General features: G+C 42.4%; 1 pseudogene across 1 annotated transcript; it reads right to left on the reverse strand.

The window, feature by feature from the left end:
• Positions 1-46,827: 46,827 nt before the first annotated feature.
• Positions 46,828-47,349, reverse strand: LOC100600617 (annotated as a pseudogene). The gene has a single exon (XR_004028308.1). The product of XR_004028308.1 is annotated as a 60S ribosomal protein L21 pseudogene (transcript).
• Positions 47,350-144,179: the final 96,830 nt, after the last annotated feature.

Genomic DNA, 144,179 nt, shown 5'->3' on the forward strand with positions numbered 1-144,179 from the left:
AATTCACTCTCAATCTTGAATTAAATATTCAATAAAATTACCTTTTAGGGACAAAGAAAAAATAAAAATGTATTCAGATAATTAAGGAGTGAGAGTATTTACTGCCAACAAAACTTCACCAAAGTAGCTTCAAAAGTACATAGATAGGACAAAGGAAGCTAACACCAGAAGAAAGGTCAGAGCAAAAAAGCCATTGAGCAAAACAATTATAAAACGTGAGATAAAAGAACATCCAGGAAAGACGTTTCATTCTGTTTCTTGTTTTCTTGAATGTTTATTTATTTATTTATTTATTTTTTAAATTTTATTTTTTTTGAGATGGAGTCTCGCTCTGTTGCCCAGGCTGGAGTGCAGTGGCGTGATCTCGGCTCACTGCAAGCTCTGCCTCCCAGGTTCACGCCATTCTTCTGCCTCAGCCTCCTGAGTAGCTGGAACTACAGGCGGCCACCACCATGTCTGGCTAACTTTTTTTTTTTTTTGTATTTTTAGTAGAGACGGGGTTTCACCGTGTTAGCCAGGATGGTCTCGATCTCCTGACCTCGTGATCTGCCCACCTTGGCCTTGAACGTTTATTTCAAATCAGTATTACATTGTTATTAACAATGTTTCTGTATTTATTTAAATAATCTCTCTCCCTTCTCTCCTTTCTCTTACCATTGATATTTTGAATAAATAAATAATGGTCTGAATAAATAATGGTAATGCTTAAATTATGCAAAAACAATAGAACTCAAATAAGGGGCAATAGCAGCATGCAAATTAGGAAGGGAAATTGGTTTTAAAGTCTTTGTATTGTTCAGCATGGTGGTTGCAAAAGTTTAAGATATTAATAAATTTTAAAATTTGTTAAGTATGCATGGCAAAAGTTCAAGGTTAACCACTAACAGAAAAATAAAATAGTTTATAACTTCCAAATAAGAGAGAAAAGACAGAATGAGGAAACACCAAACTCAATATATTCAAACAAAGGCAAGAAAAGAGAAGAAAATAAGTAAAGATACAGATAATTTAAACAACACTATTAAAAGCTTTATTTAAAAGGATATCACCACTGATCCCACAGAAATACAATCTACCATCAGAGAATACTACAAACACCTCTACGCAAATAAACTAGAAAATCTAGAAGAAATGGATAAATTCCTCGACAAATACACCCTCCCAAGACTAAACCAGGAAGAAGTTGAATCTCTGAATAGACCAATAACAGGCTCTGAAATTGTGGCAATAATCAATAGCTTACCAACCAAAAACAGTCCAGGACCTGATGGATTCACAGCCGAATTCTACCAGAGATACGAGGAGGAACTGGTACCATTCCTTCTGAAACTATTTCAATCGATAGAAAAAGAGGGAACCCTCTCTAACACATTTTATGAGGCCAGCATCGTCCTGATACCAAAGCCTGGCAGAGACATAACCAAAAAAGAGAATTTCAGACCAATATCCTTGATGAACATTGATGCAAAAATCCTCAGTAAAATACTGGCAAACCAAATCCAGCAGCACATCAAAAAGCTTATACACCATGATCAAGTGGCCTTCATCCCTGGGATGCAAGGCTGGTTCAACATACGCAAATCAATAAATGTAATCCAGCATATAAACAGAACCAAAGACAAAAACCACATGATTATCTCAATAGATGCAGAAAAGGCCTTTGACAAAATTCAAAAACTCTTCATGCTAAAAACTCTCAATAAATTAGGTATTGATGGGACATATCTCAAAATAATAAGAGCTATCTATGACAAACCCACAGCCAATATCATACTGAATGGGCAAAAACTGGAAGCATTCCCTTTGAAAACTGGCACAAGACAGGGATGCCCTCTCTCACCACTCCTATTCAACATAGTGCTGGAAGTTCTGGCCAGGGCAATCAGGCAGGAGAAGGAAATAAAGGGTATTCAATTAGGAAAAGAGGAAGTCAAATTGTCCCTGTTTGCAGATGACATGATTGTGTATCTAGAAAACCCCATTGTCTCAGCCCAAAATTTCCTTAAGCTGATTAGCAACTTCAGCAAAGTCTCAGGATACAAAATCAATGTACAAAAATCACAAGCATTCTTGTACACCAATCACAGACAAACAGAGAGCCAAATCATGAGTGAACTCCCATTCACAATTGCTTCAAAGAGAATAAAATACCTAGGAATCCAACTTACAAGGATGTGAAGGACCTCTTCAAGGAGAACTACAAACCACTGCTCAATGAAATAAAAGAGGATACAAACAAATGGAAGAACATTCCATGCTCATGGGTTGGAAGAATCAATATCGTGAAAATGGCCATACTGCCCAAGGTAATTTATAGATTCAATGCCATCCCCATCAAGCTACCAATGACTTTCTTCACAGAATTGGAAAAAACTACTTTAAAGTTCATATGGAACCAAAAAAGGGCCCGCATCGCCAAGTCAATCCTAAGCCAAAAGAACAAAGCTGGAGGCATCACGCTACCTGGCTTCAAACTATACTATAAGGCTACAGTAACCAAAACAGCATGGTACTGGTACCACAACAGAGACATAGATCAATGGAACAGAACAGAGCCCTCAGAAATAATGCTGCATATCTACAACTATCTGATCTTTGACAAACCTGACAAAAACAAGCAATGGGGAAAGGATTCCCTATTTAATAAATGGTGCTGGGAAAACTGGCTAGCCATATGTAGAAAGCTGAAACTGGATCCCTTCCTTACACCTTATACAAAAATTAATTCAAGATGGATTAAAGACTTACATGTTAGACCTAAAATCATAAAAACCCTAGAAGAAAACCTAGGAAATACCATTCAGGACATAGGCATGGGCAAGGACTTCATGTCTAAAACATCAAAAGCAACAGCAACAAAAGCCAAAATTGACAAATGGGATCTAATTAAACTAAAGAGCTTCTGCACAGCAAAAGAAACTACCATCAGAGTGAACAGGCAACCTACAGAATGGGAGAAAATTTTTGCAACCTACTTATCCGACAAAGGGCTAATATCCAGAATCTACCATGAACTCAAACAAATTTACAAGAAAAAAACAAACGACCCCATCAAAAAGTGGGCGAAGGACATGAACAGACACTTCTCAAAAGAAGACATTTATGCAGCCAAAAAACACATGAAAAAATGCTCATCATCACTGGCCAGCAGAGAAATGCAAATTAAAACCACAATGAGATACCATCTCACACCAGTTAGAATGGCCATCATTAAAAAGTCAGGAAACAACAGGTGCTGGAGAGGATGTGGAGAAATAGGAACACTTTTACACTGTTGGTGGGACTGTAAACTAGTTCAACCATTGTGGAAGTCAGTGTGGCGATTCCTCAGGGATCTAGAACTAGAAATACCATTTGACCCAGCCATCCCATTACTGGGTATATACCCAAAGGACTATAAATCATGCTACTATAAAGACACATGCACACGTATGCTTATTGCGGCACTATTCACAACAGCAAAGACTTGGAACCAATCCAAATGTCCAACAACGATAGACTGGATTAAGAAAATGTGGCACATATACACCATGGAATACTATGCAGCCATAAAAAATGATGAGTTCATGTCCTTTGTAGGGACATGGATGAAACTGGAAAACATCATTCTCAGTAAACTATCGCAAGGACAAAAAACCAAACACTGCATGTTCTCACTCATAGGTGGGAATTGAACAATGAGAACTCATGGACACAGGAAGGGGAACATCACACTCTGGGGACTGTTGTGGGGTGGGGGGAGGGGGGAGGGACAGCATTAGGAGATATACCTAATGCTAAATGATGAGTTAATGGGTGCAGCAAACCAACATGGCACATGGATACATATGTAACAAACTTGCACATTGTGCACATGTACCCTAAAACCTAAAGTATAATAATAAAATAAAATAAAATAAATAAAAAATAAAAATAAAAATAAATAAATAAATAAATAAATAAATAAATAAATAAAAGGCATATGTAGGACCCTATTATCAAAAATTAAAGAATAAGAAAAGAAGTGATTGAAGTGATGGATATCTCACTTCCCCTGATTTGATAATTATACATGTATCATTTCAAAATGTCGTATGTAACCCAAAAATATATACAACTATATCAGTCCTTTAAAAAAGATTTTTTGTAACAATTGAAGAATGAATATGCATCCTTCTTAAGCACACACAATATTTTTTTAAATTCCACATATTAATCTACAATGCAATCATCAGGAAAATCCAAAGAATTGGTAAAAATACAGACCATATTTTCTTACCATGTTGGAATTAAGTTAGAAGTCAATAATTTAAAAATAAGTATTTCAAATCTCCAAACATTTGGAAATTTTGAAATATCTTCTAAAGAAATCATAGTTCAAAAAAATTATAATAAAAATTTTTCATATTTGTAACTAATAAAAACACTTTATATTGAGACTTGAGAGATACAGCAAAATTAGTGTTCTCAAGAAAAACTATAGCTATAATGTGTATATTTGAAAATAAGGAAAATCAAAAATTAATAAACTAAGCATCCAACTAAAGGAGTTAGTAAAGAATAATAGAACAAACCCAAAGAAAGTAAGAGGAAGGATACACCAAAAACAATGGCAAAATAAGGAAGCCAATAGAAAACAAAGACACAATAGAGAAAGTCAACAAAACCAGACATTTTTTTTAAAGCATAATAAAATACACAAACGTCATAGGTGATGAATATATCAATTAGCTTGATTTAATCATTTCAGATTGTACTCAGATATTATAACATTACATTGTACCCCATAAATATATACAATGACACTTTTTCAATAAATTTCTGAAAAGGAAAGAATGCACAAATAAGCAACTTAGGAATAAAAATGGAAATAGAGTTTTAGATTCAAGACAGAGTTAGAAGATAAGAAGATACTTTTAAAAACTACTCCATGCCAATACATTTGAAAACGTAGGCAAAATTGACAAATTCCTAGAGAAACAAAACTTTTCAAAGCTGACTTGAGAGTAAGTGGAAGATCCGTAGTCCTATACCCATTACAAAAATGGAATATTTAGTTAAAAAAAAAATCTAACCCCAACAAGATAACAGATCCAGAGAACTTATATCCGTATCAAGTCATATATTCTTATATCAAGTCAAAGAATAAATCATTCCTGTTTTTGCTATTTCAGAGAAAGGAAACAGTAGTAATATTTCTCAATGCATTCTATGAACACAGGACGTCTTGATAGCAAAAGCAAATTAAGATAGGGCAAGAAAGAGAAAGGCCAGTGTTGCTCATTGTGTAGATACAAAAATCCTGAACAAAAAATAAGCAAATGAAATCCAATCATGTATAAGTAAGATTAAGACATCATGGGTTTTTCTCAGGAAATGAAGATGTGACTCAACACTAAAAACTCTGCAATTGACCACATTAAAATATCAACGGTAAGAGAAAGGAGAGAAGGGAGACAGAGATCATCTAAATAAATGCAGAAACATTGTTGATAACAATGTAACACTGATTTAAAATAAACATTCAAGAAAACAAGAAATAGAATGGAACTTCTTTCCTGGATGTCTACTCCAAATCTATTATAGGAAACATAATTCTGAACAATGAAACATTCGAAGCATTCCCTTTAAACTCAGATACAAGACAAAATGGCCACTATCATCACTTTAATGAATAAATATTGGAGATCCTAGCCAGTAAGAGAAGGAAAAGTGATGCCAGGTGTGTAAGCATTGGGAGTTATTTACTTCCACTGCACACCATATACTGTAGACTCTTGCCTAGCCATAGTCATGGGTCTAGTCATTCATACATTAGACTCTTGCCCAGTCTTCAAATATACCACATATTATCATAGCTCCACACTTTAATTTATTCTGCTTCCCCTGGCTGGGATGCCTTTCTTCTGTTCCTTCAAGATGTAGCCTAAATGTCAGCTCCTCTGTGAATCCTACTCCATCAAGGCAGAATAAACCAATCCCTTGTTAAAAATCTTCACAAAGATGATGGTGTAGGAGAGGCCTGGGATTCTCCCCAGTAGATTGGTGGGTTTGGGGTTCATCTCATTGTCACCATCATCACTTCCACCTTCACTATTTGTTCTGGCCAAAATTGGCTCATCTCTGAAACTTTAAGTCTCTGCTACAAAAATGAGCTATGTAGCGTTCTAATATGTTATATGCCCTTCAACCCAGTGTCAGCTGGACATCTGGGGCAGAGGACGCATGGAGGTGCCCAGGCAATGTGACATGGGGTGCAAGGCCCAAGATTTGAATCAGTGTGGTCCCTGCTGAGAGTTGAGCAGGTGTTCCTCCCCTAGACTGCTTCACCAGCCGCAGGGCTAGGGTTAGGAGACAAGATTGCACCAAATGTTGGCATTAAAAGTTTCTCTTCATCTCCCCTTTTTCTGAAGCTTATCATGACACACATGTTGAAGCCTATAAGAAAGAGAAGCTTTGATGCATTGAGATGGAGACAAACAGATCTCCCCAGAGGGGATTTATGACATAGGCAACTCGAACATGTCTCATAGTGGGGAGGATTTTCATTCCCACATCTCTCTTCTGTTCCCACAGTGCTTTAGAAGTCACTCTTTCATAGGACTTTTGACATTGCAGTCCAGGTATGTGCATCATTTCCATCTTTGGGTTGCCCTCTCTGTTTTGTCCGTACTTAGCATAGACCTTTGAAGATGGTAAAGCTCCAAAACATGCTGGTGACCAAAAGAAAAGAAGAAAAAAAGGCAAGATGACTTCTCATTCTTTGAGCTGGCACACTTCCAGATCTTGTCTCGCCTCTTTGAAAGACTTGCACATTCATTCCATGAGCACAAGAAGTACTAGAAATTCCAGGAGCCTCCATACTGTTACTGGCATGGAAAGCTAGTAGTTCTGACAGCCACCTGTGAAACAAGGGCCTGGACAAGACCAGAGGTTGGTTTCCTCTGAGAAAGTTTACCTCTGAAAATTGGTCAGCTGGGTGGATGGGGAAAAAGGGAGTAGGTTCAATCATCAGGTTGCATTCCATTTTCCTGCGACACAGCCCTGAGAAATGCTGGTGGATCTTCACAGAGAAAAGCTGACACCTTCAGGGAAAGTGTTCACCTGTAGCCTTAATGGCCTCTTGCTCACAAATCCAGCAGTCAGCTTCCTACATTGTCTTGGGGTCTCCATGTTCCAATTCTGGGAGAGGGAAAGCACTGAGAAGATGTCATTTATCCAAAATAATTTGTAGGGGACTTTTTTTTTCCATCTAGCCATCAATGAAAATCATTGACAACCTACTTGTAACTGGCATTGTCCTGGACATCATGAAAAGTTCAAAGAAGGGCATGGTCCTTCCCTTAGCAGGCTCAAAGACTATCTGGGAGGGTTGGCTGGTGTATCAATCAAGGTTCAATCAGGATAACACCATGTTTTAGGGATAAGGGATTTCACTAGAATTAAACCTCACATAAATGTGGAAGAAGCTAAAGAAGTGAAGACTTGGAAGGCAAAGTTGGAGGATCTAAGAAGAGTCACCAACTAGACCTCCTCATGCACTGGCACGGTAGAAAATCCGAGCTTGCAGGGAAATCTGAGAAGCCAAGGGCGGGCAGCCTCCCCTTGAGACCACAAATGGGGGCTTGTGGAGAGGGGTCAGAGAAGCTGTGCCTCAGTCACATCCACCTCTGTGGGTCCCCACTCTGGTGCTGGGCTTCGAACTGCTATTGGTCAGCGGGCCAGCAGTTGGGAAGAAAGGAACAAAAGCTAGCATACCTGGGAGGCCTGGGCAGCTCTGCCTCTGTCACCAGACATGGTCACAATGGACTTCTGAGGGTAATGGTCACCACTTTAGCCCTGCCTTCCAAATTTCACATAGATCTCTGTTAGCCAAGTCTAACCCGGGGAAGGGGATTCAAGGAATGGCATAGTTCCCCATTTTGACCAAGTTGAGCCAGAACAATCTCCCACTTTGACCCAGAAAAATCTTAAACAGCTGGCAATGGAGAACAGTTATTGAGTGAAGAGCAAGGCTTGAAGAACCCAGGAGAGAAGGCAGACAGGGTTCATGGAAGCTTCGTGAAGGAGATGCAGCTTTAACTGGGCCTCAGAGAAAGAATATGATTTAGGTCAATTGGGAGAGGAGAGAATGTGCAAATATCTCCTGCTTAAACACGCTTCTTCCTGTACTTTGGTTTTGAAGTGTATAAATCTTTCACAGGACACTAACAGGAACCAGGAGACCCTGAATCTGGGACCGAGACAAATGAAGAGGCTTCATCTCCTAGGTTCTGACTCTGTCCTTGGGAAAGGCTGACCCCATCTCCTGCTGCTCAGACGCATGGACTCACCCCAAGTGGAGCAACAGGTTTGTCCAACGGCCAAAGCTTTGCACGCCCATTTGTTTCTGTGTATCCTCGGAGACTGTTTGGCATGCCTGCTCAAGAACAAAAGTCCACTTTAAGAAGAATGAAACCCGTCTGGTTGCTTCTTACGGACAAATTTTAAAATAAAGACAGCTTTTAAAAACAAGTAGAGCTTTGTTCTTCACTGACCTCAACAGGATGTCTGTCAACACCTTTGCGTGGTTGCCTGGCTTAGCAGGTCTGATTAACAGTGGCACTTCACACAGAGAGACAAGTGTGGGGAAGGGATGTGGAACTGGTGAGCTTTTGTTGCGAGAGGAGGAAAAGGGGCCACCACCCAAGGCATTCCAGCCAGGATCAGGGGCTGGGGTGGTGGCCACGTACCTGCCAGGAGGAGGGGCTGCATAAAGGAGGTTGGTGCTCAGAGGGAGTGGAGGTCAGAAAGGGAGGAAGCGGCAGCCAGTGAAGAAATGCGCTCTCCAAAGGTGAACTACAACCCTTGAGAAATGAAGTCAGCACTGTTGGGAAGTATCCCAATGCCTTGGGAGCCTTCAGGTTAGAAAGCTCTTCCAGGCATCTGTGTGGCTTAGGAGTATGGAAGGGCGTCCTCTTGTTCCTGTCTTCTAAATTGCATCTCCTCATTCGTGGGAAAGTGAGGAGTTTCCCACAGGCCCAAAGAGACATCGCAAGATTTCCTCTAAGCTATCATTTTATTACTTTTAGGTCCTCTCCTGTAGATGATCAATGTTTCAATAGCCTGCTTCAGCTGTGGAACACGAAGCTAAGAGGAGTGGTTTCCCTTTGCTGACCCCACAGATCTTTACCTTGCAAATGGCATTATATTTTAAGCTTGGTGCTATGTTGCTAACTAAAATGAGAAAATCAATGTTATCATGCTTTTTGAATGGTGCCATGGAATATTGAGGTGTTTTGTGTCCCATTAGGCCACTAACATCTGATTCATTTCCAGCTTCAGAAAGAGCCTCACCCCAGTTGCATCCTTGGAAAATCAGTCTTTCCTCCTGATGTCAATGATTTTGGACCAGCTTTCTCATTTTCTTCTTTTTTTAAGGAAAATTGGGTTGTCATCAAATGGTTCTCCTGTTTTTTCATAAACAAGCAGTCTAAGTTGACTGTCAGACTAGCTGGCACATGGCTCTTTGGAGACACACATGGGTCCCCCTACCCCGGGAGAAACGCAACCCCACAGAGTTCTGTATCTTGCCATTGGCAATTTGGACAAGGGGCCAGTGTGAGAACCCCACAGATTCCAGCCTCTGAGATAGGGGCTTGTTTTAGTGCCAGGGTACATGCCCACACTGCCCCTGAGGGCCCAGCCCATGTCATGTCTACCCAGGGACCTGTCCTATGCCTGTGACCCCTGCTGCATCCAGGACCTACCTCACTCACAGGCAGAGTCCCTGCCTCAAATGTAATTTGAATTTTTAGAGGCATGAGAATGTGTCAATTTACACCTACTCGTTGAGTTGGCTCCTTCACCCACTACTGAAGTAAAGAAAAACACTCCTTGGAAAAGTAATTTGCTGAGGTCCCCTTCCAGAATGACTGACTGACGGGCAGCCTGGGAGCATGGTGAGCACACAGGAGGGCACCGTGTCTGCTTCTTTCTGTTCTCAACATCCACTTGGTTCCTCACCAGTCCCAGGCCATTCTCCATAAAGCAGCCAGAATTGTCTTTTGAAAATTCAAGTAGAGGCCAGGAACGGTGGCTCATGCCGGTAATCCCAGCAGTTTGGGAGGCTGAGGAGGGAGGATAAATTGAGGCCAAGAGTTAGAGGCTGCTGTGAGCTGGCATCGTGCCACCGCACTCCAGCCTGGGAAACAGAGTGAGACCTGGATTCAACAAAAAGAAAACTATAAGCAGGATTATGTTATTCTTCTGCTAAAACCATCCTGTGGTTTCCCTGTCCTTGGCATAAAAGGAGCTTGTTCCCAGGGTCCGCACATGGCTATACGCCCCGGCCCCCAAGCCCACTCCCAACCTCATCCCACTCCAGTCTACCCCCATCACCTGCCACTGGAGCCTCCTTAACTTCCTTGAGTTCCTCCACCCCATCAAGGCATTTCTCCAGTCGGGCCTCACACATTCTGTCCCCTGCTGGGCCCACACCTTCCCTTCTGTCATTCTGGTTAATGCCACAGCCTTAGAGAGGCACTGCCTGACCCCTGAGCTTTCACCCCGGCCATCGCCAGCGGGGATGACCCCTGATCCCTTCCTATTCTCGTCCGTGGTGTTTCGTGCCTCTTTTTCATGGAATTTATGGCAACGCTCCATGACATTGGTCTGTGTTTGCCTAGGTATCCAGACTCTGGCTCTCTCAGTAGAATGGAAGCTTCAACTGACCAGACATTGTGACTATTTTGTCCACCAGGGTTGACCTAGTGCCCAGTACAGCACCTGCCACCTAGGAAGCGCTCGGTAATTCTTTGTGGAGTGAATGAATAAAGGAAAGGACAAGGGGAACAGCCTGGATTCCAGCATCCTGCTCCGCCCATGCCATGAGGTGCCCTTGAAGGCCACACTCTTGGCCTCTCCTTCCCAGACTCAGGCCTGGGGTGTGTGGTGATGTCAGCTTCTGTCTACCAGGCCAGAAACCTGCCCTCACCTCCACCCACAAGGAGAAAGTGCGAGAAATCTGAACGTTTTGGAACAAGAAACTCCAACTTTATAAGAGAGCCGAGGCATTCTGGTGAGAACCACCGACATTGGGCCTGGAGGCCCCAGCAGCGTCTCCTCACCCACATCCCTACTGAGCGACCCAAGGATCCTCGGAAGCAAAAAGACCCTCACTGTCACATGAAGGTCACTGGCAGTCCATTCTAGACTCCCAGGCTCCAGACCCCTGGAACTGTACACTCTGGGCGAGCTTCTCTGTCCCTCTCAGTCTGTCCCTCCCATCCTGTTATTTGGGTCAGTGCTTCTGATCCCAGGAGAGATATTATTTTTATTTTCCAAGCCATTATTCACAGTAAGCCCTGACTTCAGAATGACTTTTGAGACACAACAATTTAAGATTTAGAGCAATATTGATAGAGTCTATACAATGATTTTTCCAGGTCCCATTGTGGAAACAATGTTTCCACCATTTCCACCCTAAATATTTCATTTTTGGAACACCACTCCAAAAAGAAAACATTAGGCTCGTTGTGTGAATAGGTGGGCCTGAACACACTTGGACGATCTGAGTATCTCTCCTCAGGGACTCCACGGGTCAACAGGGTGCGATTTGGGAGAGCAAGTCTCAAAGACTACTGAAAATGAATCAATGATTTGGCAGCTACAAAAGAAATGAGTAGAATTTTCTAGCAACAAGAGGTAAAATAAGGCAAATGAATTAATTTGTAAAATATGCACGGAAAAGGTGATTAGGACGCATTTTTAATAATAATACTGTTCAGAAACAAAATGTATCTCACACAAGCAGACTAAAATGTTTTCATATGCAATAGCAAAAATGGAGATTATTGGGCCCTGGAGCCTTGGGGATTATTTCAGAGCAGCCTATGAAGAAACCTTTGGAACTGAGTCCAGCTAACAGAAAACATCTGTTTGGGCATCTCTCAATTATAATATGTCACAGGGGGAAAACCTGGGATTTAGAAATACCAATTGACATGAAAACTGGCCATTTCTGATTTAAACATTTTGTAGACTTCTTTGGCAAAAACAGCTATGACGATCCTTTAAATTTATCTCTTTGCCTAAAAATATTTGTCTCTTCATCTCCTTATGTGGTAAATAAAGTGACTAGACACATAAAGAAAGAATAATAGTGAGGCCAGGTTCAAAAACATGTCCCTATTAATATGGAATGAAAGGAGGAAATTGAGTGACCTGAATTGACATTGCTGGAAAATCTTAGTCATATAATGAGAGTCACTGACTAATTTTTCAGGTGGAAGAAGCAAGGAGGGAGCCAGGAAGCTGCATCTTCTCTCCTTTAGAACAACCTGAAATCCCACGTTGCCTTCCACTTGCCACACTCTGCCCTTCCTCCCAACACAGCTCAGCCCCCGTCCCAAGCACCTTAGCCCCCAGAGCTCCCTTTACTCACAGTCCATTGAAACTGGGCTATTTCTGATGTCACCAATGATGACCTGATTGACAAATACAGTGCACATAACACCTCCCGCTATGACCTTCATACCGTTTGGAATTCCCTCCTTCTTAACAGGTGTTCGTTCCCTCTTCTTCCCCCAACCCCCACTGCAGTTAGTCATTCGACATTCGCCCCATAAATAGTGGTGCTTTCCAGAGCTCAGCCATCTGTCCTCAGCTCCCCACCCACTCCATTCCTGATGTCATTGCCTTGGTTCAGGCCCTGATCCTTCTCCCCTGGATGGCTGCAACTGTCTCCCCACTGCCCTTCCCTACCCCACCTCATCTCCTAATTCTTCCCCAGATTGAATCCAGGGCAATCATCCTAAAGGATAATTCTGTTGTGCCACCCCCTCTCCCCTGCCTTACCACCTCCAGTGGTCCCCTTGGCTCTCAATGTAAAGCTCAAATTCCTCAGCCTACCCTCCCTGAACTGGACCCTGCTGGCCACCCCAGCCTCCCATCCTGCCGTCCCCTACAGAGGCGATGCCCTTTACTACAGCAATTCTGGCAGTGAACAGACCCTGCTGTCAGCGCTGTCCCAGGTAAGTGCTGCTCTCCGCCTGGGATGGCCCCTTCCCTTCATCACCCCCTAGCTCGCTCTTATTTAAACCACGTTGGATCTGTCCCGTTTGTTCATTCTCAAGATTGGCTATTTGTGCCTTCTTTCCGTTTTTATTCATCAGTTTTACCAATTATTTCTCTATTTTAGTTAGCTTCCCAAAAAACAACATTTGGCTTTGTTGGTGTTCTGTATTCTATGTGTGTTTTATTTCATTATTTTCTGATCTTGTTTTTATTATTTCCTTCCTTCTTATTTATTTGCATTCATTTTGATGTTCTCTTTCTAGTTACTAAAAGATGAATACTTCTTTCGTTCAGTGTTTTTTTTAACCCCAGATACTTTGAAAATATACATATATTTTCAAATATACATAACATGTATATAATATAAAATTATATTTTAGAAATATATATTTATAGAGATTTATATAGAGAGAATGTATATATTAGAAAGTATATATATTTATACAGTTTTTTCTTTTTCTTTTTTTTTTTTTAGTTTTTAAACCTAGGGGGATTTTCCAGTTATATTTTTGTTATTGAACGGCGGTCACATCACATATCCTATTTTTAATCTTTTAAAATTGTTGAGACTTGCTTTGTAGCCCACTATATGGTAAATTTTTATGGCTTTTCACTGTATACTTGAAAAGTAAGTGTATTCTCTTATTGTTTCTTGCTGTGTTTTATTTATAGGCATATATATTAATATTTATATTTATATATATGCCTATATATAGGCATATAAATAAGAATATAGCCAGTCCTCTATATTCTTGGGTTCCACATCTGCAGATTCAACCAAATGCAAGTTGAAAATACTCAGAGATAAAAATTCCAAAGACCTTTTCTGATTAAAAAAAAAATTCACAAAGTTCCAAAAAGCAAAATTTGAATCCATGCAGATGGAGTAATGTGTGGGCATTATATTTGTTATTCTAAATAATCTAGAGATGATTTAAAGTATACACGAGGATGTGCATAGGTTCTATGGAAATACTATGCCATTTTATATAAGAGACTTGAGCATTATCAGATTTGGATGTAAGCAGGGGTTCTGGAATCAATCTTTCACAGATACCCAGGGAAAACTGTACATCCATTAGATCAGGAGGTTTTAAGCCATGTTTTTAAAATATTTTATAGGGTTACAGAAATTTTTTGTTGTCTGCTCGTTTTATTACTGGGAGAAGGCCATTGCAAAATTCTAGCACAATTGTGAATTCATCCATATGTCCTTCCTATTCCATCATTTTTTCTTTAAATATTTTGTGGTCATAATATTAGCTGCATACAAACTTTAAATTATTGTAGCACCTTGATGGGCTGAATTCATAATCAGGAAGAAGTGATTCTATCTCTGGTAATTTATTTTGCCTTAAGGTCAATTTTCTCTGATGTTAATATAGCTTTACCAGTTTTCTTTTGGCTACTGGTTGTATAATTTTTCATAACCTTTTATTTTCAAACATTTTTAGTCTTACATTTTAATTTGTGTCTTGAAAACAGAATATCATTTGGTTTTATTTTTAATCAAGTCCAAACATTTTTGTTTTTTAATTAGAGCATTTAGTCTATTTATACTGACACAACTGCTGATATATTTGGCCATAAATGTACTATTTTATAATATGCTTTCTCTTTATTCCACCTGCTTGGTGTTCTTTTTCTCTCTTTTCTTGCCTTCTTTTGAACTGCTTACTTTTTTATCATTCCATTTTTCCTCTATCTTTATGTGAAAATGTTATATCTTTATTATGCTTTTAGTGGTTGCTTTGGAAATTATGACATAATTCCTTCACTTATCAAAGTCTACTAATAATTGGCACTTTTACCCTCTTCTTTGACAATACAAAGACCTTAGAACACTTAAAATCCTTTTGGCCTCCTCCCAACTTAAAGGATTTTGTTGTCATATGTCAAAAGATAAATAGATAATAGCATGCAGACACACATCCCACAAGACATTAATTTTTGTTGTTTTATAAACTTGATGTTCAATGTGGCCAACAAGCATAAGAAAACATGCTCAATATCACTAATTATTAGATAAATGAAAATCGAAACCACAGTGAGATACCATCTATCACCAGTCAGAATAGCTATTATTAAAAAGTCAAAAAGTAACAGATGCTGGCAAGGTTGCTAAGGAAAGGGAGTGCTTATACACTGCTGGTGGGAATGTAAATTAGTTCAGCCATGTGAAAAGCAGTCTGGATATTTCTCAAAGGACTTAAAGTAGAACTACCATTCAATCCAGCAACCCCATTACTGGGTACATATCCAAAGGAATAAAAATCATTCTATGATAAAGACACATGCACATGTATGTTCATCTCAGCACTATTCACAATAGCAAAGACATGGAATCAATCTAGATGCCCATCAACAGCAGACTTGAAAAAGAAAATGTGGTACATATACACTGTGGAATACTACACAGCCATAAAAAAGAACAAAATCATGTCTTTTGCAACAACATGGCTGGAGCTAGAGGCCATTATCCGCAGAGAATTAATGCAGGAACAGAAAACCAAATACTGCATGCCCTCACTTACAAGTGGAAGCTAAACACTGAGTACACGTGGACACAAAGAAGGGAACAATGGACACCAGAGCCTACTTGAGGGTGGAGAGTGAGAGGAGGGTGAGGACTGAAAAACTACCTATTGGGTACTATGCTGATTAAATGGGTGACAACATTATTTATATACCAAACCCCCACAACACACAACTTACCCATGTAACAAACCTGCACATGTATCCCCTAAACCTAAAATAAAAGTTGGAAAGGGAAAAACGTCAATAAATAAATAAACTCAATGTTCATTTAGATTTACTCATATATTTATCCTCTTTTTGCTTTTCATTTCTTCTGCATCCCTAACCTTCCATCTTGAATTATTTTCTATCTGCTTGAAGAACTCACTTTAATCTTTCCTTTACAGCAGATCTGCTTGTAACAAACTTTCTCTGTTTTTGTTTGTCTGAAAATGTTTTTATTTCATCTTCATACTTGAAGGATATTTTTACTGGGAATGATGGCCTATGTTAGTTATTTTCTTTCAGTATATTGAAGAGATTCTACTATCTTCTGATTTTTATTATTACTCTTTATAACTCAGCTATCAGTGTAATTATTGTGCCTTTTAAAAGTAATCTTTCTTTCTCTCTGGTGTCTTTAAGGGTTTAATTGTCTACAATTTCACTATAATATATACTTTGTATTTATCCTGACTAGAATTCCTTGGGCTTTTTAAATCTAGAAATTAATGTTTTTTAGAAAAGTTCTCAGCTATTATTTTTATCACATATTGCTTATGCAACTCTTAGACTCAGCTCCTTCACAGCATTCAGCTGGACATATATTTAAAGCTTTTAATTACATCTTCTATGTGTCTTAGGTTTTCTTATTACCTTTTGCTTTCATATGTGTCATTTTTATATTTTCCTCCAAATGGTCTTCCAGTTTACTAATATTCTCTTCAACTATATCTAATCTACCATTAGTCTATACATTGAGTTATTAATTGAGTTGTTATATTTTTAAATTCTAGAGTGCTCCTTGGTTCTTACTTAAATCTACTATGTCACTTTTTATAGTTTCCAATATTCTGCCAAAAATTTCAAGTTTACTTTTTTTCTGCTTTAAAATAGTAAGTGCAATTGCTTTACCATCTCTTTCTGATAATTCCTATATTTGGTATGCTTCTGACTGTGTTTCTGTTATTTTTCTCCCTTGGGTCTTTCTCAGGTACACCTTCATGTGTCTAATTTTATTTTGTTTTATTCTATTGTGTGCTTGACATTCTATATTTTAAATTATTTGTTGAAGTAATTTACTTGTGGAAGCCTCAGATGATGTTATTTTCTCCAGATTTAATTTTCATTTGCTTCTACCAGGTCCTGAAGGCACTATCAATTCATTATTGTTTATTCCAGTTTCATTACTTGAGATATTCTTCATCACCCAGATGATACATAGCTGGGCCACACACAATTCGTGGAAGACCTATTTTATTTCCATTTCACCCTTATCTATAGAGTGCAGCTTTGCTTAATCTCAGACGAAAACATGGGAAGGTTATCTTGGTGAGTCCTGTGTTCCAACTTCATGTCTTTCCTATTTCAGAGGGCTAAAGAAAGTGCTGCTTACCCTCTTAACCATGTCTTTCAGATTTTCACTTGCCTTGTGGTTAAAAGCAATCCCAAATGCCAAGGCCATCTCAGGACTTTTTGTTTGTTTGTCTGTTTGTTTGTTTGTTTTGAGACAGGGTCTCACTCTGTCCACCCAGGCTGGAGTGCAGTGATGAGTGGCATGATCATGGCTCACTGCAGCCTCAACATCCCAGGCTCAAGCAATCCTCCCACCTCAGCTTCTCAAGTGGCTGGGACTACAGGCATGTGCTATCACACCTGGCTCATTTTTTGTACTTTATATAGAGACAAGTTTTCATTATGTTTCCCCTGCTGATCTTGAACTCCTGGGCTCAAGCAATCTGCCCACCTCAGCCTTCCAAAATGCTGGGATTATAGATGTGAGCCACTGCTCCTGGCCAGTATTTTCATGTTCTGAATTTTAACCCAGTAATTCCTCATTATCTTATTAGCTGTGCTACTTTTGAGGAATTTTTTAAGAGTCATTCAAATTTGGGATGATTGTTTTCAATGGAATGAATGGTCTGAATTACCCAACCACCATTACCAAAAGAAAAATCTCTTTGACATTTTCAAGCAATATTCTTCATTTTTATATCATTGCTATTGCTATAAAGTAATAAGTACTGTGCTGGTCTGATGTATTGAAAGACTGGGGCAACCTGGTGAGCTAAATGCAATAATTTGTTCAATATTGGATAAAAGTCTAGCAAAGGAAAAACATTCAGCTTCTGCCAATCAATTTGTGTCCTTCTCTCCTGGGTCTCATTTCCTTTTCTGTATCACTTGGCCCCTCATCAATGATGGTTGAGCCACCCCTCACATTCCCTTTGCTCCCTTTTCTCTCTCCCCAGGGCTCCTCTAGTTATCCATGCCCTTAGAAAACCAATTCATCTTATAAATTGTTTTCAAAGCCATTCTCATTTTTTCATGTTTTCCATCTTAAAAAGTCAAAAGTGGCTCTTTTCCTGTATGAATTCATATGACTCTTAATTTCTTTTCTCTCTCAAAAAATTAGCCCCTTTGCATTAAATCAGGAGAGACTTTGTAAAACAACATAAAATGAGTGATTCATCATGCTGATATTAACTGGGAGGGCCTCTAAAGCACACAAGAGTAAATACCACTTAGAAAGATAATTTTTTATGTTTAAAATCATAATAATCACATACCCAAGTACTATTTGTTGAGGCTTAAAGTGCCAGGCTGAAAGTATTAAGCTTTACACTCTTTATAACATGGGAATTTGTTCAGAACACTGCCATTTTTTGACTTGGCCTTTGCTTTTGTGATTCTACAACCAGAACTGATTCCATCATGTGAGAGGTGACGCTGCCTTGCAAGCACCTCCATCCCTCACCTCCTCACAGGCTCAGCCTCCCTCCTAGAGGAGCACCTATAAGCATCATCCTCAGAAAAGATTCCCGTTTTAGAAAAACCCAAAGGGCTAAAGCCTGCAACATTGAGCTTACTACACTAAAGCTCAAAACAATCTCTACATTCCTCTTTTTAGGTATCTCCAAAAGCACCAACAGCCTTAAAGCCACAGACTACCACAGTATTTCCTTTCCAATGAGAGCAACCATGCTTTAACTGATAAATTTTAGAGTCCATAGCAAGCAAGATGTCAGATTACTTCTTTGCAGAATGATAAAATACTTGTAAATAATGAGACAAAGCAATAAATTTCAAGAGACATTAATGCTCCTCCCCAGAAATTCCATCAGCATATCCCCCACCACCCACCACCACACTTCACACTGCTTCTCCCAGCCAATAAACAACTTAAGTAAAACTAGATGTTTGTTATGGAAATATAGCACACACACATACACACACACACACACACACACACACGGGGACAGAGAAAGAAAGAAAACAAACGTGGCAAAATGTTAACATTTAGGGGATCTAAGTAAAGGATATATGGAAATTCTTTGTACTATTCTAGCAACTTTTCTGTAAATCTGAAAATCATTTCAAAATAAAAAAGTAAAAACAAAACCAAAGCAACAATGAAAAATCTTGAGGCTTCCATCTCTACTTCATATGCTATTAAATAAACACAAATGTCCATACTCTTTTACTCTTTTGAAATAAATCACCACTAACAACATCATTTTCTGATAGGCAAGTTACAAAACCATCACCTGTGTTATCATCTTCTTTTAGGTCAACATTCTCAACCTGTCTTCCTGAAGCCATGTCTTGTTACAACGAGCAAACTTTTATGTTTTCCAAGTCTCTGTTGGTGATACATTAACAAATCACTTCTTTAGATAGGAATCTTCTGCAGATGTCTAAGTTCATTCATTATGTTGACTTTTCTTAGTGACTTTTAGAGAATGACCTTCTGACTTTGTCTAAAATTTGAGAATCATCTCAGAGTAGGACCACATTATATGCTGACAATGCAGGCCTGAAAGTTTGAATGTCTTCTCTAAATTGAACAAAAACCCACAAATTACCAGATCCCAAAATACCACCTACATCAAGCTTTTACTTACAGGTGGTACAACCAAAGGAATGATTATTGATATCTCCTGCATGACACACACAACTTGTTGAAAGAATTTCTGGGAAGAAAGGATGATGCCTTAGAGATAAAAAAATATATACATATGCTCTAGAAGATCAGCTCACAGAGCAACCAAATGCATCTATGGTCCCTGCTTCCCACTTCTCTGCAGACCCATCAAGAACACAGCAATTTCTTAATTCTTCCAACAGAAGCAATAGTTCATATTTATGTAGATTTTAGAAGACAAAACTCTTTCAAACACATTATTAGCTCTGTGATTGTCTGAACAGCTCTGTGTCTTGCTTTCTCCATCTGAAAAGTGGGTTCACATCTGCTCTTCATACAGTCCCAAAATACTAGGAAGATGAACACAACAATTAGGGGTGGGGCAAATTGAAAAATTGGGTTGGAGGAGACAGAGCAATCTTTGCATATTGTCTCAGAGTGCTTAAGACTTCAAGAAGCCCATAAACACCCCACAAAAAGTATGAAAGATTTGTCAGTGTCAATCCCCAAATCCCAACCAAAAAGAAGAAAAAGTTGAGACCTAAGGACTGGAGGAAGTTATTTTGCAAGCGAGAAACCAAATCTAGTGATAGCCATTAGAAGACAAAGTATGTGTTAGCCTCTAATTAATGTGTAGTGGACACAGGCCAAGGGATTTGAAAAACAAATGAAACACAGTTGCATACCAAAAATTACACAAAGCATACAGATACATCCATAGTATGGTTTGGACACTGCCACCTCTGGCCTGGTCTTGCTCGAGTTCAGGCTCTTCTACCAAACTCCACATCCTGATTCTGTCTGTCCTCGACCAGATCCACACTGGCCTGCTCACTTCCAGGCATCAAACCTCCTATCCCAGCTTCAGATAGAGCTCAATTTCTTTATCTACAAGTTCTCACCTTTCAGTTTTGAAACACACAAAAATCTCTTGGCCTCAAGTACACAGTCTTCACCAACTTCCTTTTGCTCAAGTACTTTCTACTGTAAAAATTTATCAACTGCAAGAATTGCTGGAGATGGAACCCTCTCCAAGTCAAACACACTCAGCAGAATGCCAGGTGCTCACTAAGGCCTCTAGAGCTACGGACAGAGGGTTTAGCTCTTCCTGGGTTTGGATAGGAAAAGCCGAGTCCTTCATGCTGAGGCTGGATGAAGTCCCTAATCCTCACCCTTCTTTTCCCCAGGTTGCCTCCTTTCTTTCCTATGTCTGGGATTAAAACTCATCTACTTACGCCGGGCGCAGTGGTTCGTGCCTGTAATCCCAGCACTTTGAAAGGCCGAGGCTGGCAGATCACCCGAGGTCAAGAGTTTTAGACCAGCCTGGCCAACATGGCAAAACCTTGTCTCTGCTAAAAATACAAAAAAAAATTAGCCAGGCACATGCCTGGGCCCTCAGTGAGCTTGCCTTGTTGGACTCCAGGCCTAGGCAGACATGGCCTCCTGAGGGAAACAGCCCAGGCTGAAAGCCCCCACGTGGAACCCACACACAATGGTTTATGCCGGTGCCCTTGGCTGGAAGCTGCAGGGTCCAGCTTTGAGCAATGGGAACAGAACACCAGGGCACCACATCTGAGAGTGTCAGGGCAAAGACCCCTCAGCCAGATGGAAGTCATGTTCCTGCCACAGAATCCGTAGCCCGGATTATTCACTGGAAGACAGTGTCGCAGCCAAAACCGAACACCAAGCTTGTTTCCCACTGTGTCAGGGCCTGGGTGTGCTCTCCGCCAGCTCAGAGCTCTGCGAATGACAAGTGAGGTGAGCAAATGAGTGGAGACTTCGAAGCTTTCATCCTGTAACAAAGGGCAGCCGCCTCCGGTGCCGTGACGCGGGTGGCAGGAGCCCCGGGATGGGTGAAGGTGCAGGATGACGGCGGGATAGGGTCTGCTTCAGGAAGTGCCGCCGAGGCAGCCCCTGAGCCCTGCCTGGGTTGATGAGGCAGGCTGAGCTGCCTAGAGTCCCCTCTTAGGGGACCTCCTTGGCCCTAGGCTGGAGCAGAGGGTGCACAGCCAGTTCCCAGTCAGAACAGGGCCTGTTAGAGACGTTCAGGAGGGCGCCAGGCTCATTAGCATGATTCTTTTTCCTTTAGAAAAACAGACTCTCCTGGAACAACTGGGCCAACTCCAGCTCCTGCCCCACCCACCCAAGTCTGGCCAGGCGGCCGGAGCCCAGCGCCAGAGCGCTCCTTACCATGACCTCATCCCCAAACCCTTCAGGCTGGGTCCCTGCCCTCCACCGCATGAGGCAGGGACAGAAAGGAGAAGGGAAGGTCCCAGTTCAAGTATCAGGGTGCCTGTCCTCTCCCCAAGACAACCTCCCTGTGCCACCCCTAGGGAGGGTCTCCCATGTCATGGACAGCCGCACAGCTCTGCTGAGCCGCCCCACACAGCAGTGGGCCCAGCCCTGGGCCTGGGGGACATTTTCATACTACTGACGCCCCGCCATCCTGCCCCCACCTCTGGAATCCCCACCTCCAATTGGAGGGGAGGTGAAGCAGAAGGCACGGATCTTTTTAGAAGCTCCTTAGGTGGCTTTTAAAAGCTCCTGCAGCTTTGTCGTCAGGGGCCTCTGCACTCTGCTGTATAAATTATGGGGACAGGGAAGACACGCCCCTGCCCTCACCGAACTCCCAGCCACTCTGGTAGCTCCTGTTCACACAGCCTCACGTATATGAGGCCTCCTCAGAAGGCTCTAGGGCAATGAGGAAGATGGGGCTGGGGGTCAGCCCTGGTGAAGGGGTACAGGGTGACCCAGGCTGGGTGTGGTCTGCAACTGATGGCCAAGAAGGTGTAACCCTTGAGGTCAGGTTTGCTGTGGGGGACTGTGCACCTCCCTGAGGCTTCTTTCAGGTTGGAACAGGGACCTAGAGGCCTCTGAGGAGTCAGCCTTCTGCTCCCCAGAGAAAGGCAACAGCTCTCCAGGATGTCAGGGCCCTAACCAACCATCCACAGGTAGGTGAGGGCTCATTTTCAGTGAGGGCAGCAGGGAGCCTTGGAGAATGGGGACAATGTGCCAGGAGCCGGGAAAGGCTGCAGTGTGGCATGTTCGCCCTGGCCTGCAGCCAGGCCTCAGAGTGGAGGATCACCCACTCCACCTGGCCCAGCCCTGCCTCTCGCTCCCTGCTACTGCCCCCTGCCTCCACCATCCAGGACTGGGCACCGTGGGCACTGCCAATCATAGCCATGCCTCCTTTCCACCTCAGCAGTTAGAAGTCTGTGGAGCTTAAAATGGAAGAAGGGACTGCTGGCTGCTGCCTTTCCTTGGAACCATCTTCCTGCCCCTTCATGTCACAACTTTTAATAAAAAGGCGAATCCAGGGCCAGGTGCGGTGGCTCAAGCCTGTAATCCCAGCACTTTGGGAGGCCGAGGCGGGCGGATCACGAGGTCAGGAGATCGAGACCATCCTGGCTAACACGGTGAAACCCTGTCTCTACTAAAAAATACAAAAAATTAGCTGGGCATTGTGATGGGCGCCTGTAATCCCAGCTACTTTTTTAGCCTCCACATATAAGTGAGAAGATGTGGTATTTATCTTCCTATGCCTGATTCATTTCACTTAAAATAATGTCACCAGGTTCATCCATTTTGCTGTGAATGACAGCATCTCATTCTTTTTGTGGCTGAATATTATTCCACTATGTATGCACACTGCATTTTCTTTATCTCTTCACCTGCAAACGGGCACTAGAGGCTGGGAAGGGTAACAGGGAGGCAGGACTAGGGAGAGATTGGTTAAATGACACAAAATTGCAGCTGGCTAGGAAGATAAGTTCTAGTATTCCATAGCTGACTATAGTTAACAATAATTTGTTAACTATATATATATATATATATATATATATATATATTTGAGACAGAGTCTTGCTCTGTTGCCCAGCCTGGGGTGCAGTGGCGCGATCTCGGCTCACTGCAACCTCTGCTTCCCAGGTTCAAGTGATTCTCCCACCTCAGCCTCCTGAGTAGCTGGGATTACAGGTGTGCGCCACCACAGTTGGCTAATGTTTTTTGTATTTTTAGTAGAGATGGGGTTTCACCATGTTGGCCAGGTTGATCTTAAACTCCTGGCCTCTAGTGATCTATCCACCTCGGCCTCCCAAAGTGCTGGGATTACAGGCGTGAGCCACCACGCCCAACCTGTTATATATCTTCAAATAGCTAGAAAAGAGGACTTTGACTATTCCCAACACAAAGAAATGATAAATGTTTGAGGTGATGGATATGCTAATTATTCTACTTCATCACTATACATTACATGTTTCAAAACATTACTATGTACTCCATAAATACAATTATTGTATCAATTTTAGAAATCAAAGAATTTTTAAAATTTCACCTCATAATATTGTTTTGAAAATTAAATAAATAGGGGAGAGAAATGAACAAGTGGAGGGGCAAGGAGTTTTAGGCCAGGAAAAGTATTCTGCATGATATTGTATTAATGCCATTGTCAAAACCCCTAGAACCATACAACACAGGGAATAAACCCTCACATAAACTTGGACTTTTGTTAAAAGTAATTTTCAAGCTTGGTTCATCACTTGCAATAAATATAGCACACTCATGCAGGGTGTTAATCTCAAGGAAAAATGGGGGCAGGGGGTTTGGTATATGGGAGCTGTGTACTTTCTGATCAATTTTCCTGTAAATCTAAAACTGCTTTAAAAAATAAAGTCTATTTTTTTAACGACATGAGATAATATGCTTAACGCATGTGCGTACTGCCAGACATGTTTGCTGCTGTAGTTACCACTCTTTGCCTTAAGCCCGGGATTTGAGTTCATTTTCTGTCATAGAACCTGGTGAAGCTGGGCAGCCCCATTCAGACTTTACAGGCAACAAGGGTGTTTCCTTTGGTCCACTGTCCCCGGAGCAGCCCTCCCTTTAGATATTGCTGAAGGTATGTGTCTGCCACAGCCCCTGTGTCAGTCTGGGTTCTCCGGAGAAACAGAACCAATAAGACATTTATGTTAAGAGATTTATTTTAGGAAATTGGCTCCCGTGATTGCTGCAGCTGGCAAGCCTGAAATCTTAGGGCCAGCCAGCGGCTGGAAACTCAGGTAAGAGCTGATGTCACAAACTTGAGTCTGAAGTTTCTGGGGCAGTCTGGCAGGCTGGAAACACAGGCAGAATCCCTATGTTTCAGTCTTGAGCCAAAATTCCTTCTTCCCTGGAAATCTCAGTTTTTGCTCTTATGCCCTTCAACTGATCAAATGAGGCCCACCCACATGGTGGAGGGTCATCTCCTTTGCTTAAAGTCAACTTGTTATACATGTTAATCACATCTACAAAAATGCTTTTACTGCAACGCCTAGACTAAGGACTAGGATTTGACCCAACAACTGGGCACCACAGTCTAGCCAAGTTGATACGTACAATTTAACTATCACAACTACTTTCCTAAACAAACAAGAAGATGGAAAAGGATATTTTTGGAAAATGTTTGCGTTTCAAATGTTCTTAAAGAGATGCACATCAGCGCATTCCCATCTGACTGCCAGGCTAGTCGGGGAGTGGGGTGCTCTCTTGTACCCCTCCTAGATGCCCCTGAAAAAAAGAACTTCTGCCCCTTAGGTGGCCCGCAACATCATACCACACATGCTTGGGGATCTGGGAGCAGAGGACACAGCTCCTTGGTTTAAGAAGCTGCTCATTTGATGCAGAAATCCACTTGCCTGTATTCATTATTTTGGACACTCCTTGCAGCAACCAATCCAAGCTCCGTCCTCTTCCGTCAGTTGACTTAATACCAGAACTTCTTCCCAAACAGACTGAGAAGCTAAGTGTCCTTGCTTTTGAGCTGGGGAGAGCTAGAGGCCAGTCCTCGTATCATAGGGCCAGGAGTCACAATGCAAGGATATCATCATTTCCAATGAGCACTTGGTCCTGGAATTCTCAGCACTAATCAGGTGGAACAAAGAAGGCCCCTTCCCTTTCAGTGACTCCATGAGTGGAGACTTGTCTCTACAAAATCCAAAGTATGGAGAAATATGGGTAGGTCATTCTATTATAACGTTCTTTGCACTGGGCCCTTTCAGAAGGATGAGTGATTAGGAGTTGTTAGAACTTGGCCTGAGAGGTAGGTGGGATTAAGGGAGCCATCACTGTCCAAAAGTTTTGAGGACACTCAGCCAAGAAGGGGCATTTAATCCTTAGGGCCACCCCCAGGTAGAGATGAAGAAATAAGGGAGTTTAGAAAGAGATTTTTCCCAGGGGTTCAGAACTCATCGGGGTTCTGCTACTAACTGAGGCCGCCCACTCAACCCCAGGCAGCCAAAGTCCCTTTCCACAACATGGCAGCTGACCCTGCAAAGGAAGGCTCGTCCGGGTGGCCCCCGAGGCCCCTCCATCAGAGGGCGGCTCTTTGAAGATTAATCGGTCTCCCTGGGTGGGTCCACCACTTAGGGCTCCTGACTTACTGGGGGGTGGGGAGTCCCCTGTGGTGAGTGCTCAGCCCACTGTGAATGCAAATCCCCACCCCTACACTGACATCTCAGAAAAGGCAAGAAACCCGGGACAGAAAAGCCCACATTGCTTGTGCTTCGAAGATTTGAAAAAGGGGGCTTGTGGGCCAGGTTGGCCAGGAAGGTTGACCTTCCTGAGCCCATTTCCTCACCTCCCTGTCGACCTCACCATGATGTCCGGAGGGTCAGATGATGAAAACTGCACAGGAAGCCATGTTGGGGAGACTAAATAGCGTGCAGGGGAGAAACGTGAAACTCTAAATGCAGGCAATGCAGCAAGCAGGGTATTACTCTCTTAACTAGACAAGGTAGGTTCTAGGGCAGCTGGATAATTTGTTCCCTAAAAATTAATTAACTAATTAATTAAATACAGACAATCATCTGAGAACACAAAAGTGATCTGCTCTGATGGTTCCCGTGTATCTCACATATTCTAAGTGTCATTGACAGGGGTCTCAGACATGGGTCTGACTGGCTCCTCCCAGCTCCTCCTCTGTGAGCACTATTTTGTAAGTTTCTTTCCTCTGTTAAACCAGATATCTCTCTGCCAGCTGCTTTTTCTGAAGATGTGTCTGAATACTGCTATCTCCACTCTGGCAGTCTTTGTACTTGAAAGTTCATAGATGTTTCCTATCATTTCAGAGGAGTTTCAGATGGAAAGGAGGATGAGTTCATGGAGCTCACCTGTCAGATTTAATTAAATATCACATTGGCATTTATAAGAGATTTCTGATTCCATGGCGTAGGTTTAATTATTCTTTGAATTTTGGGGGGATTTCTGCTGGGGACACGGGAGTGTTCTCAGGAAATATCAAGGAACCAAGACAGGAACAATCTGCATTCTTCACCCAGGAGAAGACACCTCCAGAAAGCTCCTGTTTCAAACAACACAGTGGAAAGAACCCTACCTCTAAGGCAAGTGAGCAGGGCTGCTGGGGAGCTGGAGGTGTTACAGGAAAGTGGTCTGGATCCAGACCCCAAGAGAGGGTTCTTGGATCTCGCACAAGAAGGAATTCAGGGCAAGTCCATACAGCAAAGTGAGAGCAAGTTTATTAGGAAAGTAAAGGAATAAAAGAATGGCTATGCCATAGGCAGAACAGTCCCAAGGGCTGCTGGTTGACCATTTTATGGTTATTTCTTGAGGATATGCTAAACAAGGGTGGATTATTCATGCCTCCCCTTTTTAGATCATATAGGGCAACTTCCTGATGTTGCCACGGCATTTGTAAACTGTCATGGTGCTGATGGGAGTGCAGCAGTGAGGACGACCAGAGGTCACTTTCATCACCATCTTGGTTTCGGTAGGTGTTAGCTGGCTTCTTTACAACTGTTTTATCAGCAAGGTCTTTATGACCTGTGTCTTGTGCTGACCTCCTATCTCATCGTGCGACTTAGAATGCCTTAACCATCTGGGAACGCAGCCCAGCACATCTAAGCCTTATTTTATCCAGCTCCTATTCAAGATGGAGTCGCTCTGGTTTGAATGCCTCTGACAGAGGGGCCCGGCACCTTCCATCCCCACCAATTCTCACCATACACACACAATATATCCTCCCAGCACACACCAGTGCCTGGTCATTGGCCATCACCACTGACTCAGACAAGTATTTTCCCCTGGAATCTCTTTTCCTCATTCACTGACTGTTCTATTTCTTCAAGTAACTTGTACCAAACACTTCCTACATGCCATGAATTGGACCATGGACCATAGACACAAAAATGAAGAAGTTGAGACATTTACCATCTTGGAACAAATATTCTAGCTGGAGAGACCACCATGTTAGCACAGAATGTTGTCATTGTGCAAGTATAATGCTTGGAAAGGTTATTTCTACCTGGAGTGGCTGAGGAAGCCTACAAAGAGAAACATCCTTGAAGAATGCGACAGACTTACTCAGACCCAGAAGGCACAGGAATCATGCAAAGAGGCAGAAGTAGAAAAAAAGCAAGGACCCCTGAAAGAAGTGACCCACATTAAGTCACTATTAGCTTTGTGTGAAATACAGTAAGTAGTTTGATAGGTCGGATCTGGTAAACAACAGAGTACTAAAGACTTAAGTAGAATACCTGCATGTCAAAAAATATGATATGTAGAAACAGAAAGTAGTAAGTGCTCTATTCTTTTCTTTTATTTCTTTTTTTTTGAGACAGGGTTTCCTTCCATCTCTCAGGCTGGTGTGCGGTAGTGTAATCACAGCTCACTGCAAAGTGCTATATTCTTATATTCAGCTTTGATTAAGAGTATAATTGATGGCAGAGGCCACAGTTTCAACACACTTTGAGAGAATGAGGAAATCTTAACACAAGTACCTTGAGAATACAAAGCACAGAGTTGGTGGTTTATATATCTTATTACAAGGTTACAAAAGAAGGTGGAGAACATTAAGAAGTCAAACATCTCAGGGACACTTAAGGATATAAACACTAACCATTTTGACAAATTCTTATTCTGTATCTTGTCAAATTAATAGGAGGCTAATTTGTTTGCAAGAAGTTCTCCTGGGAGATTGATTTTTAAATTCTAAAAGACTTATTACTCTGTTCAGGAATGCGACCCTTAATCTTTAGGTTACATTTGCTTTGTATTCTTGTTATGGAAACTTGCATTTCCTCACTATTTTGTTTGTTTTAGGAAACTGTATTTGTCATAATATGTTTATTGCAGGACATTAGTTTACTCATCTAAATTATAATGTACACACCAGCACTGTGGTAATTAACTCACTATCATGAACTCACTAATCTTATTTTGGAAAGTTCATCTGTATATAAGTGACTTGACTTTACTTATGAGTCAGAAAGTATCAAGGATTTATCTTGGCTCTTGCCTTACAGGCTGGTTTGAGAAATAAGACTGGACTGTGATCAGATTCGTTACTTTAAAAACAATGCAAAAAAGTGTTTTCCACAACAAAATACGTAAGTTTAGATGAGTAATGCTAATACGAAATTTCATAAGCAACTCTGAATTACATGGCTTTCTTCCTGGGAGCTCCTTTTTGGACATTGTACAGCTTTGCTCACCTCCTGAGAGGTGCCTGGGCCATATCTGCATCAGGATTAGCAGTGGGGTATTGTTTCTGGGCATCTGTCCTCACTCATCAGCAACTGCTAGACTAGAACAGAGAAAAGGGGCAGTTTTTAGCCTTGCTGGGCTGCACGCTCTATGGGGCTGGACCATATCCACTGTGACCAGTGGATTCCCAACCTCTGTGGCAGCACCTGGTGCACCGAAGGCATGCAATGAATATCTGCTGAATGAATGAATCTGAATGAACTCATTCCAACCTTCACATCCTATGGCTTGTGTTGAGCTGTGGAATATATCTTGGTTTCTTTTTATTTTTTTTTCAATGACATAAATAACCCCAGCCTACTATGTGGAAGAAAGCATTGTATAATGGGATTAACCACCTCAGTGGGGGATGTGGAAACTTATACAATCATGAAATGTCAAAGTTGTAACTAGTTATCATCCTCGTTTTACCAATAATGACACAGAACCCCAGAGGGAACACACAGTTGCCTCTGACTCTCTTTTTCCTCACTCATTCATTGGACCCTGCTGTGAACCAGACAGTGGGCCAAACGCTGGGGCTGCCCAGAGGGACAGACCAAAGCTCCTCAATCTGCCCAGAGGGACAGATCAAAGCCTCAGGAAGCTCACTGTGCAGGGAGTGCCAAGGTTCCCAGAACTGCTGCTCAGACCAGCCAGGCTGGGGCTGCCAGAATCCCCTGAAAACGTTAACGAAAGTGGAGATTTTCCTTCAAGGAATGCCAAAGCCAGTGGGTGCATGTCATCAGGATTCCAGGAGACTTATATCATCTCAACATCTTTCTTCAAGATACTTATTAATTACAAAGCAACTCATAAAATAGCTTTATGGTGGAGAAGTCTCGCAGGGACCACCTTAACCAAACGATAAGAGATACCATTTCCAGTGATACAATGGATCAACAGCAGGAGCCTCCTGATTTGAGGCCCAGAGAAGGATGCACGTTCACTTCTGTTGTACAACTGCTCATAGTGCACGGCTTGAATCCAATCACAAGGAATCATCACGCAAACCCAAATTGAAGGACATTTTGCAAAATCAGTGACCTGTACTCTTCAAAAGTGCCAATGTCATGAAATTTAAGCAAAGTCTCAGGAACCGTTCCAGATTAACAGAGGCTAACAAGACAGGGCAATGGAGTACACGATTTTGAATTTACTTTTCTGATTAAGGCATTGTTGGACCACTGGCAAAATCTAATAAGGTTTTAAAATTAAATAATAATATTGCACTGATGTTAATTTCCTGATTTTGATAATCACACTGTGCATTATAAGATAATCCCTTAGTTTTATGAAACAAGGGTATTTAAGAGTAAAGAGGCATCATATCTGTAACTTTCTCCAAAATGGCTCAGAAAAAAAGCTTATACCTAAATATAAATATATACATATAATATGCATAGATATTATATATGTGCACATATAATAAATACATGAAGAGAGAAATAGTGCACACACACAAATGTAGTAAAATGTTAACATTTCAGTCATCTAGGTAAGGTTATTTATGAATTTTTTTGTGTGATTATTGCATCTTTTCTGTAACTTTTAAATTACGTACAAACTTTAAAAATTTAAAAATTTAAATAGAGACACTTGGTTCTTCCCTGAGAAACCCAGATTCAGTAGACCTGGGATAGGTCCAAGCATTTTTATTTTTATTTTTTTAACTTTTAGGTTTAGGGGGACATATGCAGGTTTGTTTTTTTTTTGTTTATTTTTTTTTTATTATACTTTAGGGTTTTAGGGTACATGTCCACAATGTGCAGGTTTGTTACATATGTATCCATGTGCCATGTTGATTTCCTGCACCCATTAACTCGTCATTTAGCATTAGGTGGATCTCCTAATGCTGTCCCTCCCCCCTCCCCCCACCCCACAACAGTCCCCGGAGTGTGATGTTCCCCTTCCTGTGTCCATGAGTTCTCATTGTTCAATTCCCACCTATGAGTGAGAACATGCGGTGTTTGGTTTTTTGTCCTTGCGATAGTTTACTGAGAATGATGTTTTCCAGTTTCATCCATGTCCCTACAAAGGACACGAACTCATCATTTTTTATGGCTGCATAGTATTCCATGGTGTATATGTGCCACATTTTCTTAATCCAGTCTATCGTTGTTGGACATTTGGGTTGGTTCCAACTCTTTGCTATTGTGAATAGTGCCGCAATAAACATACGTGTGCATGTGTCTTTATAGCAGCATGATTTATAGTCCTTTGGGTATATACCCAGTAATGGGATGGCTGGGTCAAATGGTATTTCTAGTTCGAGATCCCTGAGGAATCGCCACACTGACTTCCACAATGGTTGAACTAGTTTACAGTCCCACCAACAGTGTAAAAGTGTTCCTATTTCTCCACATCCTCTCCAGCACCTGTTGTTTCCTGATTTTTTAATGATGGCCATTCTAACTGGTGTGAGATGGTATCTCACTGTGGTTTTGATTTGCATTTCTCTGATGGCCAGTGATGATGAGCATTTCTTCATGTGTTTTCTGGCTGCATAAATGTCTTCTTTTGAGAAGTGTCTGTTCATGTCCTCTGCCCACTTTTTGATGGGGTTGTTTGTTTTTTTCTTGTAAATTTGTTTGAGTTCATGGTAGATTCTGGATATTAGCCCTTTGTCAGATGAGTAGGTTGCAAAAATTTTCTCCCATTCTGTAGGTTGCCTGTTCATTCTGATGATAGTTTCTTTTGCTGTGCAGAAGCTCTTTAGTTTAATGAGATCCCATTTGTCGATTTTGGCTTTTGTTGCCATTGCTTTTGGTGTTTTAGACATGAAGTCCTTGCCCACGCCTATGTCCTGAACGGTATTGCCTAGGTTTTCTTGTAGGATTTTAATGGTTTTAGGTCTAACATATAAGTCTTTAATCCATCTTGAATTAATTTTTGTATAAGGTGTAAGGAAGGGATCCAGTTGCAGCTTTCTACATATGGCTAGCCAGTTTTCCCAGCACCATTTATTAAACAGGGAATCCTTTCCCCATTTCTTGTTTTTGTCAGGTTTGTCAAAGATCAGATAGTTGTAGCTATGCGGCATCATTTCTGAGGGCTCTGTTCTGTTCCATTGATCTATGTCTCTGTTGTGGTACCAGTACCATGCTGTTTTGGTTACTGTAGCCTTGTAGTATAGTTTAAAGTCAGGTAGCGTGATGCCTCCAGCTTTGTTCTTTTGGCTTAGGATTGACTTGGCGATGCGGGCCCTTTTTTGGTTCCATATGAACTTTAAAGTAGTTTTTTCCAATTCTGTGAAGAAAGTCATTGGTAGCTTGATGGGGATGGCATTGAATCTATAAATTACCTTGGGCAGTATGGCCATTTTCACGATATTGATTCTTCCAACCCATGAGCATGGAATGTTCTTCCATTTGTTTGTATCCTCTTTTATTTCATTGAGCAGTGGTTTGTAGTTCTCCTTGAAGAGGTCCTTCACATCCCTTGTAAGTTGGATTCCTAGGTATTTTATTCTCTTTGAAGCAATTGTGAATGGGAGTTCACTCATGATTTGGCTCTCTGTTTGTCTGTGATTGGTGTACAAGAATGCTTGTGATTTTTGTACATTAATTTTGTATCCTGAGACTTCGCTGAAGTTGCTAATCAGCTTAAGGAGATTTTGGGCTGAGACAATGGGGTTTTCTAGATATACAATCATGTCATCTGCAAACAGGGACAATTTGACTTCCTCTTTTCCTAATTGAATACCTATTATTTCCTTCTCCTGCCTGATTGCTCTGGCCAGAACTTCCAGCACTATGTTGAACAGGAGCGGTGAGAGAGGGCATCCCTGTCTTGTGCCAGTTTTCAGAGGGAATGCTTCCAGTTTTTGCCCATTCAGTATGATATTGGCTGTGGGTTTGTCGTAGATAGCTCTTATTATTTTGAGATACGTCCCATCAATACCTAATTTATTGAGAGTTTTTAGCATGAAGGGTTGTTGAATTTTGTCAAAGGCCTTTTCTGCATCTATTGAGATAATCATGTGGTTTTTGTCTTTGGTTCTGTTTATATGCTGGATTACATTTATTGATTTGTGTATGTTGAACCAGCCTTGCATCCCAGGGATGAAGCCCACTTGATCATGGTGGATAAGCTTTTTGATGTGCTGCTGGATTCGGTTTGCCAGTATTTTATTGAGGATTTTTGCATCAATGTTCATCAAGGATATTGGTCTGAAATTCTCTTTTTTGGTTATGTCTCTGCCAGGTTTTGGTATCAGGACGATGCTGGCTTCATAAAATGTGTTAGGGAGGATTCCCTCTTTTTCTATCGATTGGAATAGTTTCAGAAGGAATGGTACCAGTTCCTCCTTGTACCTCTGGTAGAATTCGGCTGTGAATCCATCAGGTCCTGGACTCTTTTTGGTTGGTAAGCTATTGATTATTGCCACAATTTCAGAACCTGTTATTGGTCTATTCAGAGATTCAACTTCTTCCTGGTTTAGTCTTGGGAGGGTGTATTTGTCGAGGAATTTATCCATTTCTTCTAGATTTTCTAGTTTATTTGCATAGAGGTGTTTGTAGTATTCTCTGATGGTAGATTGTATTTCTGTGGGATCGGTGGTGATATCCCCTTTTTCGTTTTTTATTGCATCTATTTGATTCTTCTCTCTTTTCTTCTTTATTAGTCTTGCTAGCGGTCCATCAATTTTGTTGATCTTTTCAAAAAACCAGCTCCTGGATTCATTAATTTTTTGAAGGGTTTTTTGTGTCTCTATTTCCTTCAGTTCTGCTCTGATTTTAGTTATTTCTAGCCTTCTGCTAGCTTTTGAATGTGTTTGCTCTTGCTTTTCTAGTTCTTTTAATTGTGATGTTAGGGAGTCAATTTTGGATCTTTCCTGCTTTCTCTTGTGGGCATTTAGTGCTATAAATTTCCCTCTACACACTGCTTTAAATGTGTCCCAGAGATTCTGGTATGTTGTGTCTTTGTTCTCGTTGGTTTCAAAGAACATCTTTATTTCTGCCTTCATTTCATTATGTACCCAATAGTCATTCAGGAGCAGGTTGTTCAGTTTCCATGTAGTAGAGCGGTTTTGAGTGAGTTTCTTAATCCTGAGTTCTAGTTTGATTGCACTGTGGTCTGAGAGACAGTTTGTTATAATTTCTGTTCTTTTACATTTGCTGAGGAGAGCTTTACTTCCAACTATGTGGTCAATTTTGGAATAGGTGTGGTGTGGTGCTGAAAAAAATGTATATTCTGTTGACTTGGGGTGGAGAGTTCTGTAGATGTCTATTAGGTCCACTTTATGTAGAGCTGAGTTCAATTCCTGGATATCCTTGTTAACTTTCTGTCTCGTTGATCTGTCTAATGCTGACAGTGGGGTGTTAAAATCTCCCATTATTATTGTGTGGGAGTTTAAGTCCCTTAGTAGGTCACTCAGGACTTGCTTTATGAATCTGGGTGCTCCTGTGTTGGGTGCATATATATTTAGGATAGTTAGCTCTTCTTGATGAATTGATCCCTTTACCATTATGTAGTGGCCTTCTTTGTCTCTTTTGATCTTTGTTGGTTTAAAGTCTATTTTATCAGAGACTAGGATTGCAACCCCTGCCTTTTTTTGTTTTCCAGTTGCTTGATAGATCTTCCTCCATCCCTTTATTTTGAGTCTATGTGTGTCTCTGCACGTGAGATGGGTTTCCTGAATACAGCACACTGATGGGTCCTGACTCCTTATCCAGTTTGCCAGTCTGTGTCTTTTGATTGGAGCATTTAGCCCATTTACATTTAACGTTAATATTGTTATGTGTGAATCTGATCCTGTCATTATGATGTTAGTTGGTTATTTTGCTCGTTAGTTGCTATAGTTTCTTCCTAGTCTCGATGGTCTTTACAATTTGGCATGTTTTTGCAGTGGCTGGTACCGGTTGTTCCTTTCCATGTTTAGTGCTTCCTTCAGGAGCTCTTTTAGGGCAGGCCTGGTGGTGACAAAATCACTCAGCGTTTGCTTGTCTGTAAAGTGTTTTATTTCTCCTTCACTTATGAAGCTTAGTTTGGCGGGATAGGAGATTCTGGGTTGAAAATTCTTTTCTTTAAGAATGTTGAATATCGGCCCCCACTCTCTTCTGGCTTGTAGAGTTTCTGCTGAGAGATCAGCTGTTAGTCTGATGGGCTTCCCTTTGTGGGTAACCCGACCTTTCTCTCTGGCTGCCCTTAACATTTTTTCTTTCATTTCAACTTTGGTGAATCTGACAATAATGTGTCTTGGAGTTGCCCGTCGCGAGGAGTATCTTTGTGGCGTTCTCTGTATTTCCTGAATCTGAATGCTGGCCTGCCTTGCTAGATTGGGGAAGTTCTCCTGGATAATATCTTGCAGAGTGTTTTCCAACTTGGTTCCATTCTCCCCATCATTTTCAGGTACACCAATCAGACGTAGGTTTGGTCTTTTCACATAGTCCCAAATTTCTTGGAGGCTTTGTTCATTTCTTTTTATCCTTTTTTCTCTAAACTTCCCTTCTCTTTTCATTTCATTCATTTCATCTTCCATCAGCGATACCCTTTCTTCCAGTTGATCGCATCTGCTACTGAGGCTTCTGCAATCTTCGCGTAGTTCTCGAAACTTGGCTTTCAGCTCCATCGGCTCCTTGAAGCCCTTCTCTCCATTGGTTATTCTAGTTATCCATTCTTCTAATTTTTTTTCAAAGTTTTTAACTTCTTTGCTGTTGTTTTGAATTTCCTCTCGTAGCTCAGAGTAGTTTGATCGTCTGAAGCCTTCTTCTCTCAACTCATCAAAGTCATCCTCCATCCAGCTTTGTTCCGTTGCTGGTGAGGAACTGCGTTCCTTTGGAGGAGGAGAGGTGCTCTGTTTTTTAGAGTTTCCAGTTTTTTTGGTCTGTTTTTTCCCCATCTTTGTGGTTTTATCTACTTTTTGTCTTTGATGATGGTGATGTACAGATGGGTTTTTGGTGTGGATGTCCTTTCTGTTTGTTAGTTTTCCTTCTACCAGACAGGACCCTCAGCTGCAGGTCTGTTGGAGTTTACTAGAGGTGCACTCCAGACCCTGTTTGGCTGGGTGTCAGCAGCGGTGGCTGTAGAACAGCGGATTTTCGTGAGACCACAAATTCAGCTGTCTGATAGTTCCTCTGAAAGTTTTGTCTCAGAGAAGTACCGGGTTGAATGAGGTGTCAGTCTGTCCCTACTGGGGGGGTGCCTCCCAGTTAGGCTGCTCAGGGGTGAGGGACCCACTTTAGGAGGCAGTCTGACCGTTCTCAGATCTCCAGCTGCGTGCTGGGAGAACCACTACTCTCTTCAAAGCTGTCAGTCAGACAGGGACATTTAAGTCTGTGGAAGTTCTTGCAGAGTTTTTGTTTGTCTGTGCCCTGCCCCCAGCGGTGGAGCCTACAGAGGCAGGCAGGCCTCCTTGAGCTGTGGTGGGCTCCACCCAGTTCGAGCTTCCTGGCTGCTTTGTTTACCTAAGCAAGCCTGGGCAATGGCGGGCGCCCCTCCCCCAGCCTCGCTGCCGCCTCGCAGCTTGATCTCAGACTGCTGTACTAGCAATTAGCGAGACTCCGTGGGCATAGGACCCTCCGAGCCAGGTGCGGGACACAATCTCCTAGTGTGCCGTTTTCCAGGCCCGTTGGAAAAGCGCAGTTAGGGTGGGACTGACCCGATATTCCAGGTGCTGTCTGCTTCCCCTTTTTTTGACTAGGAAAGGGAACTCCCTGACCCCTTGCGCTTCCCGAGTGAGTCAATGCCTCGCCCTGCTTCGGCTCGCGCACAGTGCGCTTCACCGACTGTCCTGCACCCACTGTTAGGCACTCCCTAGTGAGATGAAACCGGTACCTCAAGCAGAAATGCAGAAATCACCCGTCTTCTGTGTCGCTGGGGCTGGGAGCTGGAGACCGGAGCTGTTCCTATTCGGCCATCTTGGCTCCTCCCCTGGTTTGTTTTATAGGTAAACTCGTGCCATGAGGGTCTGTTGTACAGATTATTTTTGTCACCCAGATACTAAGCCTAGTACCCAATAGTTATTTTTCCTGATCTTCTCCTTCCTCCCACCCTCCACCCTCAAGGTGGCCCCAGTGTCTGTTATTCCTGTCTATGTGTCCATGTGTTCTCATGATTTAGATCCCACTTATAAGTTATAACATGTGGCATTTGGTTTTCTATTCCTGTGTTAGTTTGCTAAGGATAATGGCCTCCAGATCCATCCATGCTCCTGCAAAGGACATGATCTCATTGTTTTTTATGGCATAGTACATGGTGTATATGCACCACATTTTCTTTGTCCAATCTGCCATTGATGGGAATTTAGGTTGATTCCACATCCTGGCTATTTGAATAGTGCTGTAATGAACATTTGAGTGCCTGTGTCTTTATGGTAGAATGATTTATATTCCTTTGGGTATATACCCAGTAATGGGATTGCTGGGTTGAATGGTAGTTCTGTTTTTAGCTCTTTGAGGAATTGCCACACTGCTTTCTACAATGGCTGAACTAATTTACACTTCCACCAACAGTATATAAGCATTTTTTTCTCCACAACTTCACCAGCATCCATTTTTTTTTTTTTTTTTTACTTTTTAGTAATAGCCATTCTGACTGGTATGAGATGGCATCTCATTGTGGTTTTAATTTGCATTTCTCTAATGATTGGTGATATTGAGCTTTTTTCCATATGTTGGCCACATGTATGTCTTCTTTTGAAAAGTGTCTGTTCATGTTCTTTTCACATTTTTTAATGGGGTTGCTTTTTTCTTCTAAATTTGGTGAAGTTTCTTATAGATGTTGGAAATAAGACCTTTGTCAGATGCATAGTTTGCAACTATTTTCTCCCATTCTGTAGGTTGTCTGTTTACTCTGTTGATAGTTTCTTTTGATCTGCAGAAGCTTTTAAGATTAATTAGATCCCATTTGTCGCTTTTGCTTTTGTTGCAATTGCTTTCGGTGTCTTCATTATGAAACCTTTGCCAGTTCCTATGTCCAGAATGGTATTGTCTATGTTGTCTTCCAGGGTTTTTGTAGTTTTAGATTTTACATTTAAGTCTTTAATCCATCTTGAGTTGATTTTTGTATATCATGTAAGGAAGGGGTCCAGTTTCAATCTTCTGGCTAGCCAGTTCTCCTAGCACTGTGTGTTGAATAGGAAGTCCTTTCCCCATTGCTTGTTTTTGTCAGGTTGGTCAAAGATCAGATGGTTATAGATGTGCAGCCTTATTTCTGGGCTCTCTATTCTGTTCCACTGGTCTATGCCTGTTTTTGTACCAGTACCATGGTGTTTTGGTTACTGTAGCCCTATAGTATAGTTTGAAATTGGGTAACATGATGCCTCCAGCTTTGGGTTTTTGTTTGTTTTTTTGTTTGCTTGTTTGTTTTTTGCTTAGAACTGCATTTGCTATTTGGGTTTTTTGTTGTTGTTGTTGTTCCATATGTATTTTAAAATAGTTTTTTTCTAGTTCTGTGAAGAATGTCATTGGTAGTTTGGTAGGATTAGCATTAGATCTGTAAATGGCTTTGGGCAATATGGCCATTTTAATGATATTCTTTCTATCCATGAGCATGAAATGTTGTCCATTTGTTTGTGTCATCTCTGATTTCTTTGAGCAGGTTTTTGTAATTCTCATTGTAGAGATATTTCACCTCCCTGATTAGCTGTATTCCCAGACATTTTGTTCTTTTTGTGGCAATGGTGAATGGGATTTCATTCCTGATTTGGACCTCAGCTTGGCTGTTGTTGGTGTATAGGAAAGTTAGTGATTTTTGTATGATGATTTTTGTATCCTGAAACTTTGCTGAAGTTGTTTATCAGCTGAAGGAGCTTTTGAGCCAAGACTATGAGGTTTTCTAGATATAGAATCATGTCGTCTACAAACAGGGACAGTTTGACTCCCTATCTTTCTATTTGGATGGCTTTATTTCTCTCCTTTGCCTAATTTCTCTGGCTAGGACTTCCAATACTATGTTGAATATGAATGATGAGAGGGCATCCTTGTCTTGTGCTAGTTTTCAAGGGGAATGCTTTCAGCTTTTGCCCATTCAGTATGATGTTGAGTGTGGGTTTGTCATAAATGATTCTTATTATTTTGCAATATGTTCCTTCAGTACCTAGAGTATTGAGAGTTTTTATCATGAAGGGATGCTGAATTTTATCAAAAGCCTTTTCTGCATCTATTGAGATAATCATGTGGTTTTTGTCTTTAGTTCTCTTTGTGTGATGAATCACATTTATTGATTTGCATATGTTGAAACAATCTCGTAGCCCAGGGATAAATGTTACTTGATCACAGTAAATCGCCTTCTTGATGTGCTACTGTTTTTGGTTTGCAAGTATTTTGTTAAGGATTTTTGCATCAATGTTCATCACAGATACTGGCCTGAAGTTTTCTTTTTTTTGTTGTGTCTCTGCCAGGTTTTGATATCAGGATGATGCTGGCCTCATAGAATAAGGATTTGATCCCATCATTGTGTTGCTAGATGGTTATTATGCCAGCTTGTTTGTGTGGTTGCTTTATAGTGTTACTGGTCTGTGTACTTAAGTGTGTTTTTGTATTGACTGGTAATGGCCTTTTCTTTCCATATTTGGTCCTCCTTTCAAGATCTTTTGTAAGGCAGGTCTGGTGGTAACAAACTCCCTCAGCATTTGCTTCTCTGAAAAGGATTTTATTTATCCTTTGCTGTGAAAGCTGGATATGAAATTCTTTGCTGATATAAAACTCCTGGTTGAAGATTTTTTCTTTAATAATGTTGAATACAGGCCCCTAATATCTTCTGGCTTTTAGGGTTTCTGCTGAGAGGTCCCCTGTTAGCCTGGTGGGGTTCCTTTCGTAGCTGACCTTCCCTTTCTCTCCAGCTGCCTTTAACATTTTTTGTTTCATTTTGATCTTGGAAAATCTGATGATTATGGGGATAATCTTGTGTAGAATCTTGCAGGGGTTCTCTGTTATTTCCTGAATTTGACCATCGGCCTTCCTAACAACATTGGGGAAGTTTTCATGGATGATATCCTAAAATATCTTTCCAAGTTGTTTGCTTTCTCCCTGTCCCTTTCAGGGATGCCAGGGTTTCATAGATTTGGCCTTTCCATAACCCCATATTTCACGAAGGTTTTCTTTGATCCTTTTCATTCTTTTTTTATTATTTTTGTTTGACTGTCTTATTTCAGACAGCTGGTCTTCAGGTTCTGAGATTCTTTCCTCAGCATGGTCTATTTTGCTGTTAATACTTGTGATTGCATTGTGAAATTCTTGTAGTGTGTTTTTCAGCTCTATCAGAGCAGTTAGGTTCTTTTTTATACTGGCTATTTCATCTTTCAGCTCCTGTATCATTTTATTGTGATTCCTAGTTTCCTTGAATCGGGTTTTGCCATTCTCTGGAAGATCTCGATGATCTTCATTCCTATCCATATTTTGAATTCTATTTCTGCCATTTCAGCCAACACAGCTTGGTTAAGAACCCTTCTTGGAGTACTAGTGTGATCATTTGGAAGACATAAGACACTCTGGCCATTTGAGTGCTGGAGTTCTTGCGTTGGTTCTTTCTCATCTCTGCATGTGAGTGTTCCTTTAACTGCTGAGCTGCCTGTGATTAAAGTGGTCAGGGAGGGGCAGGGTGGTTGTGCTGGAGTCCCAGGTTTGGTGACCCTGTCCAGTGAGGAGAAGTGAGGACCAGGGCCTGTATGGAGAACAGTCTGGCCACTTTACCATTAGGTGGGTGCTCTGTGCTTGGGGTCTGGACCAGCCCCTGATCCCCATGGACTCTCCATAAGCTGGACATAGCAAGGATGAGGGCTGCAAGACAGCAAAGATGGCAACCTGCCCTCCCACTGGGAGCTCTGTCCCAGGGAGTTGAAAAGCTGCTACCAACTCATTAGCCCTGGTGGTGGGTGGCTGGAGACCCAGGCCCAGAGGACCCACCCCGTGAGGAGATATGGGATCAGGGACCCATGTAACAAACAGTCTGGCTACTTTTCCACAGGGCTGCTGCAGTATGCTGGGGGTCCACTCCAGTTTCCAGTCACCTTGGGTTTTCCAGCACCTGAAGGTATCAACAGGGAAGCCTACAAAATAGCAAAAATGGCAGCCTGCCCCTCCCTCTGGGAGCTCCATCGGGGGAGGTATGGATGTGTTGCTGCTCCAAACACACTGGCAGGGTAGTTGTAGACCTCAGTCAGAAGATTCCACCCAGTGAGGAGAAACATGATCCAGTACCCATGTGAAAAAGCAGTCTGGCTACTTCTCTATAGAGCTGCTGTGCTGCGCCAGGGAATTGCTCCAGTCCCTAGGCACCTCAGACTTCCTAGAGCACAAAGGCAACAACAGCTAAGGCTATGAAACAGCAAAGGTGACAGCCCGTTATTTCCCTCCCACTGGGAGTTTTGTCCTAGGGAGGCTCGGAACTACTGCCAGCTGGAAAACAAAGGTGGCAAAGGTGACTGGTGACCCCAGTCAGGATGTCCTGCCCAGTGAGAAAAAATGGGGTCAGGGACCTGCATAAAAAAGGCAGTCTGACCACTTTTCCATAAGGCAGCTGCACTGAAGGCAACAATGGCTAAGGCTGTAAAACAGCAAAGATGGCGGCCTGCCCCTCTTTCTGGGAGCTCCATCGCAGGGAGGCATAATGTTGCTCCCCGTGGCTGGCTGGAGTTCCCACTCAATGGGTCTTATCTTGTGGGGTGCTATAGAAGTTGCGTCTGCAGACTATGACTGCTCAGCCCTCTGGATTCAAGCCCTTTCCTAGGGGTATGTATGGGGATCTAAACTCCTGCTTTGCCAGAATTAAAGCTGCTTTTGCCAGGAAGCCTGGGTATCTAAAGCTCCTGGGTCTCTGTGTGTGCCTGAGCAGCTGCTCTGCCAAAACTCCACATAGCTCTGTGCAACAGACTGCAGGCCCTGGTGGAGTAGGTTTGCTAAGGGATCTCCTGACCTGACGGTTGCAAAGATCCACGGGAGAAATGTGGGTCCCCAGGGTTGCTCACTCCCTCACTGCTTGCCTGGGCAGGGGAGGCTCCCCGGCTCCATGTTGCTCCTAGGTGGGCACTCGTCCTGCCTTGCTTTTCTCCATTCTCTATGGGTTGAATTGTTTACTTGATGAATCCCAGTGCCTGTACCTGGATGTCTCAGTTGAAGGTGCTGTATTTACTTGCCCCTTCCATTTCTCTCCCTGAGAGAGGCACACACTAACTCCTTCTAATCGGCCATCTTGGCCAGACTTGCATTTTTATTTCTAATAAGCACCCCCAGGCAATTCTGATGCAACTTGTCCAGAGAAGGGCATTTGGGAAATGGTACAGACTGAAAATTGCCTAAGGTCACACAGCAGGTCAGCGAGCAAGCAAAGACCAGAACATCTCTTCCCTTCCCATCCAGGGTGGAAGAGGAAGAAGAGACGGAGGAAGAAACAGAAAAATAATAAGGCAGAGAAGGCCCATGTGGGTCAAATCCACTCAATGTTAGTGCCAAAATTATACTTTCCGTTCTTGCACTAAGCCCAGAAAACCTGTTCCACTTTCTTGTGTTTGCTGCCTAGTCATCAATATTATCATAGACCCACTCACCAGGGCCACAAACCTGGAAGAAACCAGAGCCTCCCCCCTCTTAGTCAGTACTCCCCAAACAATGAGCCCAAATCCTTCTGCCTTGAAAGCTCAAAATAGGCCTTCTCTCCCTACCTCAGGAAGAATTTTCCCTCAGAAAATTCTGAGAAAGAATCAAAAAGAAATGCTAGAAATAACTTTTGATGGGCTCATTAGCAGACTGGACACAGCTGGGGAAGGAATCTGAATTTGAGGCTATGTCAATAGGAACTTCTAGGCAGGGTGCAGTGGTTCATGCCTGTAACCCTAGCACTTTGGGAGGCCAAGGTGGGAGGATCATTGAGTCTAGGGGTTCAAGATGATCCTGGACAACACAGAGAAACCCTATCTGTAGAGAAAATTTAAAAATTAGCCAGGCATGATGGCATATGCCTACAGTCCCAGCTACTCAGGAGCCTGAGGTGGAAGGATTGCTTGAGCACAGGAGTTCAAGACCAGCCCTGGAGACACAGCAAGATCCCATATCTACAAAATTTTAAAAAATTAGCTAGGCATGGTGGTGCACACCTGTGGCCCCAGCTACTCAGGAGGCTGAGGTGGGAGAATTGTTTGGGCTGAGTAGGTCAAGGCAGGAGTGAGCTACAGTCATGCCATGGCACACCAGCCTGGACAACAGAGCAAGACCATGTCAAAAAAAAAAAGAAAGAAAGAGAGAAAAGGAAAGAAAGAAAAAGGAAAAAGGAAAGAAAGAAAAAGGAAAAAAGAAAGAAAGAAAACCGAGAGAAAGGGAGGAAGATGAAAGAAAGAAGGAAAGAAAGAAAGAAGAAAGAAAGAAAGAAGAAAGAAAGAAAAAGAAAGAGAGAGAAAAGAAAGAGACAAAGAAAGAAAGAAAAAGAAAGACAGAAAGAAAAGAAAGAAAGAGAGAAAGGGAGAAAGAAAAAGAAAGAAAGAAAGAAAGAAAGGAAAAAGAAAGAAAGAGGGAAGGAAAGAAAAGAAAAAGGAAGGAAAGGAGGGAGGAAGGAAGGAAGGAAAAAAGGAAACAACGAAAAAGGGAAGGAAGGAAAGAAGGAAGTCACAAAACTGAAAAGCAAAGGGAAAAAATACTATGAGAAAAACAAAATAGAATATTGCCCAATGGCTTCTGTCTCCCTCTTCTTCCCCTACTCCTCCACACACATTATTCACTGCAGCTGATGAGAAACAAGACTAATGAGAAAAGCAGTTGAAAAGATCAATGTACATTTTTGTTTTGCATTTTCTTGTACAGTCTCTCCTCCACTCCCCGACCCTCTTAAGGTCATGGCATCCCTAAATTCAAGGTTTCTAAGCCACCTGGGGGAACACTTGTTGAGAGGGATGAAGAAGTCACCATTTGGAAACCTCTTCCTTATTTAAATCCTAGATTTCACTCTTTCGTTTTTTACCAAGCCCATATTGTTCCTGAAATACTATATTGCTATGAAGTTGAAGTTTTGTTTTACAGGTAGCAAATGATCAAAAGTACCTATTCTGGGCATTCAAGGTTTTTCTTGTTGCTATTATTGTTATTATTGTAGTTTGCTTTGGTTTATTTTCAGGGAAAGAAACATACACACCACAGATTTATACAGCTAGATAATTTTTTCCAAGCAATCGACAAGTACCTGGAATCCAGGTTTGAGGAAACTTTGACTAACTTTGCATTCCCATGTTTAGCATGAATCTAAAACTCAAGAAATCTAAAAGACTTGCCGGGCGCGGTGGCTCACGCCTGTAATCCTAGCACTTTGGGAGGCTGAGGCAGGTGGATCACGAGGTCAGGAGATCGAGACTCATCCTGGCTAACATGGTGAAACCCTGTCTCTACTAAAAATACAAAAAATTAGCCTGGCACGGTGGCGGGCACCTGTAGTCCCAGCTACTCAGAGAGGCCGAGGCAGGTTGAATGGTGTGAACCCAGGAGGCAGAGCTTGCAGTGAGCCGAGATCGCGCCACTGCACTCCAGCCTCGGCAAAAGAGCAAGACTCTGTCTCAAAAAAAAAAAAAAAAAAAAAAATCTAAAACACAACCAGAATATCAGACAAAGCACAAGGCTGGCAATCTGTAATCATCATCTATTAGCTTCATTGTTTCACATGTATTTTTTTAATGCTATGTTTCCAATAATTCTTTGACAATTCACAATTTCACCAATGTTTTCAGAACGTTTCAGAGATTCAGGTTTATGGAGCAAAAAAGGCATGGGATCCACCCCGCCTACCATTTTCTCACCCTACAAAGCAGAGTCAAATTTGAACTTGTTTAAAAAACATTTTTGACAGAATTATTGTTCCTATTGCCAAAAAAGAAGTTAGGAGAATGTCTGATTAACTTCTTCCCCCATTGCTCTCCCCAGCAGCCGTTTGCCTCCACTCCAGTGTCGGTTCACAGCTCACTGATGCACTGTTCACTTTTTGGCCACACCTTTTCTCTTTGTGTTTCCTTTTGCTGTACCTTTAGGTCCATTGATTTTTTTTTCTTCTGCAGTGTCTAATCTGCTGTTAATCCCATCCAGCATATTTTTAATCTCAGACACTGTATGTTTGATCTTTAGAAGTTCAAGTGAGTCTTTTGAATATCTTCCATGTCTCTACTAATAGAAAATATATTTTTCTTCTATCACCTTAAATGTAAGGAATACAATTAGAAAAACTATTTTAATGTCCCTGTCTACTAATTGAAGAGGCTCATCTGCCTCACTTCCAGATTTCTTTCTATTGATTGACTTTTCTCCCGTTATGAGTTGGTCTTTGCTGCTTCTTTGCAAGCCTGCTCATTTTTATGGGTAACAGTGTAAATTTTGCCTTGTTGAATGCTAGGTATAATTAAATTCCCATAAATATTTTTGAGCTTCATTTTGGAAGGCAGTTAAATTACTCTGAAATCGTTTAATCATTCTGAGGCTTGCTTTTAAGCTTTTTAAAGGGGGACCACAGCAGCCTTTAGTCTAGGGCTAATTTCCCCTCATCACTCAGTCAAAGCTCTCTGTGTCTTCCCAATACGCCATGAATTACAAGGCTTTTCTTCTCAGGCTGTTGGAAAAACAAACCATCCCTGCCCCTGTGTGAATCCCCCTCCTTTCCAGTGGTTTCCCAGCCTCTGGCAACTGACTCACCTGTGTATGCTTTCAAGGACTCAGCCAAATTCTTCAGGGGGACCCTCAAGATCTCTGGAGTTTCTCTCTATGCAGCTCTCATTTCTAGTAATCTTCCCTCAAACTCTAACCATCTTGACCTCCCTGTAATCTACACTCCATCTCCCACAGTCAGGGAGTCCACCAGCTCCCCCAGGACCCCTCCCTGCACTCTCTCAAGGCAGAAAACTGGGGCATCACAGGACTCTGTCTGTTTCCCTCCCTCAGGGAGCCCTCCAAGATCGTTTCACTCCCTGGTGTACGATGTCTAAAACCATCATTTTCTACATTTGGTCTGTCTGGTCTGTTAGTTGCTTTTGGGAGGAAGGCAAATCTAGTCCTTCTTGCTCTGTCTTGGCTGAAGGTTATCACACCCTGCCACTGTCGATGTGTAGAAGTTTCTGCAAGACCCTCAGTAGGCTTTCCTAGTTTAGATAGTTTGAGGTTCACTTTTGATTGTGTGTTTTCAGAATAAACCAAAAGGTAAAATCACAAAAGCTAGTTCCCCGATGGGGGATGAGCTCCAGGTCCACAGCACCTCCGAGAGCTGTCCCCTCTTTGGCCCTCTCTGCCTGCCTGATCCAGGGCTCCTGCCACTGCATTCTCCTTTCCACTGTTCTCTGAGCTAAGAATCACCATCTACGCACACGGGCTCTAGCACCACAGCAGGAAGGTGCAGTGCCTGGCTCTCTGGCTCAGAAACAGTTTATGTCTTGTTAGGTTCACAATCCAGGATGTGGGCCCACGGTGTGCTGGGCTGGCGCTGGGCTGCAAAAGCCAACTGCACTTCTCTTTCCAGCTCTGTGTTCCGCAATTTCACATGACTAGTTGAAAGCAGCCTGGTGAGGGTGTTTACACACTGAATTCCGCAAAGGTTACCCATCAGGGCTTTTTTTTTTCTAGAGAGCCATTTACCAGCACATTGCTACCTATGACCAAAATATGATTTTTTTTTTTTTTTACAGCCCAGAGGTCCTTTATTTTTCTTTTTAACACCTAGTATGCCATGAATTCATAGGGAAGAGGTTCCAGCAGCTCAGGCTCCTTCCCATTGGTTCTCACAAAGTGTGCTTCTCTGGGTGGAGCAGGCTGGCGCTTTAGTTGAACCCAGGTACCTTTCTCTTTGGCTTCTTTCTTTTTCTGATCATTTTCCTCCACGCGTTTCAGGAAGCTGTCTCGGCTCTTAGAGTGCTTAATGCGCTCAACACGCACGTTAATTCTCTTGGCAAGAACCTTGCCCTTAACTTGTTTGTTTACAACAATGCCAACAGCATGCTGGGTAACATTGTAGACTCTTCCGGTTTTGCCATGGTAACACTTGTGGGCCATTCCTTTTTGAACAGTACCCATATCCTTGATGTCCACAATATCACCTTTCTTATAGATTCGCATATACGTGGCCAAAGGAACAACTCCATGTTTTCTAAAAGGCCTAGAGAACATATATCGGGTGCCTCTCCTCTTTCCCTTTGTGTTCGTCATTTTGGCGAATTACTGGAAGATGGCAGTTCCGGCCGAAAGGCCAAAATATGATTTTTTAATAAGCAGTATACATCTCCTCTGGGAAAAGAGAAGGAGACTTTTTTTGAGCACCTACACTATACCACGTAGAGTGCTGGGTACTTCAGATGCTAGTGTGATCAGATTTCCTATTTATTCTTGTCTTAGGCTTTCCAGCACAATAATGGCAAAATTCTGCTTTCATGTCTCCTATACACCTGTGTAGGAGACCTGAGAGTAGCCTAGGATTTTACTTTCCAGCTAGTATTGGGAAGTGTCTGGGAGTTCAGAGAGGAAGAAATGGCCAAACTCATGAAAAGTGTGGCCATTATCAGCCTAAGTGGACCCTGAACCCTGGCTTCTTATTGCACCCAACCTCTTTATGCCTTTAACCCCCATACCGCCCACCAACATCTGAGGAGAAACAAGAGATTTAGGAAACATCACTGAATTAAGAATCAGAATGCCTGGGCAGGGTGCAGTGGCTCACACCTGTAATTCTAGCACTTCGGGAGGCCAAGGTGGGAGGATCACTTGAGCCCAGGAGTTCGAAGCCAGCCTGGGCAACATAAGCAGACCCTGTTTCTACAAAAAATAATAATAATAACAAATATATCAGGGCATAGTGGTGCATGCCTGCAATCCCAGCTACACAGGAGGCTGAGGTGGGAGGATTGCTGGCGCTAAGGAGGTTGAGGTTGCAGTGAGCCATAATGACATCACTGTACTCCAGCCTGGGCAACAAAGTGAGACCCTGTCTAAGAAAAAAATAAAAAAAAGAATGAGGCTGCCTGGATTTGATCTCTGCCATAATCACTGGCAAGTTATGTGACTGTGAGCAAGAAAAAAAGAAGTAATAATAGTTATCTCTCAGAGCACAGTAGTGTACCTGAAACCTTACTGTAAATGCAAAAGTGCCGTGCACTGGGGGAGCCTTTTTCATGAAACCCTATGTCCAAACTTGATACATGGCCCCTCTTGCAGGGGACACATCAGCTTCTTTCTAGCCAGGAGAGGGAGCCACTGCACACATGGGCCTGGGCCCTAAAGAGGATGGAGGAGCTTCCAGGGGGTCTTGAATGGCTGTCCTTCTTAGCCTACCCCAGGCTGTGGCTCCAGCCCCTACCTGCAGGTCCATCTGGGCTTAGAACAGGACAGGAGAGGTAACAGGAGGCTTAAATGTGAATTGTTCTTAGACTCCCCCCGATCCCATATGTCTTCATTATCTGCCAGTGTCTCCTGCCCTCCTTTGTCCTTGTTATTTAAGATCCACATATCCTACCCAGACATATCCCCACCATCTATTCGTGCCTCTTCCCTCATGCTCCTACCTCTGCTGGTATCAGCCAGCAAATATGACGCAGAGATCATGAGTGCATTTTACCAAGAATGATTTACAAGGAAGGACCACCCCAAAATGGATGACTAATGGTAGAAATGCCAGACACTCCGCAGAGCAATGCCCAAAAGATCAGATGCAGATGGAGCCTGGGTTACCTGTCAAATCCCAACATGAAGCAACGTCCGACTTCCTCCAAGGGCAGGGTTGATCCTGGGTAAGCTAGCCCCTTGAGGTGTGGTCATGCTAACCTGTCCCCTGCTACAGAGAGGGCAGAATTGGACTGCAAGAATTGTGTATCTATTTCTGATGGCTCACAGATGAGAGTTCTGTTGTGTGCTTCAGAATGCCTGGAGGTCAGAGCTGAGGCCATAGGGATGGCAAGGCCTGGCCACTGTCATGACCAGCAGACACTGAGCCTGGGGTCACATTACCCCCTGACACACACCTATGAGGCCACACTTGCCCGGCCACAGTTATTCTCCCAGAGATCTGTGGAGAAAATATGGGGTGTGTGTGTGTGTGTGTGTGTGTGTGTGTGTGTGTATACACATATGCGTACACCAGGAATCCTCTGATCCAGAAACATCACTAAATACTTGGCTTGTACTAAGAGCAGCCCTACCAAATACCTTGCCTGGGGACCCAAACTCTGGAGTTCACAATCCACTAAAATAAAGAGAGAAAGAAAAAAACTGGAGTCTTACCAACCCCATAAGGACTCTGGCTCCATCTATGCAAAATATGACTCAAAGATGATTAGAATCCTCAATTCTTACAATAGGAGGCTATTTCTGACAGAACCTGGCCTTAAAACCTCACCAATTTTTATAAACAGATAGAGCTGTTCTGGGAATTGATAAATTTCTCTGTCATAGGGTTGAGTAGAAGATGAATGTTCTAATATCAACCCTGGCCAATATGATCTCAAGCGCAACTTACTGGAAAAAAACTTAAACTAGCCATAGATGGACTCACAGGATGTTTTCCTTGCCCTAAAAAAAAAAAAGAAAGAAAGAAAAACATGATTGATTTTGAACTCGGGTATCCTAATCTATCTGTGTAGTAAGTTCCAGTATTTAGGCTCCTGGGTGAGTGATTTAAGCTCTGTGAGTCAATTCATGGCCAGTGATGACAAGTGATGGAAGAGGACAATGGCTATTTGAAAAAGAAATGGAAGAAACAGAACGTTCTGTGAGGAAGTGATTTCTCTTGGGGAAAAGGGAACACCATGGTGTAATGGGGAGTTGCTCCTTCTTCATGAGCAAAGACCTTCTTCTGGAGACCAGCAGAATCAGAAGAGCAGAGCCCAGCACCCTGACCTGTGGGAATAGGGAGAAGGTGCAGGGCACCTGCCCTTGGTCTGTGAGGTCAGGAAGCGAAAGCATTGTGCTTCTGGTGCAGGATGGAGATGGCGCAACCACCAGATGTTTCTTGCAACTCTGTCTGCTCACCCTTGGTTCCAAATAACCCCTAATGCAGGGAAAGCGCAAAAGACACAGGTGCAAAAGCTTGCTAAAATGCCTGGGTTATACATTTAATTGAGAAAACCACAGCTGGTAGTGCAGGCCTTGCAGAAAATGCAGGGAAAGCTGGGCCTGGTGGCTCATGCCTGGAATCTCAGCACTTTGGGAGTCCAAGGTGGGAGGATAGCTTGAGCCCAGGAGTTTAAGATCAGCCTGGGCAACAGAGCAAGACCGCATTTCTACAAAATATACAAATTAGCCAGGTGTGGTGGCACACACTTGGAGTCCCAGCTACTTGGGAGGCTGAGGCAGGAGGATTGTTTGAGCCCAGGAGCTTGAGGCTATAGTCAGCGCTACTGCACTCCAGCCTGGGCAACAGGAAAAAAAAGAAAGAAAAGAAAAGAAAGAAAAAATAAAAGAAAAGAAAAGAACAAGAACAAAGAAAACACAAGGAATAAGATCTAGACAGGGCCAATGGCCCAACAGAGCAATGGCCACAGAAGGACAGGATGGGAAGGCCCCAGTCTTAAGTGACCTGCCACCATGCCCAGTAGTGACTGGGACCCTCCATTTGTATGTGACCTGACCCTCAGGGCTTTGCAGGCCATCAGTGAAAAGATGGTCCCTCTCAGACACACGCCCAAGGCCCTGCATGAAGTCATTGCTGTGTGCTATTATTTAGTTTTCAAAGGGAAAATTCTCTCGAGAGAGTGGGAATCTTTGCCAAATTGCTTAGTTACCAAGTGTGTGTTTGCAGTTATATTTACAAACTCAGTCCATCCCCTTTTCTGTTTTAATCACCAGAAATTGTCTTGGTTTATTTCCCGGGCCCTGTCTTTGAGATCAGGCTGCCAGAGGCTGACTAAAAATCCACTCCTGTTTGAGCGCTGTGCTGTGAGGGCCACCCCTCCACCCGCCATCTGCTTCAGTACTGAAGTCAGCTACTTCCAACTGTGCTTCTATCCCGTCGCTCCCCCCAGCTCTCCAGTGGACTTCCACTGAGCACCTACCATGCAGCAGACACTCCGCTATGCAGATGTCTATTACCAGACAACGTGTAATCGCGCAGGTCCAATGCTTCTAGACATTTCCATTGATTTAAGCCTCACAATAACCCTGTAGAGAGTATACGAATGCTCCCATTCTACAAAAGAGCAAATAGAGGCACAGAGCACTCTCAGTGATGCGACCAATGTCACACTGTTACTAAATTTTGGAGCTAAGATTTAAACCCAGGCATTCTGGTCCCAAAGCTCATGCATGTATCAGACCTCACAACCCAGGAGTGAACTAGTGGGCTCACAAGTGCCAAGCAGCATGGGGGGAATGTTCTAGAGATGGACTGCAGGGAACCGTGGACACAGAGAGGGACAGACTTTACCTGGGGTCGCTGCGCATTGAGCACACCATGTCCCCCAGTTTGTCTCACCACCTTTAAGCCCCCAGCACCATCATGGCAGCATCTCACAGATGCCCAGGGACGCAAGACCAACTTTCAGAATAAAGTCATGAATGAATGGAAGATGCTCTCCGCTCCGTGCTGCGGGGATGAGAGCTGATTCGGCTGCCGCCTTTGTGAGTTCCTTCTGTGCCTTCACAGTTTCCTTCCTGCCTCAGTGGTGGGGGACTCAGTATCTTGGAGAGATGCTATTAACAGTCCCAGGCAGCTCAGTGCTTCTGAGGAGATTTTCAGGCTTGGCCCCCTCAAAATCCAGGACTCCTTCCCCTCAGTCTGCTGTTGAACCATTGCTCTGTGTCTCGCCCTTGCTGCACACCTGTCCTCGCCACTCCAGCACCTGCTGTGGACACACACAGGCACTCACTCAGTGCCCATCTAGCAGCACCCACTAGGCCCCAGACCCTGGTCCAGGCGGTGGCACTGCTGGCCCCATGGAGACAGTGGAGGGCAGTGATAAACAAAACAAAGAAGTGAGATACACCCCCTTGCTCTCCGAATTGGAGCCTAGTTCCTACGTTTGGAGGGGTGAGAGTCGGCCCTAAAGAATGCCTGAGTGAAAGGTGTTGGCGGTGACAAACCCTGTGCAGAGATGCAAAGCAGAGCGGAGAGGGATGCATCGTGGGATGAGGGACTGTGACTAAATAGTCTGAAAAGTCATCACTGAGAAGGGGACCTTAAGTAAAAGAGATGGTGAGTCATCCCAATAACTAGGGGAAGAGGACTCCAGGCAGAGGGGACGGTCAGGGCAAAGGTCCAGGGATAGGAGTGTGTCTGACATGCCCAATGTTCAAAGGATGCTGGAAGATGCTACAACTTTTCTCTGTGAGCAACAGATCCCAGAATTTGAGCTGTGGGCTCTGGGGGCCTTTGCAATCAGACAGAACTGGGCCAGAACTGGGCCTGAAGTCTTGCTTTTCCACAGACCAATCATGCAAACTTGAACAAATGCCTTAATCTTTCTGAGGCCCTCCCCAGCCTGCCCAATGGAAAGCTGTAACATATAAAGCCAGCAGCACGGAGCTGGAGCAGAACAAATGGCAGTTACGTGTGTGACGCAGGGAAAGGGAGAATCCCACTCTCTCTGGCATGCCAGTTTCTGGCATTGTGATTTAGAAGCATGATTCTAGCCAAGCGCCTGCTTCCCTTCTCCTTCTGCTGCTGCACATCTGACACACCTTCTGCCTGGGCCAATCAGAATGCCTAGAACACTACCTGATACCAGGAAGGGATCTGCAGGCCATGAGGCCATCTCACATACACTGTACACTGCAACATCTCAGCAGCCTTCTCAGATTCGCAGAAGAAAACTGTCACTGTCCTATTAACGAAGAGAGATGGGTCAACTGACTTCACATGTCAGTGATGGAACTCAGAAATCGAGGCCCGAAGATGGGATTCATGTGGGGGTGCCCAGAGATCGTCAGCCCCTCTGCCTGCCATGGAGCCTGCTTTTGGGCTGTTCCTGCTTGGGCAAGAGCTGAGCTTGCTGTGAAAGGGGCGGCTCCCCGCACTACCAAACCCCCAGCCATCGCCTCCCGATGGAGACTTCAGGTATTGGGCCTCCAAGAATCAGAGGGGCCTGCGTGCGAAGTGGGTGTGGCCCAAGGGTTGGGATCCTGGCAGTCAGAGAGAGGGGGACCATGAGATCCCCACTGTCTGGGTTGGGGGGACTCGGGGTGACAGGGCTCCAACACACAGGATGGAAGGCAGATAAAATAAAACAAAATTAGGCCGGGAGCAGTGGCTCACGCCTGTAATCCCAGCACTTTGGGAGGCTGAGGAGGGCGGATCACAAGGTCAGGAGATCGAGCCCATCCTGGCTAACACGGTGAAACCCCGTCTCTACTAAAAATACAAAAAAAAAAAAAAAAAATTAGCCGGGCTTGGTGGTGGGTGCCTGCAGTCCCAGCTACTGGGGAGGCTGAGGCAGGAGAATGGTATGAACCCAGGAGGCAGAGCTTGCAGTGAGAGAGATTGCACCACTGCAATCCAGCCTGGGTGACAGAGTGAGACTCTGTCTCAAAAAAAAAAATTACACAAAAATAAGACAACCTCTTTTCTAATTTAGCTGAAGGCTAATCCCCCTGTGGTGAACTGAGCCACTTCTAATTTCATTAGCTTATCTTGTTTGAATTGTGTGTAATAGTTTATTTCTAGACTGCCTGAGGCACTGCAGTTCTATCCGTAGAGTCGCAGAATCACAGCATTTTCAAGTTGGAAATGATATTTGAGATCACACAGGCCAACTCCTCCATTGTACAGATGATGACACTGAGGCCTGGAGCTTTGAGGACAGTTCAAGGTCACTCTTCTCTCACGATAGGACAGGAATTAAAATACCTCTGCTGCCTTGCAGTCTAAATTACTTTCTACTTCCCAAAGATTCAGGAATCTGTGACCTAATGTCACTGCTATTTTTGTACTAAAGATAATACATGCCAGAGACAAATGTCTGAAAATTCCATATTTGGGTCAACAGTTTTCATCCAAATGTCCCATTCTCCTCTGCCTACTTAATAATGGTTTTTCTATTTGCTTCCATGACCCATTCACCCTTGGATATTTTTTACTGCCTTTTTTTCTCATTCCATCATAAAAGTATCTCCCATCCATTTCTCAATGTGTCTTCTGTCTCAATGTGTCTGACAGCATCTATTCCTGGCCATCCTGTGACCTGAGAGGTCCCAGTGCCCCTCTAGACAGTAGCATGCACCAGGAGGGTATGTGACATCCACTTTTATAGTTATTTGATGGAAGGGCTGAGTTGAGAGGATAAGAATAATGATTACACATTCTTTATTTAGCTTTATTATTCGTTTACTAAGGACAACGTTGAAATAAAGTCTCCTAGGTTAGGAATTGCTCATGGCTGAACTGTTGGCCTCACCCTTTTGAAGGTTCCTTTTCCAGCATTCACAGATGGATTCAATTTTCCACCTCAGTGACTAATCATATACAATATGGGAAAGCAAGCACAGGCTAACTAGAGATCCGAGGGCTTGAAGCTCTAAAATCTTCCTTTGTTTGGCCCCTCTGCCAACAATTCCAAGGGGCTGGACCAACCCCTAGAGCCCCGTAAGAAGGACAGAGAGAATACTTCTGTCTCTGTAGGCAAGACCCTAAAAGCAAGCTAGGCATTGCTTTGGATGAGTCCTACAGATCCCACAGCTGTGTCACTTTATTTGTTCTGAAGTTTCAAAGAAGGCACAATGAACTCAGCAAACAGAGTGAGGATGGTACGAGTGGGAGTCGGGGTAGAAAAAGGGGCTCAAGAGAGACTTTCAGAAGGAGCCAAGTCTTGAAAAAGGCACAGGCACTAGCCAGACAGAGAGGGCTTGCGGCACTCCAGGCGGAAGCAGCCCAGTGGGCAGCCCTGGAAGCAGGCGATGGCCTGGGGGGATTAGAGTCCTACACTTGGTGTGGTGGAGCTGAAACACAATGCATGAGGCTGGGAGTGAGGGGGACAAGGCTGGACTGGCAGGCGCAGGCTGGACCCGCAAGGTCTCTACCTACCATGTTAAGCAACTCGAGCCTGTAGGGCAGAAAGTCTTAATCCAGTGTCCAGAAAGGGAGTTCTCTGAAGCCCTTGCAATTGTCTTCAAAATATCTGTATATTTTTCATAAACTTTTCAAAGACATACATGACCCCCAACAACCTGCCAGAGAGGTTGAGAAGCCGTTGTCTTCTCAGGCTGATCTCTGTAGGGACCATGTGGAGAGCAGGTTCCAGGGGAGAAAGACCGGGGGCAGGACACTGGCAGGGGAGAAGGGACGGTGCTGGTGCGGAGGAGCTGGCAGGGCTGGAGAGCAGTGACGCAGATTCATGAGAGTTAGCGGATTACAGTAGGAGAGTAGGGAGGTGGACTGCAGGAGAAAATGGGAGACAGGGAAGAATCTGGCCAGATCCCTGGATTTCTAGCCTGGAGAGGCACATGATGCTGCCATCCCATGAAGGAGAGATTGCGGGGAGCAGAAACTGCTCAGGAGAGATGGCCATGGATTTTAGACACTTTGTTTCTAAGCTTCCTGTGGGAAAGATGCTCAGAGATGATTAAAAATGTGTCCGAAGATTGTGCGGTGGTCAGGGGTAGAGACAGAAATAACCATTAACATGCATTTAGGTACGGGTTGAAATGAGGACCAAAATGAGATCATCTAGGAGGAAAATGTGGCAGGAGACAGACGGGTAGGAGATGGGAGCCTTAGATACACCAGCGATCAGAGTGGAAAGATGAACTCGTGAGGAAGATGGAGGAAGAAATGGCTTGTGGGGTGGAAGGCAGACAACAAGGATGCGACATTGCTGAATGTTGAGAAGGAAAGAGTCAGCATGTCAAATGCTGCCCGGAAATCAATCCAGTAAGATACGGCTATAAACTCTTCACTGGACTTTGCACGTGGAAAGTGACAGGTTGCCTTAGCCAAAACAACTCTACCATCTTAATGCAGATGGAAGAAAGAGGGCGATGGGTTTAAAAGGGTTATAGAGTAATGAGGAAGAGACAGAGAGGTGGCCAGACATCATGCAGAATCCAGGGAGACTTTTTGTGTTTTCTACCTAGAAGAGATGAGAGCATATTGTAGCCTGAGAGAGATGGTCCAAAGAGGGGGGAGGGGCAAATGCAGGAGAGAAGGGTAAAGGCTGAGGAGACAACGCCTCTGAGGAGGAAGGCTATGCTTGGAACATGGATCAGTTTTCTATGGGAATTGGGGAGTTTAGAACCAGATAGAGCTTTAAAAGAAAGGCATCCAAGCCCTGCAATTGAGGGATGGATGGATGCAGCTAAGGTGCAGTAAAGACCTCGACTTCCCTACATCACAGAGAAGGGTGGTGGCAGAGAGAGCTCATCATCCTCCAGGAGAGAGCTGCTGTTCTGGTTCTTCTCCTTGCACTTTTGAAAATAAGCATCTGAGTTGCTGGTGGCGGGTTTCACATGGTCTGGGGCTGGCTGATAACCATATACTTCTGCATCCAACGCTGAGTTATCCATGGCTCATGATCAGCACCCAGAGAACATGTCCAGCGATGTCTGCCAGAGGTCAGCCTCATAATTTGTGTGGTTCTATTTCTCTGTCATTGGCCTGGAACAGGCATGGAGGATCCTGCAATTAGTGTGGTAGATGCTGTTGCATGAAGCAGGGGAGTGGGCACCTTGGGAAAGAGATCTGGAATTCAGGAACCTCAACGAATTAGACAGATAGTTCACAGTGGGGCGAAAACATGAAATTCTCCATGAATGAAGTTTAAATTATCATCACATATGCACAGAGGATAAAGATTAAAAAGGTATAGCTCAGCAGGAAGAAATGCAACTATGAGAACACAGCTCTTTCAAAAGCCAAAAAATCATGTTTCCATTACCATCAGTTTTGGTCTCATAATTCCTATAGTATTAAATCTAACTTAGATCTTCACATGTTTAAAAAGCTCCAAGAAAACAAGTCAGAAAAAACAAAAAAGTGAGAGGGGATGGAAAATATAACCTACATAGAAAACATAATTATAGGAAAAAAGGCTTGAGAACTACTGTGACCATCCCAAATAATTTTAGAAAAAGGCATAGTGCAAATATATATATATATATATATTTTTTTTTAAATATGCTTAAAGTACTGTTTTACAGTTACTCAAAGGGTAAGTATTAATGCCCTCTTTTTCTTCACTTTTTAAAAAATCAATAAGAGAAAAAAAGCCAGGTAGAAGTTGGTTAATCTAGAAAGAAATATCTGGTGTTGGGATGTAGATCAGTGCCATCATTATGCAAAACAATATGGAAGCTCCCCCCAAAATTAAAAATAGAATGACTACATGACCCAGCAATCCACTTCTGTGTATATACTAAAAAAAATAAAATCAGCCCCCTCATAGAGCTATCTGCACACCATGTTCATTGCAGCATTATTCACTATAATAGTTAAGATATGTGTCTTAGTCTGTTTTGTGCTGCTGTAACAATACCTGAGCCTGGGTAATTTACAAAGAACAGAGATTTATTTTCTCACAGTTCTAGAGGCTGGGAAGTCCAAGATCAAGGCACAAGCATCTGACAATGGCCTTCTTGCTGCATCATTATGTGGTGGAAGGCAGAAGGGCAAACAGAGAAGAGAAGGCAAAACTAGCCCTTTTATAAGGATATTAATCACTTCTCAAAGGTCCCACCTCTTAATATTGCTACAGTGGTCGTTAAATTTCAACATCAGTTTTGGAGGGAACAAGTACTTAGACCATAGCAGTGTTAAAATAACCAAAGAGTCTGTTGGCAGAGGAATGAATAAAGAAATTGTGGTATATACTCGAGGGAATGTCACACAATCTTCCAAAAGGAGACCCTGCCATTTGCAACAACATGGATGAAAATAGAGGGCATTATGTTCATTGAAATAAGCCAGACAGAAAGAAAAATACTGCATCATTTCATATTTATGCTTAATTGAAAAAAATCACATACAGTACATGGAAACAGATAATAAAAAACAGTTACCAGAGGCACAGGGAAATAGAATGGTGTAGGGCAAAAGGTACAAAGCTGCAGTTATGTGGGATGAATAAGTGAGAGATCTAGTATATGATATGAAGCCTATACTTAATAATATAGTATTTTATACTGGTCATTTGCCAAGAGAGTAGTGTTTAGATACTCTTACCACACACACACACACACACACACACACACACACACACACACAAAGAGGGCCAGGCACGGTGGCTCATGCCTGTAATCTCAGCACTTTGGGAGGCCAAGGCGGGTGGATCACAAGGTCAGGAGATCAAGACCATTCTGGTGAACACGGTGAAACCCCGTCTCTACTAAAAAAATATATATATAAAAAATTAGCCAGTAGTGGCGGCAGGCACCTGTAGTCCCAGCTACTCGGGAGGCTGAGGCAGGAGAATGGCGTGAACTCAGGAGGCAGAGCTTGTGGTGAGCAGAGATCACTCCACTGCACTCCAGCCTGGGTGACAGAGCGAGACTCTGTCTCAAAAAAAAAAAAAAAAAAAAAAAAAAGAGAGAGAGAGAAAGGTACCTATATAAGATGATGGATATGCCAATTTGCTTGACTACAGTAATAACGTCACTATGTAAATGTATATCAAAATAAGTATATCAGGCTGGGCATGGTGGCGCACACCTGTGATCCCCGTACTTTGGGAGACCAAGGCGGGCAGATCACTTTAGCCCAGGAGTCTAAGACCAGCCTGAGCAACATGGCAAAACCCCATCTCCACAAAAAAATACAAAAATTAGCTGGGCACAGTGGCATGTGCCTGTAGTCCCAGCTACTCAGAAGGCTGAGGTGGGAGGATCACTTGAGCCCAGGAGGTCAAGGTTGCAATGTGCTGAGATCACGCCGCTGCGGTGTGCTGAGATAACGCCACTGCACTCTAGCCTAGGCAACAAAGTGAGACCTTGTCAAAAAGAAGGAAAGGAAAGGAAAGGACAGGAGAAAGGAAAGGGAAGGGAAGAGAAGGGAAGGGAAGGGAAAAAGAAAAGAAAGAAAGAGAGAAAGAGAGAAAGAAGAAAGAAAAAGAAAGAAAGAAAGAAAGAAAGAAAGAAAGAAAGAAAGAAAGGAAGGAAGGAGGGAGAGGGGGAGGGAGAGAGGGAGGGAGGGGAGAGAGAGAAAGGAAGGAGGGAGGGAGGGAGGGAGGAAGGAAGGAAGGAAGGAAGGAAGGAAGGAAGGAAGGAAAAAGAAAAAAGGTATATCAAAATATCATGTTGTATACCATAAATATATACAATTTTTAAGGTACTTAATTTATTGAATGAAAAATAGTCTGATGGCTTTAATTTTTAGCGAAGCCTAACAAGGACTATCAAGAGAGGTTATAGAGTTTCTCTCCCTAAAAACTGTTAAAAATGAAAGTACTGTGGTAAATTCACAGCTGAAGAACAATTTGATTATGTCTCAAAAAGTTTAAAAATATTCATATCCTTTAACCCAAAATTCTATTCATGGGATTTATCATAAAGCCTGAGATCTAATTTCAGCTTCTTTGTTTAATGGTTCTGTGGCACTGGATCTCTCTGAGCCTAATGGAATTCTTGTTCCATTAAATAGGCTAGGAATATCAAATCACAAGTTATATTAAGAAGTAATCAAAATAATATATGCCATATGTTTAGCATAGTAACTAAAAAATAATGAGTGTTTACCAAATAATAATTGTTTACACGGCTATGCTTGTAAGTGTTCATTTAATTATATAAAACTGGAAAATAATATTAGTACAACTACAAGTAATTAAATATCTATCAGTATATCCAAACTATAATAACTGCTCAACTACTAAAATAATGTCACAAAATATTTACAAAATAGGAAAAGTTTACAATATATTTTTCTGTGCATTCTAATACTATCCCTATATGTGTACATTTATAATTTTATCTTAAAATACAACAAATCAAAAATTTTCAGGGTAGATTAACAAGTGACTTTTTTATTTTTACATGTTTCTATATTTTCTTAATTATGTACAATAAATGTATTACTTTGATAATCAAAAATTATAAATTAAATATTCTATTTAAAATTGAAGCTTAGCGAATTATCTGGCTTTCATGGTATTATTAAATTAGCATAACTCTATTTTAAAATTCCCTAAATACTGTTCAAAATAATCTCTGGGAAGAGGCTCAAGTTAGCTTCAGAAAATGATTTCTGGAAGAGCGAGCCTCAGAAGCAGTTTATAAAGGTTGCAAATGAGCTCTATCTGCTGATAGAAAATTGGTAACAACAGTGTCCACATGTGTGTTACCAGCAGCACTTCCCAGAGGCGTCACCCTTGGGGTGGGCGTGGTTATAGGCCCCTGTGAGTTCCTTATGGAAAGCTCTGGACCCTCTTTCCAGAAAATACACATTGCCATATTCACATAGAATGTGGGGTTCTGTTTTGGAGTCTGCAAGGACCCCCTGCCATTAAGCCCTCCACTAGTATCTCTTAGGAGACATGCCGATGAGAAAGAGCTGCTTCCCTCTGACTTCAGAGTGAAGTGGAAAGTCCCTCCCTTTCTATTTCAGAGAAGCCAGGAGCTTGGTGTAAAGTCGCTAAATGAGCAGCCTCTTCTCTTCCTTTACTTTTGCATGACAGGGAGAACGAACGAAGAGTCATAGCAGAGTGAGCTGAACCTCTTACATGACCTGTTACGTTAAAGATACTGATTAACATTAGCTTGAATAATCTAAGCATAGTGAATAAATCTATCCCTGATTTGGGGGACAGGAGTCACAGGTAATTGCAGGTTCCATATCTATAGACTAAGACCAATTGAATTTTTGCTCTGAGGTCAAGTATTAGAGCAGTTTTAGATTCAGTTGTTTTAAGTGATTATTGGTTTTTAGTGAAATCAATATAGAAGCTAGCAGAATTAGGAGTTTATTTCTTTTAAAAGCTTACTCCCTAAGATTACTATTTAACTTTGGATTTTTAAAAAATACTGTAAAATTTTCAATACATATAGTTTTAAATATGTGGGTTTCATGCAAGTAGGGGTTGGAAAATTCACTGCCGGATGTAGGTCTGAGGATATGCGTTCCTCTTGCGGCGGGCGGCGGGGGGGTCAGAACGCCCCAGGAGGCTTGGAGGGCTGCTGCCCCTGGTGGCGAAGTTCTAGCACTGCAAGGAAAGGGCGCCCACTGCGGGGACGCAGGAACTACAACTTCAAGTTCCGAAGCGACACATTCAAAGTTAAGTGATGGCAGATATGCCACATGTCTACGCTGTGTTCCTGACTGTGTCTCTTCATCTTGGAGGGGTTCCTTGGCTGGCACATTTGTGCCTGCAGCCTGACGAGCAGCCAGTCCAGCGGAGCCCCATCTAGATCATTCCATGAAAGAGATTGAAGGGAGACACTTCCAAGGAATATGGTGGAAAAATGCCACACAACCAAGTTGCCAAAGAAATACCGAAAGACAAGACAAAGACCAAAGAGGCAAGAAGTGGAGTGGATGATGGATCCTCTGCTCTGGCTTTAAGTTCTCTCTGATTTTCCACCCACTGACCACTTGACCTCACCCCTCTGCAGCTCCAGACACAGCTCCCGGTTTGCCTACCTTGAAGGCATCCTGACCTGAATTCATGACTTCACTCCACACATTGCCCACCCAAGATAAGGCATGAACGAGATCTCTGGCCTCAGGCCCCCTTGGGTCAAGGGAGTTGACTAAAGGGCAGTGGAGGGTCCATTCCGAGCCTGATCTATGGAGTGCTGTGGCTGAGGTCCGTGATCAGGACCATGACTCCAGCCAATGGGAGGCCTGGAAGAGTTCAGTGGGAGGGCAGAGACGTGCAAGGACAGGCAGGCTAAGGCAAAGATGCCCACATCAAGGAAACCCAGAGGAAGTCCAGCAGCCCTGCTCAGGGTCAGAACTCAGTCAGCAGAGGGCTGGCACCCAGCCTGGTCAGGAGGGTTCCTCGTAAGGAAATACTTCTTTCTATAGGGTGTACAATAAGGGCAGTGATGACAGCTGCAGCATATTGCCTTCACAGCACACTTGGCAGATGGCAAGGATACTGTAAATCAATCCAGGATTCAAGGTGAAAATGGCTGGGCAGGCAGCCTTGCCTGCCAGACAAGGAGGAATAGAACATCAAACGAGGTTGATCTGGAGTTGGCATTGAATGTGAAGAGTCCTCAGGACAACCCATAACAAAGGCTGAGAGACAGGAATGGAAACATGGAAGGCTCTGGGGAACTCCTTGTCCAACCCTTTAATAATAATAATAGCTCCTGTTTATTCAGGGTTTACTCTGTGAGCTTTGCATGGATAATCTCATAATCCCCACAAGAAGAGAGGTTCATTGTGATTTCCATTTTAAACATGAAGAAGCCAAGCCTCAGAGAGTAGTCTGCGGTAACTTTTCTAGCAAGAGGAGGAATTGGTATTTGAACCCAGGCAGCCAGATTCTGGGGCTGGATGCTTTGAATAACTACACCACCCCCTTTGTGGGTCCTCTCCACCTCCTCTCCATGTTCGTCTCTTCTAAAGTGTGCTGCTTGCCTTGGAGAAGCAATGTCCAGTGTATGGTGAAACCTGGTGCCTGCTTCTCCACGCTTCCTGAAAGCTGACACTTGGGGCATCCCAGCCCCGGGGAGCTGATCCTGTTTGCTCAGGCTGACATCAGAGGGCTGAGGAAGAAGTAAACCACATATTATGACAGGCATCCAAAGAAGGGCAGAATTAGAGTCAAGTTCTTTTTTTTTTTTAATGAAGAGCAGATTGAAGGGTGCATAATGGGAATACAGTGATTCTGAATCCACGCAAACTGAATGATCTTAAACTTACCTACAGCTCAGCATTTTCTAATGGGCCAATATCAGCAATTCTGATGGCTTGCTCTATCACCCAACTGTACAAAATCAGTGTTTCTGGTGGTTTCCCTGTCGTAAGGGATGCTGAATAAGCCAAAGAAAGGCCTCTGGGCTACTTGCTTCAGACAACTCTTACAGTACTGAATCAGCACAGTGTTGTATTACAGAACTGAATGATCAGTCCCACCATCTGGGGTTCTGTTATGAGGATCATTGCAACACAAGATCAAAGCCACGCACTAATCACCCCCAGCAGTTCACGGCCTTCTGACGCCTCCCCTGGCCAGGTGTGTCTGGCTTTTGCCTTCCTCTGAAGGTTCCCATTCTCACAGGACCACTCTGCAGAATCCAAGCTGTGACGGAGGAGATTGTCAAAGGACCTGGAAACTTCTCAAATGAACCAAAACAAAAATCACAGAACCCTCTCCTAATCCACTCAAAAGAGAGTAAGTGAGGCAAAGCATCTCAGGCAGAGAGAGAAAACAGTGCCATAGAAGAGCAAAGAAAAGGAAATTTGCCATGGGTGTTAATCTGTAGTAAGAGGACCTGAACATTTGTCATGGTTGTTTCAGGAAGATACAGAAAAGGAGGCTGTGAGGAAGGGATTGGTGGGTGATTTTTTTATGGTGTCTCTTTCGAGTCCACCCATGCATCAGGAGACAGAATCCAAGATGCCTGCTTTGGCTGTGGTGCTTATTCCTGCCTCTCAGCAGCAGATGAACTCCTTAGTCCCTGAAGAAATAGACCAACCTCAGTGTTCACTCATGGACTAAACACAACCTCAAACTAAGTAGGAACAATCCCATAGCTCAGGCTCTGCAAGATTGAATACATAAGTCACTTTAGACAACTTCAGTTGCACCAAATGCTCCTCTGCTTCAGAGCATTCACTCAGCGGCGTATCCCTCTTTAGCAAGGCAGGAATTGCCTATGTCTGCCACCTTCCAGACAAGTCTGAGGCAGTTGATGGAGCCCCTTGCTGAGACCCATCGCTGTGGTTCGGGTGTCTGTCCTCTCCAAATCTCATGTTGAAATGTGACCTGCAATGTTGGAGGTAAGGCCTGGTGGGAGGCGTATGGATCACAGGTACAGATTCTTACTAAAGGTTCGGTGCTTTCCTCACGATAGTGAGTGAGTTCTAGTGAGATCTGGTTGTTAAAATTGTGTGGCATCTCCCCACTCTCTCTCTCTCTTGCTCCTGCTCTTGCTGTGTGATATGCCCACTCTCTCTTTGCTTTCTGCCATGATTGTAAGCTTCCTGAGGTCCTCACCAGAAGCAGATGCTGGAGCCTACAGAACTGTGAGGTAATTAAACCTCTTTTCTTTATAAATTTCCCAGTCTCAGGTATTGCTTTACAGAAACACAAGAACAGCCTAAGACACCCATCCTCTCTCATCTTCCCAGAGCTTCTGCCCTTTCAGTTATTACTTTGCTGACAATGAGCCAAAGACCCAGTAGGCAATGTAGGTTCCCACCTAACATGTCTAGAAGAACAGAACAGTCTTTTAAAAAGAACTTACTATCATGAAACTACTTTCATGTTCTAAAAGGGTCCACATTGATTGGCAAATACTATGAAATTTCTGTTCCTTTAAAAGTGGAACTCTCAGCTACATACTATATGATTTCAATTATATTATATTTAGGAAAAGGCAAAACTACGGACACAGGAAAAAGATTAGTGCTTCCCAGAGGTTGAGGGCAGGGAGGAATGAATTGGTGGAGCACAGAGGAATTTTAGGGAAATGAAACTAGTCTGTATGACACTACAATGGTGGACGCATGTCATTATACATTTGTCCAAACCCACAGGATGTACACCACCAAGAGTGAACACTAAAGCACACAATGGGCTTTGGGTAATAATGACATCAGTTTAGGCACATCGATTGTTACAAATGGGCCACTCTGGTGTGGGATGGAGATGGTGGGGAGGCTGTGCAGGGTAGGGGTCAGAAGGGATATGGGAATCTGAAACTTTCATAGCATTTTTCTTGCTAAGAATTTCAAAGTGCTCTAAAAAACAAAGTCTCTTAGTAAGAAAAAAAAATTTTTTTCCTGGAATATGCAGTGTAGGGATGAATCTTCTCTATGAGAAAGATCATAAATGAAATATAGTAAGGACTGGACTTCCGGGTGTGCCACGTGTGTACTCTTGTTGAGCAAATAGCTCATGCCTTCGTTTCTTTATTTACTAAATAAAGTTATTATCATTGCTGTTTCTTCAGAACCATCTCAGCTGGTTCTGAGAGATGCCCTATAAAAAGAAAAATGAAATTCAATTGAAATAACTTGATTGTTAGAATTTCATTTATGCTCTTATTGTCCACTTTCAAAGTTTGCACGAAATAATCTTTTTTTTTTTTTTCCTAAGAGATGGGATCTCGATCTGTCTCCCAGGCTCAAGTGCAGTGGCTCAATCATAGCTCACTGCAGCGTTAGACCCCTGGGCTCAAGCAATCCTCCCACCTCAGCCTCCTGAGTAGCTGGGACTACAGATGCATACCACCATCCTCAGCTAATTTGTTTTAAATTTTTTGTAGAGTCAGAACCTCACTATGTGGCCTAGGCTGACCTCAAACTCCTGACCTCAAGCAATCTTTCCACCTCAGCCTCCCAGAGTGCTGAGATTACAAATGTGAGCAACCATACCTGGCCAAAATAATCTTTACTATTCTATTCTACTCCTTATAAACTCCTCCAAGGAAGCTTTCTATTCTCCACAGTGCCTACCACAAATCCTTGCAAATAGTATAAAATGAATAAACTTGATAAACACATTAATCAATATCAGTGCAATCAGGAAATTCTTTTGGCAGTAGTAATTTTATAAGATAACAAAGGAACATGTATTCACTTACACTAACAACTTACCATGGCACTAAAGTAGACCTCCATTTCACCAATTTGGTAGTAGTTGTGTCTTTTACATATGTCAGAGACTCCGATGTCTAGCAAGTATATATTTATAACATTCCTAGGAATTATTTGATAAGCTGTAAGACATGGAGCTGATTTCAACACTAGTTGGGTCATAATTATACATACATGGTCTGGCAGAGAATTATAAGTGCCCCCCAGTCTCCATGGCCCTCTTCTTCCTGAGAAGCAAGAACCCTGTGTTTTAGTTGGGATCATTGATTCTCCAGCCTTTGTAGAAGGTAAAGGTGGGCATGTGACTAAGTTTCAGTCAGTGAAGCAAAAATGCTGTGTGTGACTTCTAGAAAACATCTTTACTAGGAAGGCAAGCCCATCTCCTTCCACCTTCCTGCCATGTAGAAGAAGGTTTAGCGGCTGGAGCTAGTGGGATGGGACCACAAAGTCACCTTGAAAATGAAAGCCACACGCGGTAAAGCAGCAGTATGGAAGGCACCAGGATTGTGGACACCTCACTGCCACCAAAGTCCAAAAGGCCCTGGACTTCTTTTACATGAGATATCAAAAAATCTCATTGAACTTACTTCAACTCCTATGAGGGGGAAGGGGTTCCTTACATTCCTTATTAATGTCAGGGTGAGTTGCTTGGATTAGGCTTGTCTGGGAAGTAAGATAAGCCTAATCCAAGCAACTCACCCTGACATTAATAGCCCTACAGATATAGTCTTTTTTTCTTTCTTAAAATTTGTGTGGGTACACAGTGTATGAGGGGTACATGAGGTATTTTGATACGGCATGCAATGTGCAATTATCACATCAGGATAAGTGGGGTATCCATCACCTCCAGCATTTATCATTTCTTTGTGTCAGAAACATTCCCATTATGCTCTTTTAGTTATTTTTAAATGTAAAATGTTGTTGACTGTAATTACCCTGTTGTGCTATCAAATACTAGTTCTTCTAGTATTTATTCTAACTATGTTTTTATACCTACTGACCATCCCCACTACCATTCCCAGCCTCTGGTAACCATCATTCTACTCTCTCCATGAGTTCGATTATTTTAATTTTCAGTTCCCACAAATGAATTAGAAGAGAAGTTTGTCTTTCTGTGCCTGGCCTATTTCACTTAACGTAATATCCTCCAGTTCCATCCATGTTGTTGCAAATGACTATTCTTTTTTATGGTTGAATAGTACTCCATTGTGTATATGTACCACATTATTTAAATCCATTCATCTGTTTATGGACACTCAGGTTGAGGTTGCTTCCAAATCTTGGTTATTGTAAATAGTGCTGCAACAAACATGGGAGCGCAGATATCTCTTCAAAATACTGATCTTATTTACTGTGGATAAATACCCAGTAGTAGGATCCCTGGATCAGATGGGTAGTTCTAGCTTTAGTTTTTTTGAGGAAATTCCATACTCTTCTCTGTAACGGCTATACTAATTTAATTCCCACCAACAGTGTATAAGAGTTCCCTTTTCTCCACATTCTCACCAGCATTCATTAGTGCCTGTTTTTTGGATAAAAGCCATTTTTATTGGGATGAGATAATATCTCATTGTAGTTTTGATATGCATTTCTCTGATGATCAGTGATATTGAGAGCCTTTTCATATAACCTGTTTGCCATTTGTATGTCTTCTTTCGAGAAATTTCTATTCAAATTTGTTGCCCATTTTTAAATTGCATTACTAGATTTTTTCCTATTGAGTTGTTTGAACTCTTTATATATTCTGGTTATGAATCCCTTGTCAGATGGATAGTTTGCAAATATTTTCTCCCATTCTGTGGGTTGTCTCTCAACTCTGTTGATTGTTTCCTTTGCTGTGCAGAAGCTTTTAAACTTGATGTGATCCCATTTGTCCATTTTTTACTTTGGTTGTCTGTGTTTGCAGGGTATTACCCAAAAAATCTTTGCCCCAACCGATGTCCTGGAGAATTTCCCCAATGTTTTCTTTTAGTAGTTTCATAGTTTGAGGTCTTAGATTTAAGTCTTTAATCCATTTTGATTTGACTTTTGAATATGGTGAGAGATAAGGGTCTAGTTTCATTCTTTCTTCAGCATATAGATATCCAGTTTTCATATTGAAGAGACTCTCCTTTCCCCCAGTGTATGTTCTTGACACCTTTGTTGAAAATTAGCTCACTGTAGGTGTATGAATTTATTTCTGGGTTTTATATTCTATTCCACTGGTCTATGTATCTGTTTATGTATGTAAACATGGTCTATGTACCATGCTTGGTTATGTAGCTCTGTAGTATACAGCTATAGTAATGTGATTCTTCCAGTTTTGTTCTTTTTGCTCAGGAAAGTTTTGACTATTCTCTTTTGTGGTTCCATATAAATTTTTGGATTATTTTTTCTATTTCTGTGAAGAATGTCATTGGTATTTGTATTTTTATATGGATTGCACTGAATCTGTAAATTGTTTGGGGTACTATGGACATTTTAACAATATTAATTCTTCCAATCCATGAACACAAAATATCTCAATTTCTGTGTATGTTCTCTTCAATTTCTTGCACAAATGTTTATAATTTTCATTGTAGAGATCGTTCACTTCCTTGGTTAAGTTTATTCCTAGGTATTTAATTTTATTGCTAACTATTGTAAATGTATTTTCTTGAGTTCTCTTTTAGATTGTTTGCTGTTGGCATATAGAAATGCTACTGATTTTCGTGTGTTGATTTTGTATCCTGCAACTTTACCAAATTTGTTTATCTGCCCTAATAGTTTTTTGGTGGACTCTTCAGGGTGCATCAATATTAATCAAGAATATTGGTCTGTAGGTTTTCTTTCTTTTTCTTTCTTTCTTTCTTTCTTTCTTTCTTTCTTTTTTCTTTTTCTTTCTTTCTTTTGTGTGTCTTTGTCTTGTTTTGGTATCTGGTTTTGGTATACTGGTCTTATAGAATGAATTTGGAAGTAGTCCCTCCTCCTGTATTTTTCAGAATAGTTTGAGTGGGATTGGTATTAGTTCTTCTTTAAATGTTTGGTAGAATTCAGCAGTGAAGCCATCAGATCCCAAGGTTTTCTTTGCTGTAAGACTTTCTATTACAGCTTCAATCTCATTACTTGTTACTGGTCTATTCATGTTTTAGATTTCTTCATGGTTCAATCTTGGTAGGTAGTATGTGTCTAGGAACTTACCCATTTCTTCTAGGTTTTCCAATTTTTTTGGCATATAGGTGCTCATAGTAGTCTCTAATAATCCTCTGAATTTTTGCAGTATCAGTTGTAATGTCTCCTTTTTCATCTCTGATTTTATTTGAGTCTTCTCTTTTTTTCTTAGTTAATCTGGCTAAAATTTGTTTGTTGATTTTGGTTCTCTTTTCAAAAAACCAACTTTCTGTTGCACTGATCTTTTGTATAGTTTTTGTTTCGATTTCATTTATTTCTGCTCTGATCTTTATGATTTTCTTTGGCCAATTTTGGATTTGGTTTGCTCTTGCTTTTCTAGTTCTTTAAGATGCATCATTAGGTGATTTATTTGAAGTTTTTCTATGTTTTTATATAGGCACTTATTGCTCTAAACCTTCCTCTTAATATTACTTTCACTGTATCCCATAGGTTTTGGTATGTTGTGTTTCCATTTTCATTTGTTTCATTAAATTTTTTAATTTCTTTGCTAATTTCTTCATTGACTCATTGGTCATTGAGGAGCATATTCCAGGTACTTGTATAGTTTCCAAAGTTCCTCTTGTTATTTATTTCTAGTTTTATTCCATTGTGGTCAGAGAAGATATGCGATATTATTTCAATATATTTTGAATTTTTAAACACTTGATTTGCAGCCTAATATATTGCCTATCCTTGAGAATGAGCCAAGTGCTGAGGAAAAGAATGTTTATTTTGTAGCCATGAATTGAAATGTTCTATAAATATCTATTAGGTCCATTTGGTCTACGGTGCAGGTTAAATCCAATGTTTCTTTGTTGATTTTTTGTCTGGATGATCTGTCCAATGCTGAAAGTGGGGTGCTGAAGTCTTTAGCTATTATTATGTTGGGGTCTATCTCTCTCTTTAGCTTTATTAATATTTGCTTTATATATCTGGATGCTCCAAGGTTGAGTGAATATATATTTACAGTTGTTATATTCTCTTGCTGAATTGACCCTTTTATCATTATACAATGACCTTGTCTCTTTTTATAGTTCTTGTCTTGAAATTGATTTTTTCTGACATAAGTATAATTGCTCTTGTTCTTTTTTGGTTTTTGTTTGCATGGAATATTTTTCCATACCTTTATTTTCAGTCTATTTGTGCCTTCATATGTGAAGTGTATTTCTTGTATACAACAGGTCATTAGGTCTTGTTTTTTATCCATTCAGCCATGTAGATCTTTTGATTGGAAAATTTAGTCCATTTACTATCAATGTTGTTATTGATGAGTAAGAACTTAATCCTACCATTTTGTTAATTGTTTTCTGGTTGTTTTGTGGTCTTCTCTTCCTTTCTTCTTTCCTTCTTGTTTTCCTTTTAGTGAAGGTGATTTTCTATCAGTTTAGGCAGTAAAAGAGAACTCAAGTCCATAGAGTCTAGCCCCAGGGAGAAATAATTTCTAGTATGCTTTTATGGCATATACCATAAACTGACTCAATGCAATGTTAAGCAAATTCCCATGTCAGAACTCCCCTCCCTTTTTATAAGAGGCCACATTTCTTCTGCTACTGGGTGAAACAGGCAGCCTCTAGAAATTCCTGTAGGTAGCCCCAGGCTGCCCTGCATCCCTGCCCATTTTCCAAGTGGGATGATGAAGGAACGACACTGAACGAAATCACTCCAACCTGCAGGTCCTGCGCAGGAACAGCTCCTTTCTCTGGAGTCTTCATCAGGGACTTGCCCCCTGCCCTTTCCAGCAACCCTCATCACCACAGGTTGCCTTAAAGGGAATAAATAAATGAATAGTTTATACCTGAATTATCAAATGATCACAAGGACCAGGCAGAAATCTTTTGCTGAGATTGAGTGAGAAAAAAAAACTGACAATGAATCCCCAACACTCCTTAGACCCTCTTATACCTGGTACATTCTCAGAGCATCCAGGCTCATGCCCTTTAGAAAACAGGGCTGAGCTACCTGGAATCACTGGCCAAATATTTTTGTCCAAAACACTTTAGGACCCATTTATGTGCAGCAACAAAGCTCCTAATTTCTTCTTTTAAAAAAAATCAGAAACTTCACTCTGAACAGTTGTTTTTCTTTTGTCAAGCCATTCAGACCAACAACTGATACATACAAAATATTTTGAGGATATTGTGTAGTTGTCAGCATGCTTGAAAGCATACCCCAGCCCCTGACCTCCTTCCCAAGTCCTACTGAAATAAGAACATTCTAACCAATTAGACAAACTTTACTCCCAGGCAGTGTCTGCCTGAGTCCTCACTTCCTTCCAACAATTCTCTGCATCTTCCTTGACCTCCCATCACTTTGGTGGTTCTATTTGCTTTCCTCTACAAGTCTCCAACTGTTCAGTCCAAGAGCTACCTACTTTTCCCCCATCTCCTTCCTCTGAGCATCCCTGGAATGTCTATATAAGATGTGGTTGTATGAGCAGACTGTGTCAAAGAAATGGGAAGATCTTACTTGTATTGGGCATTTACTATCTGCACATGGCACATTTTATGTACATTTTCAAATTTTTTTTAGAGTTAGGGTCTCGGTCTGTCACCCAGGCTGAAGTACAGTGGCACAATCACAGCTCACCGTAACCTCAAATTCCTGAGCTCAAGTGATCTTCCCACCTCAGCCTCCTAAGTAGCTGGGACTACAGGTGCATGCCACCATTCCCAGCTAATTTTGTTAAATTTTTTGTAGAGCTGGGAGTCTTGCTACGTTGCCCAGGCTGGCCTTGAACTCCTGGCCTCAAGGGATCCTCTTGCCTCAGCTTCCCACAGTGCTGGAATTATAGGTGCCACCATACCCAGTCACATTTTCTAATTTAATTCTCCCAGTCAATCAGAGTGATTTGCATCGATATTCCCATTTTAAAGATGAGAAAACTGAGGCTTTGAGTATATAAGAAACTTCACCAGGATCATAGCATATACTAGAATTGGCACTTAAATCCAGGTTTATTTTATTTCAGCTAAGTAAGTAGCACACTTCCTACAACATTAGAGATTATTAATATTTGATAGTTATCTAAAAATACAATACAATTTATCTTACTCTGGATCCTTGGAATTAGGACAGTGAGGGAAGCACTTTGTCTAATTTGGAAAAGATAAAGAAGTTGGGTTTTTTTGTTGTTGCTTTTTTGGTTTACTTCATTCTAAAGTTCCTTAAGAAAGTAGCACACCAATTTTTATGACCAAGCCAAGAAATAAACATTTAAATCCTAATTTCATTTTTTTTTTAAGAAATTAAGAGTTTCATTAAAGCCAAATGGAGCTTAAGACACAGAGTCCAAAGTTTAGCCATCTTGCATTTTAGGTAGAAATAACACAACCAAAAGGAATTTAAGTAAGAATATGGATAATTTGAGGAAACATTTTATATGTGATTATAAATCAAAGTTTTGCAACAGAAAGTCCCCATTTCAAATTTATGATGTCAGCATTGCCCTAACCACATCAGTTTGAACTCATACTTCACTTTCTGGAGCAGCCCATTTTCTCTAATACCAACACTTAAGAGAAAGAAAAGAAATGCTTGCTTTCTAATATACGCCTTCTTTGTTTAAAAGAAACAAAAGGAGGAGGGTTAACCTAGGTGAACATTTCTAAGATGCCTATTATGTAGAAAATAGGCCAAAACTGTCAAGAAACTGATTTTTATAAAACTGGGAGGTCTGCAGGCAGGAATGACTGCAGATATTCTCAGCAGTTGAAGTCACTGGTTTATCTTTTTTACAATAAATTTTTAATCTTCAGCTTTCAGCACTGTTGCCAAATTCCATGAGAATATACTCAAAGATATGTCACTGGGAGCAAAGGGCCTCGTTGTTTGAAAGCAATCTCCCGCCCCATAACCCCCAAGGCCTTCAACAGACACATGAAATACATCATGTCCATTTCCACATGTGGCATGGAATGCATACTGTCTACACGCTGTTGTGTCTGCAGCAAACATTTGTGTTCTGGAAAAGTAACAACTTGCAGCCTCCTCAGAGGCACGGGAGACCCATGGTCTGTAGTCTCTTCCCATGAGTGTTATTATCACCTCCTTTTCCTTCCACCTTGAGAAGTGGTAGGATTGCAGAAAGCCCACAAGTGAACAGGTCTCTACTGTACCAGGGATGCAACTGGAAAATGCATCTCCAAGTTGCTACAGTTGGAATCATGAAAGCATGAGAGGTGCTTCTGCACAATGGCCTTTATTCAGGAGGTGATCAGCCAGTCGAGAGCTAGTTTAATCCCAGTGTCAGCATGAGTAAGAAGTGTATTGAAGTTCTGATAGACAAACAGTACAAATCGAACGCAGTCAAGTGTCGGTGGATGAATAGAGCTACGTCATGGCATGTCACTCCTCTCCAGTGTGCGAGATCACTGCCATCACCATTTGATGTGTTCCTGTGGGAAAAAGCAGCCCTGAGCCTCCATAATTTGATCATTTGGCAGCCCCTGTTTTCTGCTGTTTACATCACCAGTGCCACATCATGGGCCTCAAAGAAAATGCCTAGAGATGTTTCAAGCTCATGTCATTATGACATTTCTCAAAGCTTTATTAAAAGAATGAATGACATATTGCTGAAGTGTGGAAATTCGGTTGAGTTCCATGCTTTTTCTCCCATTCATGTTTGCAGTTGATGTGTGTGTGTGCATGCATGCATGTGTGTGAGTGTGTTTTAATGTATCTTAAAGGACATAAAATAACTTAAATATTCTTAATATGATATATAACCTAATAATTGTGTCTAGATTAAAATGACAAGCATGATATTGCCGCTAGTCAAATAAAAACAAATAAATGTGGATTGTTTTTACATTATTATTTTGTATTTGTAGAAATCTACCTGATAAGTAGTTCAAAAAATCTCTCATTAAACATCCTTAAAAGTAGAGTGGTTGGTGAAGAATGACTCATTTCACATCTGTTTGGCAGGTAAAAAAAAATTCACAGATGTTATAAGAATTTTCCTTCTAACTATTGCACCTATAGTTGGTCTGATGGGATTAATGCCTGGCACCATAGTCACCAAATAACTGATGAGTGAAGTGAAGGGAGCACGAGGACAGGCATCCAGGCCATGTGTGCACTAAGCCTTCTCCATCTTCTGAGGCCACACTTTCTAGAAGATACAGGACAGGAAGAGATGGGAGAATAGATGGAGAAAGTTAAGGAGAGGGATCAAGATTAAAAACAGAACTGAAATACTTCAGCTATCTTTGAAAATGACCAGAAATCTAAAACATAAAATGTTTTCAAGCTTGCAACTGAAATGGAAAAAAAAAGGGATAGTGATGAGTGAAAGCATGCCAAGTCTTACCTAAGCCTGTCCTGGGTGTCCTCCTGAAAGAGCACTGCAAGTCCCTGTGCTGAGAAAAGCCCCATCTGGACACTTTGGAGATGTTCCTCCTGACCTCATGCTCTTTCACTGAGCTCATTCTGGATGGCTTCATGGATGCGCAAATCATGTTTGCTGTGCTGCTTTTAATTTCTGCCCTTGTTTTATGACTTCTCGTTGTATAATCTCTACAGCGGCTTCATCCCAGACTTCCCTGAAAGACTATTTCCAGGGCTCTCTGATTTTGCCATTCTGATAGTTCATCAATAGACCCAGCAGAAGTCACTTCTTTTGAGGACTTTTGCCATGTAATATCCCTCTTGCCATGTAATATGTCCTCCTGGGGACACAGCCAGCCTCCCTTGCTGTTGGGTGCACCTGTATGCCTGAGTTCTAGCCAAAAGAATGTGGGCAGAACCATGCCTGCCATTTTCAGGCTGGCCCATTAAACCCTCCTGCAATGCGGGGATGAGTTTTGCTTTGGGCATGTTGAGTTTGATGTGCTAGTGATACACCCAGCTGTGTGGGTTTGGAGCTCGTGAGAGAAGTCTGAACTTGAGATAGAATCATTGATAGAGATGTGATTGCCCAGAGAGACTGGAGAATAAGAAAACAACTGAGGATGGATTCATGAAGACCACAAGCACTTAACAAGCAGGACTACAACAAGAAGCTAGAGATGTATCTAAGAAGGAAGAGAAATAGGAAAGCAGAGTGACATTTCCATAAAAATTAAGGGAGGAGAGAGTTTCCAAGAGGCAATAACCAATAATGACATCTGTCACTACAAGTTCTATAAGGCGAGGAATGAAAAACATTCCTGCCAAGGCTACCGACACCATCTGCCAGCTTCTAGTCAGGGGCTGAGTGTGGGGGTATAGATCACAGTTTTCAAGAGCCTGAGGACCAAATGAGATGGAGGAAGTGTAGACAGGAAGTGTAGGCTTTTAATGTTTTTGAGGGAAAGGAAGACCCTGCAAAGACAGAAGGAACACAGCAACAGAGAAAGATGTTCCCATGGGAAAACAAAGTAAATTAGAATTAGATCTGCATTACCATCCTGATGCAGGACAGGCAATCCCCCAAAATTGAGGCTTAGCCCAGGAAGGTTCTTGGCATTGCCCAGAAAAGAATTCAAAGGCGAGCTAGTGGTGCTAACAAGCAACTTTTATTGAAGCAGTGTACAGCAGCACCAAGCGTACCCTTCAAGCAGTGTGCACAGAATAGCCGCTCAGAGGCAGTGCTCCACTCATATGTATATCCACTTTTAATCATATGCAAATTGAGGGGTGGTTTATGCAGAAATTTCTAGGATGAGTGTGGTAACTTCCAGGTCACCAGGTTGTTGCCATGGAAAGGGGTGGTAACGTTCAGATGTTGCCGTGGCAATGGTAAAATGACGTGGCCCACTGGTGGGCATGTCTTACGGAAAGCCGCTTTGGCTGGCACCTGTTTTAGCTAGTCCTAAATCTGGTCAGATGTCCAGGCCCCACCTCCACAGTTTTGTCTTGCCACCTACCATAATCCCATTTTTGTATGTAGGAAAAGGGATGGATAGAGTGAGAGAGAACACACAAAATTCAAAAACAAAATTCAAAAAGTAATATGCAAAACCGCTAGAGGTTATTATCCTTTGGTGATAGGTTTACATGTGGGTTTTATTTTTCTTCTTTGTAAAAAATTTGTAAATTTCTGTGTTTCCAAAACTTCTACACTGAACATTGTATTGCATTTGTAAGATGAGAGGGGGCTTGTTATGTTTTTGTTTTTGTTTTTGAGACGGAGTTTTGCTCTTGTTGCCCAGGCTGGAGTGCAGTGGCGCGATCTGGGATTACCTCGACCTCCGCCTCCCGGGTTCAAGCAATTCTCCTGCCTCAGCTTCCCGAGTAGCTGGGATTACAGGCATGCGCCACCATGCCCGGCTAATTTTTGTGTTTTTAGTAGAGACGGGGTTTCTCCGTGTTGGTCAGGTTGGTCTTGAACTCCCGACCTCAGGTGATCTGCCTGCCTTGGCCTCCCAAAATGCTGGGATTACAGGTGTGAGCCACCACGTCCAGCCTGTTTTTTGTTTCTTAATGGGATTCACTTAAGCTTGTTTATAAGCAAGAGAGAAAAGAGCTGACGGCAAGGCGAAGGGGAAGGAGCAGCTTGTGGGTTAAGTTTTCAGAGAGATGGGAGCACAGGAAAGGTTAGTGGAAAACGTTCTCATCTAATACTTTATTTTCCCTGTTAAGTTGGAGGTAAGGATGCCTGCTGAGGAAGAAGAGGGGAGGCATGGTATGAGGGGGTCAGAGTTGGGGCATTGAGAAACACACTGAAGCACGTGGTCAGCAATCCACACCCCCACCCTGACCACCACCACTGCCAGGAACCAGGGCTCTCCTCCCAGCACACCTGTAATTCCAGCTGCACATGAGGCTGATACGGGAAGATTGCGCAAGCCCAAGAGTTTGAGACTGCAATGATCTGTGACGGTGCCATTGCACACCAACCTGGGTGGCAGGGCAAGACCCGGTTGCAAAAAAATAAAATAAATGTGATTTAAATTTACATTTAAAAATTAATTTTCTGAAAAAGAAAAAAAAATAATTGTCCTGTTTATCCCTATGCAACCCCACTCCATCATTACCTGGCCCTGTCATAGAAAACACTCCATGAATTAACTCACCACATGTGGCTGACTGTGAGAATTAACTGTTTCTTCCTTCTGATGAAAAGCTGCATTTTCATAAAAGACTTCTAGAACCATGTGCTTTAATCAGGAGGTGGACATTTCCAGCTCTGTGGTGCTTGGGTAACAGAGCCATTTTTTGCAATGGACAGGGAGGAATTGTTGCAGTTTTCTTTAAGCCCACCAGCTATGGAAGGGTCCAGCTTGTCTCCATATGAGGCTGCCACACTAAGGTAGATTCTAAATGCTCATCTGTTATAGACAAATTTAATCTAACAGAAAGATAAATAATGGCATAAGAAAAGAAGATGGTATTCATCAAAAACATCTTTCAAGACCAGGGAAAAACACGAACCTTTTAAGAAACGCAAAGACTGAGAGAGTTTATAGCAGCAGAGCCTCACTAAAGGAAATTCTTAAGGATGTACTTCAGGAAAAAGGGATATTATCCCAGATGGAAAGAATGAGATACAAAAAGAAATGAAAGCAAAGAAAAGGGGAAATATGTGGATAAATCCAGAAAAACATTGACATATAAAATGAAAAGAAGGATGAGATAATATGAATAATAACAATGTTCTTTGGGAGTCATAAGAAACAAAACAATTAAAATAAACGAGCACAATCTTAGATGGGAGTAATGGGCGCAAGCACGTTAAGGACTTCACATATTGCTGAGAGGGTTTAGATGTTGATGAACATTCTTCTTTGATGAATTAACTATGCATGTCAAATTCCATGGCAGTCATGGAAAGACTAGAAGTGAAGTGCATAACTTTAAACTACTACAGAAAAAGATGAGGAAAACCAGCCAATCAGCCCAAAAGAAGAAAGAGGAGAGAAAGGAATGTGGAAATAGTAAGACAAGTAGAAATCACAACGTGATCAACACTGTGGGGGCTGGAAACCCAGACACATCAATAATTTCCATAAATGTATATAGATTTAATTATCCAATTAAAAGACAATGATTAATAGACATTTTTGAAGATACACATAAAAAATATATGAAAACAGAAACATTAAAAGGAAAAGGATAAACATATATGTGCAGGTTAATACTAGTCAAAAGAAAACCTTGTAGTTATAGCACTTTAGGAAAAAAATGGATTTTAAAGCAAAAAGCGTTGCTAAAGGTAAAGAGAATCACTATATGATGATAAAAGGCTTAATTTGCCAGCAAGTTTAAATAATTATAAACTATTATACACCTAATCACAAAGCCTCAAAATAGAAAAACATGTAAAAATAGACAAATCTACCATAATGGTAACAGATTTTCATGTAATACTCTCAAAAGTTGCGAGCCCAAGCATTCAAAAAGATCATTAAAGACAGAGACGATTTGAAAACAAAATAATTAAAACACTTGACCTAATGGGCAGATAGAACATTGCACCCAATAACTACTCAGAATATACATTAAAAACTGACCATAAGCTGGGCCATAAAGCAAGTTTCAACACATTTAAAATAACTGGTGTCATACAGAATACATTCTATAATATTATTCAGATAAGTCAATAACAAAAATAACTAAAATCACCATATGTTAAAAGACAGTGGTAATTTTAGTTAAATCACTATTAAAAATTTTTCTGAAATTAAGAAACACTTCTAAATAATGTACAAATTGGAAAATTCAAATTGGGAATTGAAAATATTTTAACAGAATAATGATGGAAAGACTATGTAACAAAACATTCTGGATGCAGATAAAGTAGAACTTAAATGGAAATTCATGGCCTTAAACAGTTAGATTAGTAAAGAAGAAACGCTGAAAATGCATTATGTAAGCATATATCTCCAGAAGTTAGAAAAAGAACTGCAAAATAAACTTCAATTCAGTGGAAAAGGGAAACTGTAATGAAGCAGGATATTTCCCTGACCCCTTCGTGGGCAGGAACTGGAGTACATGAGCAGCCCTGGACTCAGCCAGCTGCTCAGTTCCAGCAGGGGCAGACTCCACCCATTCGAACCTGCTGCGTTCCACCCCTTGCTGTGGGGAGCATGCAGGTGAGTGGGTGCCAGAGCTAGGGCAAGCGCTTTTGGACACCAGCAGGAGTGAACTCCATACTGGCCACACAGCAGTGTCTGTGTGGGGGTGCCCATGACCCCTGAAGCCCCAGAAAAAAAGTGTTACAGTGATTTTATTATTATTATTATTATTATTGTTTGTTTTTTTGTGAGACCGAGTCTTGCTCTGTCACCCTGGAGTGCAATGGCGCAATCTCGGCTCACTGCAACCTCTGACTCCGGGATTCAAGCGATTCTCCTGCCTTAGCCTCCTGAGTAGCTGGGATTACAGGTGTGTGCCACCACACCTGGCTAATTTTTGTATTTTTAGTAGAGACGGGGTTTCACCATGTTGGTCAGGCTGGTCTCGAACTCCTGACCTCGTGATCCACTAGCCTCAGCCTCCCAAAGTGCTGGGATTACAGGCATGAGCCACCATACCCGGCCTACAGTGCTCTTTTAACTCAGTCGTCCGTGGATGGCTTAAGTGTTAACAGCTCAGTGGACCATCTGCCTTTTTGCGTGAGGCAGCTGCCTTCCACCAGCGAGGGTGAAAGGTCAGTGTGACAGCCTTTTGCACCTGCACTCATGGCACCTGAGTTCGTGTCCAGCATCCAAGAGAAATGAGGTCACATGAACAAGTTGAAGGTAGTAAATGTGGGAGATTTTACTGCGGATGAAAGTGGCTCCCAGCAAGAAAGGGAGCTGAAAAGGGGACAGAGTGGTAAGGTAATCTTCCCCTGAAGTCCAGCTGTCCCCGGCCAGACTCCTCTCTGAAGCTACACCATCAAGTTGTCCCTCTGAAGTCAAGCCGCTTCTCTCTAACGTCCAACCATAGTCTCCAATGTCCCACCATAGTCTCCAGTGTCCAACTGCTTCTCCTCTCTCTGCTTGCTGAGCCTGGAATTTTAATAGGCACAGGAAGAAGAGGGGGCAGGCCACGGGTGCTTTTGGAAAAGGCAACATTTGAGCAGGAAAACAGGGATGTAAGTTCTCACTTGGGGCCATGGTATCAGGCTTTTTGGCTTGTGGGTGGGGCCCTCACTGGGGACTCACCCTCTTCTGCCCAGAATTTCCCTGCTTCCTGTCCCTATCAGTAAGATATGAAGAAAAAGTGACAAAACTAAAAGAAGCATACAATAGAAAGGGACAGAGACTAATAAAATGGCAAACTTGTAAATATGATTGATAAAGAGAAAAAGAAAAATTACAAACACAATTAGGGACATAGCTTCCCATGTGGCCAATATTTAAAAAACACAAGAGAATATTAGGAACAGCTTTGTACAAATAAAACTTACAACATAGAAGATTGGTCAAATTCGTAGAGAAAATATAACTTACCAAAGCTGAGTTAAGAAGAAATGGAAAACCTTAAAAATCCAATGACTATTAAAGAGATTGAATCGATAGCTCACTCAAGGCACAGATAGTTATATTTTTGTACAAACTATACCAGAGTACAGAAAATGAGGAAAGGCCTCCCAACCCATTGTTTGAGGTCAGTATAACACAGGTAGGTAAAAAGCAGAGGAAGAATAGAGCAAGAGTGAGGATAACAGCATATTGTATGGTTAAGAATGAGGAGTCTGATTATTTGGAGTTTTTTGCTGTTGAGTGGTATGAGTCCCTTCCATATATTGTATATTAACCCTTTATCAGATACATGTTTGGCAAATATTTTCTCCCACTCTGTAGGTTTCCTTTTCAATATGTTGATTTTTTTCCTTTGCTGTGCAGAGCTTTCTAGTTTGATGCAACCTCACTTGTCTGTTTTTGCTTTTGTTGCCTGTGCTTTTGGAGTCATGACCAAAAAACTATTGCTAAAACCAATGTCAAGAAACCTTTTCCCTATGTTTTTTCTTTTAGTTTTACAGTTTGGGGTCTTAGATTTAAGTGTTTAATCCATTTTGAGCTGATTTTTGTATATTGTGTGAGATAAAGGTCCAGGTTTCATTCTTCTGCATAGGGATATCCAGCTTTCCCCACACCATTTATTGAAGAGATTATCCTTTCCCTATGTGGAGGTCTTGGCACCCTTGTCAAAAATCAGTTAACAGCAAATGTGTGGCAAGGGCATGGAGAAAAAGAAACCCTTGTGCACCATTGATGGGACTGTAAATTGATATGGCCATAATTGCTACAGCATGGAGATCCCTCAAAAAATTAAAAATAGGACTATGACATGATCCAGCAATCCCTCTGAATAATATATATACAAAGGAAGTAAGTCTGGATCTCAGAAAGATAGCTGCCCTCCTGTGTTCACTGCAACATTATTCAAATAGCCAAGATAAAGAAACAATCTAAATGTCTGTCAACTGATGAATGGATAAAGAAAATGTTACACACATACACACATATGCACATGCATGCATGCATACACACACACACAGAGGAATATTATTCAGCCTTTAAAAAGAAGATCCTGCCATTTGCAATGACATGGATGAACCTGGAGGACATTTATGTCAAGTGAAATAAGCCAGACACCGAAAGACTAATATTGCGTGATCTCACTTACGTATGGAATCTAAAATAGTCAAAATCAGAGAAGCAGAGAGTAGAATGGTGGTTTCCCAAGGCTAGGAATTGGGAGAAATGGGAAGATATTGGTCAAAGAGTACAAAGGTTCAGTATGCAGCATGAATGAGTTCTGGAGGTCCAATGTGCCGATTGGTGACTACAGTTGACAATACTGTATTATACACTTGAAATTTGCTAAGAGGGCAGATCTTAAGTGCTTTCACTTGGAAAACAAAAACAAAAAGAAAGAGGTTGGGCACACTGATGCCTATAATCCTAGCACTTTGGGAGGCCAAGTCAGGAGGATCACTTGAGCCCAGAAGTTCGAGACCAGCCTGGGCAACATAGCAAGACCCCATGTCTACAAAAAAATTAAAATATTACCCAGACTTGGTTGCTCGTGCCTGTAGTCCCAGCCACTTGGGAGTATAGGTGAGGAGAGATCCTCCCTGAGGTGGAAGGGTCACCTAACCCTGGAAATTCAAGGCTGCAGTGAGATGTGATCATGCCATTGCACTCTACCCTGGACAATAGAGCAAGATCCTGTCTCTAAAAATAATAATAAAATTAAAAATAAAAAATAAAGAAAATTGCAATGATGGTTTGAATGGCTAATTAGCTTGCTTGTGCTGATTGATTTACAATGTGTAAAATATGTATTTAGGAACAACATACATCACAGATTTTTTTAAAGGATGAAATGAGCTGTCAAAAGGACTTAGGAAAATAAGTATTCAACAATGTATAGCCATTATTATTAGTACTAGTAGTTATTGATACCAAAACCTGACAAGAACTGTATGACAAAGAGAAATTACAGGTCAATGTCAATCATGAAAATTGATGCAAATAATCCAAACAAAATATTATCAAAAGGGAAACAGGTGTGTATAAATAATAATATCATAATCTAATTGGGCTTATTCTAAAAATTCAGGTTGATTTACCATTAGTACATTAATCAATGCAACTCTCCACATTAACAACTTAAAGGGAAAAATTTATACATTTATCTTAATAATGATACAAAAACCTTCTGACAATAATCAATATCCTTTCATGATTTGAAAAAGCTCTCAGCAAACTTGGAACAGAGAACTTCCTTCTTCTGATAAGGAGTGCCTAAAACAAAATCAATGGTAACCTAATTTTTGATGATGAAACACTGGAATTTCTTTAAGATCAAAAACGAAGTCCTGGGCTGGGCGCGGTGGCTCACGCCTGTAATCTCAGCACTTTGGGAGGCCAAGGTAGGCAGATCACCTGAGGTCAGGAGTTTGAGACCAACCTGGCCAACATGGCAAAACCCCCTCTCCATTAAAAATACAAAAATTAGCCTGGCGTGATGGTGGACACCTATAATCCCAGCTACTCGGGAGGCTGAGGCAGGAGAATCACTTGAACCCAGGAGGCAAAGGTTTCAGTGAGCCGAGATCGCACCACTGCACTCCAGCCTGGGCGACAGAGAGAGACTCCGTCTCAAAAAAAAAAAAAAAAGTCCTAAGTCCTAGGTCTACTGGGCAAAACAGTCCTTCTGAGAAACTGACCACTGACTCCCCCATGTTGCAGTTAACGCTCAGGCCTGGGCCAAACTTCCTTCCTGCTGGTGGGTAGGCAGGTGTGGAACCAGACTCCAGGACAGTGGGAGAAGACTGGAAGGTATAAAACCCAGGTGTGGGTGGAACAGGAGCTTCTTGGAGGACCTTGACAGTCTCTTTCCCCTGCCCCACAGGCAGGATTAGCAACAGCTGAGGCCTTCTGGGGACACGAAGACCTGGGAAGCTTCTGCTTGTTCTCTGCCGCCCTCTCATTTCTACTATCCCATTGTGAGTGTTTGCCTTAATGTAAGAAAGCGCATCACCAGGACCTAACAGTACCTTATTTACACAGTTGCTAAGATGAAAAATGGCTTAGTCTTTGTTGAAAGGAAACTTGTATATTTACAGCTAATGCAGTAAACAGAATCTTGGCGGGCTGACTCATCCACTGAAGGAAGGTCCCGAGGAAGATCAAACTTGTCCGTGTCCTGTTCTCTCTCACGAGTGAAGAGGATTTTGTTTTTCTCTATTGTATTTTCCTCTCTTATTAAATTATTCTCCTATAAGATATTGTGTTTACCCATCGGAAATATAAACTGCTTATATTTGGTTTCTATTGTTGTTTTGAGTTTTTTTTGGTGTTTCGTTTATTTTTGGAGACAGGGTCATACTCTGTTGCCCAGGCTGTAGAACAGTGGCATGATCATCGCTCATTGCAGCCTCTAACTCCCCAGCTCAAGGGATCCTCCCACCTCAGCCTCCAAAGTAGGTAGGACAACAGGCACGTGCCACTCTGCCTGGCTAATCTTTCTTCAATTTTTTTGTAGCAACGGGGTCTCACTATATTGCTCAAGCTAGTCTCAAACTCCTTGGCCCCACAAAGTAGTGGGATGACAGGTATGAGCCACCATGCCTGGCCCAAACTATTTATATTTGAATGGATATCCAGGCTGAAGAAACTTATTTGAAATAATTCTGTGAAGTCAAAAACAGAGTAAGAAATAGAGGTAGCTTATAAACCGAGCTTGTTGAACAGCCTCAAAGAGTATTTGAAACTGCCACCTGGCCCCTGCGTTCCCCAGCGGTGATTCAGTAAGAGCGTTTCTGAAATTGTCAAGCCCTAAAGTTGAGTACAAATCCCTGCAATTCCGGGGGTCAGTACATAGTCGGAGGGCTCCACTGTTGCACATACATTATCTCTGAGACATGTTTTCCCTCTGCCTACGGCCCCTCTACTCTTTAGTGTCACATTTGGGATTCAGTCGTTTTGTTAATGAGGCTCAGGATATGAGTCTCGCCACATCACAAGACCATCCAGCTGTCAGAAACTCAAAGATCTCTCCCTGCTTTTATTCCAAGGCAATACCTGCTCCTGTTGCTCCAAAATAAACTGCTTCTTACCGCAAACCTTTTCCTCCCTCTTGTTCTTGCCACAGCAGATATTAACAGCCTATCAAATCTAGAGTCTCAATCATTAGCTACCCAAAAATAAAAATAAGTTGCCTTATCCTCAAGGGCACAGAGGATTTAATTTCTTAAATTCTCCATGAGGTATAGAGAAATACTTTGCATTCCATCCTTCTAGTACATCAAAGAATGAACAAAAAAGAAAAACTTTTATTTCCTATTAAAACAGTCTGAGCATTCATTTGCTATCACATGATGGGCATGAACAGTCACTTAAATCCATGGTGTGGGGACCACGGGGCAACCATTGGCTCTGCAGTCCATGATGGAGTGACTTGAGCCGGGGTACAGTGACCACATGCTGGAGGCATGTACACTTCCATCGTGGGACTGGCGCTGGAAGGAAAGCAGGGAGAGGCAGGCAGGCCAAGGGGAGATTTTTATGAAGAGCATACTAAAAATACATTCTTAACATTTTCTCATCATTAAATAAGCTTCAACATTATTATTATTATTTTTTGAGACAGAGTTTTGCTCTGTCACCCAGGCTGGAGTGCAATGGCATTATCCTGGCTCACTGCAACCTCCACCTCCTGGGTTCCAGCGATTCTCATGCCTCAGCCTCCCGAGTAGCTGGGACTATAGGCACGTGCCACCACATCCGGCTAATTTTTGTATTTTTAGTGGAGATGGAGTTTCACCATGTTGCCCAAGCTGGTCTTGAACTCCTGGCCTCAAGTGATCTACCCACCTTGACCTCCCAAAGTGCTGGGGTTCAGGTATGAGCCATCATGCCCAGTCTGCTTAATTATAAATGTGCAGAACTTCATTTTTCATCCAAAACATCCCTTATTGTAAGATATGTTCTTTTTTTTATTTCTGGCTATTATATGTGATGCCTCAATGATCACCCTTGTAAACAAATAGAGCTTGCACCCTTGATTATTTCATTTGAACGTAGTCCTAGAAGTAAAATTGCTAGGCCAAAGGATGTAAGCTTTTTCAAGAAAAACTGCTAAATGTTACCAAAATGCCCTTCAAAGGGTTTGTGCCAATGTACATTCTCCCTCTCAGTACAGAGTGCCGGACCGTAACTCTCAAAAGACAGTGTCTTTTTGCTCATGAACTCAATCCTCAGACTAATGGAATTCTCTTTGCAAGCATCTCTTAAGTCGGCTTTAACCACAACTTTTCATGCTTTCAAATGCTAGTGGTTTCTTCTTTTCAAAATTAAAATACTCTGCTTATGCAATTTGTGGATTTCATAAATGCTAATAAACTGATACATGTTATGAACTTTTTATTCAAATGAGTAGAGCTAACCTGTGTCAAACACTTTGTACCAGGCCTTATTCTTGTTTGTTGTAGTTGTTGTTGTTGTTTTGTTTGTTTGTTTTTCAGACAGAGTCTTGCTCTGTCACCCAGACAGGAGTGCAGTTGTGTGATCTCGGCTCACTGCAAGCTCTGCCTCCCGGGTTCCTGCCATTCTCCTGCCTCAGCCTCCCAAGCAGCTGGGACTACAGGCGCCTGCAACCACGCCTGGCTAATATTTTGTATTGTTAGTAGAGACAGGGTTTCACCGTGTTAGCCAGGATGGTCTCGATCTACTGACCTCGTGATCCGCTCGCCTTGGCCTCCCAAAGTGCTGGGATTACAGGCGTGAGCCACCGTGCCCAGCTTACCAGGCTTTATTCTAAGCACTATGTATGCACATATATAAATGTTCACAACTTAATGAAATAGGTTCTGTTATTTTTTACAAAGGAATCATAGACACAAAGGGGTTAAATGGCTGAGCTGAGATTAAAAGGCAGGCATTCCGGCTCCATAATCACTAACAGTATTATACTATGTCTCTGACACCAAAATTAGCTGTAAATTGGCCTCTTAGAAATAACACAAATAACGTTTTCCACTGCTTGTTTTCTAGACATCAAGGGTACAAAAATTTATCCAAAAGCGAAGTATTAATATGTCATTTAGATTCCTAGCCCAAAAAGCTCTTTCAGCCAATGAACTCACAGCCTAACATCAGTCCAGACTTAAGTTCATTGCTCTAAAACTTTGATTTTAATATATGCTCTGTCTAGGATGGCTGTAAATCTTAAGAACCACATGAAATCTTGCCCCTTCCCCCAAGTGTACTAATAATTTCTAGTGTGGTTAATATATATTGGGTAAGTTAAGGAGATTGAAGGGTAATCCCAATTTGCTCTAGAGTACGATTGCCCAGTCCCCATTATATCTATAGAGGGTCTTTCTCTGCATAACTGAGACAAGATAGTATCTGGAAAAGGCAGATGGTCCTTCTCTATGGTATTGATTCCAGAGGAAGTACAAAAAATCAGCATCCAGTAAAGGCACATTGATCAGGACCCAGCAGGTTTGGAGGGTCTGGTAGAAGCAGGGACTCACCCTGGGACAGGTCTTGTAACAGTGGACTTGGAGACTGCTTGAAAAAATAAACAATCTCCACAATAAGCACCACATAACCTTAAAGGAATGCCCTAAGCCCTGGAAAGACAAAAGGCCTGTGCCCAGAAGAATCACGTGCCACTAAATGTGAGTAGCATGGGCTACTCAATCTTGATGCTGGTGCACAAACTGCTGCCAGGGACCGTTGGCCTTCCCAGGAGGTCAACAGACCATGTCCCAAAAGCAGCAAAAAAAGCTTCATCTTGGGGCAGCCTCTGTCCCCACTTCCATGGTTATCATCCCTGGCCCTGCATGGGTACTATAACCAGAAGGGAGAAGGGCAAGTGCTCCATGGCAATTCCACGTTAGTGGCCAAGAAAAGAAATAAGACCCTGAGCACCATCTGATAGAGTGGGGCTCCTGAAATTGTGGACAGGACTTGAGTGAAAGTGACAAAGTGATTTGTACTTGATATTATCCAGGAACAAAGACTTTAGACCATATGTTCCACGTCATGCCAGTTGTTCAGGTATCCTAACAGTTAGAACCCTTTTTCACTCCCAAAGTTTCTCAGTTTGGCTGATAAATTATGCGATCAGACTTCCCGTTCCAGTCAAGACGGAGCAGCCCAATTTCTTACTAGTCTTTTCTCTTACAACTTAGAAACCCTGGATGTAATACAACAAACATAGGAAAATTGAAAGATGGAAAGAAGGAGAGCCTTCTAGGGACATCTGGACTTGAGGAACAACACAGAGGTGAGTTCCCTGGGTTTTCTTTTATCCTCTCATATATCTCAGATTGGACAATAGAGAAGCCTACAACCCAGATCTGCCAATAGGTACAGGTAAAGAAACCTGTCCCTATAATCAAAGGACCAGAAAAAGGGTGCACGAAGAACCTTTTTGATAACGCTTACCCACCCAAAACACCAAAGGAAAAACTGTCCATACCTGCCACCACCAGGTGTCAGTGGGGCTAAGTGGAGAGCTGAATGTCCACCCACATGTGGTGGTAACAAGCTGGGGATGTAAGTGGGCCTTCTGCTTTTTCAGGAATAATGTCAGCCGGGCCCATCAGAGAACTAAACTTCCACTATCACACAACAGCAGGGAGGCCACATGAGACAGTGCAAGGGACTCATCAACATTTCCCTTCCCCTCTGTGCTCATGCCAACTGGTACTCTGCAATACAACTCTTGCACAAACCAGGAGAGTTCATGCAGATCCCAAAAGTTAAAGGGATCTCAACAAGACTGCTGTCACTTCAAATGCCAGTGCACCTCAGGGGTCCCCAGGTCAGTCACACTTATGACCAAGTGTCTACAAATTCTAGAGGTCCCACAATCCTGTGATGTTTCATAATTCAATAGAAGGACTCACAGAACCCAGTAAAGCACCTGACTTATGGTTACAGTTGTATTATGAAGGATAAAAATCAGGACCAGCCAAGTGGAGAGACACATAGGGTGAATTCTGGAGGGTCCTAAGTGCAGAGTTCCCATGCCCTCTACCCATGAAATCAGAGTGGGTCAAATCAGTGTGTTTACCAGCCAGGAAACTCCACTGAGCTTCAGTGTCCAAAGTTTTTATTGAGATTTCACGACATAGGCATGGTTGAGTAAATCATTGGTCACATGACTCAACTCAATCTCCATCCCCCCTACTCTCTCCAAGGTCAGGCTGGCTCAAAACCCCACCTCTCTCATCTCAACATAAACTAAGGTGCGATCCAAGGGGCTCATGAAAAACAAAGACACTCCTCTTGGGAATTTCCAAAGACTTAGAGTCTTCTTCTCAGGAGCCAGGGACAAAGTCAAATCCTTTATTACAAAACAACACCATTCCTTTTCCCCCTCCCCACCCCTGGTATCAATAGTCCAAGCAAGACTTCCACCCCCACCCATTAGCTACAAGGCAGAGTGAGGCAAAGAAGGCGGGGTCAGCTGGCACTCCACTCTGGCTGGGCTGATATCAGTGGAGCCCAGTGAGAGCTGAACATCCACTCCCATCTGGACCCACACAGTACACTTCAACAGGGTGACTGCCTGCAAAAAAGAAGAGTAAATAGGATCAGGAGTCTCACATTATGATACCCAAAGTGTCCAGAATATGACTGAAAATCACCTGTCATACCAAGAACAAGGGAAATCTCCACTTAAATGAGAAGGGACCATTGACAGAAACCGACACCAAGGTGACCCAGATGTAGGAAGGTATTTAAGTTGCGTGATTGACCCAACTATGAATGTAATGCAGATCAATCTCATACTGGAGAAAAGTGTAATTCTGGAAGCAAGATCATTGTGAGGAATGGTTTTCAAGAGGTGGCAATGTCAGCTTTAGAGTTTTCTAGAATCAGAGTCAAGTTGAGAGAAGCAGAGGAAAGCAAAAAGCAAACAACTGGGACAGAGCTAAGACCCCTCTTGACCAGGTTGAGTCCAGCCGGTCTTGCAATCAGGCCAAGGGGAATGAGTGACCTTCAGCTTAATTCTGCACAGGTCGGTCTCCAAGGCATCATCAATGTGAGGAAGCAAGTGAGGGTTCAGATGTGGGGCCCAGGCAGTGCTCAAGGATGGTCCAAAGCAGGCAGACCTGGAGAAGATGGCTCATTAGGGGTGATGAGAGATGAGACAAGTCCTTGACAAGACTAAAACCAAAAGGCCATTCACTTGGAGGAGAGGGGGATCTTTGGCAGTCAGATACTTGTGGAGGTTTTCCTGTCAGCTAGAATATAAAAATATTTTTTCTCAGTATTATCCAACCTGCTGTGTGTGTGTGTGTGTGTGTGTGTGTGTGTGTGTGTGTGTGTGTAATTTATAGTGCAGTGTATGCTAAAGGCTCTGGAAGGAAAACAGAGGTCAGTGGAGACAAGTATGGCAATCCTAGCACTGGGAATGATGTGGGAAGCAAACCCCTGTTGCCCATAGGCTTTGGATTTGAGGTTGATATTGAAAGTGGAGAGGTGCTTTCCAGGCAGAGTTTGGGATGATGCTGAGGATGATCTCAGTGTGGGAGAGCAGGGCTGATGATAGCCATGCCATGGCTTGGTCACAGGAGCTTGAAATGGAACTTGTTCCATTGAGACACACAAACTACTGATTCTACAAGCTTAACATTAATGGGTCAGGTCATGAATCCTTCCTCTGTGCTCTCCCAGCTCATCAAAACTGCTTTGAACCTATGTATTTGTGTGTGTGTTGTGGCCGGTAAATTGTGAGACACCAAGGAGGCACTGTGACCTTGAATATTGATCCCCATATCAACCCCTTTGTCCATATACTATAAAATCTGAACACACACACCAGCTTGGATCATGCTGAGAACAAAGACGTTTGCATTCTAGCTCATAGAAAAACTTCCCAAACTAGCTGACTGCCAAAGACCCCCTCTGCTCCAACTGAGTGGCTTCTGAGTTTGGGCTGGGCTCCTCATCTCCCTTCACCCCTAATGAACCCTCTTTTCCAGGTAGTCGCCTGGTCTGCACTGTCCCTGAGCACTGCCTGGGCCCCACATCCGAACCCTCACTTGCTTCCTAACATTATGACGCCTTGGAGACCAACCTGTGCAGAATTGTGTTGGAGGTCGCTCACAGCCTTTGGCCTGGTTACATGACCTGCTGGTCTCTATCTGGTCAATGAAGGGGTCTTAGCTCCGCTCCAGTTATTTGCATTTTGCGTCCCTCTGCCTCTCTCAACTTTATCCTGATTCAGAAAACTCTAAGGTTGACACTGCCACCTCTTGAAAACCATTCCTCACAACTATCTCCCTTTCATAATTAAGCTCTTCTTTAGTAAAGTCCTCCTGAGTTGGTTTCAGTGTCTGCCATCTTGGTGTTGGTACCTGTTGATTGTCTCTTCTCACTGGAGTGGAGATTTTCCTGGTCGTGGTGGGGTGAGTGATTTTCAGTCCTACCCTGGACACTCTGGATCTCACGTTGCCAAGTGCGTCGGATCTTGGAAACACCTGAAGGCACTAAGCAGCACCCATGCCACACCCAGATAAAAAACTCCTTTCAGATCTGTATTGGTTTACTAATCACTCGCAGGGCCAGACATACCAATCTTCTCAGGGGATCTTCAAAGTGGGAAGGACACAAAATTAGGATAATTTGTTCTTCCCCTCCAAAGGGTGTCAAATATCACAAGGAAAAAAACTAAGAAAACACAACTTGAAATTCCCCCAAGCTTCCCAAGTTTGAAAAACACATTTCTCAGAGGAAAGCCTCTGGTTTCCATACCTCCAACCTATAAAACAGAAAACACGAAGTCTGGCAGGCCCTGTGCTAAAGAGCTATTTATTACGGCACAGTCAGTTGTCACTGTCCACATGAAGTCATCTGGGCCTGAGCATGTGAGGCGGTTGGCTTGGAAGGCCGTGACATTCCTTGAGCTATGGAATATTGTTTTGGCAAAATACTGCAAATGGCTGTATGTTGTCACTCTCAGGAAACCGTCCAACGCCTCCCTCATCCAGTTCATCATGAGCCCGCCATTCCCCTCAGACACAATCCCCTCTCCCTGGGCGTCCTCTGTGGACACACTCTTCATGTACTGGGAGGGACACCACACCTCCCAACAGAACAGAAAGGTGTCAAGGCAACCTGACCAGAGCCCTGGAGAAGGAGCCTCTATCTGTGCAGCAAGACACAGTAGGGACTCAGCCACAGCCAGCATTCCCTCAGAAGAGCTGATGGGGGAAGTGAGGAACAGGAGGTGCTCTTGGCAGGGGACCAGGACTCCGAAGCCTTCCCCAAGCAGAAGGGCCTCAGTGCTGCTTGCCAGCTCGTACTTTTTCAGCTGACTAGATGTGAGAGAAAACTTTCCAGAGAAAATGGAAAAACCTGTCTTAGAAATAAACCAGTGCCAGTCCAAGTTTCTGTTGTATTGCTGTGCCTCGTGGCCTGCTTTGGCCCATGGTCATGTTGAGATGGCTTGCAGTGGCATGCCGTCCCAGCTCCGAGATGAGGCGTGTTTCAGAGAGCTCACTTTCACCTGGGTGAGCCGTTATAAAATCGTCCCCTTTCAGAGAATTGGGATTTTAGAGCTGGAAGGAATCTTAGAAATCAACTAGGCTGGGCATGGTGGCTCATACTTGTAATCCCAACACTTTGAGAGACCGAGGTGGGTGGATGAGCTGAGGTCAGGAGTTCGAGACTAGCCTGGCCAACATGGTAAAACCCCGTCTGTACTAAAAATACAAAAATTAGCCAGATGTGGTGGCGCACGCCTGTAGTCCCAGCTACTTGAGAGGCTGAGGTGGGGGAATCAGCTGAACCTATGAGGTGGAAGTTGCAGTGAGCTGAAATCACGCCGCTGTACTCCAGCCTGAGTGGCAGAGTGAGACTCCGTCACAAAAAAAATAAAAAAATCAACTACTCTAACACTTACTTTCACTGATGAAAAGATGAGGCACACAGATGTTAAGTAACTTATACCAACTTTTTACACAGCAATCCAGTTGCAGACCCAGGAATGGTGCCGAGGTCTCCAGAGGATGCAGAACTCTTTCTATCTCAACCATAGACTCTCTACAGTTTTTGTTTGAGCCTGATTTCCAAATTTACCCTAAATTAAAATACTTTGTTTTAAAATTAAAATATTTTAAATGGAGATACCGAAAGACAATTCAAACCTTTAGATACCTTTCTAAATTTCTGTGCTTCTTTGGAGAAAATAATACATTATTTTATTTATTTATTTATTATTTTTGTGATGGAGTTTCGCTCATGTCACCCAGGCTGGAGTACAGTGGTATGATCTCAGCTCACCGAAACCTCCACCTCCCGGGGTCAAGTAATTCTCCTGCCTCAGCCTCCCAAGTAGCTGGGATTACAGGCGCCTGCCACCATGCCCAGCTAATTTTTGTATTTTTAGTAGAGACAGGGTTTTACCATGTTGGCCAGGCTGGTCTCCAACTCCTGACCTCAGGTGATCCGCTCACCTCAGCCTCCCAAAGTGCTGGGATTACAGGTGTGAGCCACCATGTCCAGCCTCAATTTTAGAATTTAAACCATCAAAATGTGAAGTGCCCAATGTAACCCTATTCAACTGAATCAAATGATTTCAGACTTCGAGATGTTTAGAATGGCATTTTAAGTCAACCTCTGGTTTGGGACCAGTGCCATAAGTAAACATGTCATGCTTGTTATGTCTTTTGATTTATTTGGAGCCTTTAATTTAGTCATGACCTATTCACCTAGCACCTCATCTTTCTTTGTTTTTTTTTTTTTTTTTGAGACAGAGTCTCTCTCTGTTCACAAGCTGGAGTGCAGTGGTGTGATCTCGGCTCACTACAACCTCCGACTCCCTGATTCAAGCAATTCTCCTGCCTCAGCCTCCGGAGTAGCTGGGATTACAAGCACCCACCACCATGCCCAGCTAATTTTTGTCTTTTTAGTAGAGACGGGGTTTCACCATGTTGGCCAGGCTGGTCTCAATCTCTTGATCTTGTGATCCACCTGCTTCAGCCTCCCAAAGTGCTGGGACCACAGGCGTGAGCCACTGTGCCCAGCCAAACCTCATCTTTATTACAGGAATCAAATCATCATAGTAAGAATGGGATTGAAGCAAGATAGGTAGTCAAGGAAGTGACTGTGTCCTCAAGACACAGCAACCTTGGTGACCATACTATCAACAAAAATGAGTCTCAGCATTCACACTGTAATTGAGCTCATTCCAGCAAAGCTATCATCAGGTGAGAATCTCCCCCGTAGAGGGCATGTGCCCTTTGATTTTACCTGTCCTCAAGCTGACCCTTTGCTCATTTTAATAGTAAAAAACATAGCCCGGGTACAGATATAAGATGCTAATGAGACCTGAGATGTATGAACAAGCATGTACAGCTACTGTGTGTGTGCGCCCAGAGGACCACCTAGAACATGCTTACCAGTAACACCTCTTCCCACCTCCTTATGAATAATCATGTAGGGCTCCCATAAAGGGAGCCTCCCTAGTGTCAATCTCTGGTGTCTCATCCTGAATCCAATCTCTCTCAGGGTATACTGTCATTCTGTCCCTGACTTTCTACATATTCTATTTCTTTTGCAATAAATTACTCTGCTATACCTTCTTTGCAGTGTGTCTCTTGTTTAAATTATTTTAAACTAAGAAGACAGGAACTGAGGTATCCCAACAGCCATCAACAGGGTTAGTATGTCAGACATGCTGATGACATTCCTGGCCAATAACACAGAGCCAAGAAAGTGGATACTAGGTAGGACATATGTTTAACCTAATGTAGAACATTCACAAACAATACACAGGCAGTTCTGGGGTTTGTGTGTTTTCCATAAAGCAATCATTGGTGAATAGCTGTACTGACAAGAAGAAAGGGTTCATATTCCTTAGAGAATATGTTATTTAGATAAATGCCAACTGCTCATTGAACAAAGTCTTTTATCAGTCTATATTTTGAAGACACTACCCATCCCAGACTTGTTCTCAGAGGCATCGGTATCTCCAGGTGGTTGATGATGGCCTGTAAAGCTATGTCCACCCAGGACCTGAGAATGTAAACTTCTTTGGAAAAAGGATCTTTGAAGATGGAATTAACTGAAGGATTTCAAGATGAAATCATTTTTGATTATCTGGATGGGCTCCAAATCCAATGATTTGTCTTATCTATTTATTTATTTATTTATTGAGACAGAGTCTCACTCTCTCACCCAGGCTGGAGTGTAGTGGTGTGATCTCCACTCACTGCAACCTCCACCTCCTGGGTTCAAGCGATTCTCCTGCCTCAGCCTCCCAAGTAGCTGGGATTACAGGCGCCCACCACCACACCCGGCTAATTTTTGTATTTTCAGTAGAGATGAGGTTTCACCATGTTGGCCAGGCTGGTCTCCAACTCCTGACCTCAGGTGATCCACCCACCTCAGCCTCCCAAAGTGCTGGGATGACAGACGTGAGCGACTCTTGCCCAGCCATGATGTGTCTTTATAAGGAGAGATGATAACACAGACATACAGGAGAAGACACAGAGAAGCCCATGGGAAGGTGGAGGCAAAGATTGGAGTTAGAGAGGTTGGAGCTGCAGCAAGTCAAGGAATGCCCGGAGCCACCAGAAACTGGAAGAGGAAGGATTCTCCCTGCAGCTTCAAAGGGAAGGTGGCCCTGCAGACACCTTGATTTGGGCCCAGTGAGACTGATTTCAGACTTCTGGCTTCCAGAACTGTGAGAGAATAAAGTTCCTTGGCTATGGCCACATCACTGCAGTTTATGCCTCCGAGATCACATCGTCTTGTCCTCTGTGTGACTAATCTCCCTCTGCCTCTGTCTTATAATGACACTGTGATGGCATTTAGGGCTCACCCAGATTACCGAGGATAATCTCACCTCAAGATCCTTAACTTAATTATTCCTGCAAAGTATTGGATCCTTTTTCCAAATAACGTTACATTTACAGGTTCCAGGGATTAGGACCTAAGATCTTTGGGGAGCCATTATTCTGCGTACCACAACTTCCAAATCGTGCTGGCTTTAACATAGTTTAAGACCAATACGGGTGGTGGTGGCCCTCCTCCGTCTTGTGGTGAGCCATCTGGAACACTTAGCTGCCAGGGTCACAGCAACAAACAAAGAAGAGAGATGGGAAAGGACTCCAGGCTCTTATCTATCTTTGCCTGAAATTGACTAACATCAATTCTGCTCACAGCTCATTGGCCAGAAGTAATCACGTGAACCTGACCTAACTGTAAAGAAGGCCAACATATGTAAGGTGGCAAGAGGGCATTTGGTGAATACTCTCTCTGCAACATGCTGAGGGAGGTCATCAAATTAGGTGGGGTCTATGCCATGGCAGACAAGTACTGCTCTCTCACCCAGCACCATCCCCTCTTCCCCCACTACAGCATCTCCCTCCTTTGCAGAACTGCTCCTCCCCACACAACTTAGTTCCAGTCTCAAAGTTGGCAGCATGACCCTGTCTGTCCAAAGTGTTACCATGGAGCTTTCCATTTGGATGTTAAGAGGAAAAGATATCTCTTCCTTTGCCAAGCTGGTGCGATGCAGTTCTGACATTCACTACTCTGTGCCCTGTGTTAAGGGCACAGTCCTCCATGGACTGCCCTCACTTCAGACACCAGCTGCAAGTTCAGAGGTCCCAGGGCTACCCAAGCTCCTGACCAACTGCTACAAATTTAACGTTTCCCACCAATTATCAAGAATAATCAGGTTAGATAATTCACTGGAATAACTCACAGAACTTAAGAAAACACTATACTCAATATCCCAGATTTATTACAGCACAAAGATACAAATAAGGACCACACAAATGAAGAGACACATGGGCTGATGTCAGGGAGGGCTCGAAACATGAAGCTCTCATGTCCTCAGGAGGCATCACCCTCCAGCGAACGGATGTATGATCATCAGAGTTTTTTTTGGAGTTTTCTTCTGTAGGTCTGATTGCCTGAGTCATCAGCCATGTGATTGAACTCAGCCTCCACTACCCTACCCTCTCAGGAGGTTGGCTGATATCTCTGGCTCACAGCCCCAGCTCTCTAAAGGTTGGTTTTTCTGGCTGAGCAGCCTCCATCCTGAAACTATCTAGGGGCTGACCATGAGTCACCTCTTCGGTATAGATCAGGTACGGTCTAAGCGGCCCACAATGAATAACAACGGCACTCCTATGACTTGGGAAATTCCGAGAGTTTAGAGGCTTCTTCCCAGGAACCAGGGACAAAGGCCAGCCAGATTCCTTAAACAACAGCTGGGTGATAAAAGTCTGTAGCTATGTGCAGCCAGGTCCACTCACTCCTCTGCCCACCCCACCACCTACCATCTAGAGGAAACCACCTATAATAAGAGAGAAGAAAACCATCACAGAAGGAGAATTGGAGATGAGAGAGGCAGAATGGGGACAAGCCCTGGCAAACATAATCAGATTCCTTTGAGGCATCCCTGCCTTTCCCACTTAGAGTCAGTAAAGCTCGACTCTTGCTTAAGCTACATGCAGTTGAATTCCTGTCACTTGAAACCAAAAGAAACGAATATCCCGGCCCTTCAGTAGCATACTCTGTCACTGAGGGCTGAGACATGCAAATGAGAAATTAATTAACAGTTGGTAGGCAAACATTTAAGGATAAACACACAGCCATTTATGAGTAAGGACCAAAACAGGAGGACAAAACTTTTCCCTGCGAGGGCTTGAGAGCTATGAAATTCACCTTTGTTCCAGTTCTCCCTTTATTCTATAAAATGCCAGTGTGTGAAACGACAGGACAAACTCTCTATGAAACCTACCTAAGAGTTGGCAGAAAGAACACAAGGAAGAGGAATCCCCGCAATAATCCACCTTATCCTTACTGCAGGGTGTTTTTTGTTATCTCCAAGGGAGTGGAGTAGGTTAGAAGGAGAAGCAGAATCACAAAATTCTAAAAATACATATTGATGTTAAAATGGAAATGTCCATTAAGTTTCATTTGCTTTTTAAAAAATTAATTTACATTCACCAAAATAAACTGAAAGGTGCATTTCAGCAAATCAAAGGTGGAGAGTGGTGATGACAAATCACACAAGTGACGACGTTTTCCTCCTTACGAAGTACTGGAAATCACTGCTTTATACAATAGGTGCGTTTTTGAGAATCTCTCAGACACTGGATGACTCAAAGCCTAGTTTACCACTGATTTCCAAGATGATTTCAGTACCGCAGTCTGTTCCATTCAACCTGGCAATCAGCTCTGTGCAGGCGATGCCCCTCCTGCCCCTGCTGGACCCATAAATGAAGCAAAAACAAGTACTGAGCAGGCATCACTTCTCTGACAAGTACGTTTCATGGCACCAGCAGAACCTTAAATCTGCTGTGGGTGTGCTGGGTGGAGACAGGCAGGCAGAGCTCCAGTCTGGGTGTGCCTCACTAATGTCCTACAGAAAGCTCCCTTCCTCGGAGGTGAAGTTGGCAGCTTCAGGATGAGCTGGTGGGTCCCCAAGGGCAGGTTCCACCTCCAACATCAGTTCATAGACCTTTGTCCAGGAGCTTCAGTGTCCACAAACCTGAGGACACTGGACGGGGCTGGTAAGAGTGTCATTATTGGCCAGGTGCGGTGGCTCACGCCTGTAATCCCAGCACTTTGGGAGGCTGAGGTGGGTGGATCACGAGGTCAGGAGATCGAGACCATCCTGGTTAACATGGTGAAACCCCATCTCTACTAAAAATACAAAAAATTAGCCTGGTGTGGTGGCAGGTGCCTGTAGTCCCAGCTACTCAGGAGGCTGAGGCAGGAGAATGGCATGAACCCGGAAGACGGAGCTTGCAGTGAGTGGAGATTGCCCCACTGCACTCCAGCCTGGGAGACAGTGCAAGACTCTGTCTCAAGAAAGAAAGGACTGTGATTATTGACAATCCACAGGCTCAGGAACTGGTAGACAGTATTTGGCAAAATGGTCTGCTGAATGAGCACCTCCAACTACACGCTGAGATGTCCTTTTGTAGTGCAAAGCATGTCTCTACTAACATAACATCACACCCACAGGCCTGCAATTTTGAACCCTAAGATAATAGATAATATACCTCACCTCTGCCCAGTTGGTGTATCAATAAGCCAAAAAAGAGTTTCCATGGTAACCAACTGCTTCCAAGACTGTGGTTTAGAAAATGGGAGCTTCAGAATACAATAACAGCACCTAGGAAACCAGTATGAACCATCTGCCCAGCAGCAGGGCCAGCTGAGACTTGAGAATTGAGGAAAATAAGGACCATTTATTTGTATTCCCTATGTGCCAGGTGCAGTATTAAGAATTGTATACATATTTTCATTAATTCTCACAGTAATCCAACATGATAGATATTAACCCCCATTTTCCAGATGAGGAAACTGAGGCTGAGAGATGTCCAATAGGTGGTGGAACCAGGATGCAAATGCCTGTCCAGCTCCAAAATCCACATTGCAAACTCCTGCTCCTGTGCAGCCAACACTGCTGATTGCTTTCCATCTGCCGTTACCTGCCTCTTCAACACTTGCAGAATCCCAGTTTTATACTAGCAAGTAACCTCTCCCCAATTATCCAAGTAGAGAATTAGTGCTCTAAGCCAGCGCCATCCAAGAGAAACAAAACGTGAGCCACAAATGCAAGCTACATGTGCAATTTCAAATTTTGTGGTGGGCAAAACCGAAAAATAAACATAAAAGAAAAAAATAATTTTATAACCTACTTCATTATTTGTTTCATTAAACCCAAAGTATCCAAAATATTGTCATTTCAACATGTAATCAAATCACAAATGAAATATGATTAGATTATAACTAGATAAGTACAGTAAAGAGGAGAAAGCAAAGCAAGTGGACAGAGGGCAATGGGTGAGGAGGGTGCTATCTTCACTGGACTGGTTTGCACACTTTGAGCAGACACAAGAAGGAAGTGAGGAGTGAGCCACGAAAATGAAGAGCGCCTGGGAGGCAGCCTCAGCTGGGGGAAGGCAGTGCAAAGGCCTGAGCGGGGACTTCCAGGCAGGCATGGGGGTATGAGGAATGCCAAGGAGGGTCGTACTGCTTGAAGGAGGTGAAGGGAAGAAGGAGGGGCTGATGTCAGAGAAGCAGGGTCTAAGGCCAGAAGGGACTCCCAGGCTACTGCAAGGACTCTGGCTTTTAACCTGAGCAAGCACGGAGGGTTTTCAGGAGGTTTTACCATGCTCACTCCTGAAGTGGGCAAGACTGGAGGGGGCAAGTGGGATCCTAGAGGTGAGTCCGGAGGCTGCAGCAAGGCTCCAGGTGAGACGTGGCAGCTCTTTGAACTAGCGTGGCAAGGAGCTGTCGGAATCTGGATATAATTCGAAGATTGCTGGTGCTTGGGAAATGTCAGGGAAAGAGAAGGGTCGAGGATCCCTTCAAGATTTGAGGGTGGAGAAACAAAAGAATGGGGTTGCCATTTACGGCAATGGGGATATCTGGAGGAAGAGCAGGCTTGGAGCAGAGAAGAAATCAAGAGCTCAGTTCTAATGTGTTGAGTGTAAGACACCAATTAGACATTTCATAGGCAAGTCGAATCTGTGGATTCATAAGGCACATTTGTGAGTCTGGAGTTTGGTAGTGACGTCCAAGTGGAAGGTCTAGATTTGGGAGACATCAGCATATAAGTGGCATTTAAAGCCAAGAGATAGGATGAGACCCCCCAAGAGAGAGAATGTGAACAGAGAAGAGAGGTCTGAGGACTGGCCCACTGGTATTTCCATGGTTGAAGTCCAGAAAATCAGAAGGATCCCACAAAGAGACAGAAAAGGAACCTGTGTGCTGTAGGAGGGGAACAGGAAAGGCCACAGAGGGAGTGAGCAACTATGCCAAGGGCTGCCAATAAGTCGAGCAAGGAGCATTAGCCACTGGGCTTGTCAATGCATCTGGGACCTTGATAGGTATAGTTTCAGCGGAGCATGGGGCACGAAAGCCTGACTGGAGATGATTAGAAAAAGCTGAAAGGAACGGAGGGAGAGTCGGCAAGGGAGGGCAACTACTTGGAAGAGTTTTGCTATAAAGGAAATAAAAGAAGTTGTGCTTTCACACGTATGTTCATCGCAGCACTATTCACAATAACAAAGACATGGAATCAACCTAAATGCTCATCACTGGCAGATTGGATAAAGAAAACATGGTACATATACACCAGGGAATACTACACAGCCATAAAAAGGAACGAGATCATGTCCTTTGCAGGAACATGGATGCAGCTGGAGGCTATTATCCTTAGCAGGCTAGTGCAGGAACAGACAACCAAATACCGCATGTTCTCACTTGTAAGTGGGAGCTAAATGATGAGAATACATGGACACAAAGAGGGGAACAACAGACACTGGGGTCTACCTGAGGGTAGAGGGTGGGAGGAGGGAGAGAATCAGAAAAAATGACTATTGGGCACTACACTTAGAACCTGAGTGATGAAATAGTTTGTATAACAAACCTCCCTGACACGAATTTACCTATTTAACAAACCTGTACATGTGCCCCTGAACCTAAAATAAAAGTTAAAAAAATAAAAAAGTAAATAAATAAATAAGAAGTTGTTTTTTCAGGTTGGGAGATGTTTCAGGGTTTTTGTGTGTGCCATCTTGCTTATGTATAACATTATTCAGCAGAATGGAAACTGGATTTTGAAGAAGGGAAGGGTGATAAGGGAACAAATGAAATCTTTAGTAGTAGGGCAAGGTGGGAGCATAGAGGTGCACAGTCTGGAGGAGTGAAAGTTAGATAGGAACACAAACAGCTCACCCATCGTGCTCCAAATAACACTCCAAATAATAATCTGAATTAACAAGTACAAAGCTAACAGTGAAGATTTGAGGTACTTTCCAAAAAAGATTATTTCTGTAAAATATAAGTTTGAAACCTCTTGTCATGCCAGGTGATCAGTCTTACTGAATAAGCCATTTCATTTGGGTTTTCTGCTGTCTACAACCAAAACAGCAACCTAACAGAAACACTTCACTAAACCTTACAAAAGTTTAACAAGTGATTTGCACGATCAGTCAAGGTGTGGGTTTTGAAAACAAAGAGACCAACAGGCAAAGCAGAGATTCGGGAACTTCAGAAAAAAAAGGGACTTGGCTGCCTTCTGAGGCCGCCAGACAGAAGTTTGAACCAAGAGAATTCCAAATTCTCTAAGTCTTTATAATTTCACTCTCTTATCCCTTTGTTCTAGCCCAATGACCCTCTCAATGAAAACAAAGGCCGACCCTCTCCCAGCACACTTGTCCTGTTCTGAGGTAATTTCCCTGGAGTGACCCACTCCTCTGCCGGAAGTGGAGGTGTCGTCTGGCAGGAGACAGCAAGAGTCAGCAGAAGGCCCCGGATGCCTCCTACGCCTGAGGGATATTCAGCATCCATAGATGCATGTCATTCTTAGTCACACCTTCATTTTAAAGATGGAGGAATGGGTGGCAGGAGGGAAATCTGTTACATATTAGTTTCCAGCCACTCATTCCTGTGGAGCCATCCTAAGCATCAAGGGTAGAAAGAATGCCTGTGAAAAACTTTGGTCTTGAGAACAAAAGGGTAGTGGAAGGGGAACTCATTAAAGGACCAGCTTTAGCATCTACAGTCTTCCCACAGAATTTAGCCCTGAACTTTTCAGTTAATGACAATAATTAGATTCATCTCCTTGGCTACAGTGCAAGTTCTTATTAGAGACCATTGTCTCCTGCCTCTCTGTTCCTCTCATGCCACTAATTGATGGACCGGTTGGTTGATTGATTGACTTATTGGCTGCCTTTGTTGGGAGATTGGTTGGTTGCTAGAAGGAAGACCTTTTCTATCAAATAACACAAAAGAACAGTTTAAACATGCCTGTATTTTAAGAAATTTGTACAGAAAACGGAAAGTGATTTTGATACTACACAGATGGAAGGTGGAGCCAGGCAAAGTGGTGATCAAAACTTTCACCTGTAGGGTGGAACTGTTATCTTTTTTCAAGGGGAAAAGAGAAAATCATCTGACAAAAGGTGAAATTAGGCCAGGCATCTGTAATCCCAGTACTTTGGGAGGCCAAGACAGCTGGATCACCTGAAGTCAGGTTTTCAAGACCAGCCTGGACAACATGGTGAAACCCTGTCTCTACTAAAAATACAAAAAATTAGCCAGGTGTGGTGGTGCATGCCTATAATCTCAGCTACTATGGAGGCTAAATCAGGAGAATCACTTGAATCTGGGAGGCAGAGGTTGCAGTGAGCTGAGATCATGCCGATGCACTCAAGCCTGGGCAACAGAGCAAGACTCCATCTCAAAAAAAAAAAAAGTGAAATTAGGTAAATTGATCTATGTTTTTGCCTTAATAATAAAAAGTGACTCTCAAAGTTAACTTATGCAAGAGATATTATTATTCCGAAGTAACAATAGTACTCCAAATAATAATCTGAATTAACAAGTACAAAGCTAACAGTGAAGATTTGAGGTACTTTCCAAAATAGATTATTGCTGTAAAATATAAGTTTGAAAACTAGATAAAGAGAGTTAATCATGGAAATTGTAAGGTTTTAGTTTTAAACATTTTATATGGAGATTTCAATAGTATAATAATATATAATTTCAATAGCAAAAGAGTATATAATTCAAATAGTGTAATAGTATATCATTTCAATGGTATAATAGTATATAATTTCAATCATATAATTACAATAATATAATGAACCCATCCCCCAGCGTCAAGAATTGTCAACACATGACAATCTTCTTCCATGTGCCATCCCCACTTTACCTCATTCTAGCCACACTGGAGCAAATCCGGATACCCTATCATTTCATCCAAATACTTCAGTATGTGTTTCAAAAAGATCAGGAGTTTGCTGAGGGTTTGTGGTTTGACATAACCACAACACTGCTCCCACATCTAAAAATTAATCATTCTTTAATATCACAGTCACCGTTTGAATTGAGAAGGAATCTTTTGAGAGGGTTCCCTGTAAGTAATTGAATACATTTTACTTTAACATATTTTTAAGTTAAAATGAATATAAACATTATGCACAAGCATAAATATATAATAAAGTAAAATGTAAATTGTGTATAAACTTTTTTGGTTTGTTTTACTTTCTAAAAATTTCTTCAAACATACATACATAGAATTTAACATAAATATATAAGTGTGGTAATATATATGCTGTTTGGGTTGAGAGGGGACTTTTTTTTTTCTTGGACTGTTTTTACCCATTTGTCCATATAATAGTAATCCATCAATTTAGTTGCTGCCTTTATGATTTTTTTCTCCAACTTTGCACTTCTCACTTCTAGACATTGAGGATACTGTGGTGAACAATAAACAAAGTCTCTTGTTGCTTGAGCTCACTTTCTAGTGTTACAGGTATTTATGCATGTAAACACAGACTACACATAGAAAGAGTGATATTTAACTGTAAACATATTAAACATCATTTTCTGAATCTTGCTTTTCTTACTCAACACTATCAAAGCAACTGGTTTAGTTCTATTTATCCTTTTCGATGCTTGCATAATACTTCAATATATCCCATCAATTGTTTGGCCATTTTCCTAATAATAAATCTGCCCTTTGTCTACAGGTTTTTTGCAGGTGGGCCACTAGAGGTATCCTGACTCTAGTGTCATTCACCTCTGGTGTTTTTTCGTTTTCTTTTCCTTGTGGATTAGATTCCAAGGAGTATAATTTCCAGTTCAACAGATATTTATATTTTTAATATATAAAGATCTGGGTTTTTTTTTAAAAAAAAAAAGAACATGTTGAAGGAGAGATACCAACAGACTGGCAGGCAGGAATAAAGGGAAAGAATTTTCCAGGAGGATGACGATTGCCTGTGTCAAATATGAAGTCCAGGGCCTGGGAGGCTCTTCTCATTCTTTCTGCCCAAAAACATTTAAGATTTTTCTTTTTCCACCACAAAAAAATGATAAGTATGTGAAGAAATACATATGTTAATAAGCTCAATTTGCAATGTAGTACATATTTCAAAACATGTTGTACAAAATAAACATATACAATTTTATTTGTCAATTTAAAAAATGAATAAATTAAAAATTAACCCTTAACGTAGTTAATAATAAAAGTAAATAAATAAAAAGTTAACCCTTAACGTAGTTAATTTTTTTCTAAAAGGTAGGCTCTCAAGAGAATGAGAAGACAAGCCACAAACTGGGAAAAAATATTTGCAAATGACACATCCGAGAGAGGACTATAATCCAAAATATACAAAGAACTCTTAAAACTCAACAACGAGAAAATGAATAACCCAATTTAAAAATGGGCCAAAGTTCAAAACAGACACCTCAGCAAAGAAGATATACAGATGATAAACAAGAATACGAAAAGATGGGTCCACGTCACACATCAGTAGAGAATTGCAAACCGAAACAATGAGATACCACTACCCATCTATTAGAATGGTGACAATCCACGACACTGATGATGCCGAATGCTGGGGGATGTGGAGCAACTGGAGCTCTCATTTGCTGCTGGTGGGAATATGCAAAATAGCACAGCTACTTCAGAAGACAGTTTGGCATTTTCTTATAAAACTGAACATGCTCTTAAAATATAATCCAGCAACTACAGTCCTTAACATTTTCACAAATGAATTGAGAAACTATATCTACACAAAAACCTGCACATGGATGTTTACAGCAGCTTTACTCATAATAGCCAAAACCTGGAAGCAACCAAGACGTCCTTCAGTGGGTGGAAGGGTAAATGAACTGTGGTACATCTAGACAGGACTTAGGAACACGGGGTGGATCCTAAAACCTTGACTTGTGAATAGAGCAACCTTGACTTGCAGAAAAAGGAAAAAATAGAACCAACAAAGGAGAGGCGACCATGATACTAACAATAAAAGAAAACTTCCTTGAACTGAAGCAAACCTGAGCCTGTTTTTTTTTTTTTTTTTTCAAATTTCCAGCTTCAGGGCCAGGAAAGATTCAGCCCACACACCCAGTTGCCTCTCGACCCCTTCAGGGCCAGAGAGAGCAGGTCCACTCACTCAGGACTCATGTCTGCCTTCTCCCCAGGACTCTTTCAGAGCCCCAGCTCTCCTTGAACCCAGCTCCCCACTGAGCACAGCAGTAGCCTCCCTTAGAATAAGGGAAGAGAGACTAGAGCCAGAGCAGAGGGTAGGTGAGCTAAGTTCACTGGGGGAGCGCCAGCATGAACCCTCAGACAATCATGACTTCCAACCAAAGTCCAAGCAGGAGCAGCTTCAGGAAACACCCAAGCCTTCTGGTGGTCCACATTCTTCTTCCTCACTGTTGATGGTATTTTGGTGGAAACAGTTGAGAAAAACTGAACCACTGAAAGCTGAAAGAACAGGGAAGTGAGAATGACCAGGTACACTGAAAACAGATGCTTAGAAACATGATGGTCTTTAAAAGGAATTCTTAGAGCAGGACTACCTGGTTCAACTGCACTTAGCCAGTCATACAGATTAACATGTGTTACAGCTAAATGTCTGTAGCAGGCAAACTCCCAAATCTCAGTGGCTTAACCTTGTAGAAGGTTATTTCCACTTACATAAAATACAGTTGGAGAAATGGTATACTCCATGAAATCACTCAGGGGCCCAGGCTGACAGAGCCTCTGCCTCCTTCAACAGCAGATACTCAAGTCTATTCAAGAGTCGATATGTAGTCAGCAGACACGAGGAAAAATCAAGACTTTTTCCTGGGAGGTGTTTCTGTGCCCATCATGCAGGTTACCCACATTAATTCCATTCATATTCCATTGGCCAGAATTCCATTAGGTGATCTTACCTAGCTGCAGGGGAGGCTGGGAAATGCAGTCGCAGGAAGAAAGGAAATCAGGTCTGTTGAGTGTGTGGCACATCTTCCAGAAAGCCCGATTCATGAAGATATATTGTGCTTATAACCCACTAAGATCCTCTATTTCCAAACCGTATTAATTACCTAGACCTCCGAAACTAACATAATTATTCAGATTTGAACTTTTGACAAATCACATGTTTTGTTAAGTTTCCTCATTGTTGTCAACTTCAAGGAAATTCTGCATTTATCCAAGTGATCTAATGAAAATCCTAAACAGTAAATGTTTTCAATAAGTAGGATATTACTTATGAAAAGCTTAATAATATAAATGGACCTCCAGATATATTGCATTACTATGTTAGAAGGAAAAAGAAATTTCAGCCAAATGTAGCAGCAGTCAGAGCGGCCAGCTTTCTCAGTCAAGTGCAGCAGGACCTACCTGGCCAGAGGATGCCAGACCAGAGGCCACCTGGTCAGCAACCTTGTTGTCTTTTGACCCAAGATGTAAAAACAATAGCACAGAAGTCCCATGTTCTGGTAAATAAACCAGTGGGTCCACAAACAAGAACCACACCCACCCCCAGGGAGGTATCCCTTGAATCATCCTTCTCCGTGGGAGCCAGCAGGGTGTCCTAATCCACATCTCTGAACTCTAGGGTATGCATTTAGATTTTATCCTTGAAATAGCTCTCAAATTCATCCACCTTTCCCCATCTCTACTTCTGTCATCTTAATTCAAGCCACCGTCATCTCATCTCTTATCTGGACCATGCATGGCCTTCTAAATAGTCCCCTACATTCATTCTGTCTCCTTCCAATCCATTCTGTCCCCTGGTTAAAACAACAGAACAGTTTCTCATTGCTCTTAAAATGCAAGAATCCAAATATGGCCTATGAGAGCCTGCACAGCTCCTTCCAGCACCTGCAACCCCATCTCCCTCCACACCATACACTTTGGGCCCAGCCTCCTGTTCCTTACACACATACCTGGTCTTTCCTTTGCTCACAGTACTTCTCCCTCCACTCCACCTCCTGATCTCTGCTTGAACCTCATTTTCCAGCCAAACTTTCCTCACATCCTTGAGTAGGCTATGTCTCCACCATGTGCTCTCCTTACATAGCGCACAACTCCTGCACAGCATACAGTGACCCGCTTAAGATCCACAACTCCTAGAGACAGTAAGGTCCAAGGAGGCATTTTACCCCCACAGCCAGACAAGTCACCTGGCACAGAACAGGTAATTAGTAAATATGTGTTGAATAAACAAAATAAAAATGGAAGTGAATGCAAATAGTTCTCGGCAGTTCACAAAGTCCTTTTGCACACATTATGGCATGTATCCCTCACACTTTTACTTTGAGGTCAATACTATCCCATCCTTTCTATAGATGAGAAAACTGGGAGTACTCAGGTTTAGTTTAGTGTTAGTCCCCTGTGGCTTTTTAAAATTCTGTTTTGTTATTCCTGCTCTTACCATTATTACTTCTGTCCCTGTCTTTTTTGGGTCTGCACTGTTGCTTTTTTCCTTACTTCTTTTTTTTTTATTTTTTATATCTATCTATCTATCTATCTATTTATTTATTTATTTATTTATTTATTTTAGACAGAGTCTCACTCTGTCGCCCAGGCTGGAGTGCAGTGGTGCAATCTCGGCTCACTGCAACGTCCGCCTCTTGGGTTCAGGCCATTCTCCTGCCTCAGCCTCCTGAGTAGCTGGGACTACAGGCACCTACCACCACGCCCGGCTAATTTCTTGTATTTTTAGTAGAGATGGGGTTTCACTGTGTTAACCAAGATGGTCTCGATCTCCTGACCTCATGATCTGCCCGCCTTTCCTAACTTCTTAAATTGAAACTCAGCTCGCTGTTTTATTAAACATTTAAAGTCAAAAATCTCCCTCCATATATTCCTTTAACTACATCCCACAATTTTTGATAGTGTTTTTACAGTTATTTAGTTCAAAATATTTAAATTCACTATTATGATATTTTATTTGATTTATAAATTATTTAGAATTATTTATTCAGCTTTGTGCTATTTCAGTCAGACTTGTGTTATTAACAATATTAAATTCTTTGATTTTGTTGAGATTTCCTTTATCGTCAAGTACATCATCAAGTATTTTTAAATGTCCCATGAGTGCTTGAAAGACTGAAAGTTGCATTTGGTGGCCCATCTTGGGTTAGGGGCTGCTGGACTTAAGGCTACCTGCTATTTCTGAGGAGAAACATAGGTTTATAAAGTTTTTGCTTCCATTTTAATAACACTGCAATAAAATAGTAATATTTCTGCTGATGTACATTTTTGGGCCATTTTTCTCATTTGCTGTGTTAATTGCTTTGCAAACATAACCTTAGTTAATGTTTATAATATTTTTAGAGAGTAGTGTTCCCAGTTTACAGACGAGCACATGTGGCTTATAAAGGTTAATCAACTTTCCCAAGGCAGCTGTGCGGTAGAGCTGGTTTCAATCTGGATTTGTATGATTCCAAGGTCCATACCTGTGAGTACAACACGCTGGACTGTCCGAGGCAGTGAGCTGCCAGGTCTAAGTGGAGCTGGAACCATGGGAAGTAGCTAATCCCTCTTCCCTGCAACTCAAGGAATGTGAGCTCTGTAGGTTATGGGCATCCCAGATAAAAGAAACACATGGTTCCAGCAAGGACTGTTTCCCCTGCTTGATCTTACAACAGCAAATTATTTTCTCCTAATCGTTTCCAGTAGGGATTAATCAAGTCTCAGCTGCTTATCAAAACCAGAAGCATCGTGTGTTTTGGAACGAGAAAGACTGGGCAAGAGGGCCTTGGAGTGCCAGGCCAGGAACTGCCCACCACCATCAGGGGCAACTCACTTCCCCTTACACGCAAGGAGGATTCTTCCTCACCTGGACTATCAAGGCAGTCAAGTGGAGCTTTTCTGTTTTAAAATGTATCCAACTTAAGGCCGGACACCGTGGCTTACACCTGTAATCCTAGCACTTTGGGTGGCCTAGGCGGGTGGATCACTTGAGCTCAGGAGTTTGAGACCAGCCTGGGCAATATAGTGAGACTCTGTCTCTATAAAAGCAAAAAATACAAAAATTAGCTGGATGTGGTGGTGTGCTCCTGTAGTCCCAGCTCTTCAGGAGGCTGAGGTGGGAAGATCGTCTGAGCCCAGGAAATGGAGGTTGCAGTGAGCCGGGATCATGCCACTACACTCCAGTCTGGGTGACAGAGGGTGACAGAGCCAGACCCTGTCTAAAATAAATAAATATATAAATAAATAAATAAATAATTTTTTAAAATAATAAATAAAATGTATTCAACCCAGGATTGTGTGTATTGAGGTATAGATATAATAATACCACGAAGACCAGAGCAGGGTTGAGCACAGTGGCTCATGCGTATAATCCCAGCGCTTTGGGAGGTTGCAGCTGGCAGATCACTTGAGCCCAGAAGTTCAAAACCAGCCTGAGCAGCATGGTAAAACCCTGTCTCTAAAAAAACTGCAAAAATTAGCCAGGCGTGATGGCACACACCTGTAGTGCCAGCTTAAAAAAAAAAAAAAAAAAAAAAAAAAAAAAAAAAAAAAAAAAAAAAAAAGACTGAAGCAGAATATATGTGAAAGGAGAAATAAATATGCTAAAAAATCTGTTAACATAGTTACTTTAAGTGAGTGTTCAAATACACTGTGAGCTTTCTAGTCACTTTGGCAAAAAAGGAAAAGTGGTGGGTTCTGTAATTTGAAATACCTGAGGAAAGAATGCAAACTCATTCAACAAAAGAGACTTTTTTTTTGGTAGAAGATCTCTAAAATCCCTCTGCCTGTAGGTTTTATAAGAGCTCAAAGCACATGAAATTAATTCATCTCACTTGTTTGAACTTCTTCGTATTGCTCACTGTTATTGACTACAAACTTCACCTAACACGAATATTAAACCAACCCATGTGGAAATAATAATTAGCTTTAGCAATAACTAAGAAACTAGTGAAGCAACTCTGAGCCACCACTGCATAGTGTAGGGTACTGGTTAAAATTATGGGCTTTGTAGTCAGAAAGATTGGAATTGCTGTGAATACTAAATAAATCTATAAAGGTTACCATAGAGCCTGGCAAATAGTCGGTTCTCAATAAACTATGATTTCTTCATAACGGGGGACTTGCATTTGACTTTCGCATGCCATAACACTCAACCCTCCAACCATCTGTCTAAACATAAATGTCACCAGTTACAACCTAACCATCCCATCATCTCTCTAAGCCAGGGGCTGAGCATACTCTAGGTCTTGACTGCCTGGGAAGTCTTGGCTCTGCCTCTTACCAGCCATGTGTCCTTGGGAAAGTCTCTTAACCTCTCTGGGCCTCAATTTCCTTGCATATAAAATGAGAATGATAATGGTACCCACCCAATAGATTTGCTGTGATGATTAAATAAATGAATATTTGTAAAGCGCTTAGGGCAATGCCTGGTGGTTCATAAGGGCTGTATAAATATTAGGTATTGGCCGGGCACAGTGGCTCATGCCTGTAATCCCAGTACTTTGGGAGGCCGAGGTGGGCAGATCACTTGAGGTCAGGAGTTCAAGACCCGGCCAACACAACGAAACCCCATCACAAAAGTTAGCTGGGCATGGGGGTGCACATCTGTAATCCCAGCTGCTTGGGAGGCTGAGGCAGGAAAACTGTTAGAACGCAGAAGGCAGAGGTTGCAGTGAGCCAAGATCATGCCACTGCACTCCAGTCTGGGTGACAGAGAAAGACTCTGTCGCAAAGCATTAAATAAATAAATAAATAAATACTAGCTACTGTTACAGTTATTTCCCAGCAGAGGAGAAACTAGGCTAACAAATGAAATGTATGCCCAATATACATATTTTGGAAGCTCTTTACCACCAGAAAACACGCCAGGAATTGAAGTGGGAACTTGAGTTTTATTTTTTGTTTGTTTGTTCGTTTGTTTGAGATAGGGTCTTGCTCTGGGTCTCGCTCTGTCACCCAGGCTGAAGTGCAGTGGCATGACCATAGTTCTCTGCATCCTTTAACTCCCAGGCTCAAGCGATCCTCCCACCTCAGCCTCCTGAATAGCTGGGACTAAAGGTGTGGAAACTTGAGTGATTTTTGTGTTTGTGTTTTCACTGGAGTTTTGTGGAAGGCCAGATAAGATGTCTATATTCCAAATGCTGAGAGGTTGTATTCTGTAGCTGAAACTCCTAGTTCCATATTTGAATAATTATTGAAGCAAATTTGGATCCTATGTGAACATACAGAGCTATTTTCAGTCATTAATTAACAGAGACTTACTGTGGTCATGTGGAAATGGACTCCATTTTCTTTTCCAAAGAATTTACCCACCACAGTTTCACCTGGAAACTGGCCAGCTGGATGAGTCTCGTGTGGTTAGTGCTTAATCAGCAGGAATTAACCAGGGACCTTCACTAGAGTGGACCTACCCCAGTTTGGAGACCACTGGAACACAGTACAATCTTCAGCAAGTTTCTTAATCTTTCTGACTCTGTGTTTCTCCTTCTATATAATTAAAACAACCATCTCTGCCTCACAGGGTCATTTACATGATGAAATAAGATGACACATGAATAAGACACCTCCTAGCTCAGTGCCTGGCCAACAGCAGACACTTGCTAACTATGCTTTTCATTTATTTTCTTTCCTAACAGATGTGGCCTCTGCCCGGAAGTGAACCTTGATGTGGCTGACCCTTCTTAATCAAGCAGGGGCTGTGGTGCAGGGCAGGAGCCCAGGGAGCAGGGGTGATGCAGGGTGTGACTGAGCTCAGACCTCCTGAGTTTGTGGAGTCCAGGAAGCCCCAGGTTGGCAGCGGCCACATGGGCAATTGTCTGAGCAAGGGGAAGAGGTTTCTGGGCCACTGTCAGTATGAACAGGGGCTTCCTTAAGGGCATCAGCTGCAGGCCGAGGAACGGGAAAGCGGGATGAGGCAGCAAGGGCCTTGGAGGCATTCTGAAAGCTTGTCTGGGGTCCCTCTTCGTCTTTATTATTGTTACAAATTAGTTCCATGAATCAGTCAGGTTATTGAGGTTACTCTGAAAGGAAGCATTTGAGAAGTGGGAGGATTTCTTCTTTCATTGTTGGGTGACTAATAAAACAATCTTTATTTATTTATTAGTCATGGGATTCTGTGAGTATTTTAGGAAAGAATAGGGACCTTTCATTCAACACCCAAAGTCTGTTTTTAAACTCTTCAGAAGGCCCCGGGAGGAAAACACCTACCCAGCTATCTTTCCCACCCAAGTAAGAAAACAAACGATGCTGAGAACAACTTTCACATAAAATAGAGATGCTGAATTCATCCTTGGTTTTTAAAGCATCCACTGAGAAATTCTCAGAAAACAGAGCAAATGGTGTAGTGTTCATCCACAGACACTGGAAGACACAGAAAAGGAACATTCTTTAGTGAAACGAAACCCTTTGAGTTCTGGGTGCTTCACAGTATTTGGGGACCCCCCTGTGGTGGAAGCTGCAGTAGGAGCTACAGGAATTCAGGAGACAGCAGGAAATCACCAGTCAGGGGAAAACTGGGCAGAGAGGAGGGCAAAGTACAAAATACATCCTCACCAGGCTGGGCGGACTTTCAAAAGCTGAGTAATGACTGTGGCATTGTTGCCTGAGTGCCCAGATTTTACTCACCCTCGTGTTTGGGTATACAAAACATTATTTGCGGATCTGGAAGGAGAGATACCCTCATGTCATGGTGAGAGTTAAGTTTAATCCTTCAGAGATACAACAATCCAGTGATTTCTAAAAACAGCACTCACATCAAATGAGCCCCCTGCTGTAGAAATCACGATCTTCTGACTGAAAGATTTCTTTCTTTTATTTTCTTTTTTTTTTTTCTTTTGAGACAGAGTCTCTCTCTCTCACCCAGGCTGGAGCGCAGTGGCATGATCTCAGCTCACTGCAACCTCCGCCTCCCAGGTTCAAGCAATTCTGCCTCAGCCTCTCAAATAGCTGGGACTACAGGCGTGTGCTGCCACATCTGGCTAATTTTTATATTTTTAATACAGACAGGGTTTCTCCGTGTTGGCCAGGCCGGTCTTGAACTCCTGACCTCAGGTGACCTACCTGCCTCAGCCTCCCAAACTGCTGGAATTACAGGCGTGAGCCACCATGTCCTACTTAAGATTTCTTTTTTAATTGTCAGTTTCTAATGTATCATTACTTCTTCCCCAAATCACTTAAATCAGACACTTGATTTCAACCAATCAGTAGCTTCTACAGGAAGTGTGGCCTTAATCCTTTGCTTATTTTCCAAAATGTGCCCAGTGTGTAATCAATACATATTGTTGCCTGTGTCTACCATACCCTGGAGACTGAGCCAAGAACAGTGTGATATAAACAAAACATAAACATACAACAAGCTAAATAACAACCCCAAACAATGAACACTGAAGGTACAACAGAAAATCTATGCTTAATTTGCAAATAACACTGGAGAAGATGAAACACCAAGTTCCATGCAGAGAACCAGCTCTGTGGTCCACAGTGGGCTGGAAGTCTTAGGGGAGAGACAGATGAGTCTTGATATAAACCTTAAAATATAAGTAGAAGTTGAAAAAACATAAGAGGCCAAGACAAGACACTCCAGGGCAGAAAAAAAATATATATATATATGTGTGTGTGTGTGTGTGTGTGTGTGTGTGTGTGTGTGTGTGAATAAAGGCAAGAAGTCTGAACAATGTTGGTAAAGTTTCTTAAAGGGAAGCTTTATCGCCTGAGACCAGGACCAACCAGCAGAGAAAGTAGTAAGTAGAAGAGCTAATCTGATCTCTACCTCTTTAATGAAAATGCAGAGCCCCAGTTGGGGGCACAAGGGGAATCTCTGCTTCCCACGGGCCCTCAGCCCCAAACCCTGGGGAGTGGGTGGCCCCAAGGGATTGCAATCTCAGCTCTTGGAAGTGCCCAGTACCTAGACCAGGAGCAGGCGAGAGGCCCCAAGTCGCTCACCATCCCAGGGCAGGCCAAGGCACTTAGGGCCCATGCTGCACCCGACTCCTCCGCACACAGGGGTAGAGAGTGACAGGAGGCCATGGACCTCCCCACCAACACCCCTAGGCAGAGAGAGACAGGGCTCGGGAGCAGAGTGCAAAGGGACGCTGGGCAGGGCCAGGTACCCCAGGAGGCTGGGTGCATGTGACTGAGAGCAAGTCCCAGGGAGGCAGTGGGAATACTTGGTGCACCCCTCCCATCGGACTTCACTTATAAAATGCAAATTCCAGCCAGGCACAGTGGCTCACACTTGTAATCCCAGCAATTTCAGAGGCCGTGACAGGCAGATCATTTGAGGTCAGGAGTTTGAGACCAGTTTGGCCAGTATGGTGAAACCCCATCTCTACTAAAAATACAAAAATTAGCTGGGTGTAGTGGTGCATGCCTGTAATCCCAGCTCCTCAGGAGGTGGAGGCAGGAAAATTGCTTGAACCCAGGACGCAGGTTACAGTGAGCCGAGATCACACCACTTCACTCTAGCCTGGGTGACAGAGGGAGACTCCATCTCAAAAATATAAATAAATAAAACGCAAATTCCAATAAGATTAAGAATCTCAGGATGACAAACACAGAGCCTTAAGCCCCAATCACAAAGCGCTTTCTGAGCTTGCAGCCCTGAGTGACTGCACGGGTCTCCATTCATGAGGGACCTGCCGGTGTTCCACGTGGGCTGCCCTCCCTGCCCCAGGAACTCCATCTACTCCCCACCCAACTTTACATTATGACCACTTTCCAAACAAGTCTGAAAAGTTGCTCTGCTAATGGTTTACCAGCACCACCGGTGGTGCGTGTGCTGCGCTCACCACGGGAGTCAGCCCTGGTGGATCGGGATCTGGGAGTGAAAGTGGCCCTGTGCCTTCCCTGGAAAGAATGAAGAACCTGCCGGGAAGGTGCCCTTTCCCAGTGAGCTCGTGGACCTGTAGCGATGCAGAGCCCAGAGAGAAGGACCTAGGGCTCACGACAGCATCTTACGAGTCAAGGCCTCAGGCTCGGGCAGTTTATTCTTGCACAAACAGCAGTCAGCCTTGGAGACACCAAGAAAGAGTCAGGGGACCCTGAAAAGAGCTGGAGTTTCAACAGTTCACTTGTCTTTACCAGAGTCAGAAAAATACCATTTATGGTGAAAACAATTAACTTATTCTCACTTCTTTGGTTCATGTGTCCAAAGTTTCTGGAATTCTTTTAGCTAATCCATTTGCCATTTAATAAGGGCCTTCTAGAGACAAAAGCCTCCTAAAACAAAGAGATGACCATTTGCAAGAACTTGAGGCATTGTTGCCTGTCGGTAAAAAGGATCTTTTTATAAACAAGCCTTTAGGCTGGGCTCAGTGGCTCATGCCTGTAATCCCAGCATTTTGGGAGGCTGAGGCCAGTGGATCACTTGAGGCCAGGAGTTTGAGACCAGCCTGACCAACACGGTGAAACTCCATCTCTACTAAAAACACAAAAATTAGCCAGGCATGGTGGCAGGGAGCCACCTACATTAGCCAGCTACTTGAGAGGCTGAGGCAGGGGAAGAACTGCTTGGACCCCGGAGGCAGAGTTTGCAGTAAGCTGAGATCGCACCTCTGCACTCCAGCCTGGGCAACAAAGGGAGACTCCATCATAAAATAAAATAAAATAAAATAAAAATAAAATAAGCCTTTATATTGCATCAAAGGATAGCAGAAGAGCCCTCCTATCCCAGGAACATGGATGCTGTTCAAGTCTCTGAATGACACAAGACACTCATCACTGCCCGAGTGCAATTTCTCTCTGCCTCGTAGACAAGGGGAACAAACTCCTGCAGAGCCAAGCAAGGGTGGGAGGGGCCAGGTGTATTTCCATGGCGCATTGTCGGCAGCCATGCAAACAGGTTCTGGTTATTTATTCCTCATCATTCCAGAGGCAGCAGGGACAGTGACTCCCATAGCCTGGCACATCACAACTTGTCACTCTGTCAGGGAAAACTGTCTACATAAGAAATGAAGGACAGAATCAAATCCTTTTCATAAATCACCAACTGACTCACTTTGCAAAACCCAAAATAATAATAAGGTTACACAAAGTCAGAGTGTATGTAACTTTAAGAATTTTCCCATTTTTGCACCTCTCCTTTTTTTAGCCAACCAGGATCAAAGGCCAAATATCCTATCTGGAATAAGAAATCCTTAAGAAAAATGAATATGGATCTATTGGGGTACATCCATTATATCTTTCCGTATTTCATATCTTCCCACAGAAATAGTGTTTGTTTTTATTCCCCACACCTGAGAGAATTCTAGAATCTCAGTCTGTTTCAGTTGTCCAGAGAGGAGAACCGAAGGCCCAGTAGCTTCCTAAGAATGGGTCCGGGCTTAAACACAAACAAGGCTCAGCTCTCATGAACTTTATCACAGAGCAGGAGGGGGGCAAATAATAAACTAGGATTTTTTAGTTTATTTATCTGATAGGATTATCAGGTCAAGGTAAGTGCTCTGGAAGAAACAGGGTAATATTGGGGGGATGGGGAGTGACTCCAGCTGATTCCTTTGGGGCCACAGGAACAGTGAGTACAAAGACCCCAAGGCAGCCAGTCACAACATCCTTATTCAATGGGCCGCTGACGCTAAGGATGAGGAACAAAGCCGAGAAAAGTATGGGATGAGATCAGAGATAGCCAGGACAGGTACATGAGGCCTTGTTGGTGCTGGTGAAAAGTCTGGTTTTTATTGTAAGTTCAGAGAAAAATTGACAGAGGTTTTGATGCAGGAGGAGGAACACCCTCTGCATGAGGTTTGAAAAGGTCCCTCCGGCTACTGTGCGAAAAAATGGTTATAGGGCTGTGTTTTTTGCTAGAGCTGCTGTACCAAAGTACCACGACCTGAGTGTGTTGAAACAACAGATACTTATTTTCTCACTGTTCTGGAGGCTTGGACTTCAAAATCAAGGTGTTAGCAAGACCATGCTCCCTCTGAATCCTCTAGGGGACGATCCTTCCTTTCCTCTTCCTAGCTTCTAATAGCCTCAGGCAGTCCCTGGCCTGTGACAGCATCACTCTGATCTGCTCCATTGCCATGCAGCCATCTTTCCTGTGTATCTCTGACCGTTCTCCTCTTGTTGGAAAGACACCAGTCCAATCAGATTTGGCCCCACCCTCATAACTTTGTTTCACCTTGATTATATCTGCAAAGGTCCTATTTCTATAAATAAGATTGCATTCAAAAATCACCTGAGAGTTAGGACTTGAAGATAGCCTTTGGGGGACATCATTCAACCAATAACAGGGCCAGAGGAGCAGAGGCAGGGGCTTTTAGGAGAGAAGGAAGAGGTGAGATTCTAAACACATTAAATCTTGACTATGTTTTATAACTCTACCCACAAGACTTGTGGAGGGCAAAGGAAAGAGGACAATTGAGAGTGACTTCTAGAATTTTGGATAACGCAACTGGGAAGATGGTGATGCCACCTACTGAGATGCAAGAGTAGGGGGTAGGTCAAGCTTGGAGGGCAAATCAACAGCTCTATTTGGGACATGTTAAATTTGAGATCCATTCTAAACACCCAAACAGAACTATGAAGAACGCGCTTGGGAGTAATGTCTAGACCTCAGGTGAGGGTCTGGACTGAAAATGTAAATTTGGAAATTAGTAGCATGCAGATCTTCATTTTGATTTGAATTCCATCGTGAGACCGTTGAGATTTTGAATAAGGAAATAATATTAAAACAAATGATAAAAACTATTTTCATCATCTCATATGTTTCCCAAGAAAGTCATTACTTTAAACTTCCAAGCGAAAAGAGAATATAATGAGGCCAGAATATTTTTTAAGGTGAGTAGATGCCTTGGTCTATGTTGTGTATTTGAAAAAGTGATTGAACCCTGTGTTGCTGGCTTTGTTACTCAAGAACTTCCAAACTCCTGGATTTGGTTATCTGCTAAGGATAGGTATATCTTGTCTGGCACCAATTTTTTTCATATTTTGAACAAATATTTATAAATCTAAAATAAGCTGTAATAAAGAGTCTGGCTCCATGGATTGGTGGGGCTTTTAAGCCTCACCCACCCCTCTCCAGCTCCCACATCTGCGCAGGCTGATAGGAAGCCTGGGTGTTCCCTCTTTGGCACCAGCAGGACATGCAAGCCGTGCAAGCCCCTTCCCATGCACTGGAACCCTCACCCCAGCCCCACCCACGGCCATAATAAAAACCTCAAGCCAATCTCCTTTCCCTGCTCTCACAAGACATTTTCAGACCAACCTGAGAAGCTTGCCTTGCTCTCCCCAAAAGCCTGATCGTGTGTGTAATAAACCTTTTTACAGTATCTTGGTACGTGTGTGGCGTCATCAGTCTCAACATCCAAATTTTGAGTGCAAGTCTATCCTGCTTCTTCAAAGCTAACCTCCCAGAAATCAGGGATGAAGCATTGTCTAGGAAAGAAAAGACATGCTTAGCATTACAATATAAGAGACAAAAAGCAGCTTGGGGCCTAATGAAACAGCTGGATCCATGAGAGAGGAATCTTATGAGCCCGAGGTCACTCAGTAAGACCCCTACCTCCTTAGCCTGGCTTTTCCATGAGGCAGTAAGACCCTCCCAACTAGCCACCGCTACAAAAGCCATCGGAGGGAGCAATTCTCCATGGAGCAGCAGCAGCAAAGCATGGGTGGAAAGAGGACTGGGGGCTGGCTGGCCTTCCTTGGGGAATTCTTTTCCAATACAAATCAAAATCTACTTTGCAAGCAAAGAGTTTGTAAATTGTAGAAATTCACCTCATGGTATAGGGGCCAGAGGATGAGTAGGGGAGGAAAAGAGATGGAGAAAGGATTATGAAGCCTTGGCCAGAGTGAGAGGGCCAAAATGACACCCTCTAGCTGGTCGGAATAAGACAAAGGATCGAATTACCTGGAAAGCATATGCGTCTGTGGAGTGAATATTCTTTCCTCTAAACCACTCAGAGTTTTCAGGGGAAGCCCTCGGAGAATCAGTAACCTCTAAACACATTACATCTTGACTATGCACCTGTTTCGTACTTGTTTGCAGGAAATGTGCACTAAATTACAGGAACGCACAGCCAGGAAAGGGGTTGGGGTCTGGGTGCAAGTGGCAGATGTAAGGGCAACGTGGACAAAACCCATGGAGGTCGCAAAAGACACAAGAAAACACACCCTTTGGTCTGGTTCAGAAGGAAGCAGGAAGGAACACACGGGGACCTTTGTGTGCTATAGAAAGAGGATGAGACAGCTGGGACTGCATCCTAACAGATGGGAAACTAACTCATTGAACAACTCTCTTCCTTGATTTCTCTTCTATAAAATAATGAGGTTAAATTGGATGATCTCTAAAGTCTGAAATCACTGTCTTTCCATAATTCATGGTCCCTAAATCAAAAGCATCAGGCTTAACAATCCGAAAGGAGGCAGGGAGGGAATATGACCGGATTCAGTTCCCTTCCAGCAGATCTTTATTATTATTTTTTTCTTTAATCTGTGAGTCCATCTGAACAAGATGCCAACCCTCAGACCCCAGGAGTAAAGTAAGATCCCCCACTGAGTCCCGGGGTCCCTGGGAATCCACTGCCCTCCCTGGGGCTGGAGCGCTGGGTGCCAGTCTCCATCCACTCTCCACCACACTCCTCTTTTGACCCCACCGCCAGTCACGAGGTCGCTGGGAAATAACTCAATCCCTTCAGCTCTTGGCGATAACTTATACATGGTTTCTCCACGGGAACTGCCAAAAACATCTAAGCTCCTTCCCGCAGTTGGGAATCGCTGCCCTGCAAACGAAAAAGGAGACTAAACAAGAGCAGGGAGGCGGTGCAGGCCCCCGACAGCGCAGAAGCCGCTGGACCGGCAGCCGACTGAAGCCCACAAAATGCGCACCAGGAAAAGGCTGGTTTCCGCTCCGTTTTTAAAGCATGAGAGAAGCTGCTGAGAACTGAAAAGTACAGTCCAGAATGCTTTGAAGGATATATATGTTAATGTTTTTACATTATGCTTTTGGCCAGCAAGCCACCAGAACATCTGTTTCTAGCTAGGAAACTGCTCTCAGGAAACTCTTTGGCAAATGTTCCCCTCCCACCTCGGCAGCCCCACCCTCAGGCCAACCAACCCCTCCTCACCGCCAGCTCCACGTAAAAACCAAGAACAAGGGGCACTAAGTCCAGGAGCTCCGTGGTCCTGGCTGCTGGAGCCCGCGCCTGGCTCTCGGTGCTCAGCGCTGAGTTTCCATGAGGCTCCCCAGGTGAGGACCAGCCAGCGCACAGCAATGCGGCACGGGCAGGCACCTCCAGGCCTGGCTGGCAGCGCACTGGGAGTGGTTCCCTGGTTCCTCTGCGGCAGAAAGAGGATAACAACAGGCTTCCTATCTGAGGGCTCACCCCCCAGGTCAATGTACCAGGTGTCCAGCTGCTGTTCTGACTGCCTCCATCTCCAGCTGCTGTGTGATTCCTGGAGCCCCTGTCCTTCACTGCCAGCCCTGGAAACTTCCCAGTGAAAGATACAAGAAACAGGGAGAGGTGGCCGTCTTAGTCCGATTTGTGCTGCTCTAACAGAATACCTGAAACTGGGTAATTTATAAAGGAACAGATATTTATTTCTTACAGTTCTGGAGACTGGGAAGTCCCAGATCAAGGGCCTGCATCTGGTAAGGGCCTTCTTGTGATGTTATCCCATGGAGGAAGGTAAAAGAGCAAGAGAGGAAGGAGGCCGAATTTATCCTCATGTCAGGATCCCATCCTCAGTAATGAACCCACTCCCTCAGGAACAGCATTCATCCACTCACCAGAGCAGAGCCCTCATCTCCTAATCACCTCTCTTTAAAGTCCCCCCTCGCAACACAATTATGTTGGCGACTGAGCTTCCAACACATGAACTTTGGAGACACATTCAAACCATGGCAACGGCTGTCCTCATGTTGAATATTAACTGAGATAAAGTCTATCTAATAGACTTGAAGACCCTGCAAGAATTACCACTAATTCATAGTCTAAACTGCAATAAATTATAGCTTTAAATAAAATGGAGTTTCCAGGAGCTAAATGAGAAGATCTTATGAACACAGAGAAGAAAGCAACAGACACTGGGGTCTGCTTGCATGGGGAGGGTGAGGGAGGAGAGGAGAAGAAAACAGAACTATTGGGTACTGGGCTTAGTACCTGGGTGATGAAATAATATGTACAGCAAACCCCCGGGACACGTGTTTACCTATGGGAACAAACTTTCACATGCATCCCCAAACCTAAACATTAAACAAATAAAAATAGAAGTAGGATGGAATTCTGCTTTGCCTCCTTAACATTATGAGTTTTTTCATAATCTTCTATTTTGTGTGTTTGATATTTGGATCTTTGAAATGTTTGATCATTTCAAACACCAGCTCTATCTTCTCCCTCATCATGGGTATCATGTTATGGAATTCACTTCTCCCTTCTTCTCTGCACACTTAAAGGTCTTCACAAAAATATTTAAATCTCTTTACCCCCTTTTGTCTATGAAGTTCTTCATCCCATAGAAGGGGTGACAGGCTAGGAGGCTGAAGGACATCATGCATTGTGACAGAGAAATAACACTTTCACTACAAACTGAAAAATGTACCCCCTTGAGTCAGTATTTCCCTCATGCTATTTACACAGTCCTATGAAATAATGAAACGTGGAAAGATCACTCCACCTTGAGGGCCCAGAAGAGTGAGTGATGGCCCTCTGGCTTCAGGGGAGCCCATGGTAAGCAGGCCACTTAACAGGAGAAGACCTTCCTGGTTTAAAACTTCATCTGTTTCATGTTATCCTCGTTTCTTTCCAGACCATTCTTCGCCCTCCTTGCCTTCTCCCTACTGGCATCTCAGGCCTGACGTCACAGCTGTGTGTGAGGTGTAAATGTGTGTAGTGTGAATGTGTGTGTGGCGTGAATATGTATGTGGTGCATGTGTGGTGTGTATAGTATGTATGGGTATGTGGTGTGAACGTGTGTGTGGTGTGAATGTATATGTGGTGCATGTGTGGCGTGTATAGTATGTACGTGTATGTGGTGTGTGTTGTGAATGTGTGTGTGGTGTGTGTGTGTGGTGTGAATGTATGTGTGGTGTGTATAGTATGTATGTGTGTGATGTGTGTGGTGTGAATGTGTATGTATGTGAGTGGATGGTGGGTGTGGAGTGTGTGGTATATGTGTCTGTGTGTGTGTAGTGTGTGAGTGCATGGGTGGCTGTGGTGTGTGTGGTGTGTGTGTGGTGTGTGTGATATATGTTATGAATGGATAGTGAGTGTGGTGTGTGGTGTGAGTGTGAGTGGATGGTGGATGTGGTGCGTGAGGTGTGAACGTGTGGTGTCTGTTGTATGTGTGCAAGTGGATGGTGAGTGTGGTGTGTGTGGTGTGTGAGTGGATGGTAGGGGTGGTGTGTACATGGTGTGGTGTGTGTGTGTTTGTGGGTAGGTGTGTATGTGTGTAGGGGGATGTTCCTCTGGTTCTCACAGCCACCATGTCAATCTCTTGTTGACACAAAGCTCTGTCTTGGAAGTCAGCTTCTGCCTCCACTGCCAGGTTTCTCAGAGCTTTTAATATGCCAGTGTGCATCATGGAATGTAATACTCGACACAGGTGCTTATTGGTGGGCAGGGGCCCTGCTGGTCCCAGCCATCAAGTTATCTCTTCTTCTTTAAGGTGATTAATACACCTCTTTTGGAAGCCCTATGTTGCCCTCAGAATCACCAAGCAGCATGCAGTTAGTGAGCAAAAATTAAATACCAGCCTCTGGCAACCCTAAATCCAAATATGTCCCCATTACTAAGTACAGTATATTAGCCCTACAGGCAAGGGATGGGACTAACTGCATATAAATGACCAGCTTTGTCACTCAGGTTAGAGTGCAATGGCACAATCTCGGCTCACTGCAAACTTCACCTCCTGGGTTCAAGCAATTCTCCTTTCTCAGCCTCCTGAGTAGCTCGGATTACAGGCATGCACCACCACGCTTGGCTAATTTTGTATTTTTAGTAGAGACAAGGTTTCAACATGTTGATCAGGCTGGTCTAGAATTCCTGACCTCAGGTGATCCACCTGCCTCAGCCTCCCAAAGTGCTTTCTATCAGAGCATTTTGGAACTTAAAAGTTGTCCTCACTGTTGAGTTGTAAAGATACTTGTCTCAATGGATTAGCATCCTACGTGTTCTGCCCTGAAATGTAACTTTAGATAGAAATCTAAGCTTGAACACCCATTGCTCTGCAAGTCCAGGACAAGAGTCTATTGTCAAAACCCTAGCTGAGTTTTCCAGAAAGAGCCCATCTGAAGACCAGGGATGTTCTATCTTCCTCTAATTGCCTCCTAACCTCTTCCCCATTCCACTCTACCAGATCATTCCAAAATGGAAGAGATGAATGCTTTTATAATCCATTAGAGGAAACCCATAGAGGCCTCACCCAAAGCTGATCTGCAGTGAGCATTTGTGGCTAATAAAGATGCTGAAAACTGCCAACTCACCCTCATCAGAACCAGGTGAACAAAAAAAGGGAAAGGTACTTACTTTAATGTGTGTAAGCAGTGCTGGGCAGTGACATAAGATAACTTGTTTGTACCACAAACAGTTTCAAAACATAGGCTTTATTACCTGTTTTACAAATAAGACAACTCAAGCTCAGAAAGGCTATTTATTTACTTTTTATTTTTATTTTATTTTATTATTATTATTATTAGAGATGGGATCTCACTATGTTGCCCAGGCTGGTCCTGAATGCCTGGATTCAAGTGATCCTCCTGCCTTGGCCTCCCAAAGTGTTGGGATTATAGGCATGAGCCACTGTGACCAGCCAAAAAGGCTATGTAATTTGTTTATGATCACAGCATTAAAAAAGCCATAATTTGAATTCAAGTTTATTTCTGACCTAGAAGCTTAAACTAATTCCACTATATTCGCTGCTCTGTGCGGTACTTGTTTACGAGGCAAATGAGAATAGAAATGGTTTTTTGTATCGACACCTTTAACCAGGTTGGAGTTTCCTTCTATTTCTAGTTAACTGAGAGATGCTATCATAAATGAATACTGAATCTGACAATTCTTTCTCTTGGTCTATTGCAATGAAAATATTATTTGACTTTGGGTTTGTTTTTTTTGTTGTTGTTTTTGCTATCATATTTTGTTGTTTTTGTTTTAGTTTGTTAATGTGGTGAATTACACAGTTTGATTTTTACATTTTAAACCAATTTTGCATTCCTAGGATAAACTCCAGTTGGCTATAACATGTCATTCTTGTTATATATTGTTGGGTACAATTTGCTAAAAATTTGTTAAGATTTTCTGTAACTATGCTCATGATGATATTAGTCTGTAGTTTTCTTATAATGTCTTTGTCTGGTTTTATTATCCTTTATCATTTATTATAAGGTAATGCTAGCCTCATAGTGTGACATACAAAGTACTCTCTTCTTTAATTGTCTGGAGGAATTTGGGTAGAACTGGAATTATTTTTTTTTTTTAAATAATTGGTATGACTCACCAGTGAAACCATCTGTGCTTGAAGTTTTCTATGTGGGAAAGTTTATAACTATGAATTCAATGTTTTTAATACATACAGGACTATTTAAGTCATCTATCTCTTTTTGAGTGAGCTTTGGTAATTTACATCTCTCAAGGAATGTGCCCATTTCATCTAAGTTGTCAAATTTATTGGCATAAAATTGTTCACAATAGTCCTTTATTATCTTTTAATATGTGTAGAATCTGTAATGATATCACATCTCTCATTTTTTATATTGGCAATTTGTGTCTTCTGTCTTTTTTTCCTGATCAGTATTGCTAAGATTTATCAATTTTATTAATTTTTCTCAAAGATAAATATTCTCTATTGTTCTTCAAGTATATATTTTATTAATTTCTTTATTATTTCCTCTCTTCTACTTACTTTGAAATTAATTTGCTTTTTAAGAAATTGTTTGTTTCCTGAGTTGGAAAGTGAAGTCACTGATCTAAGACTTTTCTTCTTTTCTGATATAATTTGGTGCCCTAACTTTCCCAGGTACTACTTTAGTGGCATGTCATAAATTGTTATATGCTGCATTTTCATTTTAATTCTGTTGAAAACACTTTTGAATTTCTCCTTTGAACTCTTCTTTGATTTATGAGGTTTTTTTAGAAGTGTGTTGTTTGATTTTCAAAGATCTGGATTTGCTAGAATTGTTTTTGTTACTGATATCTAATTTAATTTCATTAGATCAGAGAACATTTACTGTATAAGTATACTTATTTTCAATGTATTGAGACTTCTTTTATGGCTAATTATATGATCTATCTTAGTAAATGCTCTGTGTGCACTTGAAAAGAATGTGTATACTGCTATTGTTAAGTGGAGTGTTCTATAAATGTCAATTAGGTCAGGTTCATTAACAGTGTTGTTCAGGTCCTCTTCTATATCTTTGACAATTTTTCTGTCAACTTGTTCTTTTCATTATTAATAAAGAGGTATTGAAATCTCTAACATGCTTGTGGTCTGGCTATTTCTCCTTGTAGTTCTATCAGTTTTTGCATTATGTATTTTGAAGCTCTGTTATTAGGCACATAAGTGTTTATAATTGTTATAACCTCTTGAATTGACCCCTTTATCTTTATGAAATGATCTTCTTTATTTCTGTTAATTACTTTGTTCCGAAATCTATTTTGTCAGATATCATTATAGCCATCCCAGTTTTCTTTGGATTAATATTCCCATTAGCATAGTGTTAGCATCCTCTTTTCAATAGTTTTACTCCAATTTGGTGAGAATTAGAAGTCTTCTGGACTTTTTTTTTCCTTTTTAGACTCTGATTCTAAACGACAATTGACATTGCCTTTCCTCAGTCTCAGCTACATGGGATACAGTGGAGGCAGGAGGACTTTTCAGGTTCTTCCCAGCCTGTGACACTTCATATCAGTGGGCCTGGTGAGGCTAGGATAGCTCTGTAAGTTCCCATACAGTTCTAACTCCTACTGGAGTTAGAACATTTGACCTATGAACCCCATCCCACCTTTTATCCTATTTGCTTCTGAATCTTCATATTCAGCCCAAGAAAACTCTCTCATTTTCCTGATTGGTCTCACTCTTCTAACTGTAATCATGGAGTACCTAATTAGACAGTACCCAAAGGTAGTATAGGGAACAGGGTGGGGGCCCTCTTATTTGAAGTGAGCTTACAATCATGGGAGAGAGCTCTGAGTGCAGTCAACTCTAAATGATCAACTGGTTGAGATACAACATAAAAAAGAAAGCGGAGTTTAATGAGGTAGTGAGGCTGGGGAGGAAAAGAAAGGTAACAAGGTGCCCTGAAGACAATTAGTTAATAACTACAGACATTTATCTTTCTGTCTTGAGAGAGCTAAAAGCACTACCCAGGAGTAGACACTTGTCAGATGTTGGCATTAGCCAACGCTTCTTCTAAGCTCCTCTTCAGCCATTCATCAATGTGATGAAAGCTCTCTGGTGGCCATGGCTCCAGATCTCCTCTTCTCAATGGAACCCACTTTTTGCCTCACCTACTTCTACCCACATGTGCATTGCTGCATTCTCTGACTTCATCTTAAAGTCGTCACTCATTCTTCCCACTTAAACTGCTGGAAACAGAGATAGTACAAACCTTACTCCCCAACCCTGAAACCCCAATGTATCTTGATGAGTACTTGTCCCATCCTTTTGCAAGGCCAGTGAGGCTCTGCTGCCACCTAACTTTTCAGACCAGCAGCACAGCTTGCAGACCAGAGATTGTGAACTCATAGCCCCAGGCCAAGTCTGTCCTTCAAGGGTATTTATTGGACGATACATTGTACTTCCATCTTTAATTTCAAAAACTTTAAAAGTCAGGAGATTTTACATTAAAATGTTAATTTCCAGCATATCTTGAAAAATCAGAACCTCTGGCAACACAGGATTGGTCTTTCTAAATGGCAACTCTCTTTAAATGGGCACTTGCTCTCCTGGTGGTCACAGTAACCCCCAGCTGGCTTCCCTCACATTCTTTATCTGCTTGGTCCCCATGAACATTTGGCACTGTTACTTCTGCTGCAGATGGAAACTTGTGCAGGATAAATATGGGCAGATGCTTTTTTTCCTTTGTTGGATGTCACAAACATAATGTCCAGATGTAAGAATTATTCTTAAGGGAGCAGGCGTATAAGACATTTGGACTAAATTATAAACTGTAATGACAAAACTCATCATTTTGCTTTGAGAAATATTCCTTTAAGCCATTTCCTTTAGGCTGCTCACCTGCCTCAATTCTCAGAACTATGATTCAGCCCTGTGTTCATCCTTCAGAATTTTTATGTTTAAAAGATTTGTTTTAAAACACTTAAATACTGACATACAAACTTTTTTTGGCCACAGCATTTTAAACTAAAATAGTATGGAAAGTACATCCCAAGGAAATTCTGAACCTTAAGAAAATGCATATTTTACCACATGTTTTCAATTATTTTGGAATGAAGTTGAAGCTGTGGAGACCAAGCTTGGCACTGGGAACCATTGGCCTGGTCACCATCCCCACAGCTTTCATCATATGACACACACCAGCCTTCCAAACAGAGCCTTCTGAGGTCAGCTTCCAAGTGTCATCTGGCCCAGTCCAGGCCTTTTACAAAGAGAGGAAAATATGTATTATCTACCCTCAAGCTCATGCCCCAGTGAATAAACCAGGATGTGAGAATCAGATGCTTCATTTGTCCTGCACATTAACTCTCAGAGGTGCCAGCTGCCTTCCCACCATCTTCCAGGTTTCATTCTTCATTGGAAACAGAAAAGCCTATTAGGGTAAAACTTTATTTTTCTACATGTGTTGGCTTTGAGAGATGGTTTACTTTGAACACCCACCTAGGTTGAATGAGAGTCTTTCCTGACTCAAAAATGGCAGAGTATTATTTATGGCCAAGTACAAAGTTTCTTTGGATGAATTATAGCAGAGAGATTCCATGAACCAACACTACATTCAAGGGACACTCGAATGGTCCAGTAGCAGTCGATTTAGTGTGTGCTAGGAGATCTCAAAGAGTCACTTTGTGTAGGGGAAGAATACTTTTTCTTCAACCCCCATAGGTTCTTAGTTGGAATGGATTCCTTATAACAAAAGACAGATTAACAAGAGAAAAACAAACAGAAGCTTATGAACATGTATGTCTTATATACACATGACATATAACACACCCAGAGAATGAGTAATTCTCCAAGAGGTAGCCTTGAATTCAGCTTATATAGAGTCTTCAACAAAGAACAGTTAATTTTTAGGGAAGTGACAAAACAAAAAAACGGACAAAACAGAGGAAAACTCTCTAGGGGCAGCAACTAGTAAAAGGCAAATAACTGGCAGATGAAGGCTGGTTAGCAAAGCTTGCTCCTATAGATTCTTCTGGTACCATCTCCAGACAACGAAGGTCTAAAGTTGTGTTCAGTGGTTAACCTTCACTCTCTCTGGTAGAAGCGCAGCAGGACACCTTTTGTCTTTGCAAACCTATGTCCCGCTTTTGGCAAATCAAAGGGGGCAGAGAGCTCTCCTGCATCTGCTTTCTCTTGCCTTCAGCTTAACAAACCATCATGTTCTGGGCTGCATGTTCTGGTCTCCCACAAACAGATGGTATTCCAGCCACTCCTCAAGAGGCCTGGCAGTTCTGCAGAAGTGTTCATGGGCTGCCTCAAGGAGGAAAAGCCAAGAATGGGGCTCAGCCCCCAACCCAGGCCTCAACTAGAGCAGCTCTGTCTTCATCTGATTTAATATTAGCCTTTCTAGTAATGTTTCATTTAAAGAAAAAAATCAATGAATGAAACATTAGAAAACCACTGCTCAGGTATAGATAATATTTGGGCACCTAAATACCCTCTCACAAAAAGTGTTGTTGTTGTTTTTGAGACAGAGTCTCACTCTGTCGCCCAGGCTGGAGTGCAGTGGCGTGATCTTGGCTCACTGCAACCTCCGCCTCCTGGGTTCAAGCGATTCTCTTGCCTCAGCCTCCTGAGCAGCTGGGATTACAGGCATGTGCCACCACACCTGGCTAATTTTTTGTGTTTTTTAGTAGAGATGGGGTTTCATCACGTAGGCTAGGGTGGTCTCGATCTCCTGACCCCATGATCCACCTGCCTCGGCCTCCCCAAGTGCTGGGATTACAGGCGTGAACCACCATGCCCGGCCTTTTTTATTTTTAAACAGCACGTGTGACCTAATATAACCATCCCTCACTCTTAGAGCTATTTCTTCCCTGAATTTAGTCATAGAAGTCCAGATTGATGTGTAAGGCTGCTTCTATTGAGGGACTGCTACCAGGCTCAGAGTGTCAAATTTCCACTAAAGCTTCAATTAATTATATATTTTTGAGCTTTTCATGTTTAACACCAAGCTACAAACATGAAATTTAAGAAAGATTACTGATATACAGAAAATAACATGAACAAAGTTTCTACATATCCGACTCATGTTTAAGTCACATCTAACACTCAAAGTCGCTCAATTCATCATTCTAACAAAGGAAATGGCAACAAAATGCACACACATTTGGATTTCTGATCACCTGGCCCACCATTGAAAACATGAACATACTTGGTTACCTCTGAGTTGAGAACCTGACTAATCTGTTAAAAATATGAATCCTCCTGTAAGTTGCCCAAACAAGCCATTCTTCAGCTCTAGCTCCTTAACAAGGCGAAGCAGAAAGCTGAGCTCAGAATCCCAAGGGAATGCATCATTTCGGGCCAATGGGATGCCACTATGTGGTTTATTTGGTTTTTTGTTTTGTTTTGTTTTGAGACAGAGTCTTGCTCTGTTGCCCAGGCTGGAGTGCACTGGCACAATCTTGGCTCACTGCAACCTCCGCTTCCCAAGTAGCTGGGACTACAGGCATGCGCCACCACACCTGGCTAATTTTTGTATTTTTAGTAGAGATGGGGTTTCACCATGTTAACCAGGATGGTCTCGATCTCCTGACCTTGTGATCTGCCCATCTCAGCTTCCCAAAGTGCTGGGATTACAGGCGTGAGCCACCGCACCCAGCCCTACGTGTTCTATAACTGTTTCTCAAATCCAAAACTAAAACCCTTGGTCCAACACATTTTCCTGTGCTTTGGGGAATATTTATGCAGAATATTTAAAATCTGGACTGTTTGGAAAGTTCTGATTATACTCCCACCAAAAGCCCAGTGTCCCAGTGGGTAATACAGAAAGCCAGAAGACAAAAAAAGATGGGCCAGAGGGCCCCAGCAGCAGGGCAGACAGATACGTCGCATGCCTCACCACTCACTCACCCTGAGCCCTGAGCTTCACCACTGCTTCTTCCCACAGGTAGTGGAACTGGGGACAGGTGTTGGATAATGTATTAGGCCCTTCTCACATTGTTATAAAGAGCTACCTGAGACTGGGTAGTTTATAAAGAAAAGAGGTTTAATTGACTCACAGTTCCACAAGCTGTACAGGAAGCACGGATGGGGAGGCTTCAGGAAACTTACAATTATGGCTGAAGGTGAAGAGGAAGCAGGCATGGCCTTCACATGGCCAGGAGATGGGGGGTGGGTGCTATACACTTCTAAACAAGCAGGTCTAGGAGGATGGTGCTAAGCCATTATTAACCATCCCCATGATCCAATCACCTCCCACCAGGCCCCACCTCCAACACTAAGGGTCACAGCTGGACATGAGATTTGGGTGGGGACACGGAGCCAAACCACATCCACTACATTGGGAAAATGCCCTGAGCTGCTCAGAAACACCATCAAGACTTGGGCTTAGGAGCCGGTTTCTAAAACTATGCCACAACGCAGAAGATCCTATACAATTTCTTTCAAACAGAATCAATATTTCTCACTTTCTTTTCCTTTTTGCCAATGTATAGGTTTCTTTTCAATATTTTCTATGTGACCCAATCCCACTTAATTCTGTAAACATTTCTGTTTGACTTTAGCAGACACTCACCACACAGAAAGCAACAATAACATGCACACAAGGTGGGCTGAGAGAAGCACTGATACAGAAGAGCACAGGACAAACCAAAGGATGGAAGCTCCAAGGGCCCCCACTGCCTGAGTGACAGCGGCTGGAAGGCAGAGGCTATGGCCAAAGGGAAGGCCCCTGGAGGCCCCTTTCCCAAACCACAACCAATCACCAATTTCTACTTGTGTTTAAGATTGTTCATGTTCTTCTTATCATAAAGGATGAATGTGGAAAGATGACATCCTTGAGTCCTGCTAAATCCATCCTCTGTGAGTATAGTTTCTCCATGCAGGAGTAGGCACAAATATCCCAACCCCTACTACTGGGAGCATAGTGCAGATGTCTGCATTTAGCCAGAGGCTAGTCATGTACTTTCTTAAGTCATTATATAGAATTATCAACACATAGGCACTAAGGAAACCGGTTTTGGTGAAAGTTCAAGGGGGAAAATTATCAAAGTGTAAATATTCCATCTTGTCTTTATTCTCCCATTTTATGAAATCGTTTGTTTTCCTTCCTTTTGTCTTTCACTCAGTGATCATATATTTAATCATCATGCCCCAGTGGGGAAGCCAGAGACTCTAGAATGAGGATGGGAGTTGATGCAAAATTTCCAGACATCCATGCACTCACTTGTTCCACTGGACCCAGAAGAGCTGTCAAAAGGCCTCATTGCCCTGTAAGTCACAGAAAGGAAGTCCTAGATCCTTTTTTCCTGGGTCTGAAAATGAATTTTGTCAAGAAAATCTTTCCAATACCATAATGAAGTTCCTTCTCCAACTGTTCAGCCTAGCAGTTGGCTCATAAGGCAAAAAGGAAACGGAGATGGAAAAGTAGAAAGACAGGCTGTTTCTCATGGGCCCCGGGCCCCCAGCACACAGACACTGTTTCACAAAGTGTTGTGGGTGGTCGAAGGGAAAATAGAGCACAGGAAATAAAATTAAAGAAGTAAAAGGATTGCCATTTTATCACATCAAAGTTAGGAAAATATATTTTATTTCTTGATTTTACTAAATGAAATGTTTCCACAGCTAACGTTGTTAATTGCTTTTTTTCTATTGATATTTCCATTCTGTGGATTAGTGCTAGAATAGAGCTATGAAAGCAAATAAGTGTGTATGTTGAATGTCAGAAAATGTTAAATATTCCTTCACATATCTTTATAAATATCTATGATAATTTATAAATATAATTAAATATATAACTAAAAATAAAACTACCACCTTATCCAGCAACCCCACTACTGGGTACCTATCTGTATTAATCCATTCTCACACTGCTGATATAGACATACCCAAGACTGGATAATTTATAAAGAAAAAGTGGTTAAATGGACTCACAGTTCCACGTGGCTGGGGAGGCCTCACAATCATGGTGGAAGGTGAAAGGCACGTCTTACGTGGTGGCAGACAAGAGAGAAATTGTGCAGGGAAACTTCCCTTTATAAAACCATCAGATCTCATGAGACTTATTCACTATCACGAGAACAGCACAGCAAAGAATCACCCCCATGATTCAATTGCCTCCCACCAGGTCCCTCCCACAACACGTGGGAATAATGGGAGCTACAGTTCAAGATGAGATTTGGGTGGGGACACAGCCAAACCATATCACCATCCAAAGGAAAAGAAATCATTATATCAAAAAGATACCTGCACTCATATGTTTATCACAGCACTATTCACAGCAGCAAAGATGTAGAATCAACCTAAGTATCCATCAACAGATGATTGGATGAGGAAAATGTGGTATATATACACCATGAAATACTAGTCAGCCATAAAAAAGAATAAAATTGTGTCTTTTGCAGCAACATGGATGGAACTAGAGGCTGTTATCTTAAGTGAAATGACTCAAACAGAAAGTCAAATATCGCATGTTCTCACTTATAAGTAGGAGCTAAATAATGTGAACACATGGACATAGAGCCTGAAATAATTGACATTGGAGACTCAGAAGGGTAGGAAGAGGTGAAGGATGACAAATTTCTTAATGCATACAATGTACATAATACAGGTGATGGTTTTACTAAAAGCCCAGACTTCAACACCACACAATATATCCATGAAACAAAGCTACACTTATACGCCTTAAATTTATACAAATAAAAAACATACATTCATTATGTCTTTATGTATATTAGTATGTTTATAAGTTATTGTTTATAAATTAACATAATTAATTATATCATGTTTATTGATTAATAAATTTGATATTAATTATAAGTATTCATGACATCTTTATAAATATTAGTATACTAATTTTAAAATAAGAAGAGTAGAGAAATAGAAAAATATGACTGAGGGCACATCAGAGGCTTCCCCTATTTCCAGAGGGGGAAAGAAATTGGGGAAATAAGAATGAGGAAGAAGGAGGATGGGTAGCTGGGTGGATAGAAGCAAGGTCCAGGTCTTTTTGTTCTCCTGGCATCATCTCCACTGATGGCAGCAGCCAACTTCTCATTCAGTGTCATTCACCATCGGCCCAGGCAGGGCCAGGGCATTTCCCCTAGAGGAGCATCTTCTCTTGGGAATAGTTCATATTTCAATGCAAAAAAAAGTGATTGTTTATCCTCTCAAAATATGAACAAAGAAAAACTAAGGGTGGAAACAGAAATTTGCAAATGAAAGCCAGATTGAAGCCTCTTAAGAGTTTTCAAAAGATGATATCATCTCCATACTATGTACTAAGGAGCTCTTGATAATCAGTACTATTTCCATTCTTATAATTACAGCAATCTCTTCAAGCTGTCAGAGCTGTGAGCCTCTGATCCCAGTGGGGCTGTGGAGTTACTACCTTCCAGCAGAAAATCCCCATGCCTATAGACAAAACAAGTAAATAAAGTGCTATATGTACCACTGTTTTCAAATGTATGTAAACACTTGGTAAATCATAAAATATAAAGTTATGTAAGGCATTACTAAAATTAATCTGTTTTTATCTTTACATTTTTTTCTGAGTGATTCAACATAAAAAGTATAACTACTACAAAGCAGATGCACTGGAAATGTCATATTTACTTTCTTTAACTCAGCTTAATTCCAATTCTGAGTTCCCATCCCTCTGGACAGGCAGGAAAATTGTTTTCTCCTGAGTTCCCCTCACTCAGATGCAGTGCTAGTGTTCCCTCATCAGTTCTCATTCATTCTCCCCAGAGGAGAGAGTTCATCAGATGCAGAACTCTTCAGTGAGTCTGGGTAGCAGATGGCTGGGGTCCAGCCCCATTGGGTGCAGCTGGCAGCTTCTAAGGGCACACACCTCTTAGGGCCAGCACCACAGAGCTCCAAGCTCCTGCCAGTCTCCTGAACTCCCCTTACTCTAGGCTTCAAATGAGAAGGAAATAAATTACATATGGGAACAAACTCAACATGTCTATGAATTATGTACTACCATCTTATATCAGTTGGGGTCTAATTAGGAAACAAAAGAAACCACACAAGAGTTTTAACAGGGAAAGTTTAATATAAAGAAATGCTAATTATAACACAGGATTAACTACATCCTAGAGATTAATAGAACATAAGGACAAAGAGGGGGTTTAATAAATATTTCACTGAAAATTTGATTGAGTGTCATGTATGAATTTTTGTCGTTCATAGGGGTAAGGAGATCTTTAAAGAATCCCCAAGGGATGAAGTAGAGTCCTCAAAGAAAAAATCAAAGGTAAAAAGGTGAGGACCTACCTCTCCAAGGCTGGGATTCAGATCTCAGTGGAAGAGGTGTGCTTGCAGCTCACAGGATGGTGGAGAAACTCACTGAGTTTTCCTGAGCCAGAGCCAGCCCACCAGGGTTAGGTAGAGGGTGGCAGACAGAGTAACATGAGCTGGGACTGGCAGGCTAGAAGCCTCCCACTGGCTGCTGGTGGTCCGAGCTATGGGCCAGGAGCTGCAGCTGGGACTGGCAATCAGGAAACACCCTGCTAGGGTGAAGGAGGCTCAAGGCTGAGCAGCTGACCACTAAGGTGCCTGCTAGACTCACTGAGAATCTGCCTGTGGGGAGGCCCCTGAAACTCAATGAAGGTGGGCTCCACTGGATGTCCTCCATTCATGCCACAGGCTGCCACCGTAGGATTGAAAAGAAACAAACAGACAAAACCAGAACACTGGAACCTGGAAGTGATACCCATTCTTCTTTACTGTCCATCTAGTGCCCTCGGCTAACAGAGCTTAACAATATGCCAGCTGCAAAGGGGAGATACTCACAAAGCCCAGCTCTATTATCATAGAGCAGGCAATGAAGGGTGGGGTTAGAGCTGAGAGGCCATAAACAGTAACTGGCACACCTATAAAGAGATCTAAAAATGTCTTGTGTTACAAACAAGTCCTCATGTTCAAAGCATTCATCATAGACTTTCCATCCTGTTGTCTATGTCTGAGGCCAGGGCCCCAGCTCTGGTGGCTATCATCTCTATAAACTGCCATCTCTTTCCAGAAAGACCTACATCACAGACTCCTATTTTCCAGGATCCAGTCCTTGTCCCACTCTTCTCCCAGGGACCAGCCTGTTACATGGACCAGACGCCCAAGAATCCAACATATTTAACAAATATGCAACTTGAGGATTAAAAGGCAAAGACTACAAAAGTTCATATATGACACTCAATCAAATTTTCAGTGAAATATTTATTAAACCCCCTTTCTGGTACAGTTGCTCTATAAATATAACTTCCAAAAGTAACTTACATGCTGGAATATATGCTTCTCTGGTAAGAAATAAAATTGAATTATGTTAAACTGCTGCAGCCATCTACAAAGGACACACTTCATCATTACATATTATGCATCCACATACCCAAATGTATCATATTAGTTCTAATGGAAATAAAGTAAATTTTTGGCAGTTTTTATAATTTGAATTAAAAGTCTCCACTGAGTTACAAAGTGCTTAGAAATTTTATTCAGAGATATAGATATTGCAAAAAAAAGAGAAAAATTCGCAAATGACAGTCTTATGCCACAAAAGGCAGAAATTGAGATTTTAAAGTTAGAGTTAACAAAATTTTTCAGTGAAGTGGTACGAAAAACATTTAAACTATTTTCCCATATACCAGCAAAAAAAATTAAGATATAATGAAAAAAGACATTATATTAGTCAAGTATCAGTAATGGTAAATACTTAAAAAGAACTCTATAGCTTTTGCAAGAATAACTAGTGTCTAAAGGGCATTGGTAAAACAATAGTGCTTGAGCCAGTGCCCGATACACAGCAGACCCCAAAACATTTACTGCATTGACTGAAATTGAAAACTTAAGACATTTTGGCAAACTGACTTCGATTTATCCAATATATTTAAAGATAGGCAGAGTTGGCCAGGCGTGGTGGCTAACGTCTGTAATCCCAGCACTTTGGAGGCCAAGGCTGGTGGATCACGAGGTCAGGAGTTCAAGACCAGCCTGGCCAACATGGTGGAACCTCGTCTCTACTAAAAATACAAAAATTAGCCAGGCGTGGTGGTGCACATCTGTAGTCCCAGCTATTCGGGAGGCTGAGGCAGGAAAATTACTTAAACCCAGGAGGCAGAGGTTGCAGTGAGCCGAGATCCCACCACTGCACTCCATCCTGGGTGACAAGGCGAGACTCTGTCTCAAGAAAAAAAAAAAAAAAAAAAAAGATAAGCAGAGCTAACCTTTAGTAAATATGTCATCTGCAAAGTTTTGTCCACGGGGATCTATGCTTGACAATGTTGTTAGGGGCTGGCTCCCTCTGATAAAGGAGAACTGCCTGTGGCATGTGACTGAAATACCACGCGTGCAATGTTGAGTGGAATGCTACCTCACAGCCCAAAAAGGCCAGGGCAATTGCCTGGGTGGAGTATATGAGTTGGGATGGGAGGAGGGCGTGCAGGAATCTTTATAAAGCTAGGAAGGAAATTAGACTCGGGGGGCATTGTGGAAACTGATGAAAAGCCCATCGAATCAGAAGCTGCGCGCTTGTGTCTGCAGCAGCACTAGAGGCAGGGCCACTCATCTGTCAGGACTGAGAAGCGCATCTAGACGCACTGACACAGTGTGCAGTGGGCAGGCTTGTCTAGAGTGTGGGTAAAACTAGAGACTCCTCAAAGCTTCACCCGTCTATGGGTGCAAACAAGATCACATTGACTGTAAGAATTCCAGGCCGCGCTGGGGCTGGCCTGCACTTCCCAACACGAGACCCACCCCCACTCCGCACCTCCAAATCCCACCAACCCCCTCAACCGGCCCCCAGCCCTGCCCACCCACACAGACTTCCCCCTCACTCCCAGGCTTCATATTTCCTGGGGTCCCCTCGGGGTCTCTCACATGTGCCATAAAACGCCCACCCCTCCCCTGCACATTGGTTGATGCCCGGAAGCAGCTCTCCCCTCCAGTGCTGGAGACGCGCAATCCTGCTTCCCCTCCTGCGGAAGGTGAGCGTTCTCCCAGGCTCAGGCAAGCATGCTGGCCTCGCATCTCCCGTCGTCAGTTTGCCAACATACCCAGGCTCCAGTGGGGTCAAGGTTCAGATTCTATCTCAGGAGGCACCTCTTTGGTGGGGACTCCACAAAAGACTGAAGGGATTGGCTTCTCTCCCCCAGCCCCACCCACAGCCATCAGCAGCTACCCTCTTCTGCATTCTTTGATCAGTAAAAGAAGTAACATCTGAACCTTGTAGGAAGCCCTACACGCAGGCAACTGTCAGACACACCTCCAGCTACGCCCTTCTAGCTTGGTGGCCATCCTTAGGCCTCTCCTACATAAAATTCTGGCATCTCTGCCTCCCAGGATCCCCATCCCGACCCCCACCATAAAGGCTTCTATGGGGCCCATCCTGTTTGGTGATAAATTTGTAGGAACACATCTCCAGCTTTCATAGATTCCAACCAGGACCCTCGAGCACCTACAGCATAATGCCCCACCAGCCACTACTAGATACTTTCTGAAAGAACAGGTAGACAGGAAAGCAACCACCTCCCAAACTCTTGCTCCCTTTCTAATGCTATTTCTAAGGTGAACCTTATAAGAAAAAGAATTTTATAGTAATAAAGAGCTGGAAAAGATAATGAGCATTTAAAGGATAAGAATTTCTCAAGAATTACTCATATATAAATTTTCATTTGGCATTTTTTTTTCAGAGACTTACCCTCTATTTACAGCAGGAGGAATTAGGCAAAAGGGTCATCTGGATTTGATCCAAAGTGAGGACCTGAGTTACTTGGACAGGTTTTTTGTTAGATTCAAGTTTTTCGGATCATTTTTCATTTTGGGGGGATGAGTTGGTTGGTTGGTTGGTTGGTTGGTTAGCTGATATTTTAAATTGTGGAGGCTAGTTTAGTTTTGACAGAGCAACCATGCTCACGGGTGCTAGCTTTACAAAACAAACAAACAAAAACAAAAAACTCAGTGACTCAGGGATGAGAAGGGAACATAAATATATCCACCCACCTCTCAAACTTCTAGCACAGACATTAAGGGATTATTTTCCCTTGAAACATCCTAAAAAACAAAAAAAGAAAAGAAGGGATGGATGGAAGGAGAGAGGGAGGGAGGGAAAAAGGGAGAGAGAGAGAAGAGAGAAAGGAAAATAAAGAAGGGAGAATGAGAGTATCGGTTTGTGAGGGATTTTTTTAGATAGGAGTGGGGAGACTTCTTTTAAAAATCATTAAAATATGCATATATTCCAAATGCATAAACAGATGTTGGAGGAGGATTAAGAATTTAGCAATTTGCTATTTTAAAACTTTAGTCCTGTCTATACAAGGCTTCTGGGAGGGAGAGAGAGAGAGAGAGAGAGAGAGAGACAGAGACAGAGAGAGAGAATTGGATCTAAACTCAGTATAGGCAGCTGGGTGGCATGGCCAGAACATTAAAATAAAAGTAGGGTTTGTTCTAAACACAGAGAAAAATGTTTAGAATAATAGAATTATACTCAGCAAAGAAATAAGAGCACAGCTGTTACATATTCATATTTGAAACACATTACTGCTTTGGGGTTTACTTTTTACTGGACTTTATAAATTGTGAAACCCAGGATTAATTGCCTTTCTACTTGACAATGATTTTGTTCTTTTGTTAAAACACAGGCAGCTTTTGCTCACAGAGAAGTTCTCAACAGAGCAGTCAGCTCCTGAAAGTTGGTCATAGTCTCACTGGCTCCAGTACAACACAGTGTATTACGTATTTAACTAGAAAAGCAAGTTTCTTTGTCCATAATCCTACTGAAGCTGAGTAAAAGTGGAAAAATAATGGTACCCACCTCTTAAGGCTATTGTGAGGATGAAATGGGTTATCAGCTGTGCAGCAAATGGCTCTGTGTCTGACACATAATAGGCACCCAATAAATGCTAGCTCTAACGTTACTTCTCTTGTCTGTCTACTCTATTTCAAAATTCTTCAAGACCATTCACAGCATTTTCTAACACTTTCTACAAAAGTGGAAAATCTCAGCAATCAGAAGTTATAAAATCTCCTTTTAAATAATTTTTTAAACTTTTTTTGAGACAGGGTCCCACTTCAGCCCCCTAAGTTGCTGGGACTACAGGCATGTGCCACCATGCCAGGCTTTTGTTTGTTTTTGGTAAAAAGGAGACCTCGCTACTTTGCCCAGGCTAGTCTCAAACTCCTGACCTCAAATGATCCTCCTGCCTTGGCCTCCCAAAGTGCTGGGATTACGGGCATGAGCCACTGCATCTGGCCATCATCCTAAAATGTCACATATCCCATAGGAAAGTGAAAAGTCTGCCATAAAGGAGAGCTTCATGCACAAGTATCTGTAAGCAAATCATCCAGAAGAAAATATCAAGCAACTGTCTAATAAACTGTTCCTAAACTCCATCACATTTATCTCAAGCATCAAAAAGGAAAATTCTTTTTTTCTAAAGAAAATAGCCTTTTTGAAAATAAACCTTCCATCAAAATCTCCTATTTTAATTCTTTTTTTTTTTTTTTTTGAGACAGAGTTTCACTCTTGTTGCCCAGGCTGAGTGCAATGGCATGATCTTGGCTCACTGCAACCTCCGCCTCCCAGGTTCAAGTGATTCTCCTGCCTCAGCCTCCCAAGTAGCTGGGATTACAGGCATGTGCCACCACGCCCAGCTATTTTTTTTTTTTTTTTTGTATTTTTAGTAGAGGCAGAGTTTCACCACATTGGCCAGGCTGGTCTCAAACTCCTGACCTCAGGTGATCCACCCCCCTCCGACTCCCAAAGTGCGGGAATTACAGGTGTGAGCCACAGCATTCAGCTAAATTCTTAATTTCAAAAAAAGAAAAGCAGTAAACTCTTCTTACAGTTATCCAATGAAATAAGCTAAGACATCTGAAAGACATATTGTCTTAATCTGTTTTGTGCTACTATAACAGAATACCACAGACTGGGTAATTTAAAAAGAAAAGAAATTCATTTTTTTTAGTTCTGGAGCCTGGGAAATCCAATGTCAAGGTACCAGCATCTGGCAAGAGCCTTCTTGCTGTGTCAGCCTATGGTAAAAGGGCAAAGAGAGGGTGAGAGGAGAGCAAGAGGGGACTGAACTTATCTTTTTATAAGGAGCCCATTCCCACAATAATGGCATTAATCCATTTATGAAAGTGGTGCCCCCATGACCCAAACACCTTCCATTAGGCCTCACTTCCCAACACCACTGCACTGGGAATCAAATTTGCAACACATGAACTTTGGGGGACATTCAAATCATAGCAGATGCACTGAAATTTCTCTTGCATTTGCACAAATCTCTTCTATCTATTTACCCAGGGGAATGTTTTTCTCACATGGGCCATTAACATGTGAGGAAGAAAAAGGAAAGAAAACAATAAATGCGTAAGTTGAAACAAAATGTATAATGTAGAAATGCAAATATTTTAAAGTCTGCTGCATTTAAAAAGCTGTATTGTGTATAGATGGAGATTTTTCTTTACTCCACTTTCTCCTCACTAATATGTTATGCAATATTTTTCATTCAATGTTCACAAAGTAATTTATCATCAGATTGTCAAGTCCTTCACCAGCCTACCATGAGGAATTTGCAACTGTGCATTCTGAATTTGGAGAATCTTATAAACCAATGACAGGAGACTATGATCATACAAGCAAAGAGACAGCTTAGATTTAAGCCAGCCAGGGGGATGAACAAAGAAACAGCTTAGACATCAAGTCACTGTGCTTCAGAGCCTCTAACTCCTCCGGCTCTTCAGATGCTCCCAAATCTTCTTCCTCTTTGTGGTATTTATCTTAACTGATTTAAAATATGAAAGAAATATTCCAGCTTTTTACAATATTTAAAATAGAAAATAATGAAAGAGCTTGAATACACGAAAATTGAAGAATAGTTAAATTATGGTTCACCACCCCAGTTGAGTACTAGGAAGACATTTAAAATGATGGTGATTGATGCAGTTTGGATATTTGCCTCCTCCAAATATCATGTTGAAACATAATCCCCAATGTTAGAGGTGGGGCCTGGTGGGAGATATGTGGGTCATGGGGGCAGATTCCTCATGAATGGCATGGTGTCATCCCCTTCTTGATGAGTGGGTTCTCACTCTATTAGTTCACATGAGAGCTGGTAGTTCAAAAGAGCCTAGCCCCTCCTCCCCTCTCTCTTGCTCCTTCTCTCACCATGGATATGCCCGGCTTCCCCCTTTGCCTTCTGCCATGATTGTGAGCTTCTTGAGCCCTCACCAGGGGCAGATGCTGGAACTGTGCTTCTTGTGCATCCCGCAGAACCATGAGCCAAATAAACCTCTTTTCTTTATAAATTACCCAGTCGCAGGTGTTCCTTTATAGCAAAGCAAAATGGACTAATACAGTGATAAAAACTGTGGAAAGTGGGAAAATCAGAGCACCTCACACCTTGGGACATGTGATAGCCATAGTCTGGAAACATAGGCAAATTAACATAAATGTTGCATTGATATTACATTATAATACATGAGGTGTGAAATAACGTCATGTTATGTTCACTTTGTTTCCTGTCACTGTGATATGCAATCCATCACAGTGGACACAGTGCTAAGGCTGCATTTCCACCTGTACCTGCATCAGTGATGCACTGTCTCGGATGATTTCTGTCTGATTTTTATGACGAAACCTCTGCTGGGCACAGTGGCTCACGTCTGTAATCGCAGCACTTCGGGAGGCCAAGGCAGGAGAATCACTTGAGCCCAGGAGTTTGAGATCAGCCTGAGAAACATGGTGAAACTCTGTGTCTATAAAATATATATTTTTTTTAATTAGCCAGGCAAGGTGGCACATGCCTATAGTCTGAGCTACTCAGGAGGCTAAGGTGGGAAGATCACGTGAGCCCAGGAGGTTAGGATGCAGTGAGCCACGATTGTGCCACTGCACTCCTGCCCAGATAATAAAGTGAGACCCTGCCTCAAAACAAAAAATTAAATTAAAAATAAATTAACTAAAATTTTAAAAACCTGTGCTTTTATCTCATTATAGAAGTAATCAAGGGCCTTCAGATCTAGCAAGCATGGCACCCTCTCCAGTTGGCCACATCATTCACCAGTTTGGGAAATTAATCATCTCACCACTCTGGCAGAATGGGTGCTGTACATTCCTGTTAAAATCACTTCAAATGACTTTCTCCAGTCATTTAAAAACAGGCATTAGGATCACTTGAGGCCAGGAGTTTGAGACCAGCCTGGCCAACATGGTGAAACTCACCTCTACTTTAAAAAATACAAAATTAACCGGGTATGGTGGCACATTATTGTAATCTCAGCTACTAGGGAAGCTGAGGCACAAGAATTGCTTGAACCCAGGAGGCAGAGGTTGCAGTGAGCCGATATGGTGCCATTGCACTCCAGCCTGGGTGACAGAACAAGATTCTGTCCAAAAAAAAGCAAAAAACTGGCATTAATTGACCATTTTAAAGGGATCAAATACATTGGATGACTGCCTGTGTTATCAGACTTTACGGGGCTGTCTATTGACCCAAGGATTCTGACATATCTTGTGTGGCTTCAGCACTCTTCAGGGACTCACAAGCCTCCTGGAGAAAGACTTATCCTTAAGGAGAAGGAAATCAGTGTTCAGAACTTGGCCAAAGAAAAACTCCTTAGCTTTAAAGGAAGGTGCAGTTATGAATACAGCCCGTCTCTCTAATCGTCCTCCGAACAGCTCTCAAGAACAGACTTTCTTGAGACCTAAAGAGAACAGGGCCTTGAATAAAATTGACATCTTTATGAAAATCCTGGGGAGGTACTGAGACACAGCTGTCTTCAGATCATGTAAATGGGGCAGATCCATTGACCCTCTGAAACAATGGCTCCAAACGTCCTTGGGTAATGAACAAGAAGAATCATAGAGACCATCTGGCTGGTGGAATCTTAGAAGAAGCATATTATGACAGTCAAGAAATATTTGAGGGTTTCTTACATCGTTTGTGAACTCCAAAATTACAATAACGTCCTCCACCATCTTACACGTATTTCATCGTCATCTCAACAAACACTGTGACTGTGGTTGGGAAGTGAAAGGCAGGGGACAGGTGCTTACAGATATCATGAGCATATAATTTATCACCCAACCCAGGAAATTTCTGAAGCTGTAAAAAAGACACTATCAAGAATGATACTAGGATGGCAGGTGTAAGCCAGGACTGACAAAAGGAAGCCAATACACAGGATTACCCCATGAATCTACAGGCTGCAGAGAGAAAGCTTTAATCTTTAGCCTTTTGTTCTCATCAGTTTTTTTTTTTTTTAATCCTCTCAGCTCTTGCTCTCACATGCACATCTTTAGTCAAAGAAAATATGCAGGCTGGCCGGGCACGGTGGCTCACGCCTGTAATCCCAGCAGTTTAGGAGGCCGAGGCGGGTGGATCATGAGGTCAGGAAATGGAGACCATCCTGGCCAACATGGTGAAACCCCGTCTCTACTAAAAATACAAAAATTAGTTGGGTGTGGTGGCAGGTGCCTGTAATCCCAGCTACTTGGGAGGCTGAGGCAGGAGAATCGTTTAAACCCGGGAGGCAGAGGTTGCAGTGAGCTGAGATCGTGTCACTGCACTCCAGCCTGGGCAACAAAGTGAGACTCCGTCTCAAAAACAAAGAAAAGAGAAGAAAAAAGCAGGCTTTCCTAGACATCTTAACCTACTAAACTAGAAAATCCCTAAATAATAGTCCTATATACATACATTATTTTTATTTTTAAAATTTTTTATTCTTATTTTTTGAGACAGGGTCTTGCTCTGTCACCCAGTTTGGAGTGCAGTGACACAATCTCGGCTCACTACAGCTTTGACCTCCCAGGCCGAAGCCATCCTTCTGCTGCAGCACCCCCAAGTAGCTGAGACTACAGGCGCAC

Source organism: Nomascus leucogenys, chromosome 3 (assembly GCF_006542625.1).
Source record: "Nomascus leucogenys isolate Asia chromosome 3, Asia_NLE_v1, whole genome shotgun sequence".
Taxonomy (NCBI): domain Eukaryota; kingdom Metazoa; phylum Chordata; class Mammalia; order Primates; family Hylobatidae; genus Nomascus; species Nomascus leucogenys.